Raw genomic sequence first — 115493 nt, 5'->3', positions numbered from 1 at the left:
CACATACACCATGTATCTTGGTTATGTGTGCTGTACCACCACGTTGTGTACATACACCATCCATCTTGGTTTTATAAGTACCGCCATGTTGTGTAAATACACAAGGCATCTTGGCTCTCTGTGTACCGCCATGTTGTTGCGGCAATACATAATGACCATGTATCTTGGTTCTGTGTGTACCGCATATTGTTGTGTACATACACCATGTATCTTGGTCTGGGTGTACCACCACAGTTGTGAACTTACACCATGGATCTTGGCTCTGTGTGTACCGACTCGTGTTGTACATTGCCACACCATGTAATTGCATGTGTACTGCCCTGTTAAAAGCATAGACCATGTATCTTGGCTCTGTGTGTACCGCCATGTTGTGTACATACACCATGTATCTTGGCTCTGTGTATACCACCCTGTTGTGTACATACGCTTGGTATCTTGGCTCTGTGTGTACCACCCTGTTGTGTACATACAGTAGGTATCTGGGCCCTGTGTGTACCGCCCTGTTGTGTACATACACCATGTACCTTGGCTCTGTACGTACAGCAATGTTGTGTACATACATCATCCATCTTGGTTCTGTGTGTACCTCAATGTTGAGTACATACACTAGGTATCTTGGCTCTGTGTGTACCGCCATGTTGTGTACATACACCATGTATCTTGGTTATGTGTGTACCACCATGTTGTGTACATACACCATCCCTCTTGGTTTTGTGTGTACCTCCATGTTGTGTACATACACCAGGTATCTTGGCTCTATGTGTACCGCCCCTTGTTGTGTACATACACCAATGTATCTTGCCTCTGTGTACCTACCGCTATGTAGTGTATATACACCATGTATCTTGGTTCTGTGTGTACCACCTCACAAGTTGTGCACTTACACCATGTATCTTGGCTCTGTGTGTACCGCCCTCCTTGTGTACATACACTTTTGTATCTTGGCTCTGTGTGAACTCGCCATGTTGTGTACATACACCATGTATCTTGGGTTGTGTATCTGTGTGTGTACCGGGCCCTGTTGAGTACATACACCATGTATCTTGGCTCTGTGTGTACCCACCATGTTGTGTACATACATCTATCTTGGCTCTGTGTGTACAAATTGCCCCTGTTGTGTACATACACCATGTATCTGGCTCTGTGTGTACCGGCCATGTTGTAAAGACACACCAGGTGGCTCTGTGTGTGTACTGTACATACACCATGTATCTTGGCTCTGTGTGTACCGCCATGTTGTGTACATACACCATGTATCTTGGCTCTGTGTACCGCCATGTTGTGTACATACACACCATGTATCTTGGTTCCCCCAGTGTGTTCAACCATGTTGTGTGGCTTACACCATGTATCTTTGCTCTGTGTGTACCGCCCTGTTGTGTACATACCGTACACCATGTATCTTGGCTCCTGTGTTCACCGTCATGTTGTGTACATACACCAGGTATCTTGGCTCTGTGTGTTCAGCCATGGTGTGTACATACACCATGTATCTTGGCTCTGTGTGTGCATACTCGCCCTGTTGAGTACATGTTGTACACCATGTATCTTGGTTCCCTGGTGTACTGCCATGTTAGGTACATACACTTCGTATCTTGGCTCTGTGTGTACTCGGCCCTGTTGTGTACATACACCATGTATCTTTGCTCTGTGTGTACCACCATGTTGTGTACATACACTTTGTATCTTGGCTCTGTGTGTACCGCCCTCTTGTGTACATACACCATGTATCTTGGCTCTGTGTATACCACCCTGTTGTGTACATACGCTTGGTATCTTGGTTCTGTGTGTACCACCCTGTTGTGTACATACAGTAGGTATCTGGGCCCTGTGTGTACCGCCCTGTTGTGTACATACACCATGTACCTTGGCTCTGTATGTACAGCAATGTTGTGTACATAGATCATCCATCTTGGTTTTGTGTGTACCGCCATATTGTGTACATACACTAGGTATCTTGGCTCTATGTGTACCTCCCTGTTGTGTACATACACCATGTATCTTGGCTCTGTGTCTACCGCCATGTTGTGTACATACACCAGGTATCTTGGCTCTGTGTGTACCGCCCTGTTGTGTACATACACCATGTATCTGGGCTCTGTGTGTACCGCCCTTTTGAGTACATACACCATGTATCTTGGCTCTGTGTGTACCGCCCTGTTGTGTACATACACCATGTATCTTGGTTCTGTGTGTACCACCATGTTGTGCACTTACACCATGTATCTTTGCTCTGTGTGTACCGCCCTGTTGTGTACATACACCATGTATCTTTGCTCTGTGTCTACCGTCATGTTGTGTACATACACCATGTATCTTGGCTCTGTGTGTTCCGCCATGTTGTGTACATACACCATGTATCTTGGCTCTGTGTGTACCGCCCTGTTGAGTACATACACCATGTATCTTGGCTCTGTGTGTACCGCCATGTTGTGTACATACACTTCGTATCTTGGCTCTGTGTGTACCGCCCTGTTGTGTACATACACCATGTATCTTGGCTCTGTGTGTACCACCATGTTGTGTACATACACTTTGTATCTGGGCTCTGTGTGTACCGCCCTGTTGTGTACATACACCATGTATCTTGGCTCTGTGTATACCACCCTGTTGTGTACATACGCTTGGTATCTTGGCTCTGTGTGTACCACCCTGTTGTGTACATACAGTAGGTATCTGGGCCCTGTGTGTACCGCCCTGTTGTGTACATACACCATGTACCTTGGCTCTGTATTTACAGCAATGTTGTGTACATACATCATCCATCTTGGTTTTGTGTGTACCGCCATATTGTGTACATACACTAGGTATCTTGGCTCTATGTGTACCGCCCTGTTGTGTACATACACCATGTCTCTTGGCTCTGTGTGTACCGCTATGTAGTGTACATACACCATGTATCTTGGTTCTGTGTGTACCGCCATGTTGTGCACTTACACCATGTCTCTTGGCTCTGTGTGTACCGCCCTCTTGTATACATACACTTTGTATCTGGGCTCTGTGTGTACCGCCCTTTTGAGTACATACACCATGTATCTTGGCTCTGTGTGTACCGCCCTGTTGTGTACATACACCATGTATCTTGGTTCTGTGTGTACCACCATGTTGTGCACTTACACCATGTATCTTTGCTCTGTGTGTACCGCCCTGTTGTGTACATACACCATGTATCTTGGCTCTGTGTGTTCCGCCATGTTGTGTACATACACCATGTATCTTGGCTCTGTGTGTACCGCCATGTTGTGTACATACACTTTGTATCTTGGCTCTGTGTGTACCGCCCTGTTGTGTACATACACCATGTATCTTGGCTCTGTGTGTACCACCATGTTGTGTACATACACTTTGTATCCTGGCTCTGTGTGTACCGCCCTGTTGTGTACATACACCATGTATCTTGGCTCTGTGTGTACCGCCATGTTGTGTACATACACCATGTATCTTGGCTCTCTGTATACCGCCCTGTTGTGTACATACACTATGTATCTTGGCTCTGTGTGTCCCCCCATGTTGTGTACATACACCATGTATCTGGGCTCTGTGTGTACCGCCCTGTTGTGTACATACACTATGTATCTTGGCTCTGTGTGTACTACATTGTTGTGTACATACACCATGCATCTTGGTTCTGTGTATACCGCCCTGTTGTGTACATACACCAGGTACCTTGACTCTATGAGTACCACCCTGTTGTGTACATACAGTAGGTATTTGGGCTCTATGTGTACCGCCATGTTGTGTACATACACCATATATCTTGGCTCTGTGTGTACCGCAATGTTGTGTACATACACCATGTATCTTGGCTCTCTGTCTACCGCCCTGTTGTGTAGATACACTATGTATCTTGGCTCTGTGTGTCCCGCCATGTTGTGTACATACACCATGTATCTGGGCTCTGTGTGTACCGCCCTGTTGTGTACATACACCATGCATCTTGGTTCTGTGTATACCGCCCTTTTGTGTACATACACCAGGTATCTTGGCTCTGTGTTTACCTCCATGTTGTGTACATACAATAGGTATCTGGGCTCTGTGTGTACCGCCCTGTTGTGTACATACACCGTGTATCTTCGCTCTGTATGTACAGCCATGTTGTGTACATACACCATCCATCTTGGTTCTGTGTGTACCTCTATGTTGTGTACATACACTAGGTATCTTGGCTCTGTGTGTACCGCCCTGTTGAGTACATACACCATGTATCTTGGCTCTGTGTGTACAGGTTTGTGTACAGCCACTTTTCTTGGTCTCTGTATATACACCATTGTGTACATACACCATGGCTCTTGGCTCTGTGTACCGCCCCTCATGTTGTGTACATACACCATGTATCTTGGTTCTGTGTGTACCACCATGTTGTGCACTTACACCATTTATCTTTGCTCTGTGTGTACCGCCATGTTGTGTACATACACCATCTTGGCTATCATTGTCGTACCACATTGTTGTGTACATACTGTGTATCTTGGTTCTAGTGTACCGCCCTGTTGTGTACATACAACCATGTATCTTGGTCTCTGTGTTCCGCCATGTTGTGTGGTACATACACCATGTATCTTGAGTTCTGTAGGTGTACCGCCATGTTGTGTACATACACTTTGTATCTTGGCTCTGTGTGTACATGCCATGTTGTGTACACATTACACCATGTATCTTGGCTATGTGTGTACCACCATGTTGTGTACATACACTTTGTATCTTGGCTCTGTGTGTACCGCCCTGTTGTGTACATACACTATGTATCTTGGCTCTGTGTGTCCCGCCATGTTGTGTACATACACCATGTATCTGGGCTTCTGGTGTACCGCCCTTGTTGTGTACATACACCATGCATCTTGGTTCTGTGGTACCGTATACCATTCCCTTTGTGTTACATACACCAGGTATCTTGGTTCTGTGTTTACCTCCATGTTGTGTACATACAGTAGGTATCTGGGCTCTGTGTGTACTCGCCCTGTTGTGTACATACACCGTGTATCTTGGCTCCATGTACCGCCACCGTGTTGTGTACATGCCACACTTTGTATCTTGGTTCTTGTAATGTTGTGTACCACCATACATATAGGGATTGTGTGGTACCACCATGTTGACACACCAGGTATCTTGGCTCTGTGTGTACCACCCTGTTGTACATACACTTTGTATCTATTATTCTGTGTGTGGTGCTGCCATTTTGAGTACATAGCAATTCATGTATCTTGGTTCTTGTAGTGTAATACCGCCACTGGTGTGTACATACACCATCCATCTCTGGTTCCCTGCGTGTGTATCCGCCATGTTGTGTACATACACCATTGGTATCTTGGCTTTGTGTGTACCAGCCATGTTGTGTACATACACCATGCATCTTGGTTCTGTGGTGTACCGCCATGTTGTGTACATAATACACCATGCATCTTGGTCTGTGTGTACTGCCCTGTTGTGTACATACACCATGTATCTTGCCCCTGTGTGTACCGCCAAGGTTGTGTGTACATACACTAGGGTATGTTCGGTCTGTGTGTACCCCCCCATGTTGTGTACATCATACACCATGGCATCTTGGTTTTGGAGTGTACCGCCCCTGTCGTGTACATACAGCATTATCTTGGCTCTATGTGTACCGCCATGGTGTGTACATACACTCCCTTTGTATCTTGGCTCTGTGTGTACCAACCAATGTTGTGTACATACACCATGTATCTTTGTTCTAGGTTCACTGTCCATGTTGTGCACATACAACAGGTATCTTGGCTCTATGTGTACCTCGCCATGTTGTGCACATACACTCTTGTATCTTGGTCTCTGTGGTACTCTGCCTTGTTGTGTGCCGACATCCATGTACCTTGACTCCTGTGTGTACCGGCCATGTTGTGTACATACACCATGTATCTTGGCTCTGTGTCTACCGCCCCTGTTAAAGTACATACACCATGTATCTTGGTGATGTGGTGTAACGCCATGTTGTGTACATACACCATGTATCTTGGCTCTGTGTGTACCGCCCTGTTGTGTACATACATACATGTATCTTGGCACTCACAGGTGTACCGGCCTCATGTTGTGTACATACACCATGTATCTAGGCCCTTGTGTGTGTTCGGGTCCTGTTGTGTACATACGCCATCACGATATCTTGACTCTGTAGGTACAGCCATGTTATGTACATTACACCATGCGTATCTTAGCTCTGTGTGTGTACGACCATGTTGTGTACATACACCATCCATCTTGGTTCTTGTGTGTACCGCTATGCTGTGTACATACACCATACATATAGGATTCCGTGCGTACCACCATGTGTCGTTATGAGCATGTATCTTGGTTCTGTGAGTACCGCCATGTTATGTACATACACTATGTATATAGGATCCCTGTGTGTGTCACATGTTCTGTAATGTACACCAGGCATCTTGGCTCTGTGTAAAATGCCATGTAAGCGTACATACACCATCCAAGTCTCTTGGCTTGTCTGCACTGCCCCCTCTGTGTACATGCACCAGGTATCTTGGTTCTGTGTGTACCATTCTGTTGTATACATACACTCATGTATCTGGCTCCAGTGTACCTGTTTTCAATGTTGTGTACATACACCATGTATCTTGGCTCTGTGTTTACCAGTCCTGTTGTGTACATACACCATGCATCTTGGCTCTGAGTGTACCGCCATGTTGTGTACATACATCATGTATCTTGGCTCTGTGTTTACCGCCATGTTGTGGACATACACCGTGTATTTTGGTTCTGTGTGTACCGCCATGTTGTGTACATACACCACCATCATAGTTCTACGTGTACACTCATGTTGTACATACACCAATTATCATGGCTCTACGTGTACCGCCATGTTGTGTACATACACCATGTATCTTGGCTCCATGTGTTTATGCCATGTTGTGTACATACACCATGTATCTTGGCTCTGTGTGTACAGCGATGTTGTGTGCATACATCATGTATCTTGGCTCTGTGTGTACCACCCTCTTGTGTACAGACACCATGTATCTTATTCTGTGTATACCGCCATGTTGTGTACATACACCATGTTATCTTGGTTCTGTGTGTACTGCCCTGGTTGTGTACATACACCATGTATCTTGGTTCTGTGTGTAACCGCCATGTTGCGTACATACACCATATATCTTGGCTCTGTGTGTACCGCCCTGTTGTGTACATACACAATGCATCTTGGTTCTGTGTCTACCACCCTGTTGTGTACATACACCATGTATCTTGGTTCTGTGTACCGCCCTGTTGTGTACATACACCATGTATCTTGGCTCTGTGTGTACCGCCATGTTGTGTACATGCACCATGTATCTTGGCTCTGTGTGTACCACCCTGTTGTGTACATACACCATGTATCTTGGCTTCTGGTAGGTACAACAATTACGTTGTATATATACAACACGCATCTTGTTCTGTGTGTACCACTCTGTTGTAAAACATACACCAGGTATCTTGGCTCTGTGTGTACCTCGTCCTTGTTGTGTACATACACCATGTATCTTTGCTCTGTGTCTACCGCCATGTTGTGTACATACACCATCGTATCTTTGCTCTGTGTGTACCGCCATGTTGTGTACACACATCATGTATCTTGGCTCTGTGTGTACCGACCATGTTGAGTACATACACCATGTATCTTGGTTCTGTGTGTACCGCTATGTTGTCTACATACACTAGGTATCCTGGCTCTATGTGTACCACCATGTTGTGTACATACACTATGTATCTTTGCTCTGTGTGTACAGTCATGTTGTGTACATACACCATGTATATTTGTTCTGTGGTGTACCTCGCCATGTTGTGTACATACACCGTGTATCTTGGCTCTGTGTGTACCGCCATGTTGTGTACATACACCAGGTATCTTGGCTCTGTGTGTGCCGCTATGTTGAGTACATACACCATGTATCTTGGCTCTGTGTGTACCGCCATGCTGTGTACATACACCATCCATCTTGTTTCTGTGTGTACCGCCCTGTTGTGTACATACACTTGGTATTTTGGCTTTGTGTGTACCGCCATGTTGTGTACATACACCATGTATCTTGGCTCTGTCTGTACCGCCATGTTGTGTACATACACCATATATATAGGATCTGTGTGTACCGCCATGTTGTGTACATACACCATGTATCTTGACACTGTGTGTACCGCCATGTTGTGTACATACATCATGTATCTTGGCTCTGTGTGTACGCCCTCTTGGGGTACATAGTATGCCATGTATCTTAGTTCTGTGTATAGCGAAATGTTGTGTACATACACCATCCATCTTCACTTCTGAGTGTACCGCCATGTCGTGTACATACACTTGGTATCTTGGCTCTGTTATGTGTACCGCGATGTTGTGAACATTCACCATGTGTCAGGGCCTTGTGTGTGTACCGCCATGTTTTGTACATACACCATCTATCTTGGTTCTGTGTGTACCACCATGTTGTGTACATACACCATGCATCTTGGTTCTGTGTGTACCGTCCTGTTGTGCACATACACCATGCATCTTGGCTCTGTGTGTACCGCCATGTTGTTAATACATACACTAGGTATCCTGGCTCTGTAAGTGTACCGCCATGTTTGTTGTGTACATACACCATGTATCTTGGCTCTGTGGTGTACCGCCATGTTGTGTACATGCACCAGGTATCTTGGTTCTGTGTGTACCGCCCTGTTGTGTACATACACTTTGTATCTTGGCTCTGTGTGTGCCGATATCTTGAGTACATGCACAAGGTATCTTGGCTCTGTGTGTGTACCGCCATGGTGTGTTACTACGCCACCATCCATATTGGTTCTGTATGTACCGCCATGTTGTGTACATACGACGGGGTATCTTGGCTTTGAGTGTACCGCCATGTTGTGTACATACACCATGTATCTTGGTTCTGTGTGTACCGCCATGTTGTGTACATACACCATCCATCTTGGTTATGTGTGTACCGCCCTGTTGTGTGCATACACCATGTATCTTTGTTCTGTGTGTACCGCCCTGTCGTGTACATACACTATGCATTATCTTGGCTCTATGTGTACTGCCATATTCTTTACATACACCATGCTTCTTGGTTCTGTGTGTAATCGTCCTGTTGTGTACACACACCATGTATCTTGGCTCTGTGTGTACCACCATGTTGTGTACATACACCATGTATCCTTGACTCTGTGTGTACCGCCATGTTGTGTACATACACCACCGTATCTTAGCTCTGTGGAAGTTACCGCCATGTTGTGTACATACACCATGTATCTTGGCTCTGTGTGTACCGCCATGTTGTGTACATACACCATGTATCTTGGCTCTGTCTGTACCGCCATGTTGTGTACATACACCATATATATAGGATCTGTGTGTACCGCCATGTTGTGTGCATACACCATGTATCTTTATCTGTGTGTACCCGCCATGTTGTGTACATACACCGTATATCTTGGCTCTTCATGTTTACCGCCATGTTGTGTACATACACCATGTATCTTGGCTCTATGTGTATTCACCATGTTGTGTTCGTACACCATGTATCTTTATTCTGTGTCTACTGCCCTGTTGTGTACATACACCATGTATCTTGACTCTGTGTCTACTGCCCTGTTGTGTACATACACCATGTATCTTGGCACTGGGTATTGTGACTTTGTGTAATATTGTTCTCTTACGTGATAGTTAACTAGACATCAACGATGATATGGCACCAGTGTCTTCATTGACCTTTAGAAGTGATTCCTGTCGATAGGATGTAATTTGAATCTTTAACGCTATGGCTGGAAATTCTGCTGATGTAGCCTTTACGTGACTAAACGGACACATTTCCTTGTACGTACATGGTGTTCTTATATTGCTAGTGTGCTGTACGTACATGGTGTTCTTTGTATTGCTAGTGTGCTGTACGTACATGGTGTTCTTTATGTATGTAACTTAGTGTGCTGTGCATGTACATGGTGTTCTTTGTATGGCTAGTGTGCTGTACGTACATGGTGTTCTTGTATGGCTAGTGTGCTGTACGTACATGGTGTTCTTGTATGTATTAGTGTGCTGTACGTACATGGTGTTCTTTGTATGGCTAGTGTACTGTACGTACATGATGTTCTTGTATATGGCTGAGTGTGCTGTACGTACATGGTGGTCCTTGCATGGCTGGTGTGCTGTATTATTACATTAGTGGTCTTGTATGACCAGTGTTCTGTAGGGGCGATGGGAATTGTAGCCTAATGAAGGTTAAAGCGATGGATCGTCACGCCGAAGACCCGGGTTCGAATCCCCACATGGGCACAATGGTACCGAAGCCCATTTCTGGTGTCCCCCGCCGTGATGTTGCTGGAATATTGCTAAAAGCGGCGTAAAACCAAACCTCAGTCAGTCGCAGTCAGTGTGCTGTACGTACATGGTGGTTCTCTTGTATAGCTTGGTGTACATGTCAGTAATCAAAGAAATCATTTTGTATCCTTTCTCAAAAAATAGATCAAATAGACTTTTGACGACATAGAAATGAAAAACACAAGTGCCACTTCAACTGATATTTCAGAAAATCGTCCTATTACCCACACAAATACCACAACCACCAGAGACTTTCCAATACGTCTTTGACCTCAGAAGTCTTTAAAGCGTCCATTCTCCCAGACCCTCCCAAACCTTCATGGGCGTCAGCTAATCCCCAAATTCACCGCGCACGTGCTGCTGCTGCGCCCTGTCGACCAACACAACACGCCGTCAGACCAAGGCAGATAGGTTTTCCATTACTGGGCTGAAGGTATCATATATACGTGACGTGTTTCATGTCGATATCGAGATTCACTTCCAAGAATTGTATGACTTATACACATAGATGTGCAGCAAAAACATGAAAGAGAAATGCTAAAGATAAACGTCAGGCATGGTTGTGGGAGTCTTACAGCCGCGTTTTTACAGAGGCATGGTTATGGGGTCTTACAGCAGCAGTGTTTTACAGAGGAATGGTTGTAATGTCTTACAGCTGTGATTTACAGAGGCATTGTTGTGGGGTCTTACAGCTGTAAGTTTTACAGAGGCATGGTTGTAGGGTCTTGCAGCTGTGTTTTACAGGAGGCATTGTTGTGGTGTCTCACAGCCAAGTGTTTTTTACAGAGGCATTTTTGAGGGGTCTTACAGCTGTATTTTACAGAGGCATGGTTTTAAGGTGTTCCAGCCAGGTTTTACAGAGGCATTGTTTGTGGTGTCTTACAGCTGCCTGCCTTTTACAGAGGCATTGTTGTAGGGTCTTTACATCTGTGTTTTACGAGGTGAGGCATTGTTGTGGTGTCTTTTGCATCTGTAAAGTTTTCACAGAGGCATTGTTGTAAGGTCATGCAGTTATGTGTTTTACAGAGGCATTGTTGTGGGGTCTTACAGCTGTGTTTTACAGAGGTATTGTTGTGGTGTCTTACAGCCGCGTTTTACAGAGGCATTGTTGTGGGGTCTTACAGCTGTGTTTTTACAGAGGCATTGTTGTGGGGTCTTACAGCTGTGTTTTTACAGAGGTGCTGGTTGCTTAACGTCTTGCAGCTGTGGATTTACAGAGGCATTGTTGTGGTGTCTTTACATCTGTGTTTTACACAGGCATTGTTGTGGGGTCTTACAGCTGTATTTTACAGAGGCATGTTTGTGGGAGTCTTACAGATGTGTTTTACAGAGGTATGGTTGTGGTCTTACAGCTGTATTACAGAGGCATTGTTGTGGTGTCTACATCTCTGTTTCACCAGAGGCATTGTTGTGGGGTCTTACAGCTGCATTTTACAGAGGCATGGTTGTGGGGTTTTACAGTGAGATGTGTTTTACAGAAGCATTGTTGTGTGTGGTCTTACAGCTGTGTTTTAGAGGCATTGTTGTGGGATCTTACAGATGTGTTTTATAGGAGGCATTGTTGTTGGGTCTTACATCTGTGTTTTTTACGGAGGCATGGCTGTAAGGTCTTGCAGCTGTGTTTTTACAGGAGGCATTGTTGTGGTGGCTTACACATGTGATTAATAGAGGCATTGCTGTAATGTTTTACACATGTGTTTTACAGAGGCATTGTTGTGGGGTCTTACAGCTGTGTTTTGCAGAGGCATTGTTGTGGGGTCTTACAGCTCTGTTTTACAGAGGCATTTTAGTGGTGTCTTACAGCTGTATTTTACAGAGGCATGGTTGTAGGTCTTGCAGTTGAGATTTTACAGAGACATTGTTGTGGGGTCTTACATCTGTGTTTTACAGAAGCATTATTGTGGGGTCTTGCAGCTGTAATTTTTACAGAGGCAAGGCTGTGGGGGTCTTTACATCTGTGTTTTACAGAGGCATGGTTGTAGGTCTTACAGCTGTATTTTACAGAGGCATTGTTGTGGTGTCTTACCCATCTCCTGCTCTACCACAGAGGCATTGCTGTGGGGGTCTTACAGCCGCGTTTTTACAGAGGTATGGCTGTAAGGCCTTGCAGCTGCAGCGTGTTTACAGAGAGGCATTCCCCTGTAATGTCTTACATGCTTTTTCTACAAGAGGCATTGTTGTGGGGGTCTTTCAGCTGTGGCCCTTTACAGAGGCTTTGTTGTGGGGGTCTTGCATAGCTGTGTTTTTACGGAGTGGCTGGTTGCAAGCCTTTACAGATGTGTTTAAGCTTGGAGACATGGTTGTGGGTCTCACAGATGCCTTATATAGAGCATTGTTGTTTGGATCTTACAGCCAGGGTTTTTACAGAGGGATGGTTCTAATGTCTTACATCTGTGTTTTACAAGAACTTTGTTGTTCCATTGGGGTCTTACATCTGTGTTTTCAAACATTTATGTAATATCTTTACAGACCTTGTTTACGGTAGATACATATCGTGGTGGTGTCTTACATCTGTGTTTTGCAGAGACATTAAGCTGCAAGTGAACTTACACCCTTTGTTTCCCAGAAGCATTGTTGTAAGGTCTTACAGCTGTGTTTTTACAGAGGAAATGGTTGTAATGTCTTACAGCTGCGTTCTTACAGTATGGCACTGGTTGTGGGGTCTTTCAGCTGTGTTTTACAGAGGCATTGTTGTGGTGTGTCTTACTAGCTGTGTTTTAGGAGAGGCATTGTTGTGGGCTCTTACATATGTGCTTTACAGAGGCATTGTTGTGGGTCTTGGTCTTGCAGCTGCTTACAGACGCTTATGGTTGTAGGAATTCTGCAGCTGTATTTCACAGAGGCATGGTTGTAGGGAACTTAAGACCTGTGTTTTACAGAAGCACATTTGTATGGCCTTAGGGCTGTGCATTTTACAGACGCATTCTTGTGGTGTCTTACAGCAGTGTTTTACAGAGGCATTTGTTGTAGGGGTCTTGGCAGATGTCTTTACAAGCCACGTGGTTGTAGGGTCTTGCAGCTGTATATACAATGGAGTCATGGTTGCCACAAGTATTACAGCTCTGTTTTACACAGAGACATTGTTGTGGTGTCTTTACATCTGGGTTTTACAAGAGGCATTGCTGTGGGGTTTTACAGATGTGTTTTACAGAGGAGGAATGGTTGTGGGGTCTTACATCTGTGTTTTACAGAGGCATTGTTGTGGGGTCTTACAGCTGTGGCTGCAGAGGTGATTTAAGTGGTGTCTCAGCAGTTTGCATTTTGCAGAGGCATGGTTGTAAGGTCTTGCAGTTGAGATTTACAGAGGCATTGTTGTGGGGTCTTACATCTGTGTTTTACAGAAGCATTGTTGTGGGGTCTTACAGCCGTATTTTACAGAGGAGGCAAGGTTGTGGGGTCTTTGACATCTGTGTTTTACAGAGGTGGATGGTTGTAGGGTCTTACAGCTGTATTTTACAGAGGCATTGTTGTGGTGTCTTACATCTCTGTTTACCAGAGGCATTGTTGTGGGGGTCTTACAGCTGCGTTTTACAGAGGTATGGCTTGTAAGGCCTTGCAGCTGTGTTTTACAGAGGCATTCCCTGTAATGTCTTTACACATGTTTTCTCTACTGGCAGAGGCATTGTTGTGGGTCTTTCAGCTGTGTGCTTACAGAGGCTTTGTTGTGGGTCTTACAGCTGTGTTTTACGGAGGCATGGTTGTGGGTTTTACAGATGTGTTTTAACGGAGACATGGTTGTGGGGTCTCACAGATGTCTTTATAGAGGCATTGTTGTTGGATCTTACAGCTGTGTTTTACAGAGGGGGATGGGCCTAATGTCTTACATCTGTGTTTTACAGAGACATTGTTGTGGGGTCTTACATCTGTGTTTTCGAGACATTTTTGTAATATCTTAAGCAGATCTGTTTACCAGAGACATATCTGTGGTGTCTTTACATCTGTGTTTTACAGAGACATTGTTGTGCGAACTTTACATCTCTTTGTTTTCACAGAAGCATTGTTGTGGAGTCTTTACAGCTGTAAGACTTTACAGAGGAATGGTTGTAATGTCTCTAGCCAGCGCTCTTTACAGTGGCACTGTTGTGGGGTCTTTTCAGCTGTGTTTTACAGAGGCATTGTTGTGGTGTCCACCAGCCTGTGTTTTAGAGAGGTATTGTTGTGGGCTCTTACATATGTGCTTTTACTAGAGGCATTTCGTTGTGGGGTCCTGCAGCCTGTGTTTTACAGACGCATGGCTGTAGGGTCTTGCAGCTGTATTTTACAGAGAGGCATGGTTGTGGGAACTTACATCTGGTGTTTTACAGAAGCATTGATTGTATGGCCTTAGGGGCTGTATTTTTACATGACGCATTCTTGTGGTGTCTTACAGCAGTGTTTTACAGAGGCATTTGTTGTGGGGTCTTGCAGATGCCTCTTTACAGAGGCGTGTGGTTGTAGGGTCATGGCAGCCAGTATAATACTGAGTCATGGTTGTGGGAATTATTACAGCCTGTTTTACAGAGACATTGTTGTGGTGTCTTACATCTGGTTTTACAGAGGCATTGCTGTGGGGTTTTACAGATGTGTTTTTACAGAGGAATGGCTTCGTAATGTCTTTGCAGCTGTGGCTTTACAGAGGCATTAATTATGGGTCTTCAGCCTGTGTTTTACAGAGGCATTGTTGTGGTGTCGCACATCTGTGTTTTACAGAGGCATGATTGGCCATGGTGGGTCTTACAGTAGGTTTTATAGAGGCATTATTATGGGGTCTTTCCAGCTGTGTTTTACAGAGGCATTGTTGGTGCGTGTCTTACATCCGTGTTTTTTACAGGGCATACTTTGTGGTGTCTTACAGCTTTATTTTTACAAAAGGTATGGTTGCAGGGTCTTACAGATGTATTTTACAGAGGCATTGTTGTGAGGTGTCTTACATCTCTGTTTACCAGAGGCATTGTTGTGGTGTTTCTACAGCTGTATTTTACAATGAGGCATTGTGTGAAGTCTTACAGCTGTGTTTTACAGAGGCATTGTTGTGATCTTACAGATGTATTTTACAGAGGCATTGTTGTGGTTGTCTTACATCCGTGTTTTACGGAGGCATGGTTGTGGGCAGGTCTTGCAGCTGTGTTTTACAAAGGTATGGTTGTAGGGTCTTACAGCTGTATTTTACAGAGGCATTGTGTGGTGTCTTTACGATCTCTGTTTTTCTACTAGAGGCATTGTGTGTGGAGTCTTACAAACTGCATTTTACAGAGGCATTGTTGTGTGGTCTTACAGCTGTGTTTTTACAGAGGCATTGCCGTGTGTGTCCTTACATCTGTGTTTTACAGAGGCATTGTTGTGGGGTCTTACAGCTGTGTTTTTACAGAGGCATTTTTGTGGGGTCTTACATCTGTGTTTTACAGAGGCATGGTTGTGGGGTTTTACAGATGTGTTTAGCAGAGGCATATGGTTGTGGGGTCTCACAGATCTCTTTTATAGAGGCATTGTTGTGGGCTCTTACATCTGTGTTTTTCGAGACATTTTGTAATATCTTACAGATCTGTTTACTCAGAGACATATCTGTGGTGTCTTACATCTGGTGTTTTACAGAGACATTGTTGTGGGAAGTTACATCTTTGTTTTACAGAAGCATTGTTGTAAGGTCCTTACAGCTGTGTTTTACAAAGGAATGGTTGTAATGTCTTACAGCCGCGTTTTACAGTGGCATTGTTGTGGGGTCTTTCAGCTGTGCCTTTTACAGAGGCATTGTTGTGGTGTCGCACAGCTGTCTTTTAGAGAGCATTGTTGTGGGCCTTACATATGTGCTTTACAGAGGCATTGTTGTGGGGTCTTGCAGCTGTGTTTTTACAGACGCATGGTTGTAGGGTCTTGCAGCTGTATTTTTACAGAGTATCTATTGTTGTGGTGTCTTACATCTCTGTTTACCAGAGGCATTGTTGTGGTGTCTTACAGCTGTATTTTACAGAGGCATTGTTGTGGAAGTCTTACAGCCGTGTTTTACAGAGAGCATTGTTGTGGGATCCTTACAGATGTATTTTACAAGAGGCATTGTTGTGGTGTCTTACATCTGTGTTTTGGAGGCATGGTTGTAGGTCTTGCAGCTGTGGGTTTTTACAAAGGTATGGTTGTAGGGTCTTACAGCTGTGTTTTACAGAGGCATTGTTGTGGTGTCTTACATCTCTGTTTACCAGTGGTATTGTTGTGGTGTCTTACATCTCTCTGCTTACCAGAGGCATTGTTGTGGAGTCTTACAGCTGCATTTTACAGTGGCATTGTTGTGTGGTCTTATTAGCTGTGTTTTTTACAGAGGCATTGTTGTGGGATCTTACAGCCGTGTTTTACAGAGGCATTGTTGTGGTGTCTTACATCTGTGTTTTACAGAGGCATTGTTGTGGGGTCTTATAGCCAGTGTTTTTACAGAGGCATTTTTGTGGATGTCCTTACATCTGTGTTTTACAGAGCATGGTTGTGGTGTTTTTACAGATGTGTTTTAACAGAGGCATGGTTGTGGGTCTCACAGATCCTCTTTATAGAGGCATTGTTGTGGGATCTTACAGATGTGTTTTTTTACAGAGGCATTGTTTTTGGGGGTGTTACAGCTGTGTTTTTACAGAGGCATGGTTCTAATGTCTTACAGCTCTGTTTTACTGAGGCATTGCTGTGGGGTCTTACATCTGTGTTTTACAGAGGCATTTTTGTAATATCTTACAGATCTGTTTACCAGAGACATATCTGTGGTGTCTTATTACTGTGTGTCTTGCATAGACATTTTTTGTGGGAACTTACATCTGTGTTTTACAGCATTGTTGTAGGTCTTGCAAGCAGTGTTTTAAAGAGGAATGGTTGTAATGTCTTACAGTTGTGTTTTACAGAGGCATTGTTTTAGGGTCTTACAGATGTGTTTTACAGAGGCATTGTTGTGGTGTCGCACAGACGTGTTTTAGAGAGGCATTGTTGTTGGGTCTTACAGATGTCCTCTACAGAGGCATTGTTGTGGAGTCTTTGCAGCTGTGTTTTACAGAGGCATGGTTGTAGGGTCTTGCACCTGTATTTTACAGAGGCATGGTTGTCCTGAACTCATCTGTGTTTTACAGAAGCATGATTGTATGGTCTTACAACCGTATTTTACAGAGGCATTCTCTGTGATGTGTCTTACAGCTGTGTTTTACAAGAGAGCATTGTTGTGTGGTCTTGGCAGCTGTGTTTTACAGAGGCATTGTTGTGGTGTCTTACATCTCTGTTTACCAAGAGGCATTGTTGTGAGTCTTACAGCTGCATTTTACAGAGGAGGTGCATTGTTGTGTGGTCTTACAGCTGTGTTTTACAGAGGTATTGCTGTGGTGTCTTACATCTGTGTTTTACGGAGGCATTGTTGTGATGTCTTACAGCTGTGTTTTACAGAGACATTTTTGTGGGTTCTTACAGATGTATTTTACAGAGGCATGGTTGTAAGGGCTTACAGATGTGTTTTACAGAGGTATGGTTGTAGGGTCTTACATCTGTATTTTACAGAGGCATTGTTGTGGTGTCTTACAGCTGTATTTTACAGAGGCATTGTTGTGGGGTCTTACAGCTGTATTTTACAGAGGCATGGTTGTGGAGTGTTACAGATGTATTTAACAGAGGCAATGTTGTTGGGTCTTACAGCTGTATTTTACAGAGGCATTTCGTTGTTAGGGTCTTACAGCTGTATTTTACAGAGGCATAGTTGTGGAGTGTTACAGATGTATTTAACAGAGGCAATGTTGTTTGGTCTTACATCTGTGTTTTCACTGAGGCATGGTTGTGTAGGGTCTTACATCTGTATTTTACAGAGGCATTGTTGTGGTGTCTTACATCTGTGTGTGTTACAGAGGCATTGTTGTGGTGTCTTACAGCTGTATTTTTACAGAGGCATGGTTGTGGAGTGTTACAGATGTATTTAACAGAGGCAATGTTGTTGGAGTCTTCTGGCTGTATTTTACAGAGCATTGTTGTGGGGTCTTACAGCTGTATTTACAGAGGCATGGTTGTGGAGTGTTACAGATGTATTTAACAGAGGCAATGTTGTTTGGTCTTACAGCTGTGTCTTTACAGAGACATGGTTATGGGGTCCCACTGATGTCTTTTATAGAGGCATTGTTGTGGATCTTACATCCTGTGTTTTACAAAGGAATGGCTTGTAATGTCCCATACAGCTGTGTTTTTAGAGGCATTGTTGTGGGGTCTTTCAGCTTTGTCTCACAGAGGCATTGTTGTGGTGTTACTTTGGCAGCTGTGTTTTACGGAGGAATTGTTGTAAGGTCTTGCAGCTGTGTTTTACAGAGGCATTTTTGTAATATCTACAGATCTGTACCAGAGACATATCTGTGATGTCTTATTACCGTGTGTCCTTGCATAGACATTTTGTGGAACTTACATCTGTGTTTTACAGTAGGCATTGTTGTGGGGTCTTTACAGCTGTGTTTTAAAGAGGAATGGCTGTAAGGTTGTAATGTCTTACAGCTTAGGGTTTTTACAGAGTCATTGTTTTAGTGTCTTGGCCAGATGTATTTTACAGAGGCATTGTTGTGGGGTCTTTACAGACGTGTTTTAGGAGAGGCATTGTTGTGGGTCTTACAGATGTCCCCTACAGAGGCATTGTTGTGGAGTCTTTACAGCCGTGTGTTTACAGAGGCATGGTTGTGGGGTCTTGCACCCTGTATTTTACAGAGGCATGGTTGTCCTGAACTTACATCTGTGTTTTACAGAAGCATGATTGTATGGTCTTCACAACTGTATTTTACAGAGGCATTCTCTTTGTGGTGTCTTACAGCCGTGTCTTTACAGAGGCATTGTTGTGTGGTCTTACACAGTGTTTTACAGAGGCATTGTTGTGGAGTCTTAGTGTCTTCACAATCCTCTGCCTTTACAGAGGCATTGTTGTTGGTGTCTTACAGCTGTGTCTTACAGAGGCATTGCTTGTGTGGTCTTACAGCCGTGTTTTACAGAGACATTGTTGTGGTGTCTTACATCTGTGTTTTTACAGAGGCATGGTTGTGATGTCTTACAGCTGTGTCTTACAGAGACATTGTTGTGGTGTCTTACAGATGTATCTTTTACAGAGGCAATGGCTGTAAGGTCTTTACAGATGTGTTTTACAAGAGGCATTGTTGTGTGGTCTTACATCTGTATTTTACAGAGGCATTGTTGTGGTGTCTCACAGCTGTATTTTACAGAGGCAATTGTTGTGGGGTCTTACAGCTGTATTTTACAGAGGCATGGTTGTGGGAGTGTTACAGATGTATTTTACAGAGGCAATGTTGTTTGGTCTTACAGCTGTGTTTTACAGAGGCATTGTTGTGGTGTCTTTCAGCCAGCCTTTTACAGAGGCATTGTTGTGGGAGTGTTACAGATGTGTTTTACAGAGGCAATTGTTGTTTAGTCTTACATCTGTGTTTTACAGAGGCATAGTTGTAGGGTCTTACATCCAGTATTTTACAGAGGCATTGTTGTAGGTGTCTTGCATCTGTGTGTTACAGAGGCATTGTTGTGGGGTCTTACAGCTGTATTTTACAGAGGCATGGTTGTGGAGGTTACAGATGTATTTAACAGAGGCAATGTTGTTGGGTCTTACAGCCGTGCATTTTACAGAGGCATTGTTGTGGGGTCTTACAGCTGTATTTTACAGAGGCATGGTTGTGGAGTGTTACAGATGTATTTTAACAGAGGCAATGTTGTTGGTCTTACATCCCTGAGGCACAGCTGTATCTGTATTTACAGAGGCATGGTTATGGGGTCTCACCTGGATGTCTTTATAGAGGCATTGTTGTGGGGAGACATCTTACATCTTGTGTTTTATCACAGCCGTGAATGGTTGTAATGTCTTACAGCCGTGTTTTACAGAGGCATTGTTGTTAGGGTCTTTCAGCTTTGTCCCACACAGAGGCATTGTTGTGGTGTTGTACAGCTGTATCTTGCTTTACGAGAGGAATCTGTGTTAATAGCGGCATTGGTCTCTTGCATCTGTGTGTTTACAGAGGCATTGTTGTGGGGTCTTACAGCTGTGTTTTACAGAGGCATTGGCTGTAGTGTCTTTTGATGTGTTTAGCTGTGTTTTACAGAGGCACTTTGGGGGTCTTACAGCTGTATTTTTACAGAGGCATGGTTGTAAGGGCTTGCAGATGTGTTTTACTTAGAGAGAGGCATGGTTGTAGGGTCTTACATCTGCATTTTACAGAGGCATTGCATTGTTGTGGGCAATGTGGGATTCACAGATCTTACAGGTTGTAAGGTCTGTATTTTACAGAGGCATGGTTGTGGAGTTTTACAGATGTGTTTAACAGAGGCATGGCTGTTGTGAGGGAGGCTTTGTGGGGTCTCACAGATCATAGAGGCATTGTTGTGACCTACATCTGTGCCAGAGGCATGTGTTTTACAGAGGCATTGTTGTGGTCTTACATCTGATCTTACAGAGACATATCTGTTGTTCCTATTACCGTGTCTCTGCATAGACATTTTTGTGGAACTTATGCAAGGTCTTTGTGTTTTAAAGAGGAATGTTGTAATGTTACAGTTGTGTTTTACAGAGGCATTGTTTTAGCAGAGGCATTGTTGTGGGGTCTTACATCTGTGTTTTACAGAGGCATTGTTGTACTGGATGTGTTGCATGGTCTGTGTGTTTTACAGCTGTGTTTTTACAGGCATTGTTGTGGTGTGTCTTACAGATGTGTGGTCTTACAACAGAGGCATTGTTGTAATGTCTTTACACATGTGTGTTTTACAGAGGCATTGTTGTGGAGTCTTACATCTGTGTTTTACAGAGGTATGGTTGTAGAGTCTTACGTCTGTATTTTACAGAGGCATTGTTGTGGTGTCTTACATCTGTGTGTGTTACAGAGGCATTGTTGTGGGGTCTTACAGCTGCGGTTTTACTGAGACATTGCTGTGGGGTCTTACATCTGTGTTTTACAGAGGCATGGTTGTGAGGTTTTACAGCTGTGTTTTACAGAGACATGGTTGTGGGGACTCTCTGATGTCTTTTATAGAGGCATTGTTGTGGGATCTTACAGCTGTGTTTTACAAAGGAATGGTTGTAATGTCTTACAGCTGTGTTTTACAGAGGCATTGTTGTGGGGTCTTTCAGCTTTGTCTCACAGAGGCATTGTTGTGGTGTTGCACAGCTGTGTTTTACGGAGGAATTAGGAATTGTAGTAAGGTCTTGCAGCTGTGTTTTACAGAGGCATTGTTGTGGGGTCTTACAGCATCTGTATTTTATAGCGGCATTGTTGTGGGTGTCTTGCATCTGTGTGTTACAGAGGCATTGTTGTGTGGGTCTTACAGCTGTGTTTTACAGAGGCATGGTTGTGGTGTCTTTCAGCTGTGTTTTACAGAGGCACTTTTGGGGGGTCTTACAGCTGTATTTTACAGAGGCATGGTTGTAAGGGCTTGCAGATGTGTTTTACAGAGGTATGGTTGTAGGGTCTTACATCTGTATTTTACAGAGGCATTGTTGTGGTGTCTTACAGCTGTATTTTACAGAGGCATTGTTGTGGGGTCTTACAGCTGTATTTTACAGAGGCATGGTTGTGGAGTGTTACAGATGTATTTAACAGAGGCAATGTTGTTGGGTCTTACAGCTGTATTTTACAGAGGCATTGTTGTGGGGTCTTACAGCTGTATTTTACAGAGGCATGGTTGTGGGAGTCAGTACAGATGTATTTAACAGAGGCAATGTTGTTTGGTCTTACATCTGTGTTTTTACTGACTGAGGCATTGGTTGTAGGGTCTTACATCTGTGTTTTTACAGAGGCATTGTTGTGGGTGTCTTACATCTGTTTTACAGTGTTGTGGAGTGTTAGTGTATTTAACAGAGGCATTGTTGTGGGGGTCTTACAGCTGTGTGGGGTCTTTTTTACAGAGGCATGGTTGTGAGGTTTTACAGCTGTGTTTTACAGAGACATGGTTGTGGGAGGTTGTGTGGGACTCTCTGATGTCTTTATAGAGGCATTGTTGTGGGATCTTACAGCTGTGTTTTACAAAGGAATGGTTGTAATGTCTTACAGCTGTAAGTTTTACAGAGGCATTGTTGTGGGGTCTTTCAGCTTTGTCTCACAGAGGCATTGTTGTGGTGTTGCACAGCTGTGTTTTACGGAGGAATTGTTGTGGTGTCTGCATCTGTGTTTTTTACAGAGGCATTGTTGTGGGTCTTACATCTGTATTTTTATAGCGGCATTGTTAGGTGTCTTGCATCTGTGTGTTACAGAGGCATTGTTGTGGGGTCTTACAGCTGTGTTTTACAGAGGCATGGTTGTGGTGTCTTTCAGCTGTGTTTTACAGAGGCACTTTTGGGGGTCTTACAGCTGTATTTTACAGAGGCATGGTTGTAAGGGCGTGCTTGCAGATGCTGTTTTACAGAGGTATGGTTGTAGGGTCTTACATCTGTATTTTTACAGAGGCATTGTTGTGGTGTCTTTACAGCTGTATTTTACAGAGGCATTGTTTGTGGGTCTTACAGCTGTATTTTACAGAGAGGCATGGCTGTGGAGTGTTACAGATGCATTTAACAGAGGCAATGTTGTTGGGTTTTACTGAGGCATCCTTACAGCATTTTACACAGAGACTGTTGTTGGATTTTACAGAGGCATCATGTGTGGGTCCCTTTACAGCCGTGTGTGGTCTCTTTACACAGAGGCATGGTTGTGGGAGCGTTACAGATGTATTTAACAGAGGCATTGTTGTTGGTGTGTTTTCTTATTACAGTCTACTGTGCTTCCAGAGGCATTTAATGTCTTACACATGTGTTTTACATAGAGGCATTGTTGTGGAGTCTTACATCTGTATTTTACAGAGGCATATTTGTAGGTCTCCACATCTGTGTCTTTACAGAGAGGCATTGTTGTGGTGTCTTACATCTGTGTGTGTTAGCAGAGGCATTGTTGTGGGGTCTTACAGCCAAGTGTTTTACTGAGACATTGTTGTGGGGTCTTACATCCGTGTTTTTTTACAGAGGCATGGTTGTGAGGTTTTACAGCTGTGTTTTACAGAGACATGGTTGTGGGGACTCTCCTTGATGTCTTTATAGAGGCATTGTTGTGGATCTTACAGCTGTGTTTTACAAAGGAATGGTTGTAATGTCTTACAGCTGTGTTTCATACAGAGGCATTGTTGTGGGTCTTTCAGCTTTGTCTCACAGAGGCATTGTTGTGGTGTTGCACAGCCGTGTTTTACGGAGGAATTGTTGTAAGGTCTTGCAGCCAATGTTTTACAGAGGCATTGTTGTGGGTCTTACATCTGTATTTTATAGCGGCATTGTTGTGGTGTCCTTGTGCATCCGTGTGTTACAGAGGCATTGTTGTGGGGTCTTACAGCAGGTCTTTTACAGAGGCATGGTTGTGGTGTCTTTCAGCTGTGTTTTACAGAGGCACTTTGGGGGTCTTACAGCTGTATTTTACAGAGGCATGGTTGTAGGGCTTGCAGATGTGTTTTACAGAGGTATGGTTGTAGGGTCTTACATCTGTATTTTACAGAGGCATTGTTGTGGTGTCTTACAGCTGTATTTTACAGAGGCATTGTTGTGGGGTCTTACAGCTGTATTTTACAGAGGCATGGTTGTGGAGTGTTACAGATGTATTTAACAGAGGCAATGTTGTTGGGTCCACAGCTTATTTTACAGAGGCATTGTTGTGGGGTCTTACAGCCAGGGTTTTACAGAGGCATGGTTGTGGGAGTGTTACAGATGTATTTAACAGAGGCATATCTGTTGTTGGTCTTACATCTGTGTTTTACTGAGGCATGGTTGTAGGGTCTTACATCTGTATTTTACAGAGGCATTGTTGTGGTGTCTTACATCTGTGTGTTACAGAGGCATTGTTGTGGGGTCTTACAGCTGTGTTTTACAGAGGCATGGCTGTGAGGTTTTACAGCTGTGCTTTTTAGAGACATGGTTGTGGGGACTCTCTGATGTCTTTATAGAGGCATTGTTGTGGGATCTTACAGCTGTGTTTTACAAGGAATGGTTGTAATGTCTTACAGCTGTGTTTTACAGAGAGGCATTGTTGTGGGGTCTTTTCAGCTTTGTCTCACAGAGGCATTGTTGTGGTGTTGCACAGCTGTGTTTTACGGAGGAATTGTTGTAAGGTCTTGCAGCTGTGTTTTTTACAGAGGCATTGTTGTGGGGTCTTACATCCAGTATTTTATAGCGGCATTGTTGTGTGTGTCTTGCATCTGTGTGTTACAGAGGCATTGTTGTGTGGGTCTTACAGCTGTGTTTTACAGAGGCATGGTTGTGGTGTCTTTCAGCTGTGTTTTACAGAGGCACTTTTGGGGGTCTTACAGCTGTATTTACACAGAGGCATGGTTGTGGGGGCTTGCAGATGTGTTTTACAGAGGTATGGTTGTAGGGTCTTTACATCTGTATTTTACAGAGGCATTGTGGTGGTCTTTACAGCTGCATTTTACAGAGCATTGTTGTGGGGTCTTACAGCTGTATTTTACAGAGGTATTGGTTGTGGGAGGTTACAGATGTATTTAACAGAGGCAATGTTGTTGGGTCTTACAGCTGTATTTTACAGAGGCATTGTTGTGGGTCTTACAGCTGTATTTTACAGAGGCATGTTTAGAGGTTACAGATGCATTTAACAGAGGCAATGTTGTTTGGTCTTACATCTGTGTTTTACTGAGGCATGGTTGTAGGGTCTTACATCTGTATTTTACAGAGGCATTGTTGTGGTGTCTTACATCTGTGTGTTACAGAGGCATTGTTGTGGGGTCTTACAGCTGTGTTTTACAGAGGCATTGTTGTGGGGTCTTACAGATGTGTTTTACAGAGGTATGGTTTTAAGGTCTTGCAACTGTGTTTTACAGAGGCATTGTTGTGATGTCTTACAGCTGTGTTTTACAGAGACATTTTTGTTGGTTCTTACAGATGTATTTTTTACAGAGGCATGGTTTGTAAGGGCTTACAGATGTGTTTTACAGAGAGGTGGTTGTAGGGTCTTTACATCTGTATTTTTACAGAGAGGCATTGTTGTGTAGTCTTACAGCTGTATTTTACAGGAGGCATTGTTGTGGGGTCTTACAGCTGTATTTTACAGAGGCATGGTTGTGGAGTGTTACAGATGTATTTAACAGAGGCAATGTTGTTGGTCTTACAGCTGTATTTTACAGAGGCATTGTTGTGGGGTCTTACAGCTGTATTTTTACAGAGGCATTGGTTGTGGAGTGTTACAGATGTGATGTTTTAACAGAGGCAATGTTGTTTCAGGGTCTTACAGCTGTGGTTTTACAGAGACATGGTTGTGGGGTCTCACTGATGTCTTTTATAGAGGCATTGTTGTGGGTCTTTACATCTGTGTTTTTGGAACGAAGCATTTGCTTGTAAGGTCTTGCAGCTGTGTTTTACAGAGGCATTGTTGTGGTGTCTTACAGATGTGCTTTTAACAGAGGCATTGCTGTAATGTCTCTGGGGGTCACATGTGTTTTACAGAGGCATTGTTGTGGGAGTCTTTACATCTGTGTTTTACAGAGGTATGGTTGTAGAGTCTTACGTCTGTATTTCTACGGAGGCATTGTTGTGGTGTCTTACATCTGTGTGTTACAGAGGCATTGTTGTGGGTCTTACAGCTGCGTTTTACTGAGACATTGTTGTGGGGTCTTTACATCTGTGTTTTACAGAGGCATGGTTGTGAGGTTTTACAGCTGTGTTTTACAGAGGCATGGTTGTGGGGACTCTCTGATGTGTCTTTATAGAGGCATTGTTGTGGGATCTTACAGCCGTGTTTTTACAGAGGAATGGTTGTGGTGTCCTTACAGCTGTGTTTTACAGAGGCATTGTTGTGGGTCTTTCAGCTTTGTCCTTATACACAGAGGCATTGTTGTGGTGTCTGCACAGCCAGTGTTTTACGAGAGGAATTAACTGTAAGGTCTTGCAGCTGTGTTTTTACAGAGGCATTGTTGTGGGTCTTACATCTGTATTTTATAGAGGCATTGTTGTGGTGTCTTACATCTGTGTGTTACAGAGGCATTGTTGTGGGGTCTTACAGCCAGTGTGTTTTACAGAGGCATGGTTGTGGTGTCTTACAGCTGTGTTTTACAGAGGCATTTCTTTGGGGGTCTTACAGCTGTATTTTACAGAGGCATGGTTGTAAGGGCTTGCAGATGTGTTTTACAGAGGTATGGTTGTAGGGTCTTACATCTGTGTTTTACAGAGGGCATTGTTGTAAGGTCTTACAGCTGTATTTTTTACAGAGACATTGTTGTTGGGTCTTACACCTGTATTTTACAGCGGCATTGTTGTGGTGTCTTACATCTGTGTGTTACAGAGGCATTGTTGTGGGGTCTTACAGCTGTGTTTTACAGAGGCATGGTTGTGAGGTTTTACAGCTGTGTTTTACGGAGACATGGTTGTGGGGACTCTCTGATGTCTTTTATAGAGGCATTGTTGTTGGATCTTACAGATGTGTTTTACAGAGGCATTGTTGTGGGGTGTTACAGCTGTGTTTTACAGAGGGATGGTTCTAATGTCTTACAGCTGTGTTTGACAGAGGCATTGTTGTGGGGTCTTATATCTGTGTTTTACAGAGGCATTTTTGTAATATCTTACGGATCTGTTTACCAGAGACATATCTGTGGTGTCCTACATCTGTATTTTACATAGGCATTGTTGTGGGAACTTACATCTGTGTTTTACAGAAGCATTGTTGTAAGGTCTTACAGCTGTGTTTTACAGAGGAATGGTTGTAATGTCTTACAGAGGCATTGTTGTGGGGTCTTTCAGCTGTGTCTTACAGAGGCATTGTTGTGGGGTTTTACGGCTGTGTTTTACTGAGGCATGGTTGTGGGGTTTTACAGATGTGTTTAACAGAGACATGGTTGTGGGGTCTCACAGATGTCTTTTATAGAGGCATTGTTGTTGGATCTTACAGATGTGTTTTACAGAGGCATTGTTGTGGGGTGTTACAGCTGTGTTTTACAGAGGCATGGTTCTAATGTCTTACATCTGTGTTTTACAGAAGCATTGTTGTGGGGTCTTACATCTGTGTTTTACAGAGGCATTTTTGTAATATCTTACAGATCTGTTTACCAGAGACATATCTGTGGTGTCTTACATCTGTGTTTTACATAGGCATTGTTGTGGGAACTTACATCTGTGTTTTACAGAAGCATTGTTGTAAGGTCTTACAGCTGTGTTTTACAGAGGAATGGTTGTAGTGTCTTACAGCTGTGTTTTACAGAGGCATTGTTGTGGTGTCTTTCATCTGTGTGTTACAGAGGCATTGTTGTGGGGTCTTACAGCTGTGTTTACAGAGGCATTTTTGTGGGGTCTTACAGCTGTGTTTTTTACTGAGAGGCATGGTTGTGGGGTTTTACAGATGTGTTTAACAGAGACATGGTTGTGGGGTCTCACAGATGTCTTTTATAGAGGCATTGTTGTTGGATCTTACAGATGTGTTTTACAGAGGCATTGTTGTGGGGTCTTACAGCTGTGTTTTACAGAGGCATCGTTCTAATGTCTTACAGCTGTGTTTTACAGAGGCATTGTTGTGGGGTCTTACAGATCTGTGTTTTACAGAGGCATTTTTGTAATATCTTACAGATCTGTTTACCAGAGACATATCTGTGGTGTCTTACATCTGTGTTTTACAGAGGCATTGTTGTGGGAACTTACATCTGTGTTTTACAGAAGCATTGTTGTAAGGTCTTACAGCTGTGTTTTACAAAGGAAAGGTTGTAGTGTCTTACAGCTGTGTTTTACAGAGGCATTGTTGCGGGGTCTTTCAGCTGTGTTTTACAGAGGCATTGTTGTGGTGTTGCACAGCTGTGTTTTACGGAGGCATGGTTGTGGGGTCTTGCAGCTGTGTTTTACAGAGGCATTGTTGTGGGGTCTTACATCTGTGTTTTACAGAGGTATGGTTGTAGTGTCTTACAGATGTATTTTAAAGAGGCATTGTTGTGGTGTCTTACATCTGTGTGTTAAAGAGGCATTGTTGTGGTGTCTTACAGCTGTGGTTTACAGAGGCATTGTTGTGGGGTCTTACAGCTGTGTTTTACAGAGGCATTGTTGTGGTGTCTTACATCTGTGTTTTACAGAAGCATTGTTGTAAGGTCTTGCAGCTGTGTTTTACAGAGGCATTGTTGTGGTGTCTTACAGATGTGTTTAACAGAGGCACTGCTGTAATGTCTTACAGATGTGTTTTACAGAGGCATTGTTGTGGAGTCTTACATCTGTGTTTTACAGAGGTATGGTTGTAGAGTCTTACATCTGTATTTTACAGAAGCATTGTTGTGGTGTCTTACATCTGTGTGTTACAGAGGCATTGTTGTGGGGTCTTACAGCTGCGTTTTACAGAGGCATGGTTGTGGGGACTCACTGATGTCTTTTATAGAGGCATTGTTGTTGGATCTTACAGCTGTGTTTGACAGAGGCATTGTTGTGGGGTCTTATATCTGTGTTTTACAGAGGCATTTTTGTAATATCTTACGGATCTGTTTACCAGAGACATATCTGTGGTGTCCTACATCTGTGTTTTACATAGGCATTGTTTTGGGAACTTACATCTGTGTTTTACAGAAGATTTGTTGTAAGGTCTTACAGCTGTGTTTTACAGAGGAATGGTTGTAATGTCTTACAGAGGCATTGTTGTGGGGTCTTTCAGCTGTGTCTTACAGAGGCATTGTTGTGGGGTCTTACAGCTGTGTTTTACTGAGGCATGGTTGTGGGGTTTTACAGATGTTTTTAACAGAGACATGGTTGTGGGGTATCACAGATGTGTTTTATAGAGGCATTGTTGTTGGATCTTACAGATGTGTTTTACAGAGGCATTGTTGTGGGGTCTTACATCTGTGTTTTACAGAAGCATTGTTGTAAGGTCTTGCAGCTGTGTTTTACAGAGGCATTGTTGTGGTGTCTTACATCTGTGTTTTACAGAGGTATGGTTGTAGAGTCTTACATCTGTATTTTACAGAGGCATTGTTGTGGGGTCTTACATCATTGTGTTACAGAGGCATTGTTGTGGGGTCTTACAGCTGTGTCTTACAGAGGCATTTTTTGTGGGGTCTTACATCTGTGTTTTACTGAGGCATTGTTGTGGGGTTTTACAGATGTGTTTAACAGAGACATGGTTGTGGGGTCTCACAGATGTCTTTTATAGAGGCATTGTTGTTGGATCTTACAGATGTGTTTTACAGAGGCATTGTTGTGGGGTCTTACAGGTGTGTTTTACAGAGGCATGATTCTAATGTCTTACAGCTGTGTTTTACAGAAGCATTGTTGTGGGGTCTTACATCTGTGTTTTACAGAGGCATTTTTGTAATATCTTACAGATCTCTTTACCAGAGACATATCTCTGGTGTCTTACATCTGTGTTTTACATAGGCATTGTTGTGGGAACTTATATCTGTGTTTTACAGAAGCATTGTTGTGGGGTCTTACAGCTGTGTTTTACAGAGTCATTGTTGTGGTGTCTTACATCTGTGTTTTACAGAGGCATTGTTGTGGTGTTGCACAGCTGTGTTTTAGAGAGGCATTGTTGTGGGGTCTTACAGATGTGCTTTACAGAGGCATTTTTGTAATATCTTACAGATCTGTTTACCAGAGACATATCTGTGGAGTCTTACATCTGTGTTTTACAGAAGCATTGTTGTAAGGTCTTACAGCTGTGTTTTACAGAGTCATTGTTGTGGGGTCTTTCAGCTGTGTCTTACAGAGGCATTGTTGTGGTGTTGCACAGCTGTGTTTTAGAGAGGCATTGTTGTGGGGTCTTACAGATGTGCTTTACAGAGGCATTGTTGTGGGGTCTTGCAGCTGTGTTTTACAGAGGCATTGTTGTAAGGTCTTGCAGCTGTATTTTACAGAGGCATGGTCGTGTGAACTTACATCTGTGTTTTACAGAAGCATGATTGTATGGTCTTAGAGCTGTGTTTTACAGAGGCATTGTTGTGGTGTCTTACAGTTGTGTTTACAGAGGCATGGTTGTAGTGTCTTACAGCTGTATATTACAGAGTCATGGTTGTGGAGTGTTACAGCTCTGTTTTACAGAGGCATTGTTGTGGGGTCTTACATCTGTGTTTTACAGAGGCGTGGTTGTAATGTCTTGCAGCTGTGTTTTACAGAGGCATTGTTGTGGGGTTATACATCTGTGTTTTACAGAGACAATGTTGTGGGGTCTTGCAGCTGTGTTTTATAGAGGTATGTTTGTAAGGTCTTGCAGCTGTATTTTACAGAGGCATTGTTGTGGGGTCTTACAGCTGTGTTTTACAGAGGCATTGTTGTGGGGTCTTACAGATGTGTTTTACAGAGGCATGGTTGTAAGGTTTTGCAGCTGTGTTTTACAGAGGCATTGTTGTGGCGTCTTAGATCTGTGTTTTACAGAGGCATGGTTGTGGGGTCTTACATCTGTGTTTTACAGAGGCGTGGTTGTAATGTCTTGCAGCTGTGTTTTACAGAGGCATTGTTGTGGGATCTTACATCTGTGTTTTACAGAGGCATTGTTGTGGGGTCTTACATCTGTGTTTTATAGAGGCATGGTTATAAGGTCTTGCAGCTGTGTTTTACAGAGGCATTGTTGTGGTGTCTTACAGCTGTGTTTTACAGAGGCGTTGTTGTGGTGTCTTACATCTGTGTTTTACAGAGGCACTGTTGTGGGGTCTTACGGGTGTGTTTTACAGAGGCATGGTTGTAAGGTCTTGCAGCTGTGTTTTACGGAGGCATTGTTGTGGGGTCTTACATCTTTGTTTTACAGAGGCATGGTTGTAATGTCTTGCAGCTGTGTTTTACTTAGGCATTGTTGTGGTGTCTTACAGCTACGTTTTAGAGAAGCGTTGTTGTGGGTGTTACATTGTGTTTTACAGAGACATTGTCTGATGGTGTCTTACAGCTGTGTTTTTACGTGGCTGTAATGTCTTACAGCTGTGTTTTACAGAGGCATTGTTGTGGGGTCTTTCAGCTTTGTCTCACAGAGGCATTGTTGTGGTGTTGCTTACAGGAATTGTTGTAAGTCTTGCAGCTTGTTTTACAGAGGCATTGTTGTGGGGTCTTACATTGTTTTATAGCGGCATTGTTGTGGTGTCTTGCAGCTACGTTTTACAGAAGCGTTGTTGTGGGGTCTTACAGCTGTGTTTTACAGAGGCATTGTTGTGGTGTCTTACAGCTGTGTTTTACAGAGGCATTGTTGTAAGGTCTTGCAGCTGTGTTTTACAGAGGCATTGTTGTGGTGTCTTACATCTGTGTTTTACAGAGGCATTGTTGTGGGGTCTTACATCTGTGTTTTACAGAGACATGGTTGTAAGGTCTTACAGCTGTGTTTTACAGAGGCATTGTTGTGGGGTCTTACATCTGTGTTTTACAGAGGCATTGTTCAGGTTTCTTACATCTGTATTTTACAGAGGCATTGTTGTGGGGTCTTACATCTGTGTTTTACAGAGGCATTGTTGTGGGGTGTTACATCTGTGTTTAACAAAGGCATTGTTTTGGTGTCTTACATCTGTGTTTTACAGAGGCATTGTTGTGGTGTCTTACAACTGTGTTTAACAGAGGCATTGTTGTGGTGTCTTACATCTGTGTTTTACAGAGACATTGTTGTAGGAACGTACAGCTGTGTTTTACACAGGCATGGTTGTAGGGTGTTACAGCTGTGTTTTACAGAGGTATGGTTGTGGGGTCTTACAGCTGTGTTTTACAAAGGCATGGTCGTACGGTCTTACAGGTATGTTTTGCAGAGGTATGGTTGTTGATACATTCAGCTGTGAGTCATAGAAGTATCACTGTGATCACATACAGCTGTGTTTTACAGAGGTGTGGTTGTTGATACATTCAGCTGTGAGTCATAGAAGTATCACTGTGATCACATACAGCTGTGTTTTTCCGAGGTATGGTTGTTGATACATTCAGCTGTGAGTCATAGAAGTATCACTGTGATCACATACAGCTGTGTTTTACAGATGTATGGTTGTTGATACATTCAGCTGTGAGTTATAGAAGTATCACTGTGATCACATACAGCTGTGTTTTACAGAGGTATGGTTGTTGATACGTTCAGCTGTGAGTCATAGAAGTATCACTGTGATCACATACAGCTGTGTTTTACAGAGGTATGGTTGTTGATACATTCAGCTGTGAGTCATAGAAGTATCACTGTGATCACATACAGCTGTGTTTTACAGAGGTATGGCTGTGGGCACATATGGCACACACATCTGTACATCAGAGAGGCCACACATATTCTTTGCTAAAAGGTAAGCAGCCATAGTAATATTTCATTATCTGTTATACTCGTATGTGTGCATCACCATTGGCGATAAGAAAGTCATGAATTATATCGAAAATGTTGTTTGGTACCGGATTATCCCCTCGATGGCGTGAAGTTTGACCAGGCATGCATCTCGATAGGGGGTGTAATGAATCATTGTGATGCTAAAATATCACGTGATCAACTATTGACTGTTACGTAAAGTGGACAACCTGAACTCATCCTGCAGATGCGCTGTGTGTATTTTGATAATTTATTATACTCACATAATAGCAGATTATGTTGAATTTCTGAACATTCCATTGATTCTCTTATTACCCGGCAATTAGCCGTTTGCATTTTGTCTCGGGCGATGCACATACTAAGCACTTGAGAACTGGTTCCTGACTCTAGGTAAATCATTATACTATAATGATGGCACGTTGGAAAAGTAATATACATAGGCTGAAAGTCCACTAAGCCCCCAACTGGCTGGCACAACCAACTTGTCCTGGAGGATATACGGAGCCCTCTACTTAGTAATATACTACTACTGCTAACTGCACACGACAAGTATAGATTATATATCTTCTATCCTAGATTAGACTGGCGGAGCATTTTCTCCGTGTGAAAGCTATCTAATGGTGGTATTGTGCTAGATAGGCGAGATATACAGTATGTAGTGACGCTGTTCTGAGCTGCTTCTAAACTGAGCAATGATGCGTTGACCGGTGATTGTGAAGCTCCATGCCATCATGTGTATGACATATCGATTACACCACGGCTTTTTCATACAACCATTCAAGACGCATGCTTTGATTTCCCCCGGTTTATTCTTTTCTTTCCGACTAATTAGTTAAAGCCCTCCTACCGTCAACAATTCCTCGCCGTGAGCGGAGTGTTGGCCTCGGACAGGCGGGGAACAATTAGTAGCAATTCATCTCTGCTTGTTCGTCGTCTCTTCCCTAAGGAGCATCGCAGTTCAAGTTAATATGATTGAAATGAGCTGGGACGTTTCAGCGATCTTTGCAAGTCGTCAATAAAGACATATTGGCAAATATAACATGGGCTCGCCACCCATCTAATGATACCCAGAAATCTTTTAAAGCGGGGGATAATTATCTCTTGAACAAGGGATAAGGTGCGAGGTTAAGTACTCTCAAATGCAGCCAATATTTTCTTTCTCGCTCCCTCTATGGATTGGTCTTCGCCGTGTGTTATATGTTGCTATAAAAAGACGGGTGGCCTGGCAAATTGGACGGCAAACAAACAATTGAGCACGAGAAACGGTGATCAGCTCCGATTTCCCTCCTACATAGTTCGATCTCCTTGAAAAGCGCTAAACCACATGACGTCTCGCCTGGCTTCACGGTATGCACACTGGTCGTGACGGAGAACTGAGGCGGCCCGTGGCTCCAGACTGCAACATCAGATGACGCCGTGCTACCCACAGACTCCAGAGAATCGCCCCAACCTACTCTCTGCTTCTCCTTGATACAAACCCCGGCTGTGGGAAACAACATGGTAGACTTGCCAAGTAATTGGATTACAAGTTGAGATGCTATAGCAGTTGTATTATATGGAAAGAATACCCCGAGACAACCATCCGCGTCTCGATTTAGAGGAATGATTGACTGGCAGAAACTTCGTCAAGACCCTAGTGAATTGGTAGCAGGCAGACATCTGCCCTGAAGCCGGCATTAGTCCTGGACGACGTCCTGCGCGATCAACTAGTGTCCGGCACAGAGCAGCTGTGAATTACTCGCACTTGACTAAGTCTGTTGAAAGCCCACCAAGTCGTGTTTCGACAACGTTGGTGTTACAGTTCCTGGAGTTGCTGTCAAATGTAGACCAACGCTAAACAACGTTTGGCATATACCTGGATATGGCACTGGACATGGCTGGAAAGGTTAGTAGCAGACGTAGTGTCACATATCATTTACAGTAGCAGACGTCACATATCATCTACCTACTTTAGCCACAATATCTGTACGGCAATTGCTGCCGCCGTCCTCCTCCGTCAGACAGCACAAGCCATGTTTAAACACATGGTCGCTGACAGATTTGAGTGTTTTATTACAATATCAAAGGCGTAGATTTTGCTTTTAAAATGGTAGGATATACAGTTCAAGTTGTTTTCATCTGTGGTAACTATTTCAGTCAGTTTAATTGTATTCCCAGGCGTATAACAAGTAATGATGTTTTCATGACTTTATGTTGATGGATGCTATCTCTGCTCACTACGCCCTCCTGAATGTAATACTTCCCCTACAACGCCGTGTCTTGTGTTTACTGTAAGTCATTCTTTAGTTTGACGAAGGCTGTCTGGAGACCCTCAAATTCTCTTTACTGTAAGTCATACTTTAGTTTGACAAAGGCTGGTTGGAGACCCTCCCATTCTAATTACTGTAAGTCATACTTTAGTTTGACAAAGGCTGGTTGGAGACCCTCCCATTCTAGTTACTGTAAGTCATACTTTAGTTTGACAAAGGCTGTCTGGAGACCTCCCATTCTCTTCACTGTAAGTCATACTTTTAGTTTGACAAAGGCTGTCTGGAGACCCTCCCATTCTCTTCACTGCAAGTCATACTTTAGTTTGACAAAGGCTGTCTGGAGACCCTCAAATTCTCTTTTACTGTAAGACCCTCAAATCATACTGTAAGTCATTAGTTTGACAAAGGCTGTCTGAGACCCTCAAATTCTCTTTACTGTAAGTCGTACTTTAGTTTGACAAAGGCTGCCTGGAGACCCTCCTTTCTCTTCACTGTACGTCATACTTTTAGGGTAACCTAAACCCTTCGGAGACAACCACATTTTCTTCACTGTGAGGCATCTCTTAGTTTGACAGGGCAATTCTGTAAACACCCTCATTGGCTCTGCTGTATGCTGTACCTGTTCTCACTTAACTTGAATACAGGCCGTTGTCTCATTACTGGTGTCGTATCCTGTCGTGTGTGTAAAACACAGAGGCATCTTTCCGTGTATTACAGCGCTTTGAGACAGTATTTTGCAGGAGTTGCCTCCCCCTGATAGCCCGGTTTACGGGGGTTTTGTTGATGGCATCATAATGACATCCCCCAGATAGCCAGCTATCACGCCAGAACACGGAACAAAACATTGAAAACTAAAGGGCATGGAATTGCAAATTATTACGGTCAATTATTTCATAGATTAAACATTCTGTAGTCGTAAAGTATAATTGTCAAGATTTGAGAGCCTTCATTACAATCAACGCAGTAATAAGAGGCGTCTGTCACGCACACACCGGCGGTTTGTAGTTAGTGTTTAGCAGCAGTGTCGCTCTCGTCGCCTCAGCCGCCATGATTGAGATCACAGCCCCAGCTTAAACGAGAAAACAATTACAGGGCCAGGTTGCCTTTTGAATTTTTAAGCGAATTGCACGGGAACGGTTAAAGTTAGTTGCTTTAGATTCATTCATGCACTGCATGTAAATTGAATTTTGTTTGTTTTCCACTTTCGTAAAAAGTCCAAGTCCACTTGTTTTAAGAAAACACTGAGTTATTTTGCAACTGCTTTTGTGACGTGACATGATGGAGAAGGAGGCTGCAGCAGTACATAATTAGCACCAATAAATTCTATTGTATTCAGGACAGGCTCTGTGGAATATATGATAGCAATTACTGAGCCATTTCCTATCCCATTGCACGCTTGTGTATTGTGGATTTGCCTATCATAGAGACAATATGCACGACCCGCCAGGCACTGTAACGATGTAGGAGGAAATAGAAGCGGTCTCTTGGGAGGGACAAGAGATGCCCACCTTCCCGTCCTGGCAGTAGCACCGCAATGGTGTGATGGTGTACGTAGTAGCTGCTTATCTGATATACTTGTGTACGTAAGGTTGTATCTTACCAACATGGCGTCCTGACTGAAGATGTCTGTCTTCACATAACCCGGTTAAGAAACTTCCACGAGGAAATGTTTGTACATATCATCAACTAGCTTGGGAACACTGCAGATTTGTTATCAAATCAACAGTTAATGCATCCCAACTGAGGATCCTCATGTATGTTTAATTAAGTCATTATGTGGACAATATAGCATAGTCTCATGAGTATACTGGTCAGATTCTTACCCAAAGTGTATGTAGGGAATGCCAGCAGGTTGGATTGTTAGCCAGTGTAAAATGCAAAATTGCTTGAGTTCTTAGCCAGAATAACGCAGGGAATGCCAGTGCGGTGTGTTGTTAGCCAGAATAAATGCAGGGAATGTCAGACTGCATGAGTTGTTAGCCAGAATAAATGCAGGGAATGCCAGCACGCTGAGTTGTTAGCTAGAATGAACGCAGAGAATGCCAGCACGGTGAGTTGTTAGCCAGAATGAATGCAGGGAATGCCAGTGCGATGGGTTGTTAGCCAGAGTAAATGGAGGGATTGAAAACAGGGTTGGGTTGTTAGCCAGAATGAATGCAGGGAATGCCAGTGCGATGGGTTGTTAGCCAGAGTTAATGGAGGGATTGAAAACAGGGTTGGGTTGTTAGCCAGAGTTAATGGAGGGATTGAAAACAGGGTTGGGTTGTTAGCCAGAGTAAATGGAGGGATTGAAAACAGGGTTGGGTTGTTAGCCAGAATGAATGCAGGGAATGCCAGTGCGATGGGTTGTTAGCCAGAGTTAATGGAGGGATTGAAAACAGGGTTGGGTTGTTAGCCAGAGTTAATGGAGGGATTGAAAACAGGGTTGGGTTGTTAGCCTGAGTAAATGGAGGGATGTCAAACAAATAAACACATTATTAACAGCCATGGTGCATATGAAACATCAACTATACATAAATCATAGCAGGAGGAAGGTTTCTCTTTGTCAGTTGCACTTACTGGAGCTGCGGCAATGAATATACTGACCATATGTTGAATGACTACTTGCTCCTGGTAAACAATTAGTTAAAATGTGCCGTTTTTCAGTGATATAACGACGACGGCCTGTGACCAACTGGATGTGGGATATCCTGGTTTGGGTAGCGTTGTTAGTGTTGGTAATGTGACATACAATTCTTACGCTCGAATTTAAAGTCTATTCAGATTTTACTGATATGTAATCCAAGGTTATACACTTTCCCGGCTGATCGGTACACGCCACCTTTAGATTCACGTCCATTATGTCAAGGTCTACACACTGTGTATACTCAGGTAGAGCAGAATTTGTTGACAGTCTCATCATCTTAAACTCATTAGCTGATCGACATCCAAGTGCCCAGTAACCTCTACATGGTATAGTGGAGTACATACATGTATCCAGTAACCTCCACATGGTATAGTGGAGTATATCAATGTACCCAGTAACCTCTACATGGTATAGTGGTGTACATCCATGTACCCAGTAATCTCTACATTGTATAGTGGAGTACATCCATGTACCGAGTAACCTCCACATGGTATAGTAGAGTACATCCATGTACCCAGTAACCTCCACATGGTATAGTGGAGTATATCCATGTACCCAGTAACCTCAACATAGTATAGTGGAGTACATCCATGTACCCAGTAACATCTACATGGTATAGTGGAGTATATCCATGTACCCAGTAACCTCTACATGGTATAGTGGAGTACATCCATGTATCCAGTAACCTCCACATGGTATAGTGGAGTACATCCATGTACCCAGTAACCTCCACATGGTACAGTAGAGTACATCCATGTACCCAGTAACCTCCACATGGTATAGTGGAGTACATCCATGTACCCAGTAACCTCCACATGGTATAGTGCAGAACATCCATGTACCCACTTACCTCCACATGGTATAGTGGAGTACATCCATGTACCCAGTAACCTCCACATGGTATAATGGAGTACATCCATGTACCCAGTAACCTCCACACGGTATAATGGAGTATATCCATGTTCCCAGTAAGCTCCACATGTTATAGTGGAGTATATCCATGTACCCAGTAGCCTCTACATGGTATGGCGGAGTACATCCATGGAACCCAGTACCCTCTACGTGGCATAGTGGAGTACAACCATGTACCAAGTAACCTCTACATGGTATAGTGGAGTATATCCATGTACCTGTTCCAGTAAACTCCACATGGTATAGTGGAGTACATCCATGTACCCAAGTAGCCTCCTACATGGTATAGTGGGAGTACATCCATGTACCCAGAAACCTCCACATGGTATAGTGGAGTACATCCATGTACCCAGTAACCTCCAAATGGTATGGTGCAGTACATCCATCTACCCAGTAACCTCTACATGGTATGGTGGACAACATCCATGTACCCAGTAACCTCCACATGGTATAGTGGAGTATATCCATGTACCAAGCAATCTCCACATGGTATAGTGGAGTACAGCCACGTATCCAGTAACCTCCACATGGTACAGTAGAGTACATCCATGTACCGAGTAACCTCCACATGGTATAGTAGAGTACATCCATGTACCCAGTAACCTCCACATGGTATAGTGGAGTATATCCATGTACCCAGTAACCTCAACATAGTATAGTGGAGTACATCCATGTACCCAGTAACATCTACATGGTATAGTGGAGTATATCCATGTACCCAGTAACCTCTACATGGTATAGTGGAGTATATCCATGTATCCAGTAACCTCCACATGGTATAGTGGAGTACATCCATGTACCCAGTAACCTCCACATGGTACAGTAGAGTACATCCAAGTGCCCAGTAACCTCCACATGGTATAGTGGAGTACATCCATGTACCCAGTAACCTCCACATGGTATAGTGCAGAACATCCATGTACCCACTTACCTCCACATGGTATAGTGGAGTACATCCATGTACCCAGTAACCTCCACATGGTATAATGGAGTACATCCATGTACCCAGTAACCTCCACACGGTATAATGGAGTATATCCATGTTCCCAGTAAGCTCCACATGTTATAGTGGAGTATATCCATGTACCCAGTAGCCTCTACATGGTATGGCGGAGTACATCCATGGAACCCAGTACCCTCTACGTGGCATAGTGGAGTACAACCATGTACCAAGTAACCTCTACATGGTATAGTGGAGTATATCCATGTACTCAGTAAACTCCACATGGTATAGTGGAGTACATCCATGTACCAAGTAGCCTCCACATGGTATGGTGGAGTACATCCATGTACCCAGAAACCTCCACATGGTATAGTGGAGTACATCCATGTATCCAGTAACCTCCACATGGTATGGTGCAGTACATCCATCTACCCAGTAACCTCTACATGGTATGGTGGACAACATCCATGTACCCAGTAACCTCTACATGGTATAGTGGAGTATATCCATGTACCAAGTAATCTCCACATGGTATAGTGGAGTACAGCCACGTATCCAGTAACCTCCACATGGTACAGTAGAGTACATCCATGTACCCAGTAACCTCAACATGGTATAGTGGAGTACATCCATGTACCCAGTAACCTCCACATCCTATAGTGGAGTACATCAATGTACCCAGTACCCTCTACATGGTATAGTGGAGTACATCCATGTACCCAGTAACCTCCACATGGTATAGTGGAGTACATCCATGTACCCAGTAACCTCCAAATGGTATAGTGGAGTATATCCATGTACCCAGTAACCTCCACATGGTATAGTGGAGTACACCAATGTACCCAGTAACCTCCACATGGTATAGTGGAGTACATACATGTACTCAGTAACCTCTACATGGGATGGTGGAGTACATTCATGTACCCAGTAACCTCCACATGGTATAGTGGAGTACATCCATGTACCCAGTAACCTCCACATGGTATAGTGGAGTACATCCATGTACCCAGTAACCTCCAAATGGTATAGTGGAGTATATCCATGTACTCAGTAACCTATACATGGTATAGTCGAGTACATCCATGTACCCAGTAGCCTCTACATGGTATAGTGGAGTACATCCATGTACCCAGTAACCTCCACATCGTATAGTGGAGTACATCCATGTACCCAGTAACCTCCACATGGTATAGTGGAGTATATCCATGTACCCAGTAACCTCCACATGGTATAGTGGAGTACATCAATGTACCCAGTAACCTCCACATGGTATGGTGGAGTACATCCATGTACCCAGTAACCTCCACATGATATAGTGGAGTACATCCATGTACCCAGTAACCTCCACATGGCATACTGGAGTCGATCCATGTACTCAGTAACCTCCACATGGTATGGTGGAGTACATCCATGTACCCAGTAACCCCCACATGATATAGTTGAGTACATCCATGTACCCAGTAACCTCCACATGGTATAGTGGAGTATATCCATGTACCCAGTCACCTCCACATGGTATAGTGGAGTAGATCCATGTACCCAGTAACCTCTACATGGTATGGTGGACTACATCCATGTACCCAGTAACCTCTACATGGTATAGTGGAGAATATCCATGTACCAAGTAATCTCCACATGGTATAGTGGAGTACATCCATGTATCCAGTAACCTCCACATGGTACAGTAGAGTACATCCATGTACCCAGTAACCTCAAAATGGTATAGTGGAGTACATCCATGTACCCAGTAACCTCCACATGGTATAGTGGAGTTCATCCATGTACCCAGTACAATCTACATAGTATAGTGGAGTACATCCATGTACCCAGTAACCTCTACATGGTATAGTGGAGTACATCCATGTACCCAGTAACCTCCACATGGTATAGTGAAGTACATCCATGTACCCAGTAACCTCCACATGGTATAGTGGAGTACATCCATGTACCAAGTAACCTCCACATGGTATAGTGTAGTACATCCATGTACCCAGTAACCTCCACATGGTATAGTGGAGTACATCCATGTACCAAGTAACCTCCACATGGTACAGTAGAGTACATCCATGTACCCAGTAACCTCCACATGGTATAGTGGAGTACATCCATGTACCCAGTACCTTCTACATTGTATAATGGAGTACATCCATGTACCCAGTAACCTCTACATGGTATAGTGGAGTACATCCATGTACCCAGTAACCTCCACATGGTATAGTGGAGTACATCCATGTACCCAGTACCTTCTACATTGTATAGTGGAGTACATCCATGTACCCAGTAACCTCTACATGGTATAGTGGAGTACATCCATGTACCCAGTAACCTCCACATGGTATAGTGGAGTACATCCATGTACCCAGTACCTTCTACATTGTATAGTGGAGTGCATCCATGTACCCAGTAACCTCTACATGGTATAGTGGAGTACATCCATGTACCCAGTAACCTCCACATGGTATAGTGGAGTACGTACATGTACCCAGCAACCTCCACATGGTATAGTGGAGTACATCCATGTACCCAGTAACCTCCACATGGTATAGTGTAGTACATCCATGTACCCAGTAACCTCCACATGGTATAGTGGAGTACATCCATCTACCCAGTAACCTCCACATGGTATAGTGGAGTACATACATGTACCCAGTAACCTCCACATGGTATAGTGGAGTACATCCATCTACCCAGTAACCTCCACATGGTATAGTGGAGTACATCCATGTACCCAGTAACCTCCACATGGTATAGTGGTGGAGCACATCCATGTACCCAGTACCCTCTACATAGTATAGTGGAGTACATCCATGTACCCAGTAACCTCCACATGGTATAGTGGAGAACATCCATGTACCCAGTAACCTCCACATGGTATAGTGAAGTACATCCATGTACCCAGTAACCTCCATATGGTATAGTGTAGTACATCAATATACCCAGTAACCTCCACATGGTATAGTGGAGTACATACATGTACCCAGTAACCTCCACATGGTATAGTGGAGTACATCCATGTACCCAGTAACCTCCACATGGTATAGTGGAGTATATCCATGTACCTAGAAACCTCCACATGGTATAATGGAGTACATACATGTACCCACTAACCTCCACATGGTATAGTGGAGTACATCCATGTACCCAGGAACCTCCACATGGTATGGTGGAGTACATCCATGTACCCAGTAACTTCTACATAGTATCGTTGAGTACATCCATGTACCCAGTAACCTCCAAATGGTATAGTGCAGTATATCCATGTTCCCAGTAACCTCCACATGGTATAGTGGAGTACATCCATGTACCCAGAAACCTCCACATGGAATGGTGGAGAACATCCATGTACCTAGTAACCTCTACATGGAATGGTGGAGAACATGAATGTACCCAGGAACCTCCACATGGTATGGTGGAGTACATCCATGTACCCAGTAACCTCTACATAGTATCGTTGAGTATACCCATGTACCCAGTAACCTCCGATTGGTATAGTGCAGTATATCCATGTTCCCAGTAACCTCCACATGGTATAGTGGAGTATATCCATGTACCCAGAAACCTCCACATGGAATGGTGGAGAACATCCATGTACCCAGTAACCTCTACATGGAATGGTGGAGAACATCCATGTACCAAGTAACCTCCACATTGTATAGTGCAGTATATCCATGTACCCAGTAACCTCCACATGGTATAGTGGAGTATATCCATGTACTCAGTAACCTATACATGGTATAGTGGAGTATATCCATGTTCCCAGTAACCTCCACATGGTATAGTGGAGTATATCCATGTACCCAGAAACCTCCACATGGAATGGTGGAGAACATCCATGTACCCAGTAACCTCCACATGGTATATTGGAGTACATCCATGTACCCTAACCTCTACATGGCATAGTGCAGTACATTCATGTACCCAGTATCCTCTACATGGTATGGTGGAGTATATCCATGTACCCAGTAACCTCCACATGGTATGGTGGAATACATCCATGTACCAAGTAACCTCTACATGGTATAGTGGAGTACATCCATGTACCCAGCCATCTCCACATGGTATAGTGGAGTACATCCATGTACCCAGTAACCTCTACATAGTATCGTTGAGTATACCCATGTACCCAGTAACCTCCACATGGTATAGTGGAGTACATCCATGTACCTAGTAACCTCCACATGGTATAGTGGAGTACATCCATGTACCCAGTAGCCTCCACATGGTGTAGTGGAGTACATCCATGTACCTAGTAACCTCCAAATGGTATAGTGGAGTATATCCATATACCCAGTAACCTCCACATGGTATAGTGGAGTACATCCATGTACCCAGTAACCTTCAAATGGTATAGTTGAGTATATCCATGTTCCCAGTAACCTCCACATGGTATAGTGGAGTATATCCATATACCCAGTAACCTCTACATGGCATAGTGGAGTACATCCATGTACCCAGTAACCTTCAAATGGTATAGTTGAGTATATCCATGTTCCCAGTAACCTCCACATGGTATAGTGGAGTACATCCATGTACCTAGTAACCCCCACATGGTATAGCTGAGTACATCCATGTACCCAGTAACCTCCACATGGTGTAGTGGAGTACATCCATGTACCTAGTAACCTCCAAATGGTATAGTGGAGTATATCCATATACCCAGTAACCTCCACATGGTATAGTGGAGTACATCCATGTACCCAGTAACCTTCAAATGGTATAGTTGAGTATATCAATGTTCCCAGTAACCTTCACATGGTATAGTGGAGTATATCCATATACCCAGTAACCTCTACATGTCATAGTGGAGTACATCCATGTACCCAGTAACCTTCAAATGGTATAGTTGAGTATATCCATGTTCCCAGTAACCTCCACATGGTATAGTGGAGTATATCCATGTCCCCAGTAGCCTCTACATGGTATGGCGGAGTACATCCATGGAACCCAGTACCCTCTACGTGGCATAGTGGAGTACAACCATGTACCAAGTAACCTCTACATGGTATAGTGGTGTATATCCATGTACCCAGAAACCTCCACATGGAATGGTTTTGAGAACATCCATGTACCCAGTAACCTCCACATGGAATGGTGGAGAACATCCATGTACCCAGTAACCTCCACATGGTATAGTGGAGTATATCCATGTACCCAGTTACCTCCACATCGTACAGTGGAGTATATCCATGTACTCAGTAACCTATACATGGTATAGTGGAGTATATCCATGTACCCAGAAACCTCCACATGGAATGGTGGAGAACATCCATGTACCCAGTAACCTCCACATGGTATAGTGGAGTATATCCATGTACCCAGTAACCTCCACATTGTATGGTGGAGTACATCCATGTACCAAGTAACCTCTACATGGTATAGTGGAGTACATCCATGTACCCAGGAACCTCCACATGGTATAGTGGAGTACATCCATGTACCCAGTAACCTCTACATAGTATCGTTGAGTATACCCATGTACCCAGTAACCTCCACATGGTATAGTGGAGTACGTCCATGTACTCAGTAACCTCCACATGGTAGAGTGGAGTACATCCATGTACCAAGTAACCTCGAAAAAATGGTATAGTGGAGTATATCCATGTACCCAGTAACCTCCACATGGTATAGTGGAGTAGATCCATGTACCCAGAAACCTCCACATGGAATGGTGGAGAACATCCATGTACCCAGTAACCTCCACATGGTATGTTGGTGTACATCCATGTACCCTAACCTCTACATGGTATAGTGGAGTACATCCATGTACCCCATACCCTCTACATGGTATGCTGGAGTATATCCATGTACCCAGTAACCTCCACATGGTATGGTGGAGTACATCCATGTACCCAGTAACCTCTACATGGTATGGTGGAGTACATCCATGTACCCAGTAACCTCCACATGGTATAGTGGAGTACATCCATGTACCCAGTAACCTCTAAATGGTATAGTGGAGTACATCCATGTACCCAGTAACCAATACATGGTATAGTGGAGTATATCCATGTACCAAGAAACCTTTACATGGTATAGTGGAGTATATCCATGTACCCAGAAACCTTCACATGGTAGGGTGGAGTACATCCATCTACCCAGTAACCTCTACATTGTATGGTGGAGTACATCCATGTACCCAGTAACCTCTACATGGTATAGTGGAGTATATCCATGTACCAAGTAATCTCCACATGGTATAGTGGTGTATATCCATGTACCCAGTAACCTCCACATGGTACAGTAGAGTTCATCCATGTACCCAGTAACCTCTACATGGTATAGTGGAGTACATCCATGTACCCAGTAACCTCCACATGGTATAGTGGAGTACATCCATGTACCCAGTAACCTCCACATGGTATAGTGGAGTATGTCCATGTACCCAGTAACCTCCACATGGTATAGTGGAGTACATCCATGTACCCAGTAACCTCCACATGGTATAGTGGAGTACATCCATGTACCAAGTAACCTATACATGGTATAGTAGTATATATCCATGTACCCAGCAACCTTTACATGGTATAGTGGAGTATATCCATGTACCCAGCAACCTCTACATGGTATAGTGGAGTACACCCACGTACTCAGTAACCCCCAATGGTATAGTGTAGTACATCCATGTACCCAGTAACCTCCACATGGTATGGTGGAGTACATCCATGTACCCAGTAACCTCTACATGGTATAGTGGAGTACATCCATGTACCCAGTAACCTCTACATGGTATAGTGGAGTACACCCACGTACTCAGTAATTCCAAATGGTATAGTGTAGTACATCCATGTACCCAGTAACCTCTACATGGTATGGTAGAGTACATCCATGTACCCAGTAACCTCTATATGGTATGGTGGAGTACATCCATGTACCCAGTAACCTCCACATGGTATAGTGGAGTACATCCATGTACCCAGTAACCCCACATGCTATAGTGGAGTATGTCCATGTACCCAGTAACCTCCACATGGTATAGTGGAGTACATCCATGTACCCAGTAACCTCCACATGGTATAGTGGAGTACATCCATGTACCAAGTAACCTATACATGGTATAGTAGTGTATATCCATGTACCCAGCAACCTTTACATGGTATAGTGGAGTATATCCATGTACCCAGCAACCTCTACATGGTATAGTGGAGTACACCCACGTACTCAGTAACCCCCAATGGTATAGTGTAGTACATCCATGTACCCAGTAACCTCCACATGGTATGGTGGAGTACATCCATGTACCCAGTAACCTCTACATTGTATAGTGGAGTACATCCATGTACCCAGTAACCTCTACATGGTATAGTGTAGTACACCCACGTACTCAGTAATTCCAAATGGTATAGTGTAGTACATCCATGTACCCAGTAACCTCTACATGGTATGGTAGAGTACATCCATGTACCCAGTAACCTCTATATGGTATGGTGGAGTACATCCATGTACCCAGTAACCTCTACATGGAATAGTGGAGTATATCCATGTACCCAGTAACCTCCACATGGTATGGTGGAGTATATCCATGTCCCCAGTAACCTCTACATGGTATGGTGGGGTACATCCATCTACCCAGTAACCTCTACATGGTATGGTGGAGTACATCCATGTACCCAGTAACCTCTACGTGGTATAGTGGAGTACATCCATGTACCCAGTAACCTCCACATGGTATGGTGGAGTACATCCATGTATCCAGTAACCTCCAAATGGTATAGTGGAGTATATCCATGTACCCAGTAACCTCCACATGGTACATTAGAGTACATCCATTTACCCAGTAACCTCCACATGGTATAGTGGAGTACATCCATGTACCCAGTAACCTCCACATGGTATAGTGGAGTACATCCATGTACCCAGTAACCTCCACATGGTGTAGTGGAGTATATCCATGTACCCAGTAACCTCCACATGGTATAGTGGAGTACATCCATGTACCCAGTAACCTCCACATGGCATGGTGGAGTACATCCATGTACCCAGTAACCTATACATGGTATAGTAGAGTATATCCATGTACCCAGTAACCTCCACATGGTATAGTGGAGTATATCCATGTACCCAGTAACCTCTACATGGTATAGTGGAGTACACCCACGTACTCAGTAACCCCCAATGGTATAGTGTAGTACATCCATGTACCCAGTAACCTCCACATGGTATAGTAGAGTACATCCATGTACCCAGTAACCTCTACATGGTATGCTGGAGTATATCCATGTACCCAGTAACCTCCACATGGTATGGTGGAGTACATCCATGTACCCATTAACCTCCACATGTTATAGTGGAGTACATCCATGTACCCAGTAACCTCTACATGATATAGTGGAGTACATCCATGTACCCAGTAACCTCCACATGGTATGGTGGAGTACATCCATGTACCCGGTAACCTCCACATGGTATAGTGGAGTACATCAATATACCCTAACCTCTACATGGTATAGTGGAGTACATCCATGTACCCAGTAACCTCCACGTGGTATAGTGGAGTACATCCATGTACTCAGTAACCTCCACATGGTATAGTGGAGTACATCCATGTACCAAGTAACCTCTACATGGTATAGTGGAGTACATCCATGTACCCAGTAACCTTCACATGGTATGGTGGAGTACATCCATGTACCCAGTAACCTCCACATGGTATAGTGGAGTACATCCATGTACCCAGTAACCTCCACATGGTATAGTGGAGTACATCCATGTACCCAGTAACCTCTACATGGTATAGTGCAGTACATCCATGTACCCAGAAACCTCTACATGGTATAGTGTAGTACATCCATGTACCCAGTAACCTCCACATGGCATGGTGGAGTACATCCATGTACCCAGTAACATCCATATGGTATATTGGAGTATATCCATGTACCCAGTAACCTCCACATGGTATAGTGGAGTATATCCATGTACCCAGTAACCTCCACATGGTATAGTGGAGTATACATGTTTTTTGTTAATTTCCATTAGATGTTAACATGTCCATGAGTATGCATAGATCGAGATTGTTCATGTTGTACATGTATATGAAGTACAGCTAGTCCAGGTTTGACTGCATCTGGTAGCCATAGGGCATAAGTCATTCTACATCACCCATTATTTCCCAGCAGATGTTTACATATACATAGGTATGCGTTGATACATAGTATTGTTTCCAATTGAAAATCAACTACGACAAGTTCTGGTTTGACTGCAGGTGGTAGCGTGCAAGGCGTAAGTCATCTTTACACTACCCATTATTCCCAGCGGATGTCTTCATGTACACAAGTATGCATAGGTAGATAATATTGTTCATATGATATATGAAATACGGCAAGTGCAGGTTTAACTGCATCTGGTAGGTAGGGCATAAGTCATCTTTACACTACCCATTATTCCCAGCGGATGTCTTCATGTACACAAGTATGCATAGGTAGATAATATTGTTCATATTATATATGAAATACGGCTAGTGCAGGTTTAACTGCATCTGGTAGATAGGGCATAAGTCATTTTTACATTACCCATTATTTCCCAGCAGATGTTTACATGTACATAGGTATGCGTAGATACATAGTACTGTTCATGTTGCATATGAAAAACGGCTAGTGGGGGTTTGACTGTATCTAATAATCTGCCAGGCATAAGTCATTTTCACATTACATTATACTTTTTGAAGTTTACAACTGAATATTTAGCTCATAAATCTTAAAATAGTGTGTGGAAAGAGGACCAAAATGCAAAATTTGGACTGATTATTGTTTGTAAAAGCAATAAATTTGCATGACTGATAGTAACTTAATATATCATTTTGGATGCTTTTAAAATTGGGTTTTTTCCCTTTTCTGCTCATAGTGTAGATACATGTATTTTGTATACATATTATTATTTCTTCCCTTGAAACCAAAAATAATATTTTCTGGTGTTAAATCAATGTATCCTTCAGCCAAATTTCCTTACCATTTAGCCAACTTTTTCCACTCTTTGCTTGAATGAGTACAATCACATAATACGATTCTGTCCAGCGGTGCTTTTTGTAGGGCTGGTACAAAATACGGCGGAATAATAAATAATAAAAACATTAACGATTCCAATAGGTCTCCTGCCTTGTGGCAAGGAGCCCTAATAAATGTATAACACTCTCAGGCACCTGTTTACAAAACGAACACACAGGTGAATCAATGTATCCCATCTTAAGCAATTTTAAATAAACGCTTTGAGTACATCGATTAGCCATCAAATTAATAGTTTCCCATTCGTTCTGTTGGAAGTCTCTATCCAATATTTCTTCCCATTTTAATTGGCCATTTGTTTTCTTAAAACAGAATTGACATAGTGTTGTATAACATTGTTTACTACTAGATATATTGGAAATATCCAAGGGTAAAATAGGACAGGCAAGCATGTTTTCCACATGTTTAAAAGTGATATTTATCTTTTTTAATATATTCAATGATTGCTCTTTTAAGTCCTTGGTATGTAAGAAAATCAACATCTATATCATATTTATAATTCAGTTCTTCCAAAGACAGTATATTACCGTCCATATTTACTATATTTCTCAAGTATGTTATTCCCTTTTCATCCAAGTTTCCGTGATAGACTGTTCTGCCGCCAATCAAAATAATGTTGTTGTGCCAGAGTGAGTAATGTTGTACACACCGACGATGTATAGAATCACACGTGACTTTCATCAAGCATGATCCAGTCCCCATCTTACCTGTCAGTGTTTAGTGGTTTAGTGTAGAAGCAGGAAAATCCGCTGTTGAAATCAAAAAGATAATTTATCGTACTGTTTCAGTACTTGGCCTAACCGCTTTTGGTGGTGTGTGTGTGTGTGTGTGTGCGTGCGTGCGTGCGTGCGTGCGTGTGTGTGTGTGTGTGTGTGTGTGCGTGTATGTGGGATCGTTCACCTTTAGAGCACATATATATACAATGCGTGAGTAGTGTTGTGATAATACAATGGACTCCAATGTTCAACTTTCTTCAAAACCTGCTATTGAGACAAGACGTTCGAACACATTATGTTAGACATTAGTGTAAAATACACAGCTGTATTTAAGCCATATCCCACAGTTACGATAACGATATCTCAAACATGGGAACAGTACAGTGAGTGGGGAATCACAAATTGAATTTCAAACTGTTTAAAACTTTTGGAAAATTATAATAATTCTAGCACGGTTATAGTAGTATTAAAGCAGTGAAAACGTATGCCACTTGGAAGTGTACTTCTACCACCCACATAGTAGCCGAGCTGGGTTTCTACCATCCCTTCAGCTGCTCGGGATGGTCCGAGATCAGCCGAAAAATATAACATGACATATGATTAAAAACACCGAAGGTTTAAAGTAGTTGACAAGAATGCATGATATTGTTTTGGCAAAACTCCAACTCTAAATATTTAACGGAAATTGATTGTGGGTGTTTTGCGAATAAGTGTTCGAACATGCAAATTTAAGTTCGAAACATACTGTTGGCGAAACATTTGAAGTCTGATAGTTTTCACAACAAAATATTCAATGATGGCTACTTTCCAGAAGTCTGGTCACGCTCAATTATTGTCCCAGTTCATAAAAATGGAGATGTAAACAACCCAGACAACTACAGAGGTATATCATTAATGAGTATTTTAGGTAAAGCTTTTACATCTATTCTCAATGATAGACTTACACTGTGGGCAAACATGCACGATAAAATTCCCGAATGTCAAGCAGGATTCAGGAAGTCTTATTCCACATCAGACCATATTTTCACCATATATGCAATTATTCAGAAATGTTTATCTCGACGCAAATCTAAATTGTATGTTGCATTTGTTGATTTTAAAAAGGCGTTCGACTCAGTTGATCGTTCCAAACTATGGTTTTGTCTTAGAAATGCTGGCCTGGGAGGCAAAATGTACACCATGCTTACGGCATTGTATTCAAATATCAAATCATGTGTACGCAGTCAAGGTGGTTTATCTAATTTTTTTTATTGTCCAGTCGGTTTAAGACAAGGATGTATTATGAGCCCTACCCTGTTCTCTTTCTTCATAAACGAGTTACATAATGACATTTCGCTGCAAGGTAAGCATGGTGTCCAGTTATTTCCCAACATTACACATGTATATATCGGTGCACAGATATGTTTTTAATTTGTGAATGCTATTACGCCAACTAACAAGTTAATTATTTTAAATTATTTTAATTTTTAAGGGAGATTGTTCCTTTTAGAACCAGAAAGATATTTATCCCTCGTGACTACAAAGAATCTGAGACTGCTTCTTGTAAAATTTAGATGTGGGCTATTAGATTTAAAAGTAAATGAAGGAAGAAGACTATCCATTGATAGAAATTATAGATCATGTCCATTTTGTCAAAAAAGCATTGAAGACGAATAACAGTTTCTTGTTGAATGTCCAGCCTATGATAAAATCCGTTCTGATTATCTCCGTAACTGTATTACAATCAGAAGTAATAATGCAGCATTTTACAAAATTGTTTCCTCATGCGATGTCTCCATTTTAAAAAGATTATCACTGTATATCCATCATGCTATTATGTTAAGAAAACAATTGTTATCCTCCTAAATAAGAACCTTCTTTGTAACCGCTGTATATGGGCCGGTGGCCTTACATACAAATAAACATATTTTGACTTTGACTTGAACACACCTACGTCAAAGGTGCAAGATCCTTGAGCACGCCTAAGTGTGATCTGTCACGATTTTAATACTCCTATATGAGCAAAACTTTGAACATGCATTTCATCCATGTTAGGAACCTTGAACACGCCTACCTGTGATCTGTCAAATAATGTTAACGCTACAACGCTGTATGCAGCAGATCCTTGAACACGCCTACCTGTGATCTGTCAGAAAATGTTAACGCTACAACGCTGTATGCAGCAGATCCTTGAACACGCCTACCTGTGATCTGTCAGATAATGTTAACGCTACAACGCTGTATGCAGCAGATCCTTGAACACGCCTACCTGTGATCTGTCAGATAATGTTAACGCTACAACGCAGATCCTCCAACACGCGTACCTGTGAGCCGGGTGCGGGTTCGTTACATCTGTATATCACATTCAATGTAAGCATACGGGAATGAATAAGGGAGACAGCTTTTAGCGAATGTTCATCTTGTGATGTTTTCCAGTGTAGTTTGATGCTGTTTGCAGCATCTCTGATATAAAGGTTGCATCGCAGAGGCGTCAAGAGCGTGTGCTTTGTCTTGCTTTCAATGCGTGTGTGTCATCTGCACTTTGTTCCAGCTAAGTCGTTAAAACAACCCTTTTGATATCAGAGATCCCTTGTAATCCTACAGTAGACAGAGTTCAGGTCTATTAACTGATCACAGTTAGTGTAGGCTTAATCACAGCTTTTATTCAGCCTAACCACAGTTTGTATATTGATCAGTGTTTAAATATGAATACATTAACAACACTATGCTGTTTGCGACAAAGCTAGCAGTAAAGCTATGGGGCTGTAGCTGTGTCAACTCACGTTCAACACGAATGATATTGCGAATAACAATTCAGTATAAAGTTGGAAGGACATCGCTATATTAGGAGGACATTCAGGTCTCTAGATACTTCTAGCCATTAAATATTTCATCACAAATAATATAATCGGACAGTTTTCTCTGGGTATGCTTGTATGGTTCTAGTCCAGCGGTTATTTTAAACTGATAAAAGAACCTTCCTGACACACTGTTTCAGCTGACTGTTATCGCTGTATCATATCTAAACACAATGAGTCAACTACTTGTATATCACATCATTGTCCAACTAGAACAAGGTTAGTTACATACCGCTACTCATTAACCCAGGGGTAAAACATATGGAAGCACATTTCAATTTCAGTTATTCCAGGCAACTGATTGGTTGAATGTGCAACCTGACTTTACAGGGGACTACTTTCGCTACATTCATTCGTTTATTTTTCAATCACAGGAACAACGTTACAACTAAACAAAGATAACAAAATGAAGTAATTTTATTCTGTTTTTCATTATCAAATGTTAAATCATAATAGTAGAAGACTAACATCCTACCCTGATTTTACATATGCAACTGACTATCACATCTTTCAGCATGACCGAACAATTTGATTACACAGTAGGCCGGGTTCCGCTCAGGTAACACAACACATACTACATAACTTCAACACTAAATACTACTTAACTCCAACACTAAATACTACATTACCCCAACTCTAAATACAAAGTAAGAAACCCAAATATTGTGAAGAGCAAGGCGTGCTCCGTGACATGACTGTCTGTGACACTACTGGCGGTAGCAACTAGGTGTAGTGCCCGGTTACATCGAGCTGCTCGTTGTGTTTTCGTGTACACGATTTGTAACGAACATCAAAGATTCCTAAACACGGAATGTATGGTCGCATGTCAGCATTACGATCATGTGAGGGAGTGAGTGAGTTTAGTTTTACGCCGCACTCAGCAATGAACGCTTGAAACAATGGTTTTATTTAGCCTTGACTGTGTCGACATTTTCCGAAGATGCAGTGTGTGACAGGATCTTTACAACACTAGGCCTTGTAGTTGTCAGGATACTATACAGAGGGCGAAATAACCACACATTATCATCAAGTCAGTTTTTAAAAGGGTTGTCTCAGTTATGATAAAACTAATACAATATTTCATTTTGATATAAACATATACTGGAGGAAAACTACATTCCCCGACTACCGTTGCGGTCGACAAACGTTAAATATGGACTTTTCTCTCGGTTGTTGTATAGACTGTACTGAAAGGCTTTGTATGTCGATTCCTCTTTTAAGTATATTTGTGGTAATATATAGAACATTACACTCGCTTCAAGTTGACATTATATATCTGTTTGCCTTCGGTGAATCTTTGGCAAATGATTCTTTTTCCCTGGGGGAGAGAGACGATATTGAGGCTTGTGTAATAATCTCTATTATAAATCTATATAGTCACCGCAGAATCAGACTGGTCTTGCTGAATCAGCTTCCTCTGTGCTAAAATGATTCCATTGAAATTTAAAATCACACCGGCGGTAGTCAACCTGTTAGTTGCTAGAAAAGTTGTGCATAAGTAATATAACCATAATGCTTTTACCAGCTGCTACATCAACATAAACTGACATTATACGGCAAGAATCAACTCACTCTTAGCTCTAATGATATCTTCAATATCACTCAATATCAGCTTGCTACAAACTTGTGAAGGAATATCTCTTACTATGTGTGTGATAGGGGAGGTGAATGGATCTTGCTGTTACAAATGTGTAGAACTAGAGCGAAATTTCTTCTTATGACAATATGTGCTGTCAAACTAGCGCGAGATGTCTCTATTATGACAAAAGTTAATGTTGTTAAAGAGCAAGATTTATTGCTATGACTGGCTATGGTCGACCTAGAACGAGTATACCTAGAGTGAAGTCATCTGCTCTGCCAATAGTTCCTGTCTACCTAGAGTGAAGTCATCTGCTCTGACAATAGTTCCTGTGTAACTGGAGCAAAGTCATCTGTTCTAACAATAGTTCCTGTCTACCTAGAGTGAAGTCATCTGCTTTGCCAATAGTTCCTGTATAACTGGAGTGAAATCATCTGCTCTGAAAATAGTTCCTGTGTAACTGGAGCAAAGTCATCTGTTCTAACAATAGTTCCTGTCTACCTAGAGTGAAGTCATCTGTTTTTACCAATAGTTCCTGTATAACTGGAGTGAAGTCATCTGTTCTTACAATAGTTCCTGTCTACCTAGAGTGAAGTCATCTGTTCTGACAATAGTTCCTGTATAACTGGAGTGAAGTCATCTGTTCTGTCAATAGTTCCTGTATAACTGGAGTGAAGTCATCCGCTCTGACAATAGTTCCTGTCTACCAAGAGTGAAGTCATCTGCTCTGACAATAGTTCCTGTGTACATAGAATGAAGTTATCTGCTCTGACAATAGTGTCGGTATGAGTAGAGTGAAGTCATCTGTTCTGCCAATAGTTCCTGTCTACCAAGAGTGAAGTCATCTGCTTTGCCAATAGTTCCTGTATAACTGGATTGAAGTCATCTGTTCTGACAATAGTTCCTGTATAACTGGAGTGAAGTCATCTGTTCTGACAATAGTTCCTGTCTACCTAGAGTGAAGTCATCTGTTCTGACAATAGTTCCTGTATAACTGGAGTGAAGTCATCTGTTCTAACAATAGTTCCTGTCTACCTAGTGTGAAGTCATCTGCTTTGCCAATAGTTCCTGTAGAACTGGAGTGAAGTCATCTGTTCTGACAATAGTTCCTGTATAACTGGAGTGAAGTCATCTGCTCTGACAATAGTTTCTGTGTACATAGAGTGAAGTTATCTGCTCTGACAATAGTGTCTGTATGAGTAAAGTGAAGTCATCTGTTCTGACAATAGTGTCTGTATGACTAGAGTGAAGTCATCTGCTCTGACAATAGTTCCTGTCTACCAAGAGTGAAGTCATCTGCTCTGACAATAGTTCCTGTCTACTTAGAGTGAAGTCATCTGCTCTGACAATAGTTCCTGTGTACATAGAGTGAAGTCATCTGCTCTGACAATAGTGTCTGTATGACTAGAGTGAAGTCATCTGCTCTGACAATTGCTCCTGTCTACCAAGAGTGAAGTCATTTGCTCTGACAATAGTTCCTTTATGCCTAGAGTGACCTAGATGTACACTGATGTAGATGGGAACTAAAATGATCACATGCCTATGCTTATTGTTACGGACCACTAATAGCGAAACAACCATTATCACGTTTTGTTTTATCCTACATAATAACTGAGAAATTAGGCACACTCAACGCTGAACCCTATTATAAAAGTGTTTAAACTCATTTTAAAGGTTGTTTTCACTTTTTCAAAACAGACAAATCAACCGTCCCCCGAATCGTCTTCCTTTACAGCAAGGAGATCACCACGGTTCGGGCACCTCACTAATGTAGATACCCACGCTTGATTACCCCCAGGAAGATATAAGTGGGGTTGTCCTGCAGGTCGATGCACTACCCATTGATCTGGTTAGTTTCACGACTGAAGCAGCAACAGACACGGGTCTCCATACGAACACCCGCACAAACATCGGAGCACACACGCCAAATAAATTTTGCAAAATGAAAGCTCTTAGATGTGCAGTCTTTTGGAAACGTCTTATGCCCATAACATTTTTAATAAGTCATCAGTTTCTCTCTTCTATTATTCAAATGCCGAAAAGATGGCAGTATTATCGTCACGGTTAGTAATTGCCAGCTTGAATGTGTAAATGGACTGCAGGCGATGCAGCTTTTATCTGCGTTATCTCTGGGTTAACGGCAGAGATGATAAAGTTATCTGTTAATACATCATCCCTTTACACGTCCATAACAGAGCTGCTATTTATGAAGCTGTAGCTGGCCATGATAGAAATAGTAGCAATAACTGTGGGGAGACAAGATACATGGGCCACGGCACAACACAAGACATATCTGCCTTGTATATCTATCCGTTCAAAGACAAATAAAGTTAATTACAGTATTCTCATGCGACAAGAACCGTTTATTATTGATAAGGAACGGGCAATTCACAGCTGTTCCTACAGCTAGGGGAACCGATGCCCCTCTCTTCACCTTCCCTGGCTTAATAACTTTTCAATCATAAAGCCCTAGACATATAGACGAGTGTCGTGTTAGGACTTCCGCTTTTTGGCGTAAATTCAAAATACAATAAACACAGATTGCTAATATCAACATTCTGTAGTGTGCCAGTTTGCGGAATATGAGCATGAGGGGTAACATGCTACATTTTAAGAACGATAAAAGGTAATGTCATGTTTCCAGACATATGCTAGTGAGAGCGCCGTTGTAATGATGTCACCTTAATCCAGTATATAGAGGTGGTCCCCATCTGTGGACGCCCGACTGTCAACACCGGGACAAATATACAATACTTCATAACATATACATGAATTGTCACCTGCATGTGAAGACGTCACGCGTGCTTACTGAAATTCACCTCTCCCTGTCTAAAGTTGTCGATCTGAAGTTTGTTGCTCTCATCATCTGACTGAGATTCATCAAGTGCTGAAATTTACACCGGACACACAGACAATGCATTAAAGTCTCACTTCATTTTTCTATACCTATATACAAAAACTGAAAATCCCAGGAACTAAAATGAGCCAGGCCCAATGGAGGTGGAGACACAGTGGTCTCTTATTGGTATCACATAGTATACCTCATGCACAGGTGAACAGCCTAAATGAATAGCAATGCAATAGAAATTCTACCTTAGATTCAGGATTGCTGACGTTTATCTAATACACGGTAGCAATTGCTGGTACATATATTCGCCAGTAAACGAAACCAGCAGTGGCGATGCAATCTGACGGGTTAATGCGCCAACGAATGTCTGCAGTAAAACGTCGAACATCATCTTGTAATACACAATGTAACGAAACCCGTTGCACATCCTCTACACAGTCAACAAACTTAACATACCCTTGCCTCTTTAGGAAGGTTGCGACACGGCCCTGTTTCAAAGCGAACTGAAAACCGTCTGAGGCCTCCTATGGGATCTTATCATTGTGAAAGTACGTTTTCACATTATATTCAGATTTGAGGGAGCTATAAAAAAAACACTTTTTATCCTGTTGCTAAGAGACCGATTTAATGTTGTGCATCAGTTGTAAGACTTGCCTGTTTCAGATCACACTTAACATCAAACTAAGCTGTACGATATCAACAGGCTGAGATTAATAAATTGGTTCACCTACTCTAAATGGAAACGTTGACATCAACAGTCAGATGGCTATACTGACATCAACACACTGATATAAGCAAGTGTTTATAATTCACCTACTCCTAATGACGTTGTTGAAATCATCAGAATGAGATTATATTTAAGGTGACATTGACTTAACAGACTCGTTTGTTCTAAATATTTATGTTTCACCTACTCCTTATGGAGATATTGACATCAATAGACAGAGTAACCAAGGGTGTACAATTTAACAGCATCTGGTGGAAATGTAAACAACAACAGACTGATGGAAAGTTCACGGAACAAGAAGTACGGTGTACTGGAAATACACTTACGTATACACAGGACTGTATCTTAGTCTGAAGTCCATAAGGACTATTATCGTCTCTTCTCGCTAAACAAAGTGCCTTTCATGTTGTAAAACATATATGCATGCATCAGTCATCCTGGGGTTTTAAAATAGAGATTTTTATTCTAAGGTGTCAACAGAATTTTTAATTGTTCGTCTCCCACAGACACTAAACACTGCCTTCACACAACCCTCTCTCTGGAACTATACCCTGCTTCCACACATACCCCCCTCTGGCACCATACACTGCCTCCACACCAATCTCCCTCTGGCACTGTGCACTGTTTCAACAAACACCTCCCTCTGACACTATACGCTGCCTCCACACAAACCTCCCTCTGGAACTATACACTGCCTCCACACAGATCTCCCTCTGGCATTATACACTGCCTCCACACATCTCTCCCTCTGGCACACTCTGCCTCCACACAACCTCCCACTGGCACTATACTGCCTCCACACAGACCTCCCACTGGCACTATACACTGCCTCCACACAAACCTCTCCACTGCCCACACTGTGCACTGCCTCCACACACACTGTGCACCCTCTCCACACTATACACTGCCTCACACAGCCCTCCCTCTGGCACTATACACTGCCTCCACACATAACTCCCTCTGGCACTATACACTGCCTCCACACAGATCTCCCTCTGACACTGTGCACTGCCTCCACACAGCCCTCCCTCTGACACTATACACTGCCTCCACACAGCCCTCCCTCTGACACTATACACTGCCTCCACACAGCCCTCCCTCTGGCACTATACACTGCCTCCACACAGCCCTCCCTCTGACACTATACACTGCCTCCACACAGCCCTCTCTCTGGCACTATACACTGCCTCCACACAGCCCTCCCTCTGACACTATACACTGCCTCCACACAGCCCTCCCTCTGGCACAATACACTGCCTCCACACATACCTCCCTCTGACACTATACACTGCCTCCACACAGCCCTCCCTCTGACACTATACACTGCCTCCACACAGCCCCTCCCTCTGGACACTCATACACTGTCTTCTGACACAGCCCTCCTCTGCGCTGACACTCATACACTGCCTCCACACAGCCCTCCCTCTGACACTATATACACTGCCTCCACACAGCCCTCTCTGGCGCCATACACTGCCTCCACACAGCCCCTCCCACTGGCACTATATACCGCCTCCACACAGCCCTCCCTCTGACACCATACACTGCCTCCACACAGCCCTCCCTCTGACACTCATACACTGCCTCCACACACATCCCTCCTCTGACACTATACACTGCCTCCACCCTCTGACACTCCATACACTGCCTCCACTCAGCCCCCTCCCTCTGACACTATACACTGCCTCCACACAGCCCCTCCTCTGGCGCCATACACCGCCTCCACACTCATCAAGCCCCATACAGTCCCACTCTGCACTATACACTGCCTCCACACAGCCCTCCCTCTGACACTATACACTGCCTCCACACAGCCCTCCCTCTGACACTATACACTGCCTCCACACAGCCCCTCCTCTGACACTATACACTGCCTCCACACAGCCCCTCCCTCTGACACTATACACTGCCTCCACACAGCCCTCTCCACACACACATCCTCCCTCTGGCACTATACACTGCCTCCACACATACCTCCCTTCTGCCTCCACACAGCCCTCCTCTGACACTATACACTGCCTCCACACAGCCCTCCCTCTGACACTATACACTGCCTCCACACAGCCTCCTCCCTCTGGCACTATACACTGCCTCCACACAGCCCTCCCTCTGACACTATACACTGCCTCCACACACACCTCCCTCTGACACTATACACTGCCTCCCACACAGCCTCCCTCTGACAACGACTATACACTGCCTCCCACAGCCCTCCTCTGACACTATACACTGCCTCCTGCCACAGCCTCCACCCCTCTGACACTATACACTGCCTCCACACATCCCTCCCTCTGACACTATACACTGTCCTCCTCCCTCTGACATAGACAGCCCTGCACTATACACTGCCTCCACACAGCCCTCCTCTGAAATTTTAGACTGCCTCCACACAGCCCTCCCTCTGACACTATACACTGCCTCCACACATCCCTCCCTCTGACACTATACACTGTCTCCACACAGCCCTCCCTCTGACACTATACACTGCCTCCACACAGCCCTCCCTCTGACACTATACACTGTCTCCACACAGCCCTCCCTCTGACACTATACACTGCCTCCACACATACCTCCTCTGAACACTTTGCCTCCACACACAGCCCCTCCCTTCTGACTGCTGCCTCCACACAGCCCTCCCTCTGTCACCATACACTGCCTCCACACATACACCTCCCTCTGACACTATACACTGCCCACACAGCCTCCACATACACTGCCCAAGCCCTCCCTCTGCACTATACACTGCCTCCACACAGCCCTCCCTCTGGCACCATAGACTGCCTCCACACAGCCCTCCCTCTGGTACTATAGACTGCCTCCACACAGCCCTCCCTCTGACACTATACACTGCCTCCACACAGCCCTCCCTCTGACACTATACACTGCCTCCACACAGCCCTCCCTCTGACACTATACACTGCCTCCACACAGCCCTCCCTCTGACACTATACACTGCCTCCACACATATCTCCCTCTGACACTATACACTGCCTCCACACATATCTCCCTCTGACACTATACACTGCCTCCACACATATCTCCCTCTGGCACTATACACTGCCTCCACACAGATCTCCCTCTGACACTATACACTGCCTCCACACATATCTCCCTCTGACACTATACACTGCCTCCACACAGATCTCCCTATGACACTATACACTGCCTCCAGACATATCTCCCTCTGACACTATACACTGCCTCCACACATATCTCCCTCTGGCACTATACACTGCCTCCACACAACCCTCCCTCTGGCACTATACATACACTGCCTCCACACAGAACTACCTCTGGCACTATACACTGCCTCCACACAGCCCTCCCTCTGACACTATACACTGCCTCCACACAGCCCTCCCTCTGGCACTATACACTGCCTCCACAAAGCCCTCCCTCTGGCACTATACACTGCCTCCACACAGCCCTCCCTCTGACACTATACACTGCCTCCACACATACCTCCCTCTGGCACTATACACTGCCTCCACACATAACTCCCTCTGACACTATGCGCTGCCTCCACACAGACCTCCCTCTGGTACTATACACTGCCTCCACACAGAACTACCTCTGGAACTATGCGCTGCCTCCACACAGACCTCCCTCAGACTCGAAACTCTTTAATTTTTAAGAGCTTAAGAAGCCTTAATATGTTTTAAAATTAAAACGTTATTAGTTTTAATTTCCATTGAATATATTGGTTGTAATTCTACCCCTGCACCTTCAAGGCAACATTTTGTCCTGGAAGAGAATAGTTTTTATTTGAATCTTTTCATTATTTTATGAATTTATTTGGATGAAGACCGTCCATGTATTGCACGACAGAACAAAGGGTTGCTTCATGGACCACCTCTGCACCCTTTGTCTCTGATTCCGAGTTTAGTAACTTCAAGCTGATTATGCAAGGCAACAGAAATGTTGTGTATAACAGTGTTTTATTCCCGGGACTCGCTTCTCTTCAATCTCGATCTGTGTGTGTGTATGCGGCGAGGGCAACAGTGACACCTTGCCTCAAGCTGTTAACTGTAAAAGCGTTTTTGGCCAGCTGAGATCTCATTTTACTTGCATGCCTGAGGCGTTGATAGTGCGTGTTTCCTATTGGCTGACGGGGTCTCAGTTGGCCACATCTTGCACGCTGGCCCACTCCGCCTGACGGCTTGCGTGAGTCGCACAAACACTGTGTCCCATGCTATTTCCATACACTCACTTAAAAACTTTATTATCATTTTACGTGCATGCAGGTTCGTTGAGGTGTCATCGTTGACGAGAATGTTAAAACCTTTAATCGCAGCCCAGCCGCTGCAGCAATGGGTTATAGTCATGTACACAGGTTAACTTCAGTTATTCAACATTTAGTCAACAAGATCAACGATCACTAACACTGATTTTGCATACATATACGAAAATATAATTGTCGCTGAGGAAATCGAATTCATTCATTCCACTCCTTTTGGGGGTTAATCGTAGCAAACGGATGATGCAGTGCTTGTGTGACGGATCTAGCAGGTATAGAGAATGCAGGGTAGAGGCGCTGTCGGGCTCATCGTGGACGTCCTCAACACCCTCTTCTGGCAGCTCAGATCTCACCGACACGAGCATGGAGAGATGGAACATAATTCTGTCTTGTGACATCGGCTGGATCTTGTTGCTTCCTAAAGCTCATATGTTACAGTGTTTCACTATTACGTATAACTCATAAAGTGCTCTCAAATTACATGCTTGAGTTGGTCTTAATTCAAACGACGTCTGGTGATAGGGCTGGTCCTACTGGCGATTGCCTGCGGGTATGATTTGATGCAAACGCCAGTAATTATTTCGCCTGTGAGAAGATAGGATACATCTATACCAGTGATCTTGGGCGAAATATAATAGAGTGAATCGGCATCAGCGATCTCAGTTGATTAATACCCTACCTGACAGTTTGGGCAAATGTCACTTTAAACAACCGCAGGCAGAACCAATCGGTTTTGTCTCGGACAAAGCATTGTGCCCACACGATCTGTTTGACTGCGTCTGATAATCGAAGGGTGGAAATCCACCGTCAAGGGAGGGTGAGAGGACCAGAGGGTAAGGTTCACACAGGAACAACAGGGAAGGTGAAGAGAGGACCAGAGGGTAAGGTTCACACAGGAACAACACGGAAGGTTAATAGAGGACCAGGGGGGAAGGTTCACACAGGAACAACAAGTAAGGTGAAGAGAGGACCAGAGGGGAAGGTTCACACAAGAACAACAAGTAAGGTGAAGAGAGGACCAGAGAGGAAGGTTCACACAGGAACAACAGGGAAGGTAAAGAGAGGACCAGAGAGGAAGGTTCACACAAGAACAACAAGTAAGGTGAAGAGAGGACCAGAGGGGAAGGTTCACACAGGAACAACAGGGATTGTTATGAGAGGACCAGAAGGGAAGGTTCACATAGGAACAACAGGGAAGGTGATGAGAGGACAAGAAGGGAAGGTTCACATAGGAAACCACAGGGAAGGTGAAGAGAGGACCAGAGGGGAAGGTTCACATAGGAAACCACAGGGAAGGTGCAGAGAGGACCAGAGGGGAAGGTTCACATAGGAACAACAAGGAAGGTGAAGAGAGGACCAGAGGGGAAGGTTCACACAAGAACAACAAGTAAGGTGAAGAGAGGACCAGAGGGGAAGGTTCACATAGGAAACCACAGGGAAGGTGATGAGAGGACCAGAGGGGAAGGTTCACACAGGAACAACACGGAAGGTGAAGAGAGGAGCAGAGGTGAAGGTTCACATAGGAACAACACGGAAGGTGAAGAGAGGACCAGAGGGGAAGGTTCACACAGGAACAACACGGAAGGTGAAGAGAGGACCAGAGGGGAAGGTTCACATAGGAAACCACAGGGAAGGTGAAGAGAGGACCAGAGGGGAAGGTTCACATAGGAACAACACGGAAGGTGAAGAGAGGACCAGAGAGGAAGGTTCACACAAGAACAACACGGAAGGTGAAGAGAGGACCAGAGGGGAAGGTTCACACAAGAACAACAGGGAAGGTGAAGAGAGGACCAGAGGGGAAGGTTCACATGGAAACAACAGGGAAGGTGAAGAGAGGACTAAAGGAGAGGTTCACATAGGAAACAACAGGGAAGCTGAAGAGAGGACTAGAGGAGAAGGTTCACATAGGAAACAACAGGGAAGGTGAAGAGAGGACCAGAGGAGAAAGTTCACATAGGAAACAACAGGGAAGGTGAAGAGAGGACCAGAGGAGAAGGTTCACACAGGGACAACAGGGAAGGTGAAGAGAGGACCACAGTGGAAGGCCCAGCTTAAGAACCACACAAGTAACAACAGGCTGTTTAAAATATGGATAAGGGAATCGGAGTCACTAAAGGTATAGCTTTAGAACGGTACAATACGTAGAAGCGAATATCTCACACACTGAAGGTTGACAATTTGCAGGGTATTTAGTGATTCTCTAGGAAAATGTTGCTTTTCATCTCCGAAAACATGGACGAGGATATGAAACCTTAACATTACTTACAGTAATCGGCGGGACACTCAAATCAAACGACTATGCAGAGGGCAGGCTGCCAGAAGGCAAATTTCAGACTGATCCCTAACGTAAAGAAACGTCTATGACCGTCTTAGTGAGGGATTTGATGAGAACAAATCAAACAACGTTCCCGTCTGGTTAAATGTCTGAAGTGACCATACCACGTTGCCGTGCTCAGGGGCGATTTATCTGTACTTGAGTGATATCAAGTCGAGCTTAATAGAATAATATAAATAATCAGGTCGCTTCATGCTTCTGGTGCCAGGCCCAGGTGCAGTACTGGGACACTGTCACTTAACTGTATAGTATTAGTAATGTTGTCGCGGTGCAGTACTGGGACACTGTCACTTAACTGTATAGTATTAGTAATGTTGTCGCGGTGCAGTACTGGGACACTGTCACTTAACTGTATAGTATTATAATGTTGTCGCGGTGCAGTACTGGGACACTGTCACTTAACTGTATAGTATTGGTAATGTTGTCGCGGTGTAGGAATGGGACACTGTCACTTAACTGTATAGTATTAGTAATTTTGTCGCGGTGTAGGAATGGGACACTGTCACTTAACTGTATAGTATTAGTAATTTTGTCGCAGAGAAGTTTCAAGCCAGTGGAATATGTTTTGTTCACAGTGTCTGTAATTTAGAGAGTCCAACAGATGACTTGTCCATTAATATTAAATGAAATGTAAATTATTCACATAAAAAAAGTACAGAATTTTCTCAATTTAAGACATTTACAGCAAATTTACCTTTAACTATTTCGTAACAGAGTTTTGTTCTGATAACATAACGTTAAAGTTGAATTAAAAGACAATGTAAAACACAAAGGTACGTATACCTGTGCATGAGGAAACTATTGGGCTGTGTAGGGCCAGGGAACTGGCAGTGTAACATTAATGGATATTGTCTCCTCCTCCAGCCCTCGCGTTCTCAGATGTAATGACGGAGGACGGACCAGAGTGCTGTAATAGAAACTGCATGAGTTAGTCATGTAGAGCAGATTACTTGATGATCTTCTCGTCACAATTAGTTTACTGCTATCCCCCGGCCTCAGCAGCCAGGCTGTCAGAAATGGGATACGCCTGGATGGAACAAAGAAATTATGACAAGCGCCAGGAGACATCAACCCGTCAGCACTGGCTCTCTTCCCCCTACCGTTGATGCTTAGCTGATCGTGCAATCAAGACCAATTTGCTGTCTCCAATCGCTCCATTAGGCCTTATCAACGATTTCGCCTCTCCAATCCCTTCTAATATGTTCTAGGGAAGCCACGCAAGCGTAATAATGTATTGTGTCGCAAGTACAAGAAACTTGTCCCATGCACTTGTGGCCGAGTTACTGCTAACCTGCATCGCGATTCAAGGGCTCACTAATGGCAGTGAGGCTCTGCTTTGTGCTGCTGAATCTGCCGTTAAACTTGAATACTGTATAAATCACTGTTGTTGAGGCCGGGTTAAGCTTAAAAGCGAATGACTACGGGATTCAACAAAATACACTGCTTACAAAGTTATTTTCCGCCGAGACGTCCTCTAATGTTGGAAACAAATTGAATCTTTACAGAGCGTGTTGATGGCCTTTGTAAATTTGGTGATGGTATTGATTGCTTGACGAGGGTAGAACGACAGCTTGAGAGCTCTATCGAGGACCCGGTTCAATTGGGACGCAATGTCTTCCCCTGTGAATGGCCAGGACGGGGGAAAGCCACAAGCTTGCGGCTTCTTGCTCCCTGCCATTTATCCCCGTTACACAATTAGGACCCCAATAGAAGTCAGCCGGAATAGTCGGCTATGTTTGGTGCAGAAATTACCATAGTTGTTTTATGGGCAAATTGATGTCATTGGCTGCATTGCTGTGGGGTCCGGGAAGATGCCGCATGGGAATGTCTGTATTGTTTCACTAAACCCAATTAATGGCCAGTACATGTTGCGAAATATTCGAAGATGATTTATACAATACCGGATTGGACATAAACATAACAGTGGGCAGTCGCAATGGTAATACAAGCTATCAAAATAGTATGATAGCTACAAATGATATGATTTATTGTTCGGGGAAAATGTTTCATCTGGACTTTTGTGTTGTTATATAACATTTGATTCTACTGTTATTGCAATTGTTTGTTGACCCAGGCTGCTTTCTTTAACGCTTCTAAACTTACTGTTAAGCATTGATAATGGCAATAGTCTGTGTTGCACTGTGATAGAGGACAACAGAATCCTTGCCAAATCAACTGATTATATGGGAACAGCACATTGACTCAATAAGTTGCATATAACGGAGGGTGGTATAAAACAAGGCACATTGACTCAATGAGAGGGTGGCATAAAGTAACAGCACACTGATCGTCAATATGAGGTGGTGCGCCATTGTATGATGTGAGGGAGATTAACTGTAGGAAGCACCATTGTATGATGTGAGGGAGATTAACTGTAGGAAGCGCCATATGATGTATGATGTAGAGATTAACTGTAGGAAGCGCCATTGTATGATGTGAGGGAGATTAACTGTAGGAAGCGCCATTGTATGATGTGAGGGAGATTAACTGTAGGAAGCGCCATTATATGATGTGAGGGAGATTAACTGTAGGAAGCGCCATTGTATGATGTGAAGGAGATTAACTGTAGGAAGCGCCATTGTATGATGTGAGGGAGATTAACTGTAGGAAGCGCCATTGTATGATGTGAGGGAGATTAACTGTAGGAAGCGCCATTTTATGATGTGAAGGGAGATTAACTGTAGGAAGCGCCATTGTATGATGTGAAGGAGATTAACTGTAGGAAGCGCCATTGTATGATGTTAGGGAGATTAACTGTAGGAAGCGCCATTTTATGATGTGAGGAGATTAACTGTAGGAAGCGCCATTGTATGATCTGAATGAGATTAACTGTAGGAAGCCCCATTGTATGATGTGAGGTTGAATAGTTAGCTAGTTTGTTAGTTAGTTAGATAGGTAGTTGGCTAGCTAACAAGCTTGTTAGTTAGTTAGTTAACTTAGGTAGCGTTTTGTTAGTTGGGGAGATAGATAAGCTAACTTGTTAGTTAGTTAGTTAGTTAGTTAGTCTAGTTAGTTAGTTAGTTAGTTAGCTAGTTAGCTAGTTAGTTAGTTAGTTAGTTAGTTAGTTAGTTAGTTGTGTAACGACGCACTCAGCAATATGCAAGCTATATGGCGGGAGGCTGATTATTGTAGCAAGCGTCATTGTATGATGAGAGGGCGATTAACTTTAGGGAAGCGCCATTGTATTTAAATCAGCTTAACTGTAGGAAGTGCCATTGTTGGGTGTAAGGCTGATGAACTGTACGTGGTCTTAGTGTAACACGAGATTTAGCTAAACTGGTCGTTGTTGCATTGTAGATTATAAGTACGAATAACTATACGTACCTTCAGTTATGGATGTACGTTAGCTGTAGTGTATTGTTGTAGGATCTAAGGAGGGTAAACGGTAATGTTTGTTAGATTGCTGATTGTATGATTGCAGGAGTAACTGGAATTAGTATAAATGTAGCATGTAATGGAGAACAGCTGTTGGCAAGCTTTCAGTGATTGTTTTGAGGACGGTTACCTGTTGGAATTTTCCAGTGCTTTTTGTGGAGGAAGGTTAACTGTTGGTAGCGCCAGTGCTTGTTTTCAGGAAGGTTAACTGTTGGCAGCGCCAGTGCTTTGTTTTCAGGAGGGCTGTCTGGGAGAAGTTTCAGTGCGTGTTTTCAGGAAGGCTTAACTGTTGGCAGTTTCAGTGCTTGTTTTCAGGAGGGTTGTCTGGGGAGTAGTTTCAGTGCTTGTTTTCAGGAGGGTTGTCTGGGAGTAGTTCCAGTGCTTGTTTTCAGGAGGGTTGTCTGGGAGTAGTTTCAGTGCTTGTTTTCAGGAGGGTTGTCTGGGAGTAGTTTCAGTGCTTGTTTTCAGGAGGGTTGTCTGGGAGTAGTTTCAGTGCTTGTTTCAGGAGGGTTGTCTGGGAGTAGTTTCAGTGCTTGTTTTCAGGAGGGCTGTCTGGGAGTAGTTTCAGTGCTTGTTTTCAGGAGGGTTGTCTTGGAGTAGTTTCAGTGCTTGTTTTCAGGAGGGTTGTCTGGGAGTAGTTTCAGTGCTTGTTTTCAGGAGGGTTGTCTGGGAGTAGTTTCAGTGCTTGTTTTCAGGAGGGTTGTCTGGGAGTAGTTTCGGGATAGGATGTAAGGGAGGTTGACTTTGGGTAGTTTCAAGGTGGAATGTAATGGAGGCTGACTGTGAGTAGTTTCAGAGTAAAAGGTAAGAGAGGTTGACTGTGAGTAGTTTCAAGGTGGAATGTAAGGGAGGTTGACTGTGAGTAGTTTCAGAGTAAACGCTAAAAGAGGTTGACGGGGAGTAGTTTCAGAGTAAAAGGTAAGAGAGGTTGACAGTGAGTAGTTTCAGAGTAAAAGGTAAGAGAGGTTGACAGTGAGTAGTTTCAGAATAAAAGCTAAAAGAGGTTGACTGGGAGTAGTTTCAGAGTAAAAGCTAAAAGAGGTTGACTGGGAGTAGTTTCAAGGTGGAATGTAAGGGGGGTTGACTGTGAGTAGTTTCAGAGTAAAACGTAAGGGGGGTTGACTGTGAGTAGTTTCAGAGTAAAACGTAAGGGGGTTTCACTGTGAGTAGTTTCTGAGTAAAACGTAAGGGGGTTTCACTGTGAGTAGTTTCTGAGTAAAACGTAAGGGGGTTTGATTGTGAGTAGATTCAGAGTAAAAACGTAAGGGGTTTGACTGTGAGTAGTTTCCGAGTAAAACGTAAGGGAGGTTGGCTGTGAACAGTTTCTGAGTAAAACGTAAGGGGATTTCACTGTGAGTAGTTTCCGAGTAAAACGTAAGGGGGTTTGATTGTGAGTAGATTCAGAGTAAAACGTAAGGGGGTTTGACTGTGAGTAGTTTCCGAGTAAAACGTAAGGGAGGTTGGCTGTGAACAGTTTCTGAGTAAAACGTAAGGGGATTTCACTGTGAGTAGTTTCCGAGTAAAACGTAAGGGGGTTTGGCTGTGAGTAGTTTCTGAGTACAACGTAATGGGGTTTCTCTGGGAGTAGTTTCAGAGTAAAACGTAAGGAAGGTTGACTGTGAGTAGTTTCAGAATAAAACGTAAGGGAGTAAAAGGTAAGTGAGGTTGAATGTGAGTAGTTTCAGAGTAAAACGTAAGGAAAGTTGAATGTGAGTAGTTTCAGTGTCGGAAGTAAGGGTTTTTACTGTGGGTAGTTTTAGTTTTGATGTGAATGTACCTGAAGTTTCGTATGGTACTAGACACCTTACCAATAAGTGCTTTGTCCCTGCATGTTTGATTCTGCTAGAGCGTCGTCGTCAATGACAACTCTCAGCATTAGTCATTATTTGGTCTTGCACATACTGAACATTTGCAAAGGACTTCTTTAGGTTTAGTTTTTTATTCATCTTCTCTGGAATAACGCGTAACCTGTTTTACAAAACACAGGGGTTTTGAACTTAATATTTGTTTTTCAATTGCTCATAAAACTCTTGAGTAGAAAGTATTGATTTTGTCCTGCCATCAGTTCTGTGTATAATGTTTAAGCGTAATATGTCTGCCGATTGATATAACTTAGACTGGTTGAAGCACGGCGGTGTAACAACACATAACACGGAGTTTCACTGAAAGTACATTTGCAACATAACAGTTACATGTGTTCCCGCAAACCTGTTGTTTATGGTGTACATTTCAATTTTGACTCTATTGTCATAAACCAAAAGTGAAAAGAACGCCATGTCTTCCCCACATGGTTGACGTGCCTTCCCCACTCGGCCTCTCTTTACTTTAAATAAATCTCGTCCTGACTGTCCCGATCGATATACTTGGTGACACTGTTTCACCTTTGCACAATTCATTTCCTTCTGTGGACTCGCTCAGCTAGGCATGGAATGATTTGCTGTGTGCCCGCATGTGCCGCGGCTCCTTCATCACCAGTAGGTTAAAGATGCAGGCATTGACTCTGCAGCCCACTCTCATTAGGATTTCTCCACACACACTTGCTCTCGCTGTTCGTGTGTGTGTGTGTGTGTGTGTGTGTGTGTGTGTGTGTGTGTGTGTGTGTGTGTGTGTGTGTGTGTGTGTGTGTGTGTGTGTGTGTGTGTGTGTGTGTGTGTCTGTCTGTGTGTCTGTCTGTGTGTGTGTGGTATGAACTTTCTTCGTTTTATAGGGCTTATGGATTGTTGGATTATAAATGAAACAAATATTAATGGTCCTTTCAGCTGAGTTGGCATACCTATGTTCCCTTACATTATTCACCAATTGTTTCAAAGGTACCACAATATTTTCAGACTTTACTTTATCAGACAGGCAGTATTCAGTCGTCCGAGTCCACTACAACATGTCCCCGGAATGTTTCGTTGGTTATTATTGTAAAACAGTACACAATGCTATAAACCTATATTCTAAAGAGAGTATCTCTGAAGGCATATTGATAATGTCATGTGTCTTCAGACGGCTGGCATTAGTTGTCTGCAGACAAGTAGGATCTGGTTATAAGTTGTTGAGGCTACAATGTGTTTTCAGACAAGTATCAACATGTGTCTACAGACTAGTGGTAACCATTGTAAACATGTGTCTACAGACTAGTGGTAACCCGTGTCAACATGTGTCTACAGGCTAGTGGTAACCATTGTCAACATGTGTCTACAGACTATTGGTAACCATTGTCAACATGTGTCTACAGACTAGTGGTAAACATTGTCGACATGTGTCTACAGACTAGTGGTAACCATTGTCAACATGTGTCTGCAAACTAGTGGTAACCATTGTCAACATGTGTCTACAGACTAGCGATACGATTGTCATCATGTGTCTACAGACTAGTGGTTTCCCGTGTCAACATGTGTCTACAGACTAGTGGTAACCATTGTCAACATGTGTCTACAGGCTAGTGGTTACCATTGTCAACATGTGTCTACAGACTATTGGTAACCATTGTCAACATGTGTCTGCAGACTAGTGGTAAACATTGTCGACATGTGTCTACAGACTAGTGGTAACCATTGTCAACATGTGTCTGCAGACTAGTGGTAACCATTGTCGACATGTGTCTACAGACTAGTGGTAACCATTGTCAACATGTGTCTGCAGACTAGTGGTAAACATTGTCGACATGTGTCTACAGACTAGTGGTAACCATTGTCAACATGTGTCTGCAAACTAGTGGTAACCATTGTCAACATGTGTCTACAGACTAGTGGTTTCCCGTGTCAACATGTGTCTGCAGACTTGTGGAAACCTTTGTCAACATGTGTCTGCAGACTAGTGGTAACCTAAGTCAACATGTGTCAACAGACTAGTGGTAACCATTGTCAACATTTTTCTGCAAACTAGTGGTAACCATTGTCAACTTGTGTCTACAGACTAGTGGTAACCCCTGTCAACATGTGTCTACAGACTAGTGGCAACGATTGTCAACATGTGTCCACAGACTAGTGGTAACCCCTGTCAACATGTGTCTACAGACTAGTGGTTTCAGTGGAACATATGTCTACAGACTAGTGGTTACCCATGTCAAAACGTGTCTACAGACTAGTTGTTTCCATGGCAACATGTGTCTACAGACTAGTGGTAACCCATGGCAACATGTGTCAAGAGACTAGTGGTAACCCGTGGCAACATGTCTACAGACTAGCAGTAACCTCTGTCAACATGTGTCTACAGACTAGTGGTAACCCGTGGCAACATGTGTCTACAGACTAGTGGTAACCCCTGACAATATGTGTCTACAGACTAGTGGTAACCCGTGGCAACATGTGTCTACAGACTAGTGGTAACCCCTGACAATATGTGTCTACAGACTTGTGGTAACCCGTGGCAACATGTGTCTACAGACTAGTGGTAACCCCTGACAATATGTGTGTCTACAGACTTGTGGTAACCCGTGGCAACATGTGTCTACAGACTAGTGGTAACCCCTGACAATATGTGTCTACAGACTAGTGGTAACCCGTGGCAACATGTGTCTACAGACTTGTGGTAACCCCGTGGCAACATGTGTCTACAGACTAGTGGTAACCCGTGGCAACATGTGTCTACAGACTAGTGGTAACCCGTGGCAACATGTGTCTACAGACTAGTGGTAACCCGTGGCAACATGTGTCTAAGACTAGTGGAAACTAAGCAAAGACATGGACTAGCGGTAACTTCTGTCAACATGTGTCTACAGACTAGTGGTAACCCGTGGCAACATGTGTCTACAGACTTGTGGTAACCCCTGACAATATGTGTCTACAGACTAGTGGTAACCCGTGGCAACATGTGTCTACAGACTTGTGGTAACCCGTGGCAACATGTGTCTCTACAGACTAGTGGTAACCCCTGACAATATGTGTCTACAGACTAGTGGTAAGCCGTGGCAACATGTGTCTCTACAGACTTGTGATAACCCCTGACAAAATGTGTCTGCAGACTAGTGGTAACCCGTGGCAACATGTGTCTACAGACTAGTGGTAACTCCGTGGCAACTTGTGTCTACAGACTAGTGGTAACCCTGACAATATGTGTCTACAGACTAGTGGTAACCATTGTCAACATGTGTCTACAGACTTGTGGATAACCCGTGGCAACATGTGTCTACAGACTTGTGATAACCCGTGGCAACATGTGTCTACAGACTAGTGGTAACCCGTGGCAACATGTGTCTACAGATTAGTGCTTTCCTGTAGTCACATCCCATATATACCATGTACACTCATCACGTATATGTGTTCTACAGGCTAGTGGTTACCATTGTCAACATGTGTCTACAGACTTGTGGTAACCATTGTCAACATGTGTCTGCAGACTAGTGGTAAACATTGTCGACATGTGTCTACAGACTAGTGGGTAACCATTGTCAACATGTGTCTGCAAACTATTGGTAACCATTGTCAACATGTGTCTACAGACTAGCGGTACGGTTGATTGTCATCATGTGTCTACAGACTAGTGGTTTCCCTGTATCAACATGTGTCTGCAGACTAGTGGTAACCCGTGGCAACATGTGTCTACAGACTTGTGGTAACCCGTGGCAACATGTGTCTACAGACTAGTGGTAACCCATGGCAACATGTGTCTACAGACTAGTGGTAACCCGTGGCAACATGTCTACAGACTAGCGGTAACCTCTGTCAACATGTGTCTACAGACTAGTGGTAACCCGTGGCGGCAACATGTGTCTACAGACTTGTGGTAACCCTGACAATATGTGTCTACAGACTAGTGGTAACCCGTGGCAACATGTGTGTCTACAGACTTGTGGTAACCTCGTGGCAACATGTGTCTACAGACTAGTGGTAACCCTGACAATATGTGTCTACAGACTAGTGGTAACCCGTGGCAACATGCGTCTACAGGACTTGTGATAACCCCTGACAAAATGTGTCTACAGACAAGTGGTAACCCGTGGCAATATGTGTCTACAGACTAGTGGTAACCCGTGGCAACATGTGTCTACAGACTTGTGGTAACCCGTGGCAACATGTGTCTACAGACTAGTGGTAACCCGTGGCAACATGTGTCTACAGACTAGTGGTAACCCGTGGCAACATGTGTCTACAGACTAGTGGTAACCCGTGGCAACATGTCTACAGACTAGCGGTAACCTCTGTCAACATGTGTCTACAGACTAGTGGTAACCCGTGGCAACATGTGTCTACAGACTTGTGGTAACCCCTGACAATATGTGTCTACAGACTAGTGGTAACCCGTGGCAACATGTGTCTACAGACTTGTGGTAACCCGTGGCAACATGTCTACAGACCAGTGGTAACCCCTGACAATATGTGTCTACAGACTGAGTGGTAAGCCGTGGCAACATGTGTCTACAGACTTGTGATAACCCTGACAAAATGTGTCTGCAGACTAGTGGTAACCCGTGGCAACATGTGTGTCTACAGACTGAGTGGTAACCCGTGGCAACTTGTGTCTACAGACTAGTGGTAACCCCTGACAATATGTGTCTACAGACTAGTGGTAACCATTGTCAACATGTGTCTACAGACTTGTGATAACCCGTGGCAACATGTGTCTACAGACTTGTGATAACCCGTGGCAACATGTGTCTACAGACTAGTGGTAACCCGTGGCAACATGTGTCTACAGACTAGTGCTTTCCTGTAGTCACATCCCATATATACCATGTACACTCATCACGTATATGTGTCTACAGGCTAGTGGTTACCATTGTCAACATGTGTCTACAGACTTGTGGTAACCATTGTCAACATGTGTCTGCAGACTAGTGGTAAACATTGTCGACATGTGTCTACAGACTAGTGGTAACCATTGTCAACATGTGTCTGCAAACTAGTGGTAACCATTGTCAACATGTGTCTACAGACTAGCGGTACGATTGTCATCATGTGTCTACAGACTAGTGGTGTCCCGTATCAACATGTGTCTGCAGACTAGTGGTAACCCGTGGCAACATGTGTCTACAGACTTGTGGTAACCCGTGGCAACATGTGTCTACAGACTAGTGGTAACCCATGGCAACATGTGTCTACAGACTAGTGGTAACCCGTGGCAACATGTCTACAGACTAGCGGTAACCTCTGTCAACATGTGTCTACAGACTAGTGGTAACCCGTGGCAACATGTGTCTACAGACTTGTGGTAACCCCTGACAATATGTGTCTACAGACTAGTGGTAACCCGTGGCAACATGTGTCTACAGACTTGTGGTAACCCGTGGCAACATGTGTCTACAGACTAGTGGTAACCCCTGACAATATGTGTCTACAGACTAGTGGTAAGCCGTGGCAACATGTGTCTACAGACTTGTGATAACCCCTGACAAAATGTGTCTGCAGACTAGTGGTAACCCGTGGCAACATGTGTCTACAGACTAGTGGTAACCCGTGGCAACTTGTGTCTACAGACTAGTGGTAACCCCTGACAATATGTGTCTACAGACTAGTGGTAACCATTGTCAACATGTGTCTACAGACTTGTGATAACCCGTGGCAACATGTGTCTACAGACTTGTGATAACCCGTGGCAACATGTGTCTACAGACTAGTGGTAACCCGTGGCAACATGTGTCTACAGACTAGTGCTTTCCTGTAGTCACATCCCATATATACCATGTACACTCATCACGTATATGTGTCTACAGGCTAGTGGTTACCATTGTCAACATGTGTCTACAGACTTGTGGTAACCATTGTCAACATGTGTCTGCAGACTAGTGGTAAACATTGTCGACATGTGTCTACAGACTAGTGGTAACCATTGTCAACATGTGTCTGCAAACTAGTGGTAACCATTGTCAACATGTGTCTACAGACTAGCGGTACGATTGTCATCATGTGTCTACAGACTAGTGGTTTCCCGTATCAACATGTGTCTGCAGACTAGTGGTAACCCGTGGCAACATGTGTCTACAGACTTGTGGTAACCCGTGGCAACATGTGTCTACACAGACTAGTGGTAACCCATGGCAACATGTGTCTACAGACTAGTGGTAACCCGTGGCAACATGTCTACAGACTAGCGGTAACCTCTGTCAACATGTGTCTACAGACTAGTGGTAACCCGTGGCAACATGTGTCTACAGACTTGTGGTAACCCCTGACAATATGTGTCTACAGACTAGTGGTAACCCGTGGCAACATGTGTCTACAGACTAGTGGTAACCCGTGGCAACATGTGTCTACAGACTAGTGGTAACCCCTGACAATATGTGTCTACAGACTAGTGGTAACCCGTGGCAACATGTGTCTACAGACTTGTGATAACCCCTGACAAAATGTGTCTACAGACAAGTGGTAACCCGTGGCAACATGTGTCTACAGACTAGTGGTAACCCGTGGCAACTTGTGTCTACAGACTAGTGGTAACCCCTGACAATATGTGTCTACAGACTAGTGGTAACCATTGTCAACATGTGTCTACAGACTTGTGATAACCCGTGGCAACATGTGTCTACAGACTTGTGATAACCCGTGGCAACATGTGTCTACAGACTAGTGGTAACCCGTGGCAACATGTGTCTACAGACTAGTGCTTTCCTGTAGTCACATCCCATATATAACATGTACACTCATCACGTATATAACATGTACACTCATCACGTATATAACATGTATATGCATCAAACGGTGTTTAGTAGATATCACACACTCAGTTGCAAAAATCCGGACGCATCACTTTCATGCTGCTGACGCGGAAAAGTTAATCTGTCAATGTTTTATCTCCATATAACATCATTCATAGGGAGCCCACACAGCAGGAGAAACTATTTGAAAGTGTTCGTTTTCATTACTTACAACATGTTTGACGTTCCTCAGCCAAAAACCGTACACTCTACGTCAGGGATTATTGTTGCCGAGTACACCTATGCTTTACGTCAGGGTTATTGTTGAAGAATACACCTATGCTCTACTTCAGGGTTATTGTTGAAGAATACACCTATGCTCTACGTCAGGGTTATTGTTGAAGAATACACCTATGCTCTACTTCAGGGTTATTGTTGCAGAATACACCTATGCTTTATGTCAGGGTTATTGTTGAAGCATACACCTATCCTCTACTTCAGGGTTATTGTTGTAGAATACACCTATGCTCTATGTCAGGGTTATTGTTGAAGAATACACCTATGCTGTGCGTCAGGGTTATTGTTGAAGAATACACCCATGTTGTACGTCAGTGTTATTGTTGAAGAATACAGCTATGCTGTGCCTCAGGGTTATTGTTGAAGAATACACCTATGCTGTACGTCAGGGTTCTTCTTAAATAATACCTCTATGCTGTACATCAGGGCTGTTGTTGAAGAATACACCTATGCTGTGCGTCAGGGTTATTGTTGAAGAATACACCTATGCTCTACGTCAGGGTTATTGTTGAAGAATACACCTGTGCTCTATCTCAGGGTTATTGTTGAAGAATACACCTATCCTCTACTTCAGGGTTATGGTTGAAGAATAAACCTATGCTCTTCGTCAGGGTTATTCTTGAAGAATACACCTGTGCTCTATCTCAGGGTTATTGTTGAAGAATACACCTATCCTCTACTTCAGGGTTATTGTTGAAGAATACACCTATGCTGTACATCAGGGTTATTGTTGAAGAATACTCCTATGCTCTACTTCAGGATTATTGTTGAAGAATACAACTATGCTGTACGCCAGGTTTATTGTTGAAGAATACACTTATGCTGTACATCAGGGTTATTGTTGAAGAATACACCTATGCTCTATGTCAGGGTTTTTGTTGAAGAATACACCTATGCTGTGCGTCAGGGTTATTGTTGAAGAATACACCTATGCTGTACATCAGGGCTGTTGTTGAAGAATACACCTATGCTGTACGTCAGTGTTATTGTTCAAGAATACGTCAATGCTCTATGTCAGGGTTATTGTTGATGAATGCACCTATGATGTACATCAGGGCTGTTGTTCAATAATACACCTAACGTTGTACGTCAGGGTTATTGTTGAAGAATACAACTATGCTGTACGTCAGGGTTATAGTTGAAGAATACACGTATGGTCTGTGTCATGGTTATTGTTGAAGAATACACCTATGGTCTTCGTCAGGGTTAGTCTTGATGAATACACCTATGCTCTATGTCAGGGTTTTTGTTGATGAATACACATATGTTGTGCGTCAGGGTTATTGTTGAAGAATACACCTATCCTCTACTTCAGGGTTATTTTTTAAGAATACACCTATGCTCTATGTCAGGGTTATTGTTGAGGAATACACCTATGCTGTACATCAGGGCTGTTGTTCAATAATACACCTATGTTGTACGTCAGGGTTATTGTTGAAGAATACACCTATGCTCTATATCAGGGTTATTGTTGAAGAATACACCTATGCTCTATGTCAGGGTTATTGTTGAAGAATACACCTATGCTCTGTGTCAGGGTTATTGTTGAAGAATACACCTATGCTGTGCGTCAGGGTTATTGTTGAAGAATACACCTATGCTTTATGTCAGGGTTATTGTTGAAAAATACACCTATGCCCTACTTCAGGGCTATTGTTGAAGAATACACCTATGCTCTACTTCAGTGTTATTGTTGAAGAATACACCTGTGCTCTACGTCAGGGTTATTGTTGAAGAATCCACCTGTGCTCTACGTCAGGGTTATTGTTGAAGAATCCACGTATCCAAACACTGAGATGCCGTGTCCCTCGAGCAATGTGTATTGCATACGTGTTCTCTCTGTGATTCCTTTGGTATAATGAATATTTCATGTATGAGTGATACTTTGTTGATAAGGGACAAGGATGAAATATTAACGAAGGTCTCACTGTGTTCATGTTACCTATCAGATGAAGGCTGCTGCTGCTGTAAACCAACATGTTGATACTTGGAAGACTGGCGATCAATTGCTACCGACGTGCTACCGTTTCTTTCGATGCGGCTTGGTGTGATAATTTAAGGGTGTTGAACATTACTATATTTGGAATATGCAGTTCAACGATAAACACTTTACATTTGTCGACGATTAAAAACAGCTAATGAATTGTGTGAAGAAGTACACATCAATAACGGGAGTTAATTTACAGCTGAGAGTGTGAAATCTCCTCGACCTATCAGCTGCGAGACAGCGTGTACGGATAGAGTAGCGGACCATTCACGTTTCTATTGTTTTACTGATGGCGTTGTAACAAAAAAGTGCCTGTTGAGACTTTAGCCATGCTCAAACACAGGACCATTAAACCACGGAAACAATGCTCTCCCCGTCTTGCCTTTCTCACCATAGTTTTACTGATGTCGTGTTTAATCGCAGGCTAAGCGGACACTGTGATTGTTGCGTGTAATGGAATGACGAGTTAAGCCAATATTTGTATATGCGTTATAGCAGCAACGGACACTTTGTGTTGCAGTCGTGCTGGCGGCGTCTTTCATCGCCATGTTGAGGAATGCTGCGGCTGCGGACTGAGGCGACTAATGTCAGCAGCTGATGTTTAAGACGACCGGAGCGAGCACTATACCCCCACCTTCACACCCAGCATACCGTGCTACTTCAGGTACGTTCTATGTTATCACGCTACGTCTACTGAGGCCTGAATACACCTGACACCTCGGCAAGCATTTGGCTCAGGCTGTATATACTGTCCTACATTTTTCTTAAGATACAGTGATGTAAACCCATGATGTACTGATAAAGCTACTTATCAGTGGTTCCCCGCTGCTTGTTTGTTACTTATGTATTACGTTAAACTTCTTTCAATAAAGTCATTCCCTAACATGTCACTTTAGTATATTCTTCAAGATATCGCTTCGTTTACTTATGCTCTTCACGACATCTTTAACATGCCTTCTAGCATATGGCGACACCTTCAGTCATGACAACTCAGCTTACATATAGCGTTACAACAACCTTTAACATCTCGCCTCTACTTACATGTGTCGCTCCATGGATGGGATGATGTCAGTGTTAAAGTTTAACTCGCTCACTCGCACATTTAAACATATCGCCTCTTGTTACATCTCGTCACACATGCACCACAAGATCTCTAAACATGACAAATCAACTTACATATTATGTTTACACTTTATTTAAATAACAAACCACCTTACATATTATGTTTTACACTTTATTTTACTATGAAAAACCAACTTACATATTATGTTTACACTTTATTTAAACATGAGAAACCAACTTACATATTATCTTTACCCTATATTTAATCATGACAAACTAACTTACATATTATGTTTACTCTATATTTAATCATGAGAAACCAACTTACATATTATGTTAACTGTATATTTAAACATGACCAACCAATTTACTTATTATGTTTGCACTATATTTAAACATGATAAACCAACTTACATAGCAAACAAACTTACATATTATGTTTTACACTTTATTTAAACATGACAAACCAACTTACATATTATGTACACTATATTTAATCATGACAAACCAACCTACATATTATGTTTACACTATATTCAAATAGCAAACAAACTTACATATTATGTTTTACACTTTATTTAAACATGACAAATCAACTTACATATTATGTACACTATATTTAATCATGACAAACCAACCTACATATTATGTTTACACTATATTCAAATAGCAAACAAACTTACATATTATGTTTTACACTTTATTTAAACATGACAAATCAACTTACATATTATGTACACGATATTTAATCATGACAAACCAACTTACATATTATGTTTACACTTTATTTAATCATGAGAAACCAACTTAAATATTATGTTTACCCTATATTTAATCATGACAAACCAACTTACATATTATGTACACTATATTTAATCATGAGAAACCAACTTACATATTATGTTTACTCTATATTTAATCATGACAAACCAACTTACATATTAAGTTTTACACTTTATTTAATCATGACAAACCTACTTACATATTATGTACACGATATTTAATCATGACAAACCAACTTACATATTATGTTTACACTTTATTTAATCATGAGAAACCAACTTAAATATTATGTTTACCCTATATTTAATCATGACAAACCAACTTACATATTATGTACACTATATTTAATCATGAGAAACCAACTTACATATTATGTTTACTCTATATTTAATCATGACAAACCAACTTACATATTAAGTTTTACACTTTATTTAATCATGACAAACCTACTTACATATTATGTACACTATATTTAATCATGACAAACCAACTTACATATTATGTTTGACACTTTATTTAACCATGACAAACCAACTTACATATTATGTTTTCTCTATATTGAATCATGACAAACCTACTTACATATCATGTTTACACTATATTTAATATGACTTACATGTAAAACGCAAATATTACGGATGGCAACTTCTTCTTTATTGTATCTCACAACGGTTCTGGGCTATTCCTTGTCCCTTCGTCAGGTGCATTTTGTGTAAGGAAAAGCCCAGAAACGTTGTGACATACAAATATAGAAGAAGTTGTCATCCATAAAATTTGCGTTTTACTTGAATGCCAACTTCTAAATGCCTCTCAAGAACCTTTATGACTTACATATAGACACATGGTGTTTTATAACATTATGAAATATGTTATTTCCAAATTACAACATCTTTAAACAAAACACATATGGCACTGCAACCCTTGTTAATCTATCCTCATGTGAAATGCAACATTGACAGGGAGATTTGCAGCTAATTGCATTTTCGAGTCTGTCACGTCTTAGCATCCAAGTATTATCTCGTCTATATATTACAGGTTGGGGATTCCCGACATGAAAATTAGCCCTCACATATACATCAGTGGTGCGAGAGTGAATGGGAATATGGGTGGTGAAAATTCGTTACCAGACTGCAGATGTGTTTCCACCCCGATGGCTTGGTATTGCAATTAACCACTGGTTTCATTTGCTGAGAGTCGTATATTTCTTTACATATTACTGTATTAAAACACACCCTAACTATGACCAATATTAGTCCTTTTTTGTCTTTAGAAAACAACAATAATAATAATAATAATGCTTATTGGTAATTACTAAACACTTTGAATAAGACTAATGGTGTTTCAGATTACCCTTTCGATGGAATTTGATAGATATCAAGTTTTCTAAGATGCCTAGCGGTTAGAACAATCGAAAAAAACAAACATTATCAGACAATAAAGGTATAGTTTTTTGATGACGTAACAATTGAATGACGTTATCCCGTCACTGCGCCATTCTAGTCTGCCCCCTCGTAATCGAAACATTTTACATTACGTCACAATGTAAGCGACGTCACGATGCATGTCAGTTGTCATCGCCTTGTACGGCCTCCTACAGTAAACTACTCCGTTGCATCACGTTTCTTGGTTTGCAGTTGCTTCACGCAGCTAACATCACTGCTGGAAACATTACGTTTATGTTTTACGACGGTTAAAATGTGTCAATTCGACTCACAAGTTTTCAGCGACACGGTAACGTTCGCAATGTTTACATTCCCATAATGCAATCGTGGAACGTGGCTTGACTACTCAATATTCATCTGGATGTACTGATCTAAACTTACGTTGGTAGTAGAAATGCGACGTTCATATTGCCCCATATGGTTTACGTTAATGACAGATGTAATTAAAATAATTCAGAGAAGATATTTGAGCCGAACGTAAATCGTCATCAAACTGTTATCATTTGTTTTTTTCTGGTAACGTTCGTCTTAACGTAGGGGGGCAGACACATCAATAGAACAGCGCGCCAGTAAGCCTTAAATTAATCGTAATTATCCTTAGAAAGTATTACATTTGGCATCTTAGAAAAGAAATACAGTTCGCTCTACCACCATGTATAGTGTAATAAAGCACACTTTCGCCCTGAACTATTATAGTTAAAGTACGAGGACGCTTGCTTCCGAGTACTTTAACTATAATAGTTCAGGGCAAAAGTGTGCTTTATTACACTATACATGGTGGCAGAGCGAACTGTATTTCTTTTCTAAGATGCCAAATGTAATACTTATCAACACCAACCAAACTGCTTATGTGAGAGTATGTCTGACACAGTGTTTCATATGTCACAGTACTGGGCGGTGTGAGAGTGTCTAACACAGGGTTTCATATGTCACAGTACTGGGCGGCGTGAGAGTATCTGACAAAATGTTTCATATGCCATAGTAATGGGCGGTGTGAGAATATGCCTGACACAATGTTTCGTATGTCATCGTACTGGGCGGTATGAGTGTATATCTGACAAAATGTTTATATGTCACAGTACTGGGCGGTGTGAGAATATGTCTGACACAGGGTTTCATATATCACAGTACTGGGCGGTGTGAGTGTATGTCTGACACAGGGTTTCATATGTCACAGTACTGGGCGGTGTGAGAGTATGTCTGACACAGGGTTTCATATGCCATAGTACTGGGCGGTCTGAGTGTATGTCTGACACAGGGTTTCATATGTCACAGTACTGGGCGGTGTGAGAGTATGTCTGACACAGGGTTTCATATGTCACAGTACTGGGCGGTGTGAGTGTATATCTGGCACAGGGTTTCATATGTCACAGTACTGGGCGGTGTGAGAGTATGTCTGACACAGGGTTTCATATGTCACAGTACTGGGCGGTGTGAGTGTATGTCTGGCACAGGGTTTCATATGTCACAGTACTGGGCGGTGTGAGAGTATGTCTGACACAGGGTTTCATATGTCACAGTACTGGGCGGTGTGAGAGTATGTCTGACACAGGGTTTCATATGTCACTGTACTGGGCGGTGTGAGCATATGCCTGACACAGTGTTTCGTATGTCATCGTACTGGGCGGTGTGAGTGTATGTCTGATAAAATGTTTCATATGTCACAGTACTGGGCGGTGTGAGAGTATGTCTGACACGGTGTTTCGTATGTGATCGTACTGGGCGGTGTGAGTGTATGTCTAACACAGTGTTTCATATGTCACAGTACTGGGCGGTGTGAGAGTATCTGACAAAATGTTTCATATGTCACAGTACTGGGCGGTGTGAGAGTATGTCTGGCACAGGGTTTGATATGTCATCGTACTGGGCGGTGTGAGAGTATGTCTGATAAAATGTTTCATATGTCACAGTACTGGGCGGTGTGAGAGTATGTCTGACACAGGGTTTCATATGCCATCGTACTGGGCGGTGTGAGAGTATGTCTGACACAGGGTTTCATATGTCACAGTACTGGGCGGTGTGAGAGTATGTCTGACACAGGGTTTCATATGTCACAGTACTGGGCGGTGTGAGAGTATGTCTGACACAGGGTTTCATATGTCACAGTACTGGGCGGTGTGAGAGTATGTCTGACACAGGGTTTCATATGTCACAGTACTGGGCGGTGTGAGAGTATGTCTGACACAGGGTTTCATATGTCATCGTACTGGGCGGTGTGAGAGTATGTCTGACACAGGGTTTCATATGTCATCGTACTGGGCGGTGTGAGTGTATGTCTGATAAAATGTTTCATATGTCACAGTACTGGGCGGTGTGAGAGTATGTCTGACACAGGGTTTCATATGTCATAGTACTGGGCGGTCTGAGAGTATGTCTGGCACAGGGTTTGATATGTCATCGTACTGGGCGGTGTGAGAGTATGTCTGATAAAATGTTTCATATGTCACAGTACTGGGCGGTGTGAGAGTATGTCTGACACAGGGTTTCATATGTCACAGTACTGGGCGGTGTGAGAGTATGTCTGACACAGGGTTTCATATGTCATAGTACTGGGCGGTGTGAGAGTATGTCTGACACAGGGTTTCATATGCCATAGTACTGGGCGGTGTGAGAGTATGTCTGACACAGGGTTTCATATGTCACAGTACTGGGCGGTGTGAGTGTATGTTTGACACAGGGTTTCGTATGTCACAGTACTGGGCGGTGTGAGAGTATGTCTGACACAGGGTTTCATATATCACAGTACTGGGCGGTGTGAGTGTATGTCTGACACAGGGTTTCATATGTCATCGTACTAAGCGGTGTGAGGTGAAAGGACACATTCTGAATATTAAAAGGATATTTTACTTCGTCTTAAATTGGTGCACTTAAGGTTAAAGTTCATTTACTAAACACAAGCTTTCAAAATAGTTCCCGTGAAAGTGACATATAAATATTTTATGGAGATAGTCAAAGCTGTGTTGAATTATTTACATGCTCACATCAGGTTTCCAAGCGTATGGCATTCCAGGCTGTTGTGGACCGTTCTAGGGTTACTTGTGGTGTGCCTTGCGGGCTTCGCTCCACAGACACTGTGTTCAGGTTGAGACAAGAGCTCTTCCGCTAGCAGTGCACCTTCTTACTGAAACAATGGCCTACAAGGTTGCCTCAAAGCGGATATTAGTGGGATCTTTGCTTTGTCGAATGTGTGCGAATTGAACCAAGCCGCGAGGTAATCGATATTGTAGCATGAAAAAAATTCAGATATCTTCTGTTTTTTTGTAGTTATTGATCGAGATCAGATTTAATTTTTTTATAAACCCACTGTTGCAATGTCGCAATCTATCCTCACGAAGCTTGAAGTTGCTATGGCCCTGTTCAACTCCTTCTGTTGCTAAATATTTTTCTCCAGGTGTTATTTGGTTAAAGATCAGCGATTACTGTTTTTACACTTGCCGTTGTTGCTGGTTGTTTTACGTGAAGGATAGAAAGTAACAATTCGAAAATACCATACGACTTTCATAGATACAGGTGTTCACTACTCTCAGCTCCTCACTGTGGGAAACATAGCATGTAACTTGAGCTTATCTGGAACTCCTACCCGAGTTCGCAACGATCAGTCCAGTGACCTTTCTATACCTTTACGTAAGCTTTCGAAAACACAACACCACCAAACCGGTTGATAGTATCCCCAATGTGATTGCTAAATGCTGACGACGACACACGCTTTCAAAAAGAACTCTAAAGGGTATCCGCTGATCTGTTTTACAAATTATTAACCATTTTCGAAAATAGGTATTTCTAAAACTGTGTGTATTTCTGGAGAATGGAAAGAAAAAGGGGCACTTGTTGACTACCTCATTAAATTCATATTTCACCATTGACGTCCTGGGAAATCAGTCACCGTGTATACAGTTGTAGTATGATTAATTCTACGTTAACAATATTAAGAACACATGTAGAACCTCCGTTTGTATATTCATTAGACAGCTGTATGATAGTGATCTTTTTGTTGTCCTTCGCTGCTATGCAGTCAAGCTATGTACAGGGATACCGAGCATGGTTTTAAAAAAGGGAAAGGAATTATTTGTTAAGTACGACACGAAGACGCGTCGTTTACGCCGAACACGACCGACAACCGACAATAGAATGATTCATTCTACAGTTTACATACAAAATGAGACGCATATACTCTTTGTGTATGTGTATACGCATGAATACATACCAATCTTTACATTCACCTTGTGTTACATACCAGTCTGTACATACACCATATGTTGCATGCCAACCTGTACATACACCATATGTCACATACCAATCTGTACATACATATGTTGCATGCCAACCTGTACATCCATATGTTGCATGCCAACCTGTACATACACCATATGTTACATGCCAACCTGTCCATACACCATATGTTGCATGCCAACCTGTACATACACCATATGTTGCATACCAACCTGTACATACACCATATGTTACATGCCAACCTGTACATACACCATATGTTACATACCAACCTGTACATACACCATATGTTGCATACCAACCTGTACATACACCATATGTTACATGCCAACCTGTACATACACCATATGTTACATACCAACCTGTACATACACCATATGTTGCATACCAACCTGTACATACACCATATGTTACATACCAACCTGTACATACACCATATGTTACATACCAACCTGTACATACACCATATGTTGCATACCAACCTGTACATACACCATATGTTACATACCAACCTGTACATACACCATATGTTACATGCCAACCTGTACATACACCATATGTTGCATACCAACCTGTACATACACCATATGTTGCATACCAACCTATACATACCCAATATGTTGCATACCAGTCTGTACATACATATGCTGCATACCAACATGTACATCCATATATGTATTACCAACCTGTACCATATGCTGTACCAACATGTACATACCATATGTTGCATACCAACATGTACATCCATATGTTGCATACCAACATGTACATACACCATATGTTGCATACCAACCTGTACATACACCATATGCTGCATACCAACCTGTACATACACCATATGTTGCATACCAACCTGTACATACATATGCTGCATACCAACCTGTACATACACAATATGTTGGATACCAACCTGTACATACATATGTTGGATACCAACCTGTACATACACCATATGTTGCATACCAACCTGTACATCCATATGTTGCATACCAACCTGTACATACCCCATATGTTGCATACCATACCATACACCATATGTTGTACATGTACCACCATATGTTGCATACCAACCTGTACATCCATATGTTGCATACCAGTCTGTACATACACCATATGTTGCATACCAACCTGTACATCCACATGTTGCATACCAGTCTGTACATACACCATATGTTGCATACCAACCTGTACATACACCATATGTTGCATACCAACCTGTACATACACCATATGTTGCATACCAGTCTGTACATACCCCATATGCTGCATACCAACCTGTACATCCATATGTTGCATACCAACCTGTACATCCATATGTTGCATACCAGTCTGTACATACACCATATGTTGGATGCCAACCTGTACATACACCATATGTTGCATACCAACCTGTACATACACCATATGCTGCATACCAACCTGTACATACACCCATATGTTGCATACCAACCTGTACATACACCATATGTTGCAAACCAGTCTGTACATACCCCATATGTTGCATACCAACCTGTACATACACCATATGCTGCATACCAACCTGTACATCCATATGTTGCATACCAGTCTGTACATACCCCATATGTTGCATACCAACCTGTACATACACCATATGTTGCATACGAACATGTACATTCATATGTTGCATACCAACCTGTACATACACCATATGCTGCATACCAACATGTACATACACCATATGCTGCATACCAACCTGTACATACACCATATGTTGCATACCAACCTGTACATACACCATATGTTGCATACCAACCTGTACATACACCATATGTTGCATACCAACCTGTACATCCATATGTTGCATACCAGTCTGTACATACACCATATGCTGCATACCAACATGTACATACACCATATGTTGCATACCAACCTGTACATCCATATGTTGCAAACCAGTCTGTACATACCCCATATGTTGCATACCAACCTGTACATACACCATATGTTGCATACCAACCTGTACATCCATATGTTGCATACCAGTCTGTACATACACCATATGTTGCATGCCAACCTGTACATACACCATATGTTGCATACCAACCTGTACATCCATATGCATACCAACCTGCATATACCATACCTGTACATACACCATATGCTGCATACCAACCTGTACATACACCAACCTGTATATGTTGCATACCAACCTGTACATACACCATATGTTGCATACCAACCTGTACATACACCCATATATGTTGCATACCAACCTGTTGTTGCATACCAACCTGTACATACACCATATGTTGTACATACCATACCCTGTACATACACCATATGTTGCATACCATTACCTGTACATACACCATATGCTGCATACCAACCTGTACATACACCATATGTTGCATACCAACCTGTACATACACCATATGTTGCATACCAATGCTGTACATAACAATGCATATGTTGCATACCAACCTGTACATACATATATGTTGCATACCAGTCCTGTACATACACCATATGTTGCATACCAACCTGTACATACACCATATGCTGCATACCAACCTGTACATACACCCATATGTTGCACATACACCCATATGTTGCATACTGTACATACACCATATGTTGCATACCAACCTGTACATACACCATATGTTGCATACCAACCTGTATATCCATATGTTGCATACCAGTCTGTACATACACCATATGCTGCATACCAACATGTACATACACCATATGTTGCATACCAACCTGTACATCCATATGTTGCAAACCAGTCTGTACATACCCCATATGTTGCATACCAACCTGTACATACACCATATGTTGCATACCAACCTGTACATCCATATGTTGCATACCAGTCTGTACATACACCATATGCTGCATACCAACATGTACATACACCATATGTTGCATACCAACCTGTACATCCATATGTGCTGCATACCAGTCTGTACATACCCCATATGTTGCATACCAACCTGTACATACACCATATTTTGCAAACCAGTCTGTACATACCCCATATGTTGCATACCAACCTGTACATACACCATATGTTGCATGCCAACCTGTACATACACCATATGTTGCATACCAACCTGTACATCCATATGCTGCATACCAACCTGTACATACCCCATATGCTGCATACCAACCTGTACATACCCCATATGCTGCATACCAACCTGTACATACACCATATGTTGCATACCAACCTGTACATACACCATATGCTGCATACCAACCTGTACATACACCATATGTTGCATACCAACCTGTACATACACCATATGCTGCATACCAGTCTGTACATACACCATATGCTGCATACCAACCTGTACATACACCATATGTTGGACACCAACCTGTACATACATATGTTGGATACCAACCTGTACATACACCATATGTTGCATACCATCCTGTACATCCATATGTTGTATACCAGTCTGTACATACACCATATGCTGCATACCAACATGTACATACACCATATGTTGCATACCAACCTGTACATCCATATGTTGCAAACCAGTCTGTACATACCCCATATGTTGCATACCAACCTGTACATACACCGTATGTTGCATACCAACCTGTACATCCATATGTTGCATACCAGTCTGTACATACCCCATATGCTGCATACCAACATGTACATACACCATATGTTGCATACCAACCTGTACATCCATATGTTGCAAACCAGTCTGTACATACCCCATATGTTGCATGCCAACCTGTACATACACCATATGTTGCATACCAACCTGTACATCCATATGCTGCATACCAACCTGTACATACCCCATATGCTGCATACCAACCTGTACATACACCATATGTTGCATACCAACCTGTACATACACCATATGCTGCATACCAACCTGTACATACACCATATGTTGCATACCAACCTGTACATACACCATATGCTGCATACCAACATGTACATCCATATGTTGCATAACAACCTGTACATACACCATATGTTACATACCAACCTGTAGATACACCATATGTTGCATACCAACCTGTACATACACCATATGTTGCATACCAACCTGTACATCCATATGCTGCATACCAACCTGTCCATACACCATATGTTACATGCCAACCTGTACATACACCATATGTTGCATACCAACCTGTATATACACCATATGTTGCATACCAACCTTTATTACCCACGTGGTCAACGTATGGGTAGTTGCATATTCATCTCGTACGTCACACGAGTGTCGTATCGCGTTGACCTGTGTCGTAACGACTTGACCTGAAATTCTAACGATTTGATTGGATAACCGATGACCTCTCAATTAGGTCACATTCTGACGTAACTATTTTTCCATTCATAACAAACACGTGAATTCATTCATTCTACAACTAAAATGCATTGTGGGAATGTAAACATTGCGAACGTTGCCGTGTCGCTGTTTAATTGTGAGTCGAACTGAGACATTATATCTGTCGAAAAACATAAACGCAATGTTTCCACCAGTGATGTTAGCCGAATGAAGCAACTGGAAACCAAGAAACGAGGTGCAACGGAGTGGTTTACTGTAGGAGGCTGTACGAGGCGATGATAACTGACATGCATCGTGACGTCGGTTACCATGGCAGTGACGTCATTAGTGTGACGTCATGCAAATATTGTACTACAGTACAAACCTCTTCCGCAACCTCTTTATGAAACCGGTTTCGGTTTGAAACCAAAAACATAACAAAAATACGCTATTTTGTCAATTTAAATGCATGTAAGACGTGGTAATAAATAAAATATTACTCGGTCTCATTACATACGAATTATACGAAATCTCGTGACCTTCCTATGTTATCTGACCTCGCTTTCGCTCGGTCAGATACCATAGGAAGGACACTCGTTTCGTATAATTCGTATGTAATGAGACCTCGTGTAGTATTCTCTATGTACATACACCATATGTTGCATGCCAACCTGTACATACACCATATGTTACATGCCAACCTGTACATGCTCCATGTTACGTAATACACCAATAATACACTTTAAGTTGCTCAATACACATGTACATATATTCGTGCACTAATATACACGTTAAACCCAAAACACAGCTGTACAACTTTCACAATAAACTTTGTCATGTAAATTTGCACAGGTGCCACAAGCTGCATAATGCATTAAGACTCTGTGTTATGTATCTGCCTCTAGGGAGTAGATAGATACACCTATAATCTATCGGGTCTGTTTAGTCATACATGAGGTATGGTGGCGATGACATGCTCCACGGGTTTGATGGCATATAACTGCACAGTTTTCTACAAACAGCACGTGTATGTTGCAGGTGTTCCCCAGACAGATGATGTTGCTGCAGCTCCTGCCCCTGTTCTCCCTTCTTTGCGCGCTGCCCCGCACCTGGGCCACGTGCAGGTTCCCTGAGTTCCTCCAGAGGGATGAGCCTTGGGCAGCAGACTATGGAGAGGGAACCTTTGTTGCTTACGTCAAGGGAACGTACATGCAAATTAACCAAATCAAAGGCGGAAGTGGCAGCGCGTATGCTCGAAGATGCATACAGAAAACCTCGAATGACAAGTATTTGGTGACACACGAAGAGAAACAAAAGGAGCACCGTTTTGTTTGTATGCAGTTTCTTCGGAGAAGTGCCAACATTGTTCAACTGAAAGTATCTCGTAACTCAAATCGACGCTCCATTGACTTGTGTCAAGATCGTTTAATGGCCTTAGATCACTGGCCTATCGTGCAGTTAAGTCAAACACCCGACCAGCGCATTACGTGCCCCTTTGTCGGCGGTTACAATGTACAGATGCAGTTCCCTAACCACACCATAGTATGTGCTGACCATCTGCTCTTGTTAAGGATTGAAAGTGAATGTGAAAAGGGAGAAGGGATATTGTTTGATTTCCGGGACGAACAATGTATCCCTCCTTCCCTACCCCGAGATATCAAGCAAAGAGCGTACTGTATTGCTCACTGGGAAGAAAATGGTCAGACCTTTGTTATTCTCCAACATGCCACTGTTCATAAACAAATGTGGTGCCTCCGTATCAGTGATGCTCTGGGAGATATGAAGGGAGCCTATCTCATGCTGGACCTTGTTTGTCACCCCAACGAATCGGAAGAGGAAACGTTGAACTATTACTACATCAGCATAGAAAAACAGGTTCACTCCAGTATCTGTGCTGATGCTGTGGATGGATGTTCTTTGATCAAGGATTTCTGTGACACAGATTTCAGGCAGCACTGCTCAAAAACTTGTCGTGATTGTGAGTATGAAAGTGAAATTGGCTTGTGTACTTTTCCCGAACATATGAGAGGCAAATGGATCGACGCTAAAGGGAACAGAGAACATGAAATCAACATCTACGATTATTCTATGAATATTAACGACATAGGCAGATTTCAGTGTTTGGAGATGCAGAGCGATTATTACCGAGATCGACGAGTCCTTCTTGAGTTGTTCGATAACGGGTGTTACCCACGCTACGCTTGTGTTGAGCTGGAGAAGATAGCCCTTCCGGTCATGAAGTACCGCTTGGGAAGCAGACTCGACTGGCCTCTGATACCAACGCCAGATCAGAAGAAACTTATCTGTGATGATGAAGCATTCCAGTCGAGGCCTAACAGCTTGTATGATAACAGTTTGAAACCATCAAGGTTACTCATACGAAAAGAAAAAATGCATTATGTAAGTTGCGGGCTCCCGCCTTCATTGCAATATGGGCTTTCCTTCCGCGAGGAGGGGGAGGACTGTGGCGGTTGTCTCTACTACAGCCCTGTTCACGAAGACGATAGCATCACGGTTCAGCCTGTTAACTGCTCCACACCTAACCTCCCTATCGACTACAGGTGTCTGGCGTCGTTCCAGTTCGGCAATGATACCCATGCAGTTGTCGCCAAAAGTAGAGACACATACCTTTGTTGGGTGTTCACGGACGACAGTAAAATCAAGGTTCTCACAGCTGGAGATTGTTTCTCCTATGAATTAATGGAGACCGCCAAACTTCAGGGTTATTTTACTATCACAGAGGAAAACCTGTGTCAGAATATCATGCGCGTTTTGAGAACAACTACCACCACCACCCAGAAAACAACGCAGATAACATCCACCCTAGGTAGAATCGAGTACACTGTCATACCCCCAGCCTTTGAGGTAGAACAGGAACCTATCATTACTCCAAGTTCATCAGTAGGTAATGGTGCCCCCCTTAGCACAACACCAATGTCATACCAGCAGTTGCTCATCCCCTGCCTTGTGTTTATATTGAGACACATACTGAGCTGAGTGTTCCCTGTGCTGTGTGGTGACCAGCTGAAATGCACTACGGAGTGCTCCTGTTTCAACTGAACATACAATTCATTAATTCAGTCTGCATGTAAGGAGGAGTCACATGAACGATTGCATCCACAGACTGAATACATGTGATAACATTACTCTGATCTGGAAGTCCGTACTACAAAGACCATTGCTCCTGACCACGGTTGATGCTGGCCGAGACCCGAACCTGCCTGAACCGGTGTAATGTAGCTCAGTAGGAGGTCGTTGTTGCTCATATTTGCTATTGTATATGTTGAGGAACTGGTGAGACTATATGTGAGCGGTCCTGCAGGCAGTGTGATTGAAGGACGGTGAGACTGGTGCATTGCTTACAGCTGTAGACGTCGCGGATGTTGCCGGAGTGGTACCCAGACGGGACTTCAGTTTTACAGTTTCTTCAAATATAGGAGGTTCCATGGACCTACTTATACCCATGTCTAAGTCGATTTATTCAGGGTCCTCTTTCAGAAAGTATTTTTTTAGAATTTTTCTCTGGGTGGCTTCTGACTCCGTCACACTTTGTATGGATTTTGCATGTTTGTTTATATCTATTTAACTGATGCTATGTACATATCGCTACTGAGTATTTGTTCACATCCAGATACACATGCATAGTTTATAGGTCAATTTCCATTTCATGTGTTATGATATTGTCTGGTCTAAAGTTAAACCATTATTATCTTTTGACGCCTCGTAAATCGTAGTACGGGAACGTTTATGTATACAATATGTCCAGTACCTAATATATTTACTTGATTCAGTGACAATAAGTGTTAAACCCCGTCAGAACGCACTATGTGTGTGTTCGTGTGTGCGCGTGCTCGTACCTGAGAGAAAGAGCGAGCGAGTGAGATAGATAAAGGGAAGTAATGAGTAATATATAGAATGTGTATATGTGTGTGTGTGTGTATGTGTGTGTGTGTGTGTGTGTGTGTGTGTGTGTGTGTGTGTGTGTGTGTGTGTGTGTGTGTGTGTGTGTGTGTGTGTGTGTGTGTGTGTGTGTGTGTGTGTGTGTGTGTGTGTGTGTGTGTGTGTGTGTTTTACTAGCCCGTAACTGAGGGGTGTATTTAATAACAACCGTAGTGTTTGTTGTCCTCAGAATACCGTGGTGTACAGATATGCATGGGTGGAGATGTTCCGTATTGCTCTAACCCGCTAGCTTTACTGCCGTAGAAGTAGTTCTCCTTTCAGTTGCCGCATTCAGCTATCTATTGCCTAAAGTCTAGTCTAGATGTGAGACAGTCATTGTATTCAATTACTAATGAAATCATTAGACGTCTCGTGTACGAGAAAATGTTAGGAGATGAACAAGACTGCTTTGAACCGTCATAACGCGGTTTAATACTGTACAATGCTAACCCGTTAGATCTTGAAAAATTAACGCAAGCGTCCTCTCAAGAATGCGCTTTAAAATACTTCATTTTCATTATGCATGAAGCCTAGGTCATGCTCGAGAGGACTCTCATATTGATTATAGTTCCTATCATGTTGACTGTTTTCTACATGAATTACTTTGATGAAACAATGTGATCTATATGTTTAAAACCAGACTTTCATTTTGTAAGTTGTGCTTTTTAACATTTATTATTATGTGTCTCTCCAGCGTTGTGTCAACCTAGTCTAGTTATTGTTTTGTGATAGATGTAAGATTTTCCTCTTCAATGCATGAAGTACTACACCGTTCACGTTGTGGTAAGGCCAGCAGGATTGTTGTCAATGATATTGATGGGGTGAGATTTCGTTATACACTCTCTCACTCTCATAATGTGGGTCATTGTAGTCAGTCACAGCCAAAGTTCTTGTTTGCGTCGGCAGTTACAGTTAATGTTATAACAAATGTCGGCAGTTACAGTTAATGATACGGCTAATTTTCGTCATCATAATTGATGGTATGGCTTCCATCGGCAGTCACAGCTAATGTTGAAGCTAATGCTGGTCGTCAAAGCTAATGGTCTAGCCTATGTTGGCTGCGTCAGCTTGACAAGTAGCTGATGTTGGCCATCCCATCTACTATGGACGACGACTCTTCGTAGTAGTCTACGTCGACTCAGTCACATGACATCACAGGGAAATACAGATACTATAAACTCGGCTTATCTTATGTCGTCATTTGGTGGCGACAAGCCCGTTTGAAATCTGCTGTATGCAGTTCCGTCATGGGGAACTATAACAAGTATAAAGTTATTTTGGGGCGTTCATCAAACAGCAATCCTGTCACATCTTGCTCAACTACTGGCCTTATAACGTTTCGCCATGGATCGGTTTAACTGTCGTCTTTCCTGTCATGCCACGTGACCGACTGACTTGTGTACATTATGCAAGGACAGCTACCAAATCACGACGTGATACCTCAGCCTTGTGATTACTTTACTGGCCCAGTGCAGTTGGTGACATGTCTGTAGTTGGTGTGACATGGATCTCTATGTCCTTGTATAAAGGAGAAGTAAAGTTTACTGCCAACTTTGGGCTTTCCATACATTTACTCCTTCCTTAGTGTGTGATCGCTCCAGCTGCGTAACGTCATTCCCTCTGTCATATCAGCTGGTACTGTGTCTCAGTGCTGTTTCAGCTGTCGCCACCCACAGCTTCGGTTGTATTCCTATTGGCTGATTAAGTTATGTTATAGCCTATATTCTGACACTGGCTGTTACAGTTTGTTTTGGAACCACTGTTACCTGTTACAGAATGTGTGATAGCTAATACTGGCTGTTACAGATTGTGTCATGGCTGAAGTTGGGCGTTACAGATTGTGTTATAGCTAATGTTAGCTGTTGTTCCAGATTGTGTTGTGGCTAATGCTGGCTGTTACATATTGTGTTATGCCAAATATTGGTTGTTACAGTTTTATGTACGGCTAATGCAGGTTGTTACAGCCCCTATCATCAAATGTCAAGGTTTATGAATTTATCAATTCCTCGCAACTGGAACGTGTGGCATGTTCCATCAAGTTAGGCGGGGACCTTCTCGAGTGAAGAACATCTGCGTACACAAGCACGCGAGAGATGACGTAGCTTGCATCATACAGGTGGTGCTTTTCCTGCTGTTTTGTGTACCCTCAGTATGCGAGGTCTTTATGTATGACCCAAGGCCTTAACGTCCGCTTATGAAGGTGCACCGGACCTATATAATGCAGAAAGATTCCATGGTCTCCTTCAGTTGCATTTCTACAGTATGCTGCTACACCTTCTTGTTCGTGTCTAGCATGGTCGTGCACCTTCCTCTGAAGTCGTGCCTGATCACTGTGGCCCCGATGTCTTTGTCTCCGCTATCTGCATGCTTCTCTGGGTGTCGGGGGCCATGCACGTCACGCTTACATTGGTCGTCGTAGCCTTCAGTACCAGCCACCCCTACCCACTCCAGTGACAGGGGCCTGGACTGCAAGACCTTCACCTCTGGCACTCATCCTCGGATCAGTTTGTAGCGTGTAGGTCCGTTGTGCCTTTAGCTGTAAACTCGGCTATATCTTTAATCCATTATCCTACTTTATTTAATTGTAACATCACGCACGATAGTACAGTTACGAAACGGCCGCATGGCTTGTGTTACAACAAATATCAACACCTTGGTGCATATATCCATGTGCAAACAATTCATTTTTAATTTGATTTACAACAGCATATTAAAGAAGTACAGTATTGTTTTGTTATACAGCACTCGTTATGTCTTGTTGGTTTCTATAAAGGAGGCATATGCCAGTTGTCTATTGATATGCTGTATCTATAAGACTTGTTTTTCAATAAATCTCTTCAAATTTGTTGATCTGTTGTAATAACTTCAGAACAAGGCGACATATATTACTTGTGTCACTAACTGTCATGGTTTGGGGCACTATTCTACTTGTGTCCCAGACACCCCTCACTGGGTAGACTTACATTAGACGGACGTCTAACTACCTAATTGGATAAGGTCCCTAACCCTAACCCTAACCCTAACCCTAAACCCCTAATAATAAATAAAATAAATTGACCAAAGCTGCGAACAATGGAATATGGCGGAAGGTGTCAGGTATAATGCATTCTGACTGTCCATAACCTAACCTGACCTGACTGTCCATAACCTAACCTGCCAGGACTGTTCCTAACCACCCCTTACTTCTCCAAACCTAACCATTTCTGACAGTCCCGAACCACCCCTGACTATCTCTAACCATCCTTGACTGTCCCAAACCATCCCTCGCTGCCAGAAATTACCCAGCGCCACCATTGTAGAACTGTACATATACTTAGATATTAACCAGCGCCACCGTTGTAGGTCTGTGCATACACTTAGATATTAACCAGCGCCACCATTGCAGATCTATGCATACACTTAGGTATTAACCAGCGCCACCATTGTAGATCTATGCATGCACTTAGATATGAACCCGCGCCACCATTGTAGATCTATGCATACACTTAGATATTAACCAGCGCCACCATTGTAGATCTATGCATACACTTAGATATTAACCAGCGCCACCAGCGACACCCCTCACTGGGTAGACTTACATTAGACGGACGTCTAACTACCTGATTGGATAAGGTCTCTAACCCTAACCCTAACCCTAACCCTAAACCCCTAATAATAAATAAAATAAATTGACCAAAGCTGCGAACAATGGAATATGGCGGAAGGTGTCAGGTATAATGCATTCTGACTGTCCATAACCTAACCTGACCTGACTGTCCATAACCTAACCTGCCAGGACTGTTCCTAACCACCCCTTACTTCTCCAAACCTAACCATTTCTGACAGTCCCGAACCACCCCTGACTATCTCTAACCATCCTTGACTGTCCCAAACCATCCCTCGCTGCCAGAAATTACCCAGCGCCACCATTGTAGAACTGTACATATACTTAGATATTAACCAGCGCCACCGTTGTAGGTCTGTGCATACACTTAGATATTAACCAGCGCCACCATTGCAGATCTATGCATACACTTAGGTATTAACCAGCGCCACCTCATTGTAGATCTATGCATGCACTTATATTAACCAGATACCGTTGAACCCTTAGATATTAACCATTGTAGATCTATGCATACACTTTAGATATTAACCAGAGCCACCATTGTATACACTTAGATATTAACCAGGTCCAGTGCCATTTAAATATTAAACTCAGTATGTGCATACACTTAGATATTAACCATTGTAGCCTATGCACCATCTTACATATTAACCAGTGCCACCGCTGTACATCTGTGCATACACTTAGATATTAACCAGCGCCACCATTGTAGATCTATGCATACCACCCTGCCACCGCTGTACATCTATGCATACACTTATATATGTACCAGCGCCACCATTGTAGATCTGTAGATACATGCATTAACCACCACCGTTGTAGATATTAACTTAGATATTAACCAGCGCCACCATTGTAGATCTATTCATACACTTAGATATTAACCAGTGCGCCACCGCTGTGGATCTTATGCATACACTTATATATGTACCAGTGCCACCATTGTAGATCTATGCATACACTTAGATATTAACCAGTGCCACCATTGCCACCAGAGCCACCATTGTAGATCTATTCATAAACTTAGATATTAACCAGCGCCACCGTTGTAGGTCTGTGCATAAACTTAGATATTAACAGCGCCACCATTGTAGATCTATGCATACACTTAGATATTAACCAGTGCCACCGCTGTACATCTATGCATACACTTATATATGTACCAGTGCCACCATTGTAGATCTATGCATACACTTAGATATTAACAGCGCCACCGCTGTAGATCTATGCATACACTTAGATATTAACCAGTGCCACCGTTGTAGATCTATGCATACACTTAGATATTCACCAGCGCCACCGTTGTAGGTCTGTGCATACACTTAGATATTAACCAGCCCGACCAATCTAGATCTATACATACACTTAGATATTAACCAGCGCCACCATTGTAGATCTATACATGCACTTTGATATTAACCAACGGCACCAACCAATGAAATAACGTAGCATACAGTTATACATTATTTACAACAACTTGCCTAGATCTATGCATACAGTTAGATCATATATAGCTGTATGCTTAGATCCAGGCCGGTTTTTGTAAATGATATACAGTATCTATCATGATATACAGTATCTATCATGATATACACTATCTATCATGATATTCAGTATCTATCATGATATACACTATCTATCATTATATACAGTATCTATCATGATTTACACCATCTATCATGATAAACAGTATCTATCATGATATACACTACCTATCATGATTTACAGTATGTATCATGATATACAGTATCTATCATGATATACAGTATCTATCATGATTTACAGTATGTATCATGATATACAGTATCTATCATGATATACACCATCTATCATGATATACAGTATCTATCATGATATACAGTATCTATCATGATATACAGTATCTATCATGATATATACTATCTATCATGATATACACTATCTATCATGATATACACTATCTATCATGATATACAGTATCTATCATGATACACACTATCTATCATGATATACAGTATCTATCATGATTTACAGTATGTATCATGATATACAGTATCTATCATGATTTACAGTATGTATCATGATATACACTATCTATCATGATATACACTATCTATCATGATATACAGTATGTATCATTTACAACCACTGGCCTGTATACTATATTTCATTTACAAAACCGGGCCTGGATCAGTGCATGCATTTACATATCATCCGCAACAACTTGCTTAAATCTATTCATACAGTTTTCTGTCATCCGCAACAACTTGCTTAAATCTATTCCTACAGTTTTCTGTCATCAACAACAACTTGCTTAAATCTATTCATACAGTTTTCTGTCATCCGCAACAACTTGCTTAAATCTATTCATGCAGTTTTCTGTCATCGACAACAACTTGCTTCAATCTATTCATACAGTTTTCTGTCATCGACAACAACGTGCTTAAATCTATTCATACAGTTTTCTGTCATCGACAACAACTTGCTTCAATCTATTCATACAGTTTTCTGTCATCGACAACAACTTGCTTAAATCTATTCATACAGTTTTCTGTCATCAACAACAACTTGCTTAAATCTATTCATACAGTTTTCTGTCATTGACAACAACTTGCTTAGATCTATTCATACAGTTTTCTGTCATCGACAACAACTTGACTAGATCTATTCATGCAGTGTTCTGTCATCGACAACAACTTGCTTCAATCTATTCATACAGTTTTCTGTCATCGACAACAACTTTCTTAAATCTATTCATACAGTTTTCTGTCATCGACAACAATTTGACTAGATCTAATCATACAGTTTTCTGTCATCGACAACAACTTGACTAAATCTATTCATACAGTTTTCTGTCATCGACAACAACTTGCTTAAATCTATTCATACAGTTTTCTGTCATCGACAACAACTTGACTAAATCTATTCATACAGTTTTTCTTTCATCGACAACAACTTGCTTAAATCTATTCATACAGTTTTCTGTCATCGACAACAACTTGCTTAAATCTATTCATACAGTTTTCTGTCATCGACAACAACTCGCTTTAATCTATTCATACAGTTTTCTGTCATTGACAACAACTTGCTTAAATCTATTCATACAGTTTTCTGTCATCGACAACAACTTCCTTAAATCTATTCATACATTTTTCTGTCATCGACAACAACTTGACTAGATCTATTCATACAGTTTTCTGTCATCGACAACAACTTGACTAGATCTATTCATACAGTTTTCTGTCATCGACAACAACTTGACTAGATCTATTCATACAGTTTTCTGTCATCGACAACTTGACTAGATCTATTCATACAGTTTTCTGTCATCGACAACAACTTGACTAGATCTATTCATACAGTTTTCTGTCATCGACAACAACTTGACTAGATCTATTCATACAGTTTTCTGTCATCGACAACAACTTGACTAGATCTATGCATACAACTATGTGACATATACAACAACTAGATATATGCTTACAGTTGTACACCAGTAAGAGCCCCTATCTTAGAACTAATTTAGACCTGACAGTGATATACCAAGTACTACTCCTTATACCCCTGTATACAGATACCACCCCCAGCTACCATCACTCATACAGGTAGACCTTAAACCTACAAGGGGGATCAGGACAAAAGCTACCGTGTACGATATGCTTCAGTGCTAATACATTATAAAATATGGGTTGTCCTCATCTAGAGCACTTAGCGATATGTGATCTCTCAGTACACAAACAAACACAGATGTTACTTCAGGCAGGCATTCAGCCGGATACCCATCACACTACATGCACTTTACATTAAAATTGATGTTTGCCTGAAAAATTTCAGCATGAAAATGCATTATTGAATGAAACCTTCACACCACCAGTGTTGACACAAAACACATATCAGATGATTATGTAACTGCCAACTATTTATCAGTAATGTGAGTAAGCGAGTGGTAATGAAGCTGGTAGTGAGATATAAGCGAGTGGTAATGAAGCTGGTAGTGAGATATAAGCGAGTGGTAATGAAGCTGGTAGTGAGATATAAGCGAGTGGTAATGAAGCTGGTAGTGAGATATAAGCGAGTGGTAATGAAGCTGGTAGTGAGATATAAGCGAGTGGTAATGACGCTGGTAGTGGGACATAAGCGAGGTGTAACGAAGCTGGTAGTCAGATATAAGCGAGTGGTAACGAAGCTGGTAATGAGATATAAGCGAGTGGTAATGACGCTGGTAGTGAGATATAAGCGAGTGGTAATGAAGCTGGTAGTCAGATATAAGCGAGTAGTAATAAAGCTGATAGTGAGATATAAGCGAGTAGTAATGAAGCTGGTAGTGAGATATAAGCGAGTGGTAATGAAGCTGGTAGTGAGATATAAGCGAGTGGTAATGACGCTGGTAGTGGGACATAAGCGAGGTGTAACGAAGCTGGTAGTCAGATATAAGCGAGTGGTAACGAAGCTGGTAATGAGATATAAGCGAGTGGTAATGACGCTGGTAGTGAGATATAAGCGAGTGGTAATGAAGCTGGTAGTGAGATATAAGCGAGTAGTAATGAAGCTGATAGTGAGATATAAGCCGAGTAGTAATGAAGCTGGTAGTGAGATATAAGCGAGTGCTAATGAAGCTGGTAGTGAGATATAAGCGAGTAGTAATGAAGCTGGTAGTGAGATATAAGCGAGTGGTAATGAAGCTGGTAGTGAGATATAAGCGAGTAGTAATGAAGCTGATAGTGAGATATAAGCGAGTAGTAATGAAGCTGGTAGTGAGATATAAGCGAGTGCTAATGAAGCTGGTAGTGAGATATAAGCGAGTAGTAATGAAGCTGGTAGTGAGATATAAGCGAGTGGTAATGAAGCTGGTAGTGAGATATAAGCGAGTAGTAATGAAGCTGATAGTGAGATATAAGCGAGTAGTAATGAAGCTGGTAGTGGGATATAAGCGAGTGGTAACGAAGCTGGTAATGAGATATAAGCGAGTGGTAATGACGCTGGTAGTGAGATATAAGCGAGTGGTAATGAAGCTGATAGTGAGATATAAGCGAGTAGTAATGAAGCTGGTAATGGGATATAAGCGAGTGGTAACGAAGCTGGTAATGAGATATAAGCGAGTGGTAATGAAGCTGGTAGTGAGATATAAGCGAGTGGTAATGAAGCTGGTAGTGAGATATAAGCGAGTAGTAATGAAGCTGGTAGTGAGATATAAGCGAGTGGTAATGAAGCTGGTAGTGAGATATAAGCGAGTGGTAATGAAGCTGGTATGAGATATAAGCGAGTGGTAATAAAGAGCAGGTGGACATACATAAGCGGGTGGTAATAAATCAGGTAGTGGATATAAGCTGAGTGGTAACGAAGCTGGTTATGAATATAAGCGAGTGGTAATGACGCTGGTAGTGGGATATGCTGAGTGGTAACAGAAGCTGGTAATGAGATATAAGCGAGTGGTAATGACGCTGGTAGTGAGATATAAGCGAGTGGTAGTGAAGCTGATAGTGAGATATAAGCGAGTGGTAATGAAGCTGGTAGTGAGATATAAGCGAGTGGTAATGAAGCTGGTAGTGAGATATAAGCGAGTGGTAATGAAGCTGATAGTGAGATATAAGCGAGTGCTAATGAAGCTGGTAGTGTGATAAAAGCGAGTGGTAGTGGAGCTGGTAGTGAGATATGAGCGAGTGGTAATGAAGCTGGTAGTGAGATATAAGCGAGTGGTAATGAAGCTGGTAGTGAGATATAAGCGAGTGGTAATGAAGCTGGTAGTGAGATATAAGCGAGTGGAAATGAAGCTGGTAGTGAGATTTAAGCGAGTGCTAATGAAGCTGGTAGTGTGATAAAAGCGAGTGGTAGTGGAGGTGGTAGTGAGATATGAGCGAGTGGTAATGAAGCTGGTTGCGAGATATAAGCGAATGGTAATGACGCTAGTAGTGAGATATAAGCGAGTTCTAATGAAGCTGGTTGTGAGATATAAGCGAGTGGTAATGAAGCTGGTAGTGAGATATAAGCGAGTGGTAATGACGCTGGTAGTGAGATATAAGCGAGTGGTAATGACGCTGGTAGTGAGATATAAGCGAGTGGTAATGACGCTAGTAGTGAGATATAAGCGAGTGGTAATGAAGCTGGTAGTCAGATATAAGCGATTGGTAATGACTCTGGTAGTGAGATATGTAATGACTCTGGTAGTGAAATATAAGCGAGTGGTAGTGAAGCTGGTAGTGAGATATAAGCAAGATGCTTGAACCAGGGCAGCGAGACATCTGCTGTTGGTGGGGATAAATGCTTTATGACAAAATGTCAGACAGAACACATGCCAGTCTCACAGGGGAATAAAAGCCAAGGGGTTATTTAAACACTGCAAGGCTCAGTACGAAACAGTGTCCAGTTGTTTTTCCTTATATACCAAAAACAGGCCATTTGCGATTTGGAAAGAAATTATGCCGTGTCTTTTTTCTAAACTTTATCGGAAAGCGGTTTTGGGGATGTTGTTCAACAGGGATTGACAATAATGTTGTTCTGCCATCACTAATCTAGCATGCTATTTGAACACATATTGATTCAAGGATATTCCCTGTTAACGAGGGTTCCACGTGGAATATGTGAAGGTTTAGTTGTTCAATATTCTTCAGTCAGTTAGATATCACCCACAACGATCATAAGTCACAAGCAACAACATCTCTCTATGTGGACACCCTGGTATATCGCCATGGCAACACTATCTTTTATAAGTGTACCCAAATGCTGCTTCCTCAGAACCTCACTGGTAACAGTGGATCAGACACTCAGACACTCAGACACTCAGACGCTGAGGCAGCTCGCATCGAACGTAGGTGAATATCTTTGTTCAAATCATTAAACGTCAGCTTACAAAACCTATATAAATACTACTTTCAAATCCCGAAAGAAGTAATGAATATGTGCAATATCCCCGAGGGACCCTTATGTCATTTGCATGCATATGATTCGGATGTTCCTATGTTTCAATAAGCCTTCCCTTGCATAATTTTATTCAGTCCCATCAGTGCGAAACACGCCGTGAAGATGCGTAACCTGGGTTATACATTACAGTTGCGCATGCCTCAGGAGAGAAGGTACAGAAGGTGGAACTGCAGATACAGCAGGATACAAGGTAAAAACTTGATAAAACTTCAAGACAGATAGTATCCACACAGAATATGTAGGTAGATACTTGACAAAAGTGTTGCGCACATGGAATATGTAGGTAGATACTTGACAAAAGTGTTGCGCACATAGAATATGTAGGTAGATACTTAACAAAAGTGTTGCACACATGGAATATGTAGGTAGATACTTAACAAAAGTGTTGCACACATAGAATATGTAGGTAGATACTTAACAAAAGTGTTGCGCACATTGAATATGTAGGTAGATACTTGACAAAAGTGTTGCACACATAGAATATGTAGGTAGATACTTAACAAAAGTGTTGCACACATGGAATATGTAGGTAGATACTTGACAAAAGTGTTGCGCACATGGAATATGTAGGTGGTCAGTGTTTAACTATGGAGGTAAGAAATATAGTTGACTGGAAGGAACCGAATTCATGCAATAAAAATCCTAAGTACATCTAAAACATCTTTACAAAGACGTCGCTTGAATATGTCCCATAAGTCAATGCAAGATAATTCCATTTTGCGTACAGGGCAACAAATTGCATGAATAGATTACCTAAAACACTGATGACGTCAGGTGTAGGACAAATAGTAAATGGCACTACACGCCGTTTCCACTACACGGTCGACACACATATCCACTTGGAAATACGTGCAACATCACTGCCTACTGCTATTATTCCAAATAGTATATTATTTCTATGCTCAGAGTCTATGGACCTTATATCAATTTTACAATGTTTTAATTGGAAATAAAACTTACTGATTAAAGCTAACAACATCAGTCGACTATTGGCAAACTGGCATACCGTTACACTGTTATTGTGGTGAAGTTTCCAAATGGAGTAAGCATTTAGTTAGAATCTTGTCATACAAACTTAGTCAACGTTTTGTAAACAAACACCAAGTATATTAAATGTAATTAATAAGGTTGTTATTAGTATATCAATGGTAAGGTGTACAAGTTGATAGAAACTAATATCATATTGGTATCATTATTATGTTATTAGAAATTGCACCAGTTAGAATATTAGAAAGAATCGTGGAATCCCAGAAGGGACATTGCTGCACTGTCTTGCTTAGAATATATGTTGGACTTTTACTGATGTGCGGCAACGCGACAACCATTCGTATATGGATCTTCAAAAATACGTATTGTCGTCTTTCGTACAGGTAAAAATTTGGTGAATTTTTATACGTTTTGCCTGATGCCTAATACTGCATTCAAGTAAAATGAGGGAACACTTTACTTCATGTGGCATTCAGTGTTAAGGCAGCACTTACAGTGCTTTGCTTTAGATCAACGCTAAACTTGAAGGTTTCGTTGTTGTTCACGTGATCGACATCGTGACATACCGTTTGGCGAAAACAAGTATACATCCATGTTTGGAAAACTGCCAAAGAGAAAATAAACCAACATATGTTATTTTGTGGTGATATATTCGAATCGGACATCATACTTGTGTTCGAGACCTTTTGGACTTTCTGTCTGAAGTGTTTAGTTTTCAGTCTCATAACGTTTTGATAGCGTTTGGCGTCACATAGAAAACAAAATGGATGCAATCACACAAGGGACTAGAATTATAAGGGACTCTGCAGAACAGAGTGCGAGTTGTATCATAATATCAACATAAATTAGAGTCGTTAGCCAAGTGAACTAATGATTTTTTTTTTCAACTTGAGTTTACCTGAATGTAAGCATGCTTACAAAACGGACGGCACAGACCGGAAGTGTTTTTGTGAGGAATTCTGTCATGAACTGGGAGGATCCTGTTGTGTCTCTTTATTTTCATTGAAGCGTTGAGATATGCCTTTACATCTATTGATCCAGATTATTAACACTTGTAAGTATTCCACAACTGGGGTTTTACCTATTATAACAAGTACACAGAGCTGCGAGTACTTCCCGTGCAATCAGGTGTCGGGGAAGCTCACCAAAACGACAGCACAAACACACACAAACACGTCCTCCTGGGAATCGGAGAGGCCACAATACCTCCATCATCAATGGCTACTGTATTGTGATGCGCTATTGTGTTTATGTCTTAATTACTATTTCATTTAGAATCTGTAACCCGTCTGATGAAATAATACATTTTGCCATAGAGACTATAAGAACGAATAAATACTTCACAGAGTAACAACATTATCTTGGGTTTGACCGTATGATCCACACCAACGGGGTCTTCCGTAAAGCATCTCTGTGTATCACTCCTACATGTAATGGAAAATGTCCATCTCTGTGAATCACTCCTACATGTAATGGTACATGTCCAGCTCTGTGTATCACTCCTACATGTACTGGTACATGTCCAGCTCTGTGTATCACTCCTACATGTAATGGTACATGTCCAGCTCTGTGTATCACTCCTACATGTAATGGTACATGTCCATCTATGTGCATCACTCCTACATGTAATGGTACATGTCCATATCTGTGTATCACTCCTACATGAAATGGTACATGCCTATCTCTGTGTAATACTCCTACATGTAATGGTAGATGTCCATCTCTGTGTATCACTCCTACATGAAATGGTACATGCCCATCTCTGTGTATCACTCCTACATGCATTGGTAGATGTCCATCTCTTTGCATCACTCCTACATGTAATGGTACATGTCCATCTCTGTGTATCACTCCTACATGTAATGGTACATGCCCATCTCTGTGTATCACTCCTACATGTAATGGTACATGCCCATCTCTGTGTATCACTCCTACATGTAATGGTAGATGTCCATCTCTGTGTATCACTCCTACGTGTAATGGAACATGTACATCTCTGTGAATCACTCCTACATGTAATGGTACATGCCTATCTCTGTGTATCACTCCTACATGTAATGGTACATGTCCATCTCTGTGTATCACTCCTACATGTAATGGTACATGTCCATCTCTGTGTATCACTCCTACATGTAATGGTACATGTCCATCTATGTGCATCACTCCTACATGTAATGGTACATGTCCATCTCTGTGTATCACTCCTACATGTAATGGTACATGCCCATCTCTGTGTATCACTCCTACATGTATTGGTAGATGTCCATCTCTTTGTATAACTCCTACATGTAATGGTACATGCCCATCTCTGTGTATCAATCCTACATGTAATGGTACATGTCCATCTCTGTGTATCACTCCTACATGTAATGGTAGATGTCCATCTCTGTGTATCACTCCTACATGTAATGGTAGATGTCCATCTCTGTTTATCACTCCTACATGTATTGCCAGATGTCCATCTCTGTGTATCACTCCTACATGTAATGGTACATGTCCATCTCTGTTTATCACTCCTACATGTAATGGTACATGTCCATCTCTGTGTATCACTCCTACATGTATTGCCAGATGTCCATCTCTGTGTATCACTCCTACATGTAATGGTAGATGTCCATCTCTGTTTATCACTCCTACATGTATTGCCAGATGTCCATCTCTGTGTATCACTCCTACATGTAATGGTACATGTCCATCTCTGTTTATCACTCCTACATGTAATGGTACATGTCCAGCTCTGTGTATCACTCCTACATGTAATGGTAGATGTCCATCTCTGTGTATCACTCCTACATGTAATGGTACATGTCCATCTCTGTGTATCACTCTTACATGTAATGGTACATGCCTATCTCTGTGTATCACTCCTACATGTATTGGTAGATGTCCATCTCTGTGTATCACTCCTACATGTAATTGTACATGCCTATCTCTGTGTATCACTCCTACATGTAATGGTAGATGTCCATCTCTGTGTATCACTCCTACATGTAATGGTAGATGTCCATCTCTGTGTATCACTCCTACATGTAATGGTACATGCCTATCTCTGTGTATCACTCCTACATGTAATGGTACATGCCTATCTCTGTGTATCACTCCTACATGTAATGGTACATGTCCATCTCTGTGTATCACTCCTCATGATGTAATGGTACATGTCCATCTATGTGCATCACTCCTACATGTAATGGTACATGTCCATCTCTGTGTATCACTCCTACATGTAATGGTACATGCCCATCTCTGTGTATCACTCCTACATGTATTGGTAGATGTCCATCTCTTTGTATAACTCCTACATGTAATGGTACATGCCCATCTCTGTGAATCACTCCTACATGTAATGGTACATGCCTATCTCTGTGTATCACTCCTACATGTAATGGTACATGTCCATCTCTGTGTATCACTCCTACATGTAATGGTACATGTCCAGCTCTGTGTATCACTCCTACATGTAATGGTACATGTCCATCTATGTGCATCACTCCTACATGTAATGGTACATGTCCATCTCTGTGTATCACTCCTACATGTAATGGTACATGCCCATCTCTGTGTATCACTCCTACATGTATTGGTAGATGTCCATCTCTTTGTATAACTCCTACATGTAATGGTACATGCCCATCTCTGTGTATCACTCCTACATGTAATGGTACATGTCCATCTCTGTGTATCACTCCTACATGTAATGGTACATGTCCATCTCTGTGTATCACTCCTACATGTAATGGTAGATGTCCATCTCTGTTTATCATTCCTACATGTATTGCCAGATGTCCATCTCTGTGTATCACTCCTACATGTAATGGTACATGTCCATCTCTGTTTATCACTCCTACATGTAATGGTACATGTCCATCTCTGTGTATCACTCCTACATGTATTGCCAGATGTCCATCTCTGTGTATCACTCCTACATGTAATGGTAGATGTCCATCTCTGTTTATCAATCCTACATGTATTGCCAGATGTCCATCTCTGTGTATCACTCCTACATGTAATGGTACATGTCCATCTCTGTTTATCACTCCTACATGTAATGGTACATGTCCAGCTCTGTGTATCACTCCTACATGTAATGGTACATGTCCATCTCTGTGTATCACTCCTACATGTAATGGTACATGTCCATCTCTGTGTATCACTCTTACATGTAATGGTACATGCCTATCTCTGTGTATCACTCCTACATGTATTGGTAGATGTCCATCTCTGTGTATCACTCCTACATGTAATGGTACATGCCTATCTCTGTGTATCACTCCTACATGTAATGGTAGATGTCCATCTCTGTGTATCACTCCTACATGTAATGGTAGATGTCCATCTCTGTGTATCACTCCTACATGTAATGGTACATGCCTATCTCTGTGTATCACTCCTACATGTAATGGTAGATGTCCATCTCTGTGTATCACTCCTACATGTAATGGTAGATGTCCATCTCTGTGTATCACTCCTACATGTAATGGTACATGCCTATCTCTGTGTATCACTCCTACATGTAATGGTAGATGTCCATCTCTGTGTATCACTCCTACATGTATTGCCAGATGTCCATCTCTGTGTATCACTCCTACATGTAATGGTAGATGTCCATCTCTGTTTATCACTCCTACATGTATTGCCAGATGTCCATCTCTGTGTATCACTCCTACATGTAATGGTACATGTCCAGCTCTGTGTATCACTCCTACATGTAATGGTACATGTCCATCTCTGTGTATCACTCCTACATGTAATGGTACATGTCCATCTCTGTGTATCACTCTTACATGTAATGGTACATGCCTATCTCTGTGTATCACTCCTACATGTATTGGTAGATGTCCATCTCTGTGTATCACTCCTACATGTAATGGTACATGCCTATCTCTGTGTATCACTCCTACATGTAATGGTAGATGTCCATCTCTGTGTATCACTCCTACATGTAATGGTAGATGTCCATCTCTGTGTATCACTCCTACATGTAATGGTACATGCCTATCTCTGTGTATCACTCCTACATGTAATGGTACATGTCCATCTTTGTGTATCACTCCTACATGTAATGGTAGATGTCCATCTCTGTGTATCACTCCTACATGTAATGGTACATGCCTATCTCTGTGTATCACTCCTACATGTAATGGTAGATGTCCATCTCTGTTTATCACTCCTACATGTATTGCCAGATGTCCATCTCTGTGTATCACTCCTACATGTAATGGTACATGCCAATCTCTGTGTATCACTCCTACATGTAATGGTACATGCCTATCTCTGTGTATCACTCCTACATGTAATTGCACAATGTCCATCTCTGTGTATCACTCCTACATGTAATGGTACATGTCCAGCTCTTTGTATCACTCCTACATGTAATGGTACATGCCCATCTCTGTGTATCACTCCTACATGTAATGGTAGATGTCCATCTCTGTGTATCACTCCTACATGTAATGGTACATGTCCAGCTCTGTGTATCACTCCTACATGTAATGGTACATGTCCATCTCTGTGTATCACTCCTACATGTAATGGTACATGTCCATCTCTGTGTATCACTCTTACATGTAATGGTACATGCCTATCTCTGTGTATCACTCCTACATGTATTGGTAGATGTCCATCTCTGTGTATCACTCCTACATGTAATGGTACATGCCCATCTCTGTGTATCACTCCTACATGTATTGGTAGATGTCCATCTCTGTGTATCACTCCTACATGTAATGGTAGATGTCCATCTCTGTGTATCACTCCTACATGTAATGGTACATGCCTATCTCTGTGTATCACTCCTACATGTATTGGTAGATGTCCATCTCTGTGTATCACTCCTACATGTAATGGCACATGTCCATCTCTGTGTGTCACTTTGACATGCAATGTGTTGTATCCATCTTTGTGTCACCCCTAAACATCAGACCAAGTCAATGTAAGTATCAAGGGGAGCATATCGAACTCGCGAATCTTTGAAGGGTTTTATTTAATGCCGCAGTCAGCAATGTCCCAGCGTCTCATATAAACAAGTAGGACTCTCACAACTACTTTTCGCCAATTGTTACCCATGAATACGCTCGGTACACCACGAGCTTCACTTTACTATGTGTGATTGTACTCAAGTACGCATTATATATTACTTATGACATAAGTCCATTGTAGCTGAAACCAGTTTATCGCTGCCTGACGTTCTGGCCTCACTGAATGGACCTTTTGGTCCTGACCTTTGCTACGCATTACGTGGGTCAAGTCAACACTAGGTACCAATAGTATCTGATACATTCAGTTAGCCCCCCCCTCCCAAAAAAAACCAACAACAACTAGCCTGCCAGCTCTCTTTGGCTGTACCATTCCGCGGGTGCAGAAATTCTGCAAAATCAAGCATCAAGTAAATGTTAAGATCATGTTCTACACCATGTCAACACTGGTGTCTGCGTTTTTCTCTTCCCAACAATTTCTCTTGTGTACGAGTTTTTTGTTCTTCACTGTCTTCACCATTGTTCTTCACAGTCTTCACTTTTATACTTCTCTGCCTTACTGTTGTTCTTCCCTGTTGGTCATCACTGTTGTTCTTCCTTGTTGTTCATCACTGTTGTTCTTCCCTGTTGGTCATCACTGTTGTTCTTCCTTGTTGGTCATCACTGTTGTTCTTCCCTGTTGGTCATCACTGTTGTTCTTCCCTGTTGGTCATCACTGTTGTTCTTCCCTGTTGTTCATCACTGTTGTTCTTCCCTGTTGGTCATCACTGTTGTTCTTCCCTGTTGGTAATCACTGTTGTTCTTCCCTGTTGTTCATCACTGTTGTTCTTCCCTGTTGGTCATCACTGTTGTTCTTTCCTGTTGGTCATCACTGTTGTTCTTCCCTGTTGGTCATCACTGTTGTTCTTCCTTGTTGGTCATCACTGTTGTTCTTCCCTGTTGGTCATCACTGTTGTTCTTTCCTGTTGGTCATCACTGTTGTTCTTTCCTGTTGGTCATCACTGTTGTTCTTCCCTGTTGGTCATCACTGTTGTTCTTCCTTGTTGGTCATCAGTGTTGTTCTTCCCTGTTGGTCATCACTGTTGTTCGACTCTGCTTTTCTTCACTGCTTCCATGAAACCCAATATGTAAAGACAACTGAAATACTAACATGGCACTTGTTATATATTTATGACATATGAAGTACCTTACTACCGCAAACTTCATGTTCTGAAAGAAAATTACATTGGGTCGATATGAAATATTGATCATTTAACAACATTGTCTATAGCATAGCAGTAGCTTAGCCATTTGCAGCTCCTGCGTACATCGTGCATAATTCATACGCTTGCATACAGACAGATAGCGACCGGTAATGTGATAAAAGAAAATCCTTCCCTGGAGATTTGCATGGGAATTATATCACATTGTCAACAAGTAATTAAATATAGGTATCTTGAGAGATGACATGACTTTAGAGGCGTGTTTTTACTTCAAAAGATTTAGTCAAAGACTTTGAGATCGTCAGTTTCACGACGAAATTAGCTAGATTTTCCTCAGTTATAGACTTGGCTTTCCGAGGCTGATGTGTAAAGTTGATGCTGGAACGACAGTGCGTTCCATTTCGCCCATCGACGATGATGTCCAACATATTTTACATTAAGCCGACTGTTTCTCCACATCCCAGCCGGATCTGAGTGACACCATCTGCCAGGGAAATGTTGCACCATGGGTATTTCACAAAAATGAATCACCAAGTCGGTGTCAGTTAGAAATTTGCACGTTTAATATTGAGAATCTGTCTGCTGACGGCAACTGTTGGCGCCATGAAATACTCACAATAAATATTTCAAACTGTTGGTATGGAAGTTTTGTGTTATATTTTGGTCTGTGACAGAACACGACCTACCCCCAGGTTGGCCCAATAAACACTTACAAATTCTACTTAGATATCAAAATTATCTTTCAAAACAGACTTTTTAGATAGCTGGCCCACATGTTTACTCGACCAACTACCTATGCACGTGCAAAACGCTGGATACCATTGATTTCTTTAAACAATGCGAAAGTCAGCTCGTAATTATATAAACATTCACTTGGGAGTTTTACATTATTTATTTATAATCAATTTCCTGAAAATGTATTTGTTCAAATTCTAACAATATATTCGGGAACATTTTCAATGATGAGTGGAAACGCCTCTGCCTTTGACTGAGGTGATGGCAGGATCAAGATAAAAGTGGTTTGGTTCAATGCAGTGTGGTGAATGAATGGGCAATAATTGCACAGCAAGACCTGGCTTGTAAACACTTCCCTTAGAGAGACAGGAAACTAAATCGCAAATGAAATTTTCTCTCAACCTGTGCATATCAAAGTTATCCTCTGCTTTCAAGTTGTCAAATACATCCCCGGAAAAAAATACATGACGTTATTGCGTGGTTAAGAAGCAGGTCGAAAACAATGGACAAAATACGCGCTTAGTTTCAACACATTCATTGTTTTCGGGGAAATACGTTTGATAGATTTGTTTATTTGTTTATCTACAGGCTTCGCACGGTTTAGACTGCACAAGACCAGACATCCCTTGTGCCTAAACATTCCCTTACATGGTTCTGACTTCTGGATAACAGTTCACCTCTTACGCTTTAGATGAAAAAAATGTTGTTTATATTTATCAGCGTGTCAGCTTAATAAACTTACGTGCAAAAGAAAGTACATACCTAGTGTTTTGGAATTATTTTCAAGATCATGACTTAATAGTAATAATAATTCATTAATTTTTCTATATTTTTCTTTTTCACTTTATTTCTTTTTTTACACTGGTATAGTTATATCCTTCACACACAACACTATTCAAATACATAGCACGATGAAAACAAGCATGATAAGTCAGATCGAATAGATTATGTAAATAAGTTGTGGCATGATGACCAGAAAGTCGTGAACTTGCTTTATTTGCATACAGTGTATGCATTGTATTTATGGAGACTGTAAATGTGATTTAATTTGGCTTTGAGACTTTCAGGGTTTGGACGTATATTTGTTAGTTTTCTGGAATATATATATTCCTTTGTTATGATAAATATCAAGTTCAGAACATCGTTACGTTTTTCATAAAAGTCCAAAAGGACTGTTTTCGGATCCAGGTTTATAGTAGTGTCGGTTTTATCTTCAATCCAATTTAAAAGGTCTTGCCACAGCCTATTTACGTATCACCATTCAAACATCAAATGAACAATGGTTTCTTTTTCAGCCTTGCAAAAAGTACAGAGTGCTGATTCTATTATATTATAATTGTATAGGTCTTTATTGGTTGTGAGAATTCTGTGGGCAATACGATATTGAAACCATCTTTCTTCAGTGTCATGAAAAGCTCTAAATGGTATAAAATGATAGGTATTCCATAAGTCAGGTGGAAAATTGTGATGTGATGGTCTTTTTTCCATTTACATTGATACATCCTAAACTTGGAATAGATTTAACCTATTAATGTTTATTTTAAGACCAGAGAAGGATTCATATTGTTTAAGTACTTCTAATGTTGTTTGAAAAGAACGTTCACATCCGTCCAAGATTTTAGTTGTATCGTCTGCAAACAGTGTTAGCAAACA

The 115493-nt window shown here is 42.3% G+C and overlaps 1 protein-coding gene across 2 annotated transcripts; it reads left to right on the top strand.

Moving 5' to 3' along the window:
* Positions 1-33866: 33866 nt before the first annotated feature.
* On the top strand, positions 33867-94483 carry LOC124273107. 2 transcript variants are annotated; one of them, XM_046708328.1, is made up of 3 exons: positions 33867-34378; positions 79237-79380; positions 91540-94483. In XM_046708328.1, the coding sequence occupies exon 3, from the start codon at positions 91555-91557 to the stop codon at positions 93496-93498; it is 1944 nt and encodes a 647-aa protein (XP_046564284.1). In that variant the 5' UTR covers positions 33867-34378; positions 79237-79380; positions 91540-91554; the 3' UTR covers positions 93499-94483. The 2 variants fall into 2 exon arrangements, with proteins under 2 accessions (XP_046564284.1, XP_046564283.1); XM_046708327.1 differs by lacking the exon at positions 33867-34378 and having other exon boundaries at positions 78505-79380.
* The last annotated feature ends 21010 nt before the right edge of the window (positions 94484-115493 follow it).

The sequence above is a fragment of the Haliotis rubra genome, unplaced genomic scaffold (assembly GCF_003918875.1).
Source record: "Haliotis rubra isolate DU_JTF1 unplaced genomic scaffold, ASM391887v1 Scf1762, whole genome shotgun sequence".
Taxonomy (NCBI): domain Eukaryota; kingdom Metazoa; phylum Mollusca; class Gastropoda; order Lepetellida; family Haliotidae; genus Haliotis; species Haliotis rubra.
Note: the sequence above shows the minus strand (reverse complement) of the source record. Positions and strands in the feature narration are given on the sequence as shown.

Bases quoted from the DNA above. Each gene is read 5' to 3' on its own strand.
- LOC124273107 (XM_046708328.1), top strand. From the start codon at position 91,555: ATGATGTTGCTGCAGCTCCTGCCCCTGTTCTCCCTTCTTTGCGCGCTG.